Raw genomic sequence first — 144,179 nt, 5'->3', positions numbered from 1 at the left:
TTTCAGTTCTCTGTTTCAAGGCCTTGTTAGAATTGCTCGGTATCAATCAGTCCCACAGCATCCAGGCCTTCTTCTCTGTAAAATGTCTCCACACCCTGGTACTTCTGGCCGAGCTCCAGCGTCCTGCCCACACCCTTGCCATCTTACCCTGCCTCTCAAACTGCCACATCACACCCTTCTGCTGGGCCACGCTCCTGTTCACTGCACTCCTGTTGCTGGTGCTCCTTAGGGGCTGTTATAATCTCCTGCAGATGCTTCCAGGAACTCCCTCTCCTTGTCAGCTGCCCGCGTGGGAGCTGCTGGGACCAAGAGTCAGGAGCTGCCTGCCCCTCCCTCCCTGCTTGATTTCCCTTGCTCCGGGGACCGCCAGCCTGCCTCGATCTAGCACCCGGCTGCAGAACTTTCTGTCCCTGCCACCAGTTGTTGCTGATCGAGATTGTGTATCTGATAATTTGTTTAGAAAATAATGTTTCAGGAGAAACTCTGCTTCAACTTATGTTTGTCCTATTTCGTTCTATCTTAATTTTTTTCACGCAGATTCTGCATGTGTTCATTATTTACTTTGTGACTCTTCAACAAAATAAATCAACAATGTTTTAAGTCTTGGGTTTTCAAAATATTATGTTTATCAAACTGAAATACTGTTTTAAATCTTGTTGAACTTCTTACAATTCCTGTCTTTAGTATGTAAAACTAGAAGAGGTCATTCTGCAGAGGGATATCAAATATATTGAATAATTTTGGCATGTGAGGAGTAGATAGATTCCCTTTTTCATTTTGAAGTGCTGATATACAAGATGTTTATATCTAGGCATGAATTTCAAAGTCTGACTGTGAAAGGCATTCTTGTGTGGCTACCTTGAAAGAGGGACTGCTTCATTTATTTTTCTGATGATTAGACACTGGGAAAAGAGTCAGCTACTTAGAATAAGGGTTATATAGAAAAATCAGGAACAGTAAAACTTAAAAAATAGTGTCTCTTTGCTAGCAACTTTTTTCCCCAGATAGCTTGGAGGGAGGGGACGTGGTCGCCTCAGCAGGTCAAAGATAGCTTAGCTTGTAAGTAATTCTAATTTTGTGAGTATCTTATTTTTTTTTTTAACATGCAAGTTATACTATTTTACCAGTTGTCAAAATAAACTCAGTAATACTCTACATCCAAATTTTTCTTATTGCTTTAATTATGGAGCTAGTTAAGATGGTGAAGAACCAAAAAGTTGCATTTGGCAGGCTCATTAAGTCAAATTTAGACATAAGTATTAAAACAGTTGATTTGCATTCTTTGTTAAATACTGATACTTTTCCAAACACATAAACTAGTATTGGGACATTTAGTTTTGAAAAGATTCTTTTCTGAATGTGAAACTAGCTCATAGATTCATTTATAAAACTACAGAGCAAACTTTAAGCATCTCAATTTTGATTTCATTTAATAAGGGTGCTTTAGAATATTGTTGTGAAAAAGAAAAAAGCCAGCTTGAAATTTTCACAAAATGCTTGTAGGGGGTGTTGTTTTCCACCTAACCTTATGCACAAAGTATTTAGAAAGACACTAATTTCACTCTTAAGGTCATCTGCATGTTGTGTTTTCTCTTGTCCAAGTACTTTTCAGAAGGAGGTATTGAATGTACTGTTAGTCACTGAAAAAAATTGCTGCTACTAGTAATTGTGATGTTGAAGCAGAAAAGGCAGTAGGCAAGTATCTGAAGAGAGTACAAGGGGTAGAGGTGGGCTTTTGATAGTCAAACATGGATGCAACATCATACAAAGACAAGAGCACCATAGTGTTAAGCATCTTACATATATTAAAAAAAAAAAGAAATCCAACCCAAAAAAAGACCCAAACACCACAGAGTACTCTTAAAGGAGCCCTCTCAAGCCATGTTAACTATCTCAGTTCTAGAAGGTTGAGCTAATGTCAGATTGCTTAAATCAATTGGTAATACAAATCAACTTCTGGCTAAACAGTATGAAGGGCATAAGGTAAAATGCTAACCGTGGCATAGTATGATGTACTAGTGTGACAGGAAGTTATCTTCTACTGCTTTCCTGCTGACCAGAAGCCAGCCAGTGTTGTTCCAGTTTACAAGAAGGGTATGAGGGAAGACCCAGGGAACTAGAGAGCTGTTAGTCCAACCTCAGTACCTGGAAATAATATGGAGAATATCATACTTGGCACTACTGAAAGACATTTGAACAGCAATGCAACCATCAGGCACAGTCAACAGGGGTTCACAAAGGGAAAGTCCTGTCTAACTCATTCGATCTCCTTCTACGATAAAGTCACACACCTAGCGGATGGAGGGAAGGTGGTGGATATGTTTTTTCAGGATGTTAGGAAGGCTTTTGATGCTGTCCCTCACGGCATCCTTCTGGATAAGCTGTCCAACCATCAGATGAGCAGGTACACGTTGCTCTGGGGGAAGAACTGTCTGAAGGGCAGGGCTCAAAGGGTTGTAGTGAATGAGGCTGCATCTGGCTGGTGACCGGTCACCAGCGGTGTTCCTCAGGGCTCAGTTCTAGGGCCAGTCCTGTTCAACATATTTATCAGTGATCTGTATGCAGGAGTTGAAAGCACCCTTTGCAAGTTTGCTGGTGATACCAATGCAGGAACACGTGGACAGGCTCAGGGGCAGACAGACAGACGAGGTCCTCCCTGACCATCAACCGTTGGTTGCGTTGGAGTCACCTCTCCTGTCCACCCCTCCAATGCATGTGCGACTGTTGACAGGAGCATCAAACACAGAGATCAATATGATCAGCGAGTGTTCACTTTATTGAGCTTAGCTGTTTCTTTATAAACCCTTTTTAGTTACATAACTGGGTGCCCACGAGGGTCTCTACAGTGTATTATTGGTTAAAGGTAGCTGTCCATAAAGCTATTACTAACATATTATTGTCTAAACTACCACACATGCTAAGAAACCAAGTTACACTAAAATTAACTATGTTGATAGTTCTCTTTAATTGTTTTTCTTTCAGCTGGTACTCATTCCCACTGAACTAGCTGTTGTATTCCTTTCAGCTGGCATTTGTTTATCTTTCAGCTCTCTGTTTCAAGGTCTTGTTCTCTGTAAAATGTTCCCACATGTGACCCCTTTCACCACCTTGATTTCCATAGAAATAGGCGTGAGCAGTGGCCTCTCTACACACCAATGCTCATTACCTTGGGGATAAATATCGGGCTGAAAAATCAGAGAAAAATGTCCTGCTTTGGCCCAAACCAGCACATCTGCATTGCAACACTATGATTTTTCTATTTATTCAGCTTGAAAACCACTAAATCTGATTCACATCTAGAACTATCTGCAGATTGTTAATTGTCTTGTACTTCTGAAATAAAGTATTTCCTATAACTTAGTAAACTTTTAACTTCATTTTTCTTAAGTGTATAAAAGTGCTAAGTTTTTGCTGCTCTTCCATCAACTTCAGTCTTTCCAGCTCTGCTGTTTTGGATTTTGGTTTCTTTCTTTGTGCTGCTTACATTGGGTTCAGTTTCTTCAGTGATTGTGCTCATTGATCTAGTACTTTCTAAAGAATGGTCAGAATGAAGACTGGCTGTCTGATGAAAGGCTAGATCATTTAGTGGTAACTTGACTGATAGCTGATCTTGCTTGTTCTGTTGGGAGCTGCTTGTCTGAGTCTGAAGTGGTACACTGTGCTGGTTTTGGCTGTGAGACAATTAATTTTCTTCATAGCAGCCAGTATGGGGCTGGTTTGGATTTGTCCTGGGAACTGTTTTGTGGAATCAAACTCTTTAACTCATTTAAGGATAATAAAGTAGGTATGTGTTTATTCGCTGGCGGGTGTGAGGGAGTTAATTCTCCTAACTCGTCCTGTTTGGCAACAACTACTTATGGTGTAAAGACATGCATATTCATAAACGCCTACTACATATTCATTACCTTTACCGCTTCATATTATAGTTAGATTGGAGAAGTTTCACCCATACTGGTGCAGGCACAGTGTCTCCTGGTGGTCGTGGCCTGGGGTCTCAGGGATGAAGTAAGCTCCTCACTGTGAACTTGTTCCTTGCGCTGGCTCCCTGGGTCCTTGGCATTCCTCCCAGCCCCAAGGCCATTCTCCACCAGTTCAAGTTGCTAGGCAACAAGTTCTGCTCCTTATCAGGGGCTGGTACCTTGTTATCAGGAGCTTCTCTACAGAGTCCTTGAGCTAAATAGTTGCTAAAACTTAAAGCTAAATAATTGTTATTCTAGTCAACCTTAAATGTTAAAGCTTAAATATCACCAGTTGCTAGTCCCCCTTCCCCCTAGCCCCACATCAGAACAGTGTTGATAAAACAGGGATGTTTCAGCTCTTGCTGAGCAGTGGTCACACAGAGCCAAGGCCTGTTCTGCTCCTCACCCCACCCCACCAGCAAGCAGGCTGGGGTACACAGGGAGTGGGGAGGGGACACAGCTGGGACAGCTGACCCCAACTGACCAAAGGGATATTCATAGAATCATAGAATAGTTTGGGCTGGAAGGGACCTTAAAGATCATCCAGTTCCAACCCCCCCTGCCATGGGCAGGGACACCTCCCACTGGATCAGGCTGCCCAAGGCCCCATCCAACACGGCCTTGAATGCCTCCAGGGATGGGGCATCCACAACTTCCCTGGGCAACCTGTTCCAGTGTCTCACCACTCTCATAGTGAAGAAATTCCTCCTTATGTCTAGTCTAAATCTGCCCCTCTCCAGTTTATACCCATTGCCCCTCATCCTATCACTACAAGCCTTCCACACCATAGAACATTATGCTCAGCATATAAAGCTGGGGGTGAGGTTGGCAGGGGGGCCACTGCTTGGGGACCGGCTGGGCATCAGTTGGTTGGTGGTGAGTAATTGTTTTCCTTTGCATCACTTGGTTTTCTTGGGGTTTATTTCTCTCTCTCTGTTATTTTCCTTTTTGTTGCAATTTATTATCATCATCATTATTATTTTATTTTATTTCAGTTATTAAACTGTTCTTATCTCAACCCACAAATATTCTCACTTTTACCCTTCCCATTCTCTTCCCCATCCCACTGGAGGGGGAGTGAGCAAGCAGCTGTGTGGGGCTTAGTTACCAGCTGGGGTTAAACCATGACAGTCCTTTTTGGCACTCAACATTAGGCTTGAAGGGTTTGAGATAACAACAGATTTGACCAGAGTGTATTAGAAGGGATTTATATCAGTCAATAATTGCAAGTCACATATTGATTCACCTGTTCTCAATATTAGGTTATCTGATCTGCATCATGCTCTCTTTTTTCCTGTTCATGTTGGCTTTTGCAGTTTGCTGTGCCCTGTAGTGCTTTGTGATATTATTTTGCCTGGGAGGTTTATTATTAAAACACTGTGCTGAAGCCATTACTGTACTTTGGGTACCATCTCATTGAGACAATTAACAATTCTACTACCTCCGAGAGGTTTTTTGTGGAGGAAATACAGAATAGATCCTGATGGAGTGAGAGAATATTTGAAAGGAAAATGCTGTGGCTGTTCCACAGAGACACAACATACTGCACTGTGCTGGGGCCTGGCACCCTGAGGGAGAAGATAGGGTCTCTGGATCTGAAAACAGACCAACAGACACCATGGCTAAACCAGAGACTATATCAGTCACCCCTATAACTAAAAAGAAACAATCGAAGTGGAAGTCAACTCATTTAGTAAAGGATGAAGAAGCTTCTCCTAAGAGGGAGAAGAACAGAGAATCAGAAGAGGTAGCCTGTTCCACAGCAGGGCAGTCACAAGAACCAGAGGAGGAAGGGACTGAAACCATAAATGAGACAGAAACCGCTCAATCCCTATGCCTAAATGAGCTGTGAGATATGTGAAAAGAATTTAGCCTTCAACCAGGTGAGCTAATTCTCAGCTAGTTTCTCTGGTGCTGGGATATTGGGACCAGTAGTCAGGAATTAGAGCGTAAGGAAGCCTGGCAGCTTGGATCCCTTGCTAGGGATCAGGCCAATGACAAGGAGACTGGAAAAAGGGTAGGAGTCCTCAGTCTTTGGTGGTGACTCCTTTCAAGTCTAAAAGACAGGTAACCCTTCAAGGAAGAACTTGCAAATTCCTGAAGCAAATGAAGCACCATTGAGAGAGGTATCCAGTATCTGAGGGAATTAGCTGCAGTAGAGGTGATCTATAACAAACTGGATAACGATCAGGTATCCAAAGACCTGGATAAAATCTGGTGCACATAGTCCATGTGGTGAAAGTTCATGCAAAATGCACTGTCATATGCCAACACCCTGGTGATAATGAGCTGGACAGATGTGGAGGCACCAGCTGTGGATGGATTGTCCAGACAACTCCAAGAAAATGAAGATAACCTCGCTTCCTCCACACAAGCCTGAGTCTCAGCTGTGAAGGAACCAACTCAAAAATTGTCTGAGCAATCCGAGAAGGATAGATTTTCTTCACCCACACTGACCAATGTCTCAGCTATTAAGAGTCAGCCTTTTTCTGGTCAAGGGAGAAGGTACAAGTGGTGCACACCATGTGCAACCCTGTGGTTCTTACTGCGTGACCAGGGGAGGGGACACAAGGAAGTGGGATGGTGAACTTACCTGGAGACTAGAAACTCAGTACAGGAATTGCAATGAAAAACAGCATCTAAAACACATCCATCCAGGAAAATTACTGCTCCGGTGTCAGAGTAGAAGGCAGAGTAGAAGGGCTGATCATATTCTGGCCCTGATGAAGGGATTTATGTCTTGCAGGCAGAGGAAAGGGACAACTAGGTTTACCGGACTGCATGGATTCAATGGCCTGGCACACCAGCCCCATGGGAGTATAAAGCTCTAGTGGACACCTGTGCACAGTACACTCTAATACCATCAGCTTACAAAGGGGCAGAATCCATCTTTGTTTCTGGAGTGATGGGAGGATCCCAAGAACTGTCTGTGTTGGAGGCTGAGGTAAGCCTAACTGGGAATGAGTGGCAAAATGGCCCAGAGGCTCCATGTATCCTTGGCATACACTATCTCAGGAAAGGGCACTTCAAAGACCCGAAAGGGTACCGGTGGGGATTTTGCTATAGCTACCTGGAGTATGGAGAAGATTAAACAGCTGTCTAGCTTGCCTGGTCTGTCAGAGGATCCATCTGTGGTGAGGTTACTACACGTTAAAGAACAGCAAGTGCCCTTTGCTGCCATGACTGTGCACCAGTAACAATTTCACACCAGTCAAGACTCTGTGGTTCCCATCCATAAGCTGATCCATTGACTGGAGAATCAAGGAGTGATAAGTAAGACTCATTCACCCTTTAATAGTCCCATTTGGCCATTATGGAAATCTAACGGAGATTGGAGACTAACAGTGGACTACTGAGGCCTGAATGAGGTCACACCACAGCAAAGTGCTGCCGTACTGGACATGTTAAACCTGCAACATGAACTGGAATCAAAGGCAGCCGGGTGGTTAACCACAACTGATATTGCTAATGCATTTTTCCCCATTCTGTTGGTGGCAGAGTCAAGCTGCAGTTTGCTTTCTCCTGGAGGGGCATCCAGTACAGCTGCAATCAACTGCCCAGGGGTGGAAACACAGCCCTACCATTTCCATGGACTGATCCAGGCTGCACTGGAATAGGATGAATCATAGAATCTCTAGGCTGGAAAAGACCTTTGAGATCATCGAGACCAATCGTCCCTGTCCACTGCTAAACCAGATCCCTAAGCACTTCCATCTACCCATCTTTTAAACACCTCCAGGGATGGGGACTCAACTACCTCCCTGGGCAGACTCTGCCAGTGCCTGAGAAATCTTTTGGTGAAGAAATTTTTCCCAACTGTCCAATCTGAACCTCCCCTGGCTCAACTTGAGGCCATTCCCTCTCATCCTATCATCTGTCACTTGGGTGAAGAGACCAACACCCACTTCTCTACAACCTCCTTTCAGGCAGTTGTAGACAGTGATGAGATCTCCCCTCAGCCTCCTCTTCTCCAGCCCAACAACCCCAGCTCCCTCAGCCACTCCTCATAAGACTTGTTTTTCCAGCCCCTTCACCAGCTTTGCTGCTCTTCTCTGGACACGCTCTAGCCTCTCAACGTCTTTCTTGTAGTGAGGGGCCCAAAACTGAACCCAGGACTTGAGGTGCAGCCTCACCAATGCCGAGTCCAGCAGCACAATCACTTCCCTGCTCCTGATGGCCTCGCTGTATCTGACACAGGCCAGGATGCCGTTTGGCCTTCTTGGCCACCGCTGGCTCATGTTCAGCCAATGTCGACAAACATCCCCAGGTCCTTCTCTTCCAGGCAGCTTTCCAGCCACTCTTCCCCAAGCCTGGAGCACTCCACGGGGTTGTTGTGTCCCAAGTGCAGGACTCACCACCTGGCCTTGTTGAACCTCATCCTGTTGACCTTAGCCAATGGATCGAGCCTGTCCAGGTCCCTCTGCAGAGCCTCCCTACCCTCAACACTTCCACCCAGCTTAGTGTCAAACTTACCAAGGGTGCATTTGATCCCCTCATCCAGGTAATTGATGAAGATATTCAACAGGACTGGCCCCAGCACTGAGCCCTGGGGGACACCACTTGTGACCAGCCTCCAGCTGGATATCACTCCATTCCCCACCATTCTTTGGGCCCAGCCATCCAGATGTTTTTTCACCCAGCAGAGGGTGCACTTGTCCAGGGCAGTGGCTGCCAGCTTCTCAAGCAGAAAACTGTGAGAAATAGTGTCAAATATAGCTCCAGGACACCTGCAATACAATAATGACATCATTGTGTGGGGCAACACAGCAGAGGAAGTGTTTGAAAAGGGGAAAAGAGTAATACAGATTCGTTTGAAAACTGGTTTTGCTCTAAAACAAAGTAAGGTCACAGGAAATCCAGTTTCTAGGAATAAGATAGCAAGATGGGTGTTATCATACCCCAATGCATGTGATCAACAAAACAGCAACTATGTCCCCACCAACTAGCAAAGAAGAAACACAAGGCAGCTTAGGTGTGGTGGTGTTTTGGCGAATGCATATTCCAGGTTACAGTCTGATCATAAGACCTCTCTACTGAGTGACCCAAAAGAAGAATGACTTTGAATGGGGCCCTGAGCAGCAGCAAGCCTTTGAACAAATTAAATGGGAGATAGTTCTTGCAGTAGCACTTGGACCAGTTGAGACAGGACAAGATGTGAAAAATGTGCTTTACACCTCAGTCAGGGATAACAGCCCCAACTGGGGCCTCTGGTAGAAAGTACATGGAGAGATTAGAGGCCGACCTCAAGCGTTTTTGGAGCTTGGTATATAGAATCATAGAATAGTTGGGGCTGAAAGGGACCTTAAAGATCACATAGTTCCAACCCCCTGCCATGGGAAGGGACATATCCCACTAGATCAGGCTGCCCAAGGCCCCATCCAACCTGGCCTTGAACACCTCCAGGGATAGGGCATCCACAACTTCCTTGGGCAACCTGTTCCAGTACCTCACCACTCTCATGGTGAAGAAATTCTTCCTCATATCCAGTCTAAATCTGCCCCCTCTCCAGTTTATGCTCATTGCCTCTACTCCTATCGCTGCAAGCCTTTGTGAATAGTCCCTCCCCAGCTTTCTTGTAGGCCCCCTTCAGGTATTGGAAGGTTGCTATAAGGTCTCCTCAGAGCCTTCTCTTCTCCAGGCTGAACAAGCCCAACTCTCTCAGCCTGTCCTTGTACGAGAGGTGCTCCAGCCCTCTGTTCATCTTTGTAGCCCTCCTCTGGACCCATTCCAACAGTTCCATATGCCCCTTATGTTGATGATTCCAGAACTGAACACAACACTCTAGATGAGGTCTCACAAGAGAGGACCAGAGGGGCAGAATCACCTCCCTTGAACTACTGGCGACGCTTCTTTTGATGCGGCCCAGGATACAGTTAGCCTTCTGGGCTGTGAACACACATTGCCTGCTCATGTCGAGCTTGTCATCAATCAGCAACTCTCAGTCATTCTCTGCAGTGCAGCTCTCAATCACTTCATCACCCATCATGTACTGAAATCAGGGATTGCCCTGACCCAGGTGTAGGACCTTGCACTTGGCCTGCCTGAACCTCATGAGGTTCTCTCAGGCCCACTTCTCTGGCTTGTCCAGTGTAGAGGATTGGTTAAGAAGGAAAGGGCATCAGGACACTGGCTCTTTAAGGCTAGACATTGTGGCAGCGCCTCAACCCTGGAACAACTGTGGGTAATGTAGTAAGTAGTACAGCTGAACACAAGGCAGGAACAAGAACAGAGCATGCTTGGCAACCGCTACCAATGGGCACTTAGCGCATAGTAACTGCTGACCAATTAGTGCATGAATAGTGGACACAGACCAATATGCACTTTACTCGTAGACTGTAACACGGTGTATAAAGATTGGTGGAAGACACGTAATAAAGAGAGCAAAATTCTAAACTCATGTTGGGTGTGTGTCTTGACTCTGGCCGTCTCTCTTGCAACAGTCCAGGTCCCTTTGGATGACATTCTGTCCTTCCGGTGTGTCATCTGCAAACTTGCTGAGGGTGCACTCAATCTTGCTGTCAATATCATTGATAAAGACATTAAACAGCACTGGTCCCAGTGGAGAAATGGGCCTGTGAGAACTTCATGAGGTTCAACCAGGCCAAATGCAAGGTTCTACACATGAGTCGGGGCAATCCTGTTTTCAGTACATGATGGGGATGACGTGATTGAGAGGTGCCCTGCAGAGAAGAACTTGGGGTTGCTGGTCGATGAGAAGCTCGACATGAGCTGGCAACGTGCGCTCGCAGTCCAGAAGGCCAATTGTATCCCGGGCTGCATCGTTAGAAGCATGGCCAGCAGGTCAAGGGAGGTGATTCTGCTCCTCTATTCCTCTCTTGCGAGACCTCATCTGGAGTACTGTGTCCAGCTCTGGAATCCTCAACATAAGAAAGATGAGATGGAGCTGTTGGAATGGGTCCAGAGGAGGGCTACTAAGATGAACAGAGGGCTGGAGCATTTCTCGTACGAGGACAGGCTGAGAGAGTTGGGCTTGTTCAGCCTGGAGAAGAGAAGGGTCCAAGGAGACCTTATAGAGACCTTCCAGTACCTGAAAGGGGCCTGTCACAAACTGGACCCATGAGCCACACACTTGCGTCCTGCCCTGACTGGCAGGGGAAGTGGATATGTTTATCTGTGTGGCAATCCAGAGGCCAATAAGGTCACTCCTAGGGTGAATATCAAAAGCAGTATTTATTTCTGGCTCTGGCAAACATAAACACACCAAGATACTGGGGTGCACAGCCAAGACATGGGGGTGCAACTACCAAAAGTTACAGAAATTAATCCCCGAACACAACCCAGGTCCCTTGGATCCGATCCAACACGCACACCATAAGGTAACGGGAAGGAGACAGAGAGGAAGAGAGAGAAGGGGAAGGAAAGAAATCACCACATCGATGGCAGCAGCAGATCTCAAGAACATGTGGTGACAGCACCAGCTTCTTCCAGGCCACGTGGTCCGGGCTGGTCTAGTGACATCGTGGGAGTGAGCGCAACAGACCGACCCTGCCTGGTTCCTTGAGAGTCCTTTTATAAGGCCCCTCCGACCCCCATCTGCACGTGTCTTTTTGGCAGGTCGAGGAAGGGGGCAGGGCAGGAGCAGGGGCAGCAGCCACCGCTGCATCCCCTCCCCCCACCGCAGCCTGCTCTGGGTCAAGATCTCAGCACTACAGACAAGCTGGTGCCACAAATGGGTAGTCCTCAGACAAAATGTTTAAGGCAAAGAGATAAATATAGTCTGACTTTACACCAGTACAGACCCCTGAGGGACACCACTAGTCATGGATCTCCATCTGGACTTCAAGCCGTTGACCACTACTCTCTGAATATGACCCTCCAACCAGTTTCTTATCCATCAAACCATCCACCCATCAAATCCATATCTCTCCAATTTAGAGAGAAGGATGTTGTGGGGGATCGTGTCAAAGGCTTTACAGAAATCCAGATGGATCACATCCGTCAGTTTACCCATGCCGACTGCTGTGGTTACCCCACCATAGAAAGCCACTAGGTTGGTCACGCAGGACTTACCCTGGTGAAGCCATGCTGGCTGTCTCTAATCACCTCCCCATCCTCCATGTGGTTCAGCACAGCTTCTAGGAGGATCTGTTCCATGATCTTCCCAGGCACAGAGGTGAGGCTGACAGGTCGGTAGTTCTCAGGGTCATCTTTTCTACCCTTTCTAAAAATGGGCACAGTGTTACCCTTCTTCCAGTCACCAGGGTCTTCTCCTGACTGCCATGACTTTTCAAATATTATGGAGAGTGGCTTGGCCACCACATCAGCCAATTCCCTCAGGACTCTGGGATGCATCTCGCCAGGTCCCGCAGACTTATGTATGTTCAGGTTCCTTAGCTGGTCACAAACCTGATCCTCCTCTACAGTGGGAGGGGCTTTGCTCCCCCATTCCCTGTCTTGCAGTCCATCCTCTTGAGAGATGTGGGAAGAGCAGTTGCCAGAGAAGTCTAAGAGAAAATGTTCTTGAGTCCCTTAGCCATCTCCTTGTCTGCTGATACGAGGTCCCCAGTTTCATCCATCAGTTGGGGTATGTTCTCTTTAACCTTCCTTTTCTGGTTGATGTACCTGTAGAAGCCCTGCTTGTTAGTCTTCACTTCTCTTGTCAATTTCAGCTCCAGCTGCACCTTGGCCTTCCTGACCCCACCCCTACACAACCGGGCAGCTTCCCTATCCTCTTCCCAGGTTCCCTGTCCCTGCTTGCACTGTCTGTGCAGTTCCCTCTTGCTCTTCAGCTTGACTAGCACGTCTCCACTCAGCCACACTGCTCTCTCCCCTTCCGTACCCGATTTCCTGCATCTGGGGACTGAGTGCTCTTGGACCTCATGGAAAGCATTCTGAAATATTTGCCAGCTCTGTTCTGCTCCCTTGTCCCTGAGGACCATGTCCCAGGGGGTCCTACTGACTGACTCCTGAAAGGGCTGGAAGTCCATTTTCCTGAGCTTTAGTGTCCTGACTATACTCCTCACCTGTCCTATATCTCTCTGGACCTTGAACTCCACCAGTGCATGATCACTGCAGCCCAGGCTGCCTCCAGTCCTTATGTCACTGATGAGCTCACTTGTATTAGTGACCATCGGGTCCAGTATTGCATCCCCTCAGGTGGGAGTCTCTATCAGCTGGACTAAGAAGTTATCCTCAATGCACTCCAGGAGTCTCCTGGATTGCCTACAGCTTGCCGTGCTAATTTTTCAGCATATATCAGGGTGGTTGAAGTCCCTGAGCAGGATGAGAGCTTGCGAGCATGAAGCCTCCTGTAGCTGGAGGAAGAAAGCTTCATTGGTTGGCTCTCCTTGATCGGGTGGCCTGTAGTATACACCAACCACAAGGTTCCCATTGGTTCATCTGTCTTCAATTCTGACCCACAAGCTATCAACCTGTTCATGGCTATTCTTCAACGACAGCTCTTCACATTCTATCCCTTTCCTGAGATAGAGGGCAACTCCTCCACCCCTCCTTCCCAGTCTGTCCTTTCTGAACAGCCTGTAGCCGTTGATAGCCACACTCCAGTCATGGGATTCATCCCACCACATTTCTGTGATGGTAACTAGATCATAGTTTTCTAGTAGCATGGTAGTTTCCAGCTCCTCCTGCTTGTTGCCCAAGCTTGTACGTTTGCATAGAAGCACTTCAGCTGGGCTGCCCGTCACATTGCCTTCTTAGTGGACCCTTTTATTTCCTATAAGGTGTTTTGGAGAAGTATCCTCCCTGACACCAACTACCTCAGGAGCCTCTCACTCATCTCCACAAGACTTGAACCACACCATGGCATCCCCAGCATGCCCCTGGACAGCAGGTGGAGGGCCCATACCAGCACCCCATCCCTCCAGCCACTTATCTGTCCTCCCACCGTTTGTCATAGGCTAGCCTGATATCATTTCCCTCCCCTTTCACATCCAGTTTAAAGCCCTGTCTATGAGCCCTGCAAGCTTCTGGACAAAGACCCTCCTCCTCCCCTTCTGAGAAAGGTGGCTCCTATCCGATACTTGTAAACCTGGTGCCTTGTAGGCCATCCCATTGTCAAAAACCCCAAAGCTGTTGCAGTGACACCAGCTACGGAGCCATGTATTAATAGATTGGGCCCATCTGATCCCTACAATGTCACTACCTGTAACTGGAAGGAGGGAGGAAATAATCACTTGGGCCCCAGATTCCCTCAGTAGCCATCCCAAGGCCCTAAAATCTCTTTTAATTCCCTTTGGACTATGTACTGCATCTTCATCCCCTCCAACATGGAGCAGCAGTAATGGATAGTAGCCCAAGGGCCTTACCAGGCTGGGAAATTTTCTAGCAATATCCCTTACCTGGGCTCCTGGGAGTCAGCAGATTTCCCTGGGAGTAGGGTCTGCTCGACAAATTGGACCCTCTGTTCCCCCTCAGCAGAGAGTCTCCTACAACTATGATTCACCTTTCCATCCTTGTGGCAGTTGTGGTAATATGGGGTGTGTGCCATTGCAGTCTTGGTCCTTACTCTGATGTAGGCAAGTCATCCCTCATATTTTCCTCCATTCCATCCTCCACATCAAGAACCTCTAATCTGTTGTGCAGAGACACCTGAGGAGGTGTGGGCAAGGAGGGGGTTAGTTTTCTGCCCTGTCAGTGGACTTGCTTCGACTCACTACTTCCTTTTGAGCCCCTGCCTACATCCTGGTGGGGAGAATATACCAGATCCCTTTGATCTTGAGCTTTTTTCCTGTGGCTGATTCTGCCTCTGTATCCTGGAGCTCAGGGTGTGATCCCAGCAGTCTATCTCTAGCTTACTCTCCCTGATGCTCCTCAGCCTCTCTACTTCCTCCTTCAGGTCTGCCACCAGGCAGAGGAGGTAGTCCACCTGCTCACGCCTTATGCAGCCATTGCCCTTGCTGCCCTCCATTTCCAAAGCAAGCTGACTGCACTCCATGCAGCCTGAGACCTGGACAGCTTTCCTGGGAGCTCAGTCTGGACTGATGCATCCCTTCTGGCAGGTGCAGAGGATGCAGCCATTCGCTGGGTGGACACCATGGCTGGGCTCCCTTTCACCGACCAAACTTACCCCTTGAGCATGGAGACTGTGCCCTCCCTGCGTGCCCTGCCTTCGCGAACTGCTTGAGCCTGCCCCTCTCTGACAAGCCTGCCTCTGTTTGCGGTGCTCCCTGGAGACCATTTAAATCTCCTGCGGCTGCTTCCGGGACCGCCTCCCTCGCGTCAGAAGCTACTCCACTTCCAGCAGTCCAGACCCGCCTGCCGGGCTCCCTCTGGGGTTCCTGGGCTTCCCTTCCTCTGGCAAGCGCCCCTTCGCCTTGATCTAGTGACCAGCTGCAGCACTTACCGTGTCTGCCGTCGAACCGCATCAACCAACCGTCACTGCTGGCTTTGCCGCATTTAAATATCCCGTGGCTGCTTCCGAGTCCCCTGGGAAAAAGCTTTTGAAGGTGCTGGGGTCCATCCGTGCTGGTCACTTTTTAAGCACCACCTCCTAAAAGCACAGGACCAGGCAATCCCGAAATCCCAGAAGTCAAACAGGTGAAGCAGAAGCCAGCCCGGCTGAGCAGGGATCTCCTACTGGAACTCAGGCATAAAAGGAAGGTGTATGGCTGGTGGAAACAAGGACGGGTGACATGGAAGGACTGCTGTTCGCCACTGTAGGGCAGAAATGCATGTGGCCAAAGTTCCATTATAATTGAAGCTGGCCAGCACTGTGAGGGACAGTAAAAAGGGCCTTTTAAAATATGTTCATAGCAAAAGGCAGGACAGAAGTAACATCGGCCCATTACTTGATGAGCATGGACACCTCACAAACAGGGATTTAGACAAAGCAGAGACATTTAATGCTTCCTTCACCTTGATCTCCAACACCAATGATGGGCTCGCCCCCAACCACAGAGCCCTGGGCTGGAGGACCAAGACTGTGCAAATGCTAAACTCCCAACCAACCCTGAACTTGTGTGGGATTTGCTGCTCCAGCTGGGTCCCTATAAGTCGATGGGGCCTGATGGGGTTCATCCCAGGGTACTTAAAGAGCTGACTGAGGTCATAGCGAGACCTCTCTCGATTTTCCAATGCTCTTGGGAATCTGGAGAGGTACCAGTTGACTGGAAGGTGGCAAATGTTGTCCTAGTCCTCAAGAAGGGCAGCAGGGATGACCCCAGTTACTCCAGGCCTGTCAGTCTCACCTCAGTGCCTGGTGAGATGATGGAGAAGATTATTCTGGAAGCCATTGAAAAACACCTAAAAGACAGCAGTCATTGGTCCTAGTCAGCACAGGTTCATAAGGGGAAGGTCCAGCTGGACAAACTTAATCTCTTTCTATGACAAGGTCACCCACCTGGTTGACCAAGGGAAGCCAGTTGACGTAATATTTCTAGATTTCAGCAAGGCCTTCGATGCCGTCTCTCACAGTCTCCTCCTAAACAAAGTTTTCAGGCCTTATGAGGAACAGCTGAGAGAGCTGGGGTTGTTTAGCCTGGAGAAGAGGAGGCTGAGGGGAGACCTCATTGCTCTCTACAACTACCTGAAAGGAGGTTGTGGAGAGGAGGGAGCTGGCCTCTTCTCCCAAGTGACAGGGGACAGGACAAGAGGAAATGGCCTCAAGCTCCGCCACGGGAGGTTTAGGCTGGACATTAGGAAAAAATTTTTCACAGAAAGGGTCATTGGGCACTGGAACAGGCTGCCTAGGGAGGTGGTTTAGTCACCTTCCCTGGAGGTGTTTAAGGGACAGGTGGACGAGGTGCTAAGCGACATGGTTTAGTGTTTGATAGGAATGGTTGGACTTGATGATCCGGTGGTGATTCTATGATTCTATGAAAGTGACCAGCATCCAGCTGGATAAGCATATAATGCAATGGGTAAGCAATTGGCTGACAGGTTGGGCTCAAGGGGTCACAGTGAATGGGGTGACATCAGGCTGGTGACCAGTCACTAGTGGGGTTCCACAGGGATCCATCTTGGGACCAGTATTCTTTAATGTCTTCATAAATGACTCAAAGTTTTACTGACAAAGTTCACTGATGACATGAAACTGGGAGGAGCTGTTGACACTCTTGGGGGCAGAGAGGCCCTGCTGAGGGATCTGAACAAACTGAAGAGCTGGGCAATCGCCAACCACATGGAGTTTAACAAGGGCAAGTGTCAGGTTTTGCCTCTGGGACACAGCAACCCTGGATGTCCATACAGACTGGGGAGCGAGAGGCTGGAGAGCAGCCCTGTGGAAAGGGATCTGGGGATGCTGATCGACAGCAAGTTGAACACGAGCCAGCAGTGCCCTGGCAGCCAAGAGGGCAACCGTGTCCTGGGGTGCATCCAGCATGGCATCGCCAGCCAGGTGAGGGAGGGGATTGTCCTGCTCTGCTCTGCACTGGTGAGGGCCCACCATGAGTGCTGAGCACAATTTGGGGCACTGCAGTACAAAAAGGATCTAAAGCTACCGGAGAGTGTCCAGAGGAGGGTATGGAATTGGTGAAGGGGAAGCTGTATGGGGAGCGGCTGAAGTCACTTAGTCTGTTCAGCCTGGAGAAGAGGAGACTGAGGGGAGACCTCATAGCAGTTTACTGCTTCCTCACAAGGGAAGGAGGAGCTGATCTCTTCTTTCTGGCAGCCAATGACAGGACCTGAGGGAATGGCAGGAAGATGTGCCAAGGAGGGTTAGGTTGGACATTAGGAGAAGATTCTTCAGCCAGAGGGTGGTGGAGCACCGGAACAGCTCCCCAGGGAAGCAGTCACAGTGCCAAGCCTGACGATATTGCAGAAGTGTTTGGCCAATGCCCTCAGCCCCACGGTGTGACTGTTTTGGTTGTCCTGTGCTTGGACAGGAGTTGGACTCAATTGTCCTTGTGGGTCCCTTCCAACTCAGGACATACTGTGATTCTGCGATTGATTCTATGATATTTGTGGGATTGTTTTCACTCAAGGACCTATGTGCACTTGGCGGGTAATGTGGAAGAATGGGGGAGTCCAACGTGTATGTCAAGGGAATGCAATCCGGGGTGAAAATAATCCATGATTTGGGATGTATGATGGCAGCGTTAAATGATGTTGTATGTCACCACTGCTGTGGTTGCCGTACATCAAAGGTATTATAGCAGGAACCTCTTGCTGCCAGCCAAGGTAGAGGCAAGAGGAGGAGTTCATTGCAATGTTAAACCCTATGGTCTGTTCCAAAGGGTCTAGGGGAGGGGAATGTAATGGATATACCTTTGAATTGTTGTAACCCAGGGTTCAAGTTGCATGTTATAGGGATTACTGTAGCAGGAACCACCCAAAGCAATGAAGGATGAACCTCACAAGCAGCAGTGCAAGGGCAGCAGTGACCTGACCTGAGCTGGCTTTGGTGCCCAGTAACTCCACAAAACACACTACTCCTGAGCGAGCACCATAACAGATGGAGCCCAGAGTCATGGACTAAGTGAGCTCAGTGGACATTTGTGGACATTTTACAGGAGTGGTCCACAGATAAAGGGCATGATATCTACTAATTATCAAAGGATGGGAAGGGGAGGGGTGGTGGTGACATGCGGAATCAAACTTCACAACTCAGGAGAGTTATAAAGCAGGTATGTTTATTGCCAGCGCTGGGGTGCAAGGGGTAATTTCTCCTCCTAGCTTGCACACCGTATTTTCTAACAAGCAGCTACTTATAGTGTAAAGGCATACATATTCATTAATGTGGGCTAGGCTATTACAATTAGTTTGCTAAAAGGGCACTACAATTACAATTATTTCCGTTATTCCATTATCATAAGTCCACTCTTCACCTTAGCTGAGTTGGCTGTGTTTCAAAACACAGAACCAGTTAGCCTTGGACAGTCTCCTCTCTCCCTGAAGCACAGCTGCACAGCTCTGGCTTGAGCACCCACTGTTTCTGATAATGCGCTCTTGTTTTGAAGAATGCCTTGTTTCAATACCCCCCTTTTCTAGCCTATTAGTAAATTCTTTTACTTATTTAAAAGGTGCTTTCTGTATTGAGGCTCTTCTTAAAGTATTTTCCCGAGTCTGTCTTTGGCAAAGTTGATGTTTTTTCCATTGTTCATAATCATTAATAGCCCCTCCAGTACAACATATAAAACATTTAAACATAAAATACAATAAAAGCCCTAAAATCATTAAAGCAACTATCAAAGTAAACAATTGTCTAAGCCAAACAAAGTTAGATAACCACAAGGTAAGCTTTTCCAAAAGTTCAGTAAAACCAAAAGAGGTACTATCTTGTGCTGCTTCCTGTAAAACCTTGGTTTGTTTCCAGATTTCATCTATGTCTTTTGTCACCTTTTCCGATTGGTCAATGTAAGTGCAGTGACTTGTATTTATTAAGGTACATACTCCTCCCATCTGCGCCGTTGATCTATCTAAACCCATTGATTTTGTAAAACCACTTTGCTCAATGATGCTTCAGTTTGGATAGCTGTGAGGGCATCTGCAGTGTGATTAGTTATGATTTCCATTTCTGCTGAGATATTAACTATTGTCTTTTCAAGTTCATTAACTCCCAACATAGGTGTGGAGTTAGATAACCTGCTATACAAGTGTTTGTCCAGTTTTGTGGTCTCCATGTTCAATTTGAAGATGCACCCCAAACATGGACATTTCTATATTACCTCTGGGAAGAGCTGTACATAACCAACAATTTGCCAGTTGCAAATATGCATTTTGGTCCCAAGTCTTTGCTATTCCTGTACATAACATTACATTAATAACTGTAATCAATAGTCATCTTTTTCATGGCTTAGGGCCCCTTTTAATTCTGGTGTAGTGTATCCATTATGTTTGCTAAAGGCCTCTGGCCATCCAGAAAAGGTATCTCTGAATACTAACAAGTATCTGTACCCCCCTTTTCTTGGGAGTTCAGAAAAATAAATTTGCCAACACTTTCTAGGCACATTTCCTTACCTAATTATTCCTAATTGTATTCGATTTAACATATTTCACACTGTTTAGTCTGAACCATAGTATATAAAATTCCTCCCTATACATTTCTGATTTAGGATTTTATATAAAGAGTCTGGTTCACAGTGGGTTTTATCATAAGTTCCCAGACCAAGCTGGCAGGTACAACAGTTTTGCCATCTTTTAATTGTCTCCACTTCTGGGAAAGGATTTGTCCTCCAAGTTCTTGTATTAATTTCAGATTGGACTTGGAGTATCTTTCTGATTTTCTAATTTTTCATCTTTATTATCTAGGAATAGAGCTAAAGTTTGCTCTTTTTGCATTCTTTCTGCCGCCGTTTAGCCTCATAATAAGCCAATCTGTTATCTGTTTCCTGGTCAGTGTTACCTCTCAGGTGTCCTTGACAGTGCATGATGGCTACTTTGGTTGGTAATTGTACTGCTTCTAATAGGCGAAGTATTTCTTCAGCATGTTCAATCTGTTTTCTTTGTGCCGTCAATAACCCTCATTCCTTACAGATCGCTCTGTGAGTATGAAAAACTCCAAAGGCACATTTAGAGTCTGTCCAAATATCTTTTTCCTTTTTACCAGTTCTAAGGCTCTGTTCAGGACAATGATTTTAGCTTTCTGAGATGAAGTCCCTGCAGGTAATGGCTGGGATTCAGTTACCTTCTTTCTAGTAGTTACTGCATAGCCAGTTTTCATACAATCATAGAATCATCAGGTTGGAAAAGACCCATTGGATCATTGAGTCCAACCATTCCTAACAAACACTAAACCATGTCGCTTAGCACCTCGTCCACCCGTGCCTTAAACACCTCCAGGGAAGGTGATTCAACCACCTCCCTGGGCAGCCTGTTCCAGTGATGTCAAGCCTGAACCTCCCCTGGCAGAGCTTGAGGCCATTTCCTCTTGTCCTCTCAACTGTCACTTGGGAGAAGAGGCCAGCACCCTCCTCTCCACAACCTCCTTTCAGGTAGTTGTAGAGAGCAATGAGGTCTCCCCTCAGCCTCCTCTTCTCCAGGCTAAACAACCCCAGCTCTCTCAGCCGCTCCTCATAAGGCCTGTTCTCCAGCCCCTTCACCAGCTTTGTTGCTCTTCTCTGGACTCTCTCCAGAGCCTCAACATCTTTCTTGTGGTGAGGTGCTGAGAAGTGAACACAGGATTCAAGGAGGGGTCTCACCAGTGCCGAGTACAGAGGGAGAATAACCTCCCTGGACATGCTGGTCATGCCGTTTCTGATACAAGCCAGGATGCCATTGGCCTTCTTGGCCACCTGGGCACACTGCTGGCTCATGTTCAGTCGGCTGTCAACCAACACCCCCAGGTCCCTCTCCTCCAGGCAGCTTTCCAGCCACATTTCTAGTCTGTAGCACTGCACAGGGTTGTTGTGCCCCAAGTGCAGGATCCGGCACTTGGCCTTGTTAAACCTCATGACATTGGTCTCAGCACATCAGTCCAGCCTGTTCAGATCCCTTTGCAGAGCCTCCCTACCCTCCAGCAGATCCACGCTTCCACCCAGCTTAGTGTCGTCTGCAAACTTGCTAAGGGTGCACTCAATGCCTTCATCCAGGTCATTGATCAAGACATTGAACAGGGCTGGACCCAGCACTGAGCCCTGGGGAACCCCACTTGTCACTGGCCTCCAGCTGGATTTCACACCATTTACCACCACTCTCTGGGCCCGGCCATCCAACCAGTTTTCCACCCAGGAGAGTGTGCGCCTGTCCAGGCCAGAGGCTGACAGTTTCTGAAGCAGAATGCTGTGAGAAACTGTGTCAAAGCCTTTACTGAAGTCCAGGAAGATACATCCACAGCCTTTCCCTCATCCAGTAGTCGAGTCACTTTGTCATAGAAGGTGATCTGGTTAGTTTGGGAAGACCTGCTTTTCATGAACCCATGTTGACTGGGCCTGATCACCTGGTTCTCTTGCATGTGCTTCATGATAGCACTCAAGATCACCTGTTCCATGACTTTCCCTGGCACTGAGGTCAGACTGACAGGCCTGTAGTTCCCTGGATCCTCCCTGTGACCCTTCTTGTAGACGGGCACATCAGCCAGCCTCCAGTCCAGTGGGACTTCCCCAGTCAGCCAGGACTGCTGGAAGATGATGGAAATGGGTTTGGCCAGCACATCCACCAGCTCCTTCAATACCCTTGGGTGGATCCCGTCCGGCCCCATAGACTTGTGGCTGTCTAGCTGGGCAAGCAAGTCTCTAACCGCCTCCTCTTGGATCATGGGAGCCTCATTCTGCTCCTCTAACTCCTGGGTTTGTACACAGAGGGAACAACCTTCCTTACAATTAAAGACTGAGGCAAAGAAGGCATTAAATACCTCAGCCTTTTCCTCATCCCCTGTCACTGTTGTTCCTTCTGCGTCCAATAGGGACTGTATGGTCTCCCTAGTCCTCCTTTTATTGTTAATATATTTATAGAAAGATTTTTTATTATCTTCAACAGACTTTGCCAATCTGAGTTCTAGTTGGGCCTTAGCCCTCCTGATTTTTTCTCTGCACGATCTCACTTCCTTCCTGTAGTCCTCCCAAGATGCCTGTCCCTTCTTCCAAAGCTCATAGACATTTCTCTTCTTTTTGATATCTCTCAAGATCTCCCTGTTCAACCAAGGTGTTTTTTTCCCCTGCTGGCTTTTTTTCTGGAACATGGGGATGGCTTTCTCCTGAGCTGCTAGGATTTCCTTTTTGAAGAGCTCCCAGTCCTCGTGGGCTCCCTTGCCCTTAAGTACTGTCTCCCATGGGACTTTGCCAATCAGCCTTCTGAACAGTCCAAAGTCTCCCCTCCGAAGTTTAATGTGACTGTCCTGCTAATCCCCCGTCTTCATTTCACCTAGAATTGAAAACCCTATCATCTCGTGATCGCTTTTTCCCAGGCGTCCTCCTACTGCCACATCCCCCACAAGGTCTTCTCTGTTCACAAACAGTAGGTCCAGGAGAACACCTTCCCTTGTCGGTTCGCTCACAGGTTGTGCGACGAAGTTTTCTTCCACACACTCCAGGAACCTCCTAGACTGCTTCCTTTCTGCTCAATTGTACTTCCAGCAGATATCTGGAAGATTGAAGTCTCCCATGAGAACAAGAGGCATGGATCTAGAGACTATCCCCAGCTGTTTATAGAAGAGCTCATCAGCTGCTTCTTCTTGGCTGGGTGGTCTGTAACAGACTCCCATCATAAAATCTGCCTTCTTTTGGGCTCCTCTGATTTTAACCCACAGGCACTCAATCTCCTCATCACCATAATCGAGCTCGAGGGTATCAAAGTCCTCTGTTACATAGAGGGCTACCCCGCCTCCTCTCCTACCCTTCCTGTCCTGACTGAAGAGTTTGTACCCCAACATAGCTGCACTCCAGTTATACGAGTCATAGAATCACAGAATCACAGAATCACCAGGTTGGAAGAGACCCACCGGATCATCGAGTCCAACCGTTCCTATCAAACACTAAACCATATCCCTCAGCACCTTGTCCACCCGTGCCTTAAACACCTCCAGGGAAGGTGAATCAATCACCTCCCTGGGCAGCCTGTTCCAGTGCCCAATGACAATTTCTGTAAAGAATTTTTTCCTAACGTCCAGCCTAAACCTCCCCTGGCGGAGCTTGAGGCCATTCCCTCTCATCCTGTCCCCCGTCACTTGGGAGAAGAGGCCAGCACCCTCCTCTCTACAACCTCCTTTCAGGTAGTTGTAGAGAGCAATGAGGTCACCCCTCAGCCTCCTCTTCTCCAGGCTAAACAACCCCAGCTCTCTCAGCCGCTCCTCATAAGGCCTGTTCTCCAGCCCCTTCACCAGCTTTGTTGCTCTTCTCTGGACTCTCTCCAGAGCCTCAACATCCTTCTTGTGGTGAGGGGCCCAGAAATGAACACAGGATTCAAGGAGCGGTCTCACCAGTGCTGAGTACAGAGGGAGGATAACCTCCCTGGACCTGCTGGTCACGCCGTTTCTGGTACAAGCCAAGATGCCATTGGCCTTCTTGGCCACCTGGGCACACTGCTGGCTCATATTCAGTTGGTTGTCAACCAACACACCCAGGTCCCTCTCCTCCAGGCAGCTTTCTAGACAGACTTCTCCTAGTCTGTAGCACTGCATAGGGTTGTTGTGCCCCAAGTGCAGGACCCGGCACTTGGCCTTGTTAAACCTCATGCCACTGGACTCTGCCCAGCGGTCCAGCCTGTCCAGATCCCTTTGCAGAGCTTCTCTACCCTCCAGCAGATCGACACTTCCACCCAGCTTAGTGTCGTCCGCAAACTTCCTAAGGGTGCACTCGATGCCTTCATCCAGGTCATTGATGAAGACATTGAACAGGGCAAGACATTGAACGTTTCCGTGATGGCAACGACATCGTAGCCTCCTTGCCCTATGACAGCTTCCAACTCCACCTCCTTATTCCCCATGCTGCATGCATTGGTGTAAATGCACTTCAGCCGGGCTGGCGAACCTTCAGCCCTCTTAGAGGGAACAGAGTTTATTCCCAATTGCCTGGTCACTGGAGTAGCTAGCACCAGAGTGCCAATATCTTCCTTACTGTCATCAGGTGTTATCGCCCCTACTTGCTGTGTGGTGATGTACTGGTGGTCCTCTCCAGCACATCATCTCTGAGTCACCGGTGCCCCACGTCCAGGCTCAGTCCTGTTTAGCCTGGTCTCATCCCCCTCCCCCTTCACATCTAGTTTAAAGCTCAGTTAATGAGCTTAGCTAGATTTTTAGCAAGGGCTTTAGCCCCCCTAGGAAACACACGTGTCCCATCCTTAGTAAGAAAGCCTGGGGGTGTGTGAGCCACCCCATGATCAAAGAAACCGAAGCCCCTCTCCTCACACCAGGCTCGGAGCCAGGCATTAATCAAATTCTTCTTCTTGACTTCCTGCTCCTCTGTATTTAGCCTTGGAATGGAGCAGAATACTATTTGAGCCCCAGAGCCCTCCATCATTTTCCCAAGGGCCCTGAAGTCTCTCTTGATGGCTTTGGGCTTTCTATTCTCTAAATCATCGCTACCAGTTTGGACTACTATTAGAGGATAGTAGTCCGTCTTATGGACCAGGGAAGGAAGTTTTCTAGCTACCTCCTTCACTGATGCCCCCGGTAAGCAGCAGACCTCTCTGTGGAGCGTGTCCAGTCTGCAAATGGGTCCCTGTGTTCCTTTTAGAATGGAATCCCTTTTGACATTCTCTCTCCTCTTCTTCTTAATGGAGCATGTTTTTATGTTTTTCCGAGGATGGTGCAGCCTAGGGAAAGATTCTAGGCTGTGGGAGCCATCATCCTCGTCCTCGGGGGTGGATTCCACCTGCAGCACTTCATATTTTTTCTTCAGGGGGATCTGGGGTTTTGGTGTCTGGGTGAGGGGAGCAGGTTTCCTTCGTCTGGCAGGAACTTGCTGCCATTCCCCATCTCTTGTTCCCCCAACCTTGCAGTTTGCAGGTGAGTGGTGTTCAGACACACCAGCTCCAGCAGGCTGATGAGTTAGTGAGAGGGCCCTGCTCCACTGGTCTATCTCCCTCTCACATTCCCTGGTAGTCCTCAGCCTCTTTACCTCTTCCCTTAGGTCTTCCACCATACAGAGGAGTTCCCCCACACAAGCACAGCTTCCACAAGTGGAGCCAGGACCAGAGGCAGGAACTGGTGTGGGAGAGGGGCACTGCCTGCAGCCCAGGCTCTGGGTAGCTGCATGCACCTACTGAGGCTCTGTCTGGATGCCAGCATCTATCCTGCTTGCTGCAGCACCCGGTGTGGCTTTAAACTTCTGCCTGGTGGCCACCATGGTCCTCGGTGTCTTCTAGCTAGTCTCTAGCCCTTCTCTGCGCCCTGCCTGCTTGCTCTGCCTGCTCGAACTGCTGCTCAAACTGCACCATGACAATAACGTTCCCCACACTTTGCCACACTTGGGTACCTTGTCAGACAAAGCTATTTCCATCTGTAAACCAGGAATTTTGTGCATCCTGCAGAGGTTCTTCCTTCAGATCTGGTCTGCTGGAATACACAGCTTTTATTGTTTCATCGACAGTTTGGTTGTCAATGCACTGAGAAGAGAAGCTGGGATCACAATGTCAACAAAACAGATACTGTACGTGAGACTAACACTGCCATCTTCTGTCCCAAAGTGAATTTACGGGCCTCCTGGATATTGATCACAACTGCTGCAACTGCTCTTAGGCAGCTTGGCCATCCTTTACTGACCTCATCCAGGTGGTTTGAGAAGTATGCCAGTGCCCTCCAATAAGGCCCCAAAGTTTGGGCTAGGATTTCCAAGGTTATTCCTTGTTTCTTGTGGGGGAATAGCCAGAAGGGCTTAGTAGTATATGGCAAACCCAAAGCAGGTGTCCTCATTAATTCTTGTTTTAGTTTGTGGAAGGCCTTGTCCATGTCCCTATTCCATGCAAGTTAGGGTTAGCTCAGTGGTCTTACCATGAGTCCATAGTTGTAGATCTACAGGCAGCACCACCTCGTCATACCCAGAAACATACAAAGTTCTTTAACGGTTTGAAGTCTAGGAGTCTGGCAGATAGCTTCTTTCCATGCAGTACCTAGTTCTCGTTGTTCCCTGCATAGTCCATATCCCAAATTTGTCATTCGTCCTTGCATCATTTGGGCTTTCTGTTGAGAGATTTGATGGCCATTTAATCCAAGAAAATTCAACAAAACTTGCAGTCCACTGAATGCACTTAAGTCTTGTTTCAGTTGCTATTAAATTCTAGAGGGAGAATCCCATGCTTCAATTTCTTGTGTTAATCAATTTCCAAGATTTGTTAGGCTATTTTTAAAACCTTGGGGTAACATTGTCCTTTCTCACTGACGCACAGCTCTGGCTTGAGCACCCGGTGTTCCTGATAATGCACTCTTGTTTTGAAGAATGCCTTGTTTCAGTGGGTAATGAGCATGTATTGGATAGTGTGGGACCTGAGCATGATGTAAATGGTATGGAATAAGGGGTGGAGAATATGGTTTTAAGATAATCTTAAATCTTTGTAGCTGTGAAAGCTGTGATCGCTGTCTGCTATATGTTCCTAATTAAAACGTTTTCTCCTCTGTCTAGTCAGAGCAGTAACAGGTAGTCTTCATAATCTCAGTAGAGGCTTTGAACTCTCCTTTCAAACCTCTGCCCTTTAATGGTAGTGAACTTAAGATACGTTACTCCTGTCTTTCCTGTGAATTAGCTAAATATATGAATTGACTTAAGATTCGAATGTATTTAAAGGTTAAAGTAACTTTTTCATCACCATATAGCCAGATTGGTGACCCAGGATGTTTTGAAATGTCTAAAGAATGCACATGTCTGAAATAAACTTAGTGTCATGTCTAATGCCAGTCCCATTTCTTTATACAAGTGGGATTCTATTTGTAAACTCAAAGGTGTTATTAATTTACTTTGTGAAAACAACTGGGATAGATCATTTTGATAGTGCATACTTTCATTTTATAGAATAGAACTTTGACCAATCCAATCTTTCTTTGCATGTGTGTCCCAGTTATGTTTCATAACAATCACTTCACTTTGGCTTTGAAAGTAGATATTCTAATTCTCTGAAGAATACATCCTTATGGAGTGGAGGCCTGGATATCTAATTGGATATGCTTTGAGCAGGAGGGTGGTACTAGAGAATCCTTGCAACCTAAGTTATTCTATTTCTGATAAAACCCCATTGCTTATAGCAGTTAAATTCTTCCTTGCGTATGTCATAATATTTTCTACCTCATAGCAAAAGGGCTCCTCATTCCTGTCTTGAAATGTTCCTTTTTGTTTAACAAACTGAAGTTTTATTACCTCAACTTTGCTAGTTTTCAGACTTTGTAAATACAAGATCTGGTTTAGCTGTGTTCTTGAAGTTTTGTTTTATTGCACTCTTCAAAGGTGCAGCTTCTACTTATTTCCATTCTTGTTTATACCTGCCCCCAAATATGTTTAACGAGGCTAAGCAGGAAACAAAATATCAGTTTTGTGTGTTGTTTAGTGGCATTAGTTGGTTTGAGGAAATCTATTAGGTAAACCTACCTTTTTGAAATGTAAAAAGAAAATGTGAAGATAAGCGACAACAGCTAATTAGATTACACTTCCCATAATCTACTCAAACACATAGGACTTAAGGTTTGTACAAGTGTATCTAATTGAAACTGGTGAAGGGGCTGAGGAACAAGTCTTAGGAGGAGCGGCTGAGGGAGCTGAGGTTGTTTAGCCTGGAGAAGAGGAGGCTGAGGGGAGACCTCATCACTGTCTACAGCTGCCTGAAAGGAGGTTGTAGCCAGGTGGGTGTTGGTCTGTTCTCCCAAGTGATAGGTGATGGGATGAGAGGAAATGGCCACAAGTTGCACCAGGGGAAGGTTAGATTGGATATTAGGAAAAATTTCTTCACCAAAAGGATTATCAGACGCTGACAGAGGCTGCCCAGGGAGGTGGTGGAGTCCCCATCCCTGGTGACTGATTTAAAAGACAGGCAGATGAGGTGCTCAGGGACAGGTACGGCTGGCCTTGATAATCTCAAAGGTCTTTTCCAACCAAACGATTCTATGATTAATTGTTCTTCAGGGAATTATTCATCTGGCTTGTGTTTTAATTCTTGAAAAGAGGCCATTATGGCTGTTAGACTAATTTCTTTAATAGATCAAGTGTATTAAGCCAGCAATACCAGTCATACATAGCCTCTTTTTGGAATATCCATGTGAGTAGGCAGTTGATGCACATGGAATAAATCCAGGCTCCATTATGTGTTTGGGCTTGGTCACATGAAAAGGAAGTTTGCAGTATGTGACCTGAGGCTGCAATTAGAAGCAAAACTTGTGTGTCACCTGGCTAGAAAGGTTTTCTGCCTGCCTTATTGGTTTATAGCATCCCCCTATGAAATGCTTCAAGAAAGGTCTCATCTTTTTAGACCCCTATGATACACAAGCAATCTGCAAAGTTTTCCTTTATAGTAAAGTTTTCCTTTACTATACTAGACTGTGTCTGCAATTCAAAGCAGGCAACAGCATGAATATGGCCATTCTCCTTAAGTCTTACACCACATCCATACACACACTCCAAGTGTCTGCTTGCAATGGCATCAGTGTTTTAAGCAGTTCCTGAGCTCTTAACACAACAGGCAGTTTTTTCATGAGGAATTCTTCAGGGATATGCCACTGTAAGGGAACCAGCACTGGGACTGGATTTTAACAGTATATAGAGAATATGATCCAGTCAATTAATACATGGGTCCATGGCTGGTGTCACCAGAATAACATTGGGTTTTTTGATAAAGGTATGGCCTACACGGCACTGGGATGACAGGCTTCAGATGGGAGCCACCTTTCTCAGAGGGGGAGGAGGGTCTTTGCCCAGGAGCTTGCAGCGCTTGTAGATAGGGCTTTAAACTAGATGTGAAGGGGGAGGGGGACAGCACCAAGCTACCCTGTAACAAGCAGTGGGAGGACAGGTGGCAGGGGTCAGGTATCAGGGAGGACACTTCTCTAAAACACCTTGTAGGTAATAAAGGGTCCACAGGGAAGGAGAAGCGACCAGCAGCCCAGCTGAAGTGCCTTTACACTAACACATGAAGCTTGGGTAACAAGCAGGAGGAGCTGGAAGCTACCGTGCTACTAGAAAGCCATCACTAGTTGCCATCACAGAAATGTGGTGGGACGAATCCCATGACTGGAGTGTGGCTATCAACGGCTACAGGCTGTTCAGAAAGGACAGACTGGGAAGGAGGGGTGGAGATGTTGCCCTCTGTCTCAGGAAAGGTATAGAATGTGAAGAGCTGTCGTTGAAGAATAGCCAGGAACAGGTTGAGAGCTTGTGAGTCAAAATTAAAGACAGAGGAACCAACAGGAACCTTGTGGTTGGTGTATACTACAGACCATCCGATCAAGGAGAACCAACTGATGAAGCCTTCTTCCTCCAGCTACAGGAGGCTTCATGCTCGCAAGCTCTCATCCTGCATGGGGACTTCAACCACCCCGCATCTGCTGGAAAAGTAGAACGGCAAGCTGTAGGCAATCCAGGAGACTCCTGGAGTGCATTGAGAATGGCTTCTTAGTCCAGCTGATAGAGACCCCCACCCAAGGGGATGCAATACTGGACATTATGGTCACCAATACAAGCAAACTCATCAGTGATATTAGGATTGGAGGCAGCCTGGGCTGCAGTGATCATGCACTGGTGGAGTTCAAGGTCCAGAGAGATATGGGACAGGTGAGAAGTATAATCAGGACCCTAAATTTCAGGAAGCAGACTTCCAGCTCTTCAAGCAATTACTCGGTAGGATCCCCTGGGACGTGATCCTCGGAGACAAGGGAGTGGAATAGAGCTGGAAAATATTCAAGGATGCTTTCCATAAAGTGCAAGAGCGCTCAGTCCCTGTATGTAAAAATTCAGGCAGGGAAGGGAAGAGACTAGCATGGCTGAGTCGAGACCTACTGGTTAAACTGAAGAAAAAGAGAGAACTACACAGGCAGTGCAAGCAGGGACAGGTAACCTGGGGTGTGAATAGAGACGCTGCCCGGATGTATAGGGAGGAAGTCAGGAAGTCCAAGGCACAGCTGGAGCTGAACTTGGCAAGGGAAGTGAAGACCAACAAGAAAGGCTTCTACAGGTATGTCAATCAAAAGAGGAAGGTCAATGAGAACGTACCGCCACTGATGGTTGGGAATGGTGACCTCGTATCAACAGACAAGGAGAAGGCTAAGGGACTCAACAACTTTTTGCCTCAGACTTCACCAATAACTGCTCTCCTCACCCCTCCTGGGTCATGCGACAGCAAGATGGTGACCTGGGGGTAAACCCCCTCCCACAGTAGAGGAGGATCAGGTTCGTGAACACCTGAGGAACTGGAACATATATAAGTCTATGGGACCTGATGAGATGCATCCCAGAGTCCTGAGGGAACTGACAGATGTGGTTGCCAAGCCACTCTCCATGATATTCGAGAAGTCATAGCAGTCAGGAGAAGTTCCTGGTGACTGGAAGTAGGGTAACATTGTGCCCATTTTTAGAAAGGGCAGAAACGACGGCCCTGAGAACTACTGATCTGTCAGCCTCACCTCTGTGCCTGGGAAGATCATGGAACAGAACCTCCTAGAAGCTCTGCTAAAGCACATGGAGGGCATGGAGGTGATTAACGGCAGCCAGCATGGCTTCCCCAGAAGCAAATCCTGTATGACCAACTTAGTGGCTTTCTACGATGGGGTGACCGCAGCAGTGGACATGGGTAAACCGACGGATGTGATCAATCTAGACTTCTGTAAAGCCTTTGACACGGTCCCCCACAACATCTTCCTCTCTAAATTGGAGAGATATGGATTTGATGGGTGGACGGTACGGTGGATAAGGAACTGGTTGGAGGCTCATATTCAGAGAGTAGTGGTCAACGGCTTGAAGTCCAAATGGAGATCCGTGACTAGTGGTGTCCCTCAGGGGTCTGTACTGGGACCAATGCTGTGTGATATCTTCATCAATGATATTGACAGCAAGATCGAGTGCATCCTCAGCCAGTTTGCAGATGACACCAAGCTGAGTGGTGTAGTTGCCACATCGGAAGGACGGGATGTCATCCAGAAGGACCTGGACAGGCTGGAGAAGTGGGCCTGTAAGAACCTCATGAGGTACACGATGGGTGATGAAGTGATTGAGAGTTGCCCCGCAGAGAAGGACTTGGGGGTGCTGGTCGATGAGAAGCTCAACATGAGCCAGCAGTGTGAGCTCGCAGCCCAGAAGGCCAATTGTATCCTGGGCTGCATCAAAAGAGGCATGGCCAGCAGGTCGAGGGAAGTGATTCTGCCCCTCTATTCCTCTCTTGTGAGACCTCATCTGGCGTACTCTGTCTACTTCTGGAATCCTCAACGTAGGAAGGATATGGAGCAGTTGAAATGGGTCTATAGGAGGGCTACAAACATGATCAGAGGGCTGGAGCACCTCTCATACGAGGACAGGCTGAGAGAGTGGACTTGTTCAGCCTGGAGAAGAGAAGGCTCCAAGGAGATCTTATAGCGACCTTCCAGTACCTGAAAGGGGCCTACAAGAAAGCTGGAGAGGACCTATTCATAAAGGCTTGTGGTGATAGGACAAGGGGGAATGGATATAAACTGGACAAGGGCAGATTTAGACTAGACATAAGGAAGAATTTCTTCTCCATGAGAGAACAGGTTGCCAAAGGAAGTTGTGGCTGCCCCATCCTTGGAGGTGTTTAAGGCCAGGTTGGATGGGCCCTTGGGTAACCTGATCCAGTGGAATGTCCCTGCCCATGGCAGAGCGGTTGGAACTAGATGATCTTTCAGGACCCTTCCAACCCTAACTGTTCTATGATCCTATGATTCACTGCACGCTTCAGTCAATAGTTGAAAAGTTTCTGTTGCAGATTTGTTCAGTTTCACAAGAAACTTGATGTTCACTTGCTGTTCACTCTTGCACACTGACATTTTCCGACCGAGGGTAAGACAACATCCGTATTTGAACCCGTGTCCACTTGCACTGTGAAGGGGTTAAGCTGAGCCCTTTCTCAGTGTGACAGGTTAGAACATGTTCTATAACCATCTCTCTGTCTCTCCCCTCACACTCTTCGTTCCCCAGCTATAGTGTTAGTCTTGGGTTTCTCGTGTTGAACCTCATATATGGGTCTACAAAATAATTTATTGTAAGAACATACATATAGTATGTTTCTGCAGTTGTCTGGACTTTTAATAGTACAGTGTGAAGTTAAGGTGCAAGTTCTTGCAGAAAGTGTTCCTATGGTTTATACACAATACAGTGGTGCTGTAATTAAACAAGACAGTTTAGTTACTAGATGACTGAGTTAGAATAGGCTACTAAACTGTTTTTATCAATAGTACACTATTCTCTAGCTCATACTTATTGTGGGAAGGTTTTTGTATTGGTACCTAGCACTGCACTGGCATCCTTGTTGTCTTTAAACTTTTTACCTCTCTGGAAGTTTAATGCACAACCTAACAATGGCCAACAGTATTTACAGTATTTCTTTTTTCTACCAGTTCTGAGATTTTCCTTTAAGGGCAGGATAGGTCAGCTTACTGTAGAGACAGTCTGTTTCTTTTTGCATTAATGAGTAATGATAGTGTGGGGGGGGTATTTTTGTATTAGCAGATTAAGTTGAATTTAATAGTTTTACTGATAAGCTTACTGACTGTGTGTGTAACGTCAGACAATATTTTTAATTATCAAAGATTAGATTTCTGAAAGTTGCATTGCATAAAACAGTCCTACAAGCACTTAAGTAAGCCTGTTTAAACTTAAGTGTTATGGAGTAAATACCTTGTTTCAAATGAAGTGTCTCTGTATCACTACTGCAAGACTACTTAGAAGTTTGGAAGGGTTTAACCAGAACTTGGTTTCTTCTGATTCTTCTCAAAGTGCGTATGCATACAAGGAAAACTAGTTTGGCGAGAACCTACTTTTTGCTATTTCCCTCTAGTGGTCACACAGGATATTGACTTGGGGAGTTGAAATACATGAACTGGTATCTTTTCAAATACTCATACATAAATAAACTAACACAGACGTAATATGGATTGTATGGAAACTTAATTTGTCCAGTCCTGACCTGTTAGAATGCAGTGTCGTGATATCTTGTGATGGGAAGGCATACTCCTGTTTCAGGTTGGTGATTCAACAAGTTTTCAGAAATGATCTGCCCTTTCCTTGATAATCAATTGCACAGAGCTCTTAGCATAATCTAAAATAGCTTCTAAAGTGCTTTGAGCCTTTTGAAGCGAGCACTGCACTATAAACATATCTTTTTCCTTTCTGTATTTGAGACTAGGTGTTATGACTAAATACTTAAGTGTTAAAATATTTTAACATTTTAGCATTTTGGTTTTATCATGTTAGACTTGTTCTTGACCCACAGACTAATATGAGAATTAAAGAATCAAGTAGGGCTAGACTTTGTGAACCAATTCATGTTTTCATTTAACTTTTTAAAAATGTTGGTACACCCACTGTGTATCACATGCTTCACCAGTCTAGGTTTCATTTCTAAACAAACAATTTTGGCACAAATAGAAGTACTGTTTTTATGAAACTTCAACCCTGGCCAACTTCAGGAATCTGAATGACAAAATGATGCATGTCCTGGGGAGTCCCTTATTTCATGTAATTTTTTTCATTCTTCGGTGGATTGAGAGCAGCCGTGAAGAGAAGGACTTGGGGTGCTGGTGGATGAGAAGCTCAACATAAGCCAGCAATGTGCACTCGCAGCCCAGAAAGCCAACCAAGTACTGGGCTACATCAGAAGTAGTGTGACCAGCAGGGCAAGGGAGGCGATTCTGCCCCTCTGCTCCGCTCTCCTGAGACTTCACCTGGAGCCCTGTGTTCAGTTCTGGAGTCCTCAGTGCAGGAAGGACGTGGAGCTGTTAGAGCGAGTCCAGAGGAGGCCACAGAGATGATCAGAGGGCTGGAGCACCTCCCATCTGAGGCCAGGCTGGGAGATGTGAGGGTCATTAAGGAAAGGAAGGAATGTAAAAGCCATTATGGCAGGGTGGGGGCCGGGCTGGAAGCTGTTCGCACATATACGCCCCCTGAGATAACGCACAGATGGGAGGGTACTGCATACACACCCCTGGGATAAGAATACACAGACAATAAGAGATTGCTGGAATCTATCAGAATGTAACACGAATACACCGAATGTACCCCTAGACCAGCCAATAAGATTGCAACTAACAATTTTGTATGTGCCTGCTTTTACTATAAATGTAACTCCACAGGTACAGCCGGGGTCGCTCCCCTTGAAGAGCGTCCCTGGCGGCCAGTCTGGTTTTTAACCTCTTGCGCAAGAGAATAAATTTTGTACTTTATTTTTGTACCAGCTTGCCGTGCCGTCTCGTTCTTAGATTTTGGACCCTAACATTTTGGGGGCTCGTCCGGGATCTAACGGCGAAAACGGCACTCTGTGAATAAACCTCCGGAGGTGGTAAGTTCTGTTATCTGTTGTCTGTCGGAGCTCCGTCTGTAGGCTCAAAGGGAAGAAACTGGACGCAGTACTGCTTCCCAGAGCCAGAGTTGGTGAGGGGACGCCCCACCACTCCTGGAGGGGGAAGACAGGGGGTTTACATCCCCCCCCATCCGGCCCCCTCACGTTCTGAGTCTGTTTTTGCTGGCTCTGTTTGGGATTTTGCCGGCTCTGTTCGGCTCTGTTCGGGTCCTCGCCGGCTCTGTTCGGGTCCTCGCCGGCTCTGTTCGGGTCCTCGCCGGCTCTGTTCGGGTCCTCGCCGGCTCTGTTCGGGTCTGTTCGGGTCCTCGCCGGGTCTGTTCGGCTCTGTTCGGGATTTTGCCGGGTTACCCCCGGTCCCCTCCCGTTCTGAGGTCTTTGTCGGTTTTGGATTTATATTTCTGTCTTCAGTCGTTAACGCGTCAGGATCGTCGGATTATCGGATATAGTTTGCTTATCGGTTGCTTGATTTTTCCCTGTGCTGCCTCATAGTTTTGGGGTTTTTTTTAAATGGGTCAAAGTAAAAGCAAAAAGGCGGCAACGCCATTAGAATTGGCCGCGCAGCATTTCAAAGATTATCAGGCACGAGCTGCGTCATCAGGGGATACGGTTTATGTAGGAAAATTGAAAATATTTTGCCAACTCGAGTGGCCGACGTTCCAGACAGGCTGGCCACCTGAAGGAACGTTCGCCCTCGCCCAAATTTATCTGACCCTAGAGAGTATTTGATGCAGAATCAAAGTCCGTTCTGCCCCCCCGCCCCCCCCCCCCAAAAAAAAAACCAAAACCGGGAAAAAGCCCAAGCCTGCTTTTCCTCCTTGACTGCGAAATTTTCCCCTTTTCGGTCTGCAGGAGTCAAGAGTTAAAAAGCTTTCAGCAAGTGTTTGCCTGAGATAAGGATCGGGGACTGGGATAGAGAGAAGGGGGGGGTTTACAGTCTTGTAGTTGATGTGTGGAGGAAAAAAAGAGTTAAAGAGACAGTATTGGCATTGGCGCAGTAAAAAGGACAATTTGAAAACGTGAAATAGTAAAGTTTATCTGCGGAGAGTCTGCTTGTTACTTCAGGGAAAATATGGATATGGAAATAATTTTGTGTATATAAAGTTCTGAAATCACTGATTGACAGAGGCACTCTGAGGACAAATCCCGAGTCTTCTCCAGCTCTGAATAGAATGTACCTGCCTTAATGGTTAAATTACACTTAACAGTTTAATTTCTTTGTTTCAGATCTGGTGACCCAGGTGGGACCCTCTCTGCCCGTCTGCGGGACCCATTGGGGGCGGGACTCTCTTGGGTACCCCAGGGGATTTCTCCGGAGACACTCCCTTCCTCAACTGGATCTCTGCGGGGACAGACGGGAACCCTCAGATAAAAAGGTACATTTTAAATTTCTTCCCCTTGTGGAGTGACATTAATCACAGAAATTGGAACTATGGCACTATATGTCGCTTTGAAGTGAATGTGTGGTCTCTGTATGTTTTGAAGTGAATAAGTTAATGATGTTGTGTGTGTGTGTGTTATTTTTGTGGTAATAGTGTGAAAAGCCAACCCCAATTGTCAATACCAACTCGATTATTAAGCAGGAATGGTTTTAATAAACAATGCTGGGGCACACATGGGTTAAGTCCACCTAATGTGTCCCACTGATAGGCCCGCACTGGCTCATTGGCTTCTATGCAGGTTGAGCAGGCTTGTTTGTGTGGGTTCCAGGAAATACTGGGTAAACAGGTAAATGTCCTTTCGTTTTCCGGAACTTATTAGTATACCCACATCACGGTTTCTTTGTGTCTCCTGTTTGCCTCTGATGGCATTTATCTTATCTCCCCCGCTTCTTGGGTCTTCAGGCCTGTCTTCTGTCTCTGCTGTGGAACTGTCCTTGTTTTCAATTGGTGAACAAGCTAAACTATCTAATTCCTTTCGTTCACATGATTTGTTCCTTCTTTCAGTGAAATGAGATATTTGTGCAGAATTGTATTTGTTTTGTTGTAAAATAATGATGAATCCTGTCCAGATTGTACATGGATTACTGTGGGTAACAAATGGTTGGGATCTGAGTTGTCCTGAATGTAAGATCCAGGACAACAAGGAAAGATCCACCTATGCAGTGCAAGTGATTTGTGGTTGGGGAGCCAGAACACAGAACCCATAAGATGGGAGGCTGGCAGAGTGGCTGTGCTTTAAAGAAGAGCCAGCTGGGATATATTTTAGATCATTAAGATCTTAAATCATAAGGGGATCAGTGGTCCACCGAGTGGTGGACAAACAGGTAAACCCTGATAAAAGCTTTTTAATAATCAGTGGTGGCTGGTGTATGAGCTCAATTATGGGAAGAGTGGCCATAACACCTTGTTGTAATTAATGTTGTTCTTGAAGTGTGAGGAGAACTGGGAGAAGTAATGTGTGCAGATATGTTTTCCAGTTTGCAAAATCACCTGGAGTGGCAAGAGAACGTGGCATGAGAATGGGGTCTGGAATTAAGAAATAATCGATGTGCATACTGTAGAGGAATCAGAATCGGGTGCTGTAGCTGAGCTTGAATGACTGGGGAATATGAATGAAAGGGTTATGTTCTTGATAGATACGGGAGCCTCTGTGTAAACCAGCAACTGATTCCTGTAGATGAAAATGAAATATTGTGATTGTAATAAGAGCTACTGGCCAAACCGAAAAAGCATTCTTTGTGCAGTCTGCTAAATATGAATTGGAAAACAAGTGGGCACACATGAATTTGTTTGCTAGGATCCCCTAGACCTTAATGAGAGGAGATTTACTAAAGCAGTTAGAGACTTGGGGCAGGAGGTACAAAATTTAAAGTGAGAGATCATCAACTAATCAAAGTATTGAGTTTGTCTTTAAAACAGGTGGAAAAAACACCAGTAACAGCAGAGATTTTGGAACAGGTTTATCCAGGCATGTTGGCTTCTGAGATATCTGGAAGGCCAGAAATGTGGAGCATGCGGAGGTAAATTTGGCCCATGTCAGGTAACACCCTCTGCGATTAGAAGATTGCAAGGGGATAAAAATGATTATTGACAATATGGGTTATTAAAAGAAAGAAAAACAGAATATAATGCTCCAATATATCCTGTAAGGAAACTAGATAAAAGCTACATCTAGTGGTAGCAAATCCCTGTACCTTGCCGACCAATTAAAAGATCAATTGTGGTTTACCGTACTGGATTTGAAGGATGCCTTCTTCTGCTTGATATTGGCTGAAGAAAGCAAAAAGGTGACTTGCCTTTGAATAGGAAAACCCTGAAACTGGTAGTAAAACACAAGTAACCTGAACAGTATTGCCTCAAGGTATTGAGAACAGCTGAACTATTTTTGAGAACCAGCTGGCACGAGACCTGGAAACATGGGACTGGCACCCTGCTGCAGTATGTGACCTCCTGAGAGTTACACAAACAGAAAAAGACTGCGAGCAACAGACCATAAGTCTATTGAACTTTTGGACTGAGCGGGTATCAGGTCTTTCAGCAGAAGGCCCAGCCTATGCAGTGACAACTTACTTACCTTGGATTCGAGATCTCCAGAGGACACAGGCAGCCCAAAAGGAAGCTATTTGCTGTACACTCATGCCAGGAATGGTAAAGGAACTCAGAACCTTTCTGGGAATGACAGGTTGGTGTTGTTTATGGATGGACTCTTAGTGAAACCATTGTATGAACCACTGAAAGAATATCCAATGGGAACATCGAAATTGGTTGGACTGGGAGGCAAAAAGGGCATTTGAACAATTCAAGCTCACGAAAGACAGGGGATGGCCCTAGAGGTGCTGACACAGCAGCCAGGCCCCTGCAAAAAGGGCTGCAGCCTACTTCTCCAGACAATTGGATGGCCTGGATGCCTACGGGCAGATGCAGCTGTAGTTCTGAATACACAAGAAGCCCGAGAATTCACTATGGGCCAAAAACCACTGCCATGGTGTCACACACAGTCTCAGCGGTGTTGGGGCAGAAAGGTCACTGGCTTTCCCCCTCTAGATCAAGATGTGGATATAATCACCACTAACACTGTGAATCCAGCATCTTTCCTTAGGGGAGCTGCTTCAGAACCAGTGATATGCGGAAGATTCCTGGTACACTGACAGAAGCAGCTTCGTGAAGCAAGGACATTGCAAGGCTGGATATGCAGTGGCTACCACCAGAGAAGTGATCGAAGCCAGACCATTACCTCAGGAACATCAGCCCAGAAAGCCATAATAATGCCTTAACTCAAGCACTGGAATTAGCAAAAGGACATCTTTGGAGTGGTGCATGCTCACGATGCTATATGGTGCTTATATGGAAAGAGCAAGGACTCTTTACTTGACGGAGACCAGCTCACAGGGACGTCTTAGAGAGACTAGACGGACTACTGCTCTGGTGGCAAGTAGCAAATCTTTATTCCTCAACCAGAGTTTTTATACTCTCCTGGGAAAGCTTGTCAGTTTCTACCAAGCTTGAGTGCACTGTTTACATTACTGCTATTCTTACCGTGAGAATACAAGTTCTGCAAGTTCTACAAGTGAGGGACTACGTGTCTGTTCAAGGATTCACACATTCTTCTGTTTGTGCTGGTCTTATCTTAGACCTGCAGGTGTTCTTGAAATATATTTAACTCGGGCCCTGGAATGATGAGAAACTAAGCATGTTGCCAAGAGCCCTGATAGTCCACAACCTCCCTTTCAGAAGGAGCAGCTTTGTTGTTGGCATGATATTCTGTTCCTGACCCTTTCAGGCCAGACAGAATATTGCTCTCCAGGCTCTTGGCTTTCATTATTCTGTCTTTGACCCTTTCAGGCCCCCAGAATGTCTAATAGTTCTCCTCATTCCACCCTTTCTTATTTGTTAAATTGAAAGTGGTATTGGCTTGTCCCTAATATGTTCCAATTTAATTTTTCTCAAATCTACTATTACTTGTCGGAATTGTTTTATGATAAGTCTTAGTACATATGGACAGACAAGTAGTCCCAACAAGATTACAACAGCAATTATTATCAGGCCATAAATCCCTTGTTTGAAAGATTCAAAAGACGGAAAAGCAGATTTTAAAGCATTGACAAAAGTTTCTGTCTGTTCAGCTACAGATAGATCTATCTTATGAGAATTTAACATATCTTGAATATGTTGCCTCAATTCACCCAGGTCCAAGGAAGTGTTGGCATTATCCCAAATGCCTTGTAAGTGACTTTGGATTTTCTGCCATGAGAATACAGTGCAATTATATTTCACTGGAGTTACACAAATAGTACGATATTTTGCATGGCACAAAAGGGATTCTCGAGTTGCTAAGATCTGCAATTGTCTCCCCATAATATCAACAGTGTCTTTAAGCGAATTCAAACGTAGTTCAATTTTCTCATCCCAATTGATTTGCTTTTGGAATGCCTTTGATATGTTTATTGATAGCTCATTGACATACGTGGCTGTTTGAATACTTGTGGTCAAAGAAATGGAGGCTACTGTTGTTACAGTAATAGCAGTAATTAAGGCTGCAATTCCTGCTATTATTAGTCCAATCATTCTCTTATGCCGGTGCATGAGTTGCTGCGTTGCCTTTTCCAATATTTCTGATCCTCTATCCGCATACCAGTTTTGCGATAGATTGACAGGTAAATATACATAATCAGGCTGTTTTACCAATAAGAAAGAATCACTAGTGCTGTTTATGCAATTGGAAATTTGACAATTGGTACAATTAATTGTATTATTAATAATGGTCAACATTCCACTTAGGAATGGCATGGCGGCAACAGCCTTCCATAAATTAGAATAGAATGTACGATTATTTTTTGTCCATATTCCAGAAACTAAATTTATTGGCCGCAATTGTTTATTAATTATATTCCAGTCACATAGAGATGTATTTGAACACGTTGTTTCATTAGCGTGACACACTCTCTAAGATGGTGCAAAATCCATCTGTGGAGGAGATAAATTTCGACATGGGGGAATATGCGGCGGGGGTACTCCAGAACCTTTACTTCCATTCGTAAGATTTGGATAATAAAAATCTAAAGCCCAATGAATCCCTGCTGACACATCAGTATCCCAATCATGCTGAACAATCACTTCTTCACACAATAATTCAGTACGATTAGTCTGAAAACACATTGGATTTCCATCTATTTTTCCAGAAAAGTTAAAGTTTGCTGAAAAAGCCATAATATGTTTATCAGAATATTGTCCCATAAATATAGTCTGATTATTGTATACAGGTATGTCCACTGGTTCTTCCCATGTGTCTGGATGGATAACAGGAGGATTGGGGACAAAAGCCCAATAGGTTTCTGCCTTACATCTGTGTTGTATCAGCCATAGGGTGCTCAGCAGCATTGCTACCAACCGGATCCTCGTCTCCCAGTCTCTGCTCAACGACAGTCTTTGCATTCGTCTCCGCAGCTTTCCCATTTTTGTTTTTGGCATGTCGGACGCACCGTTCTGGAATCCACCGGGGTGAGGTTTCATCTGTTGGAAAAACACAAACACACCCTCTGCCCCAGATTAGTACCGGATCAGGACCACGTATTTTTCCATCCATTGGATCTTTCCAATATATCTCAGGCTTATTGTTATTTTTATAATCCCAATGTCTGTCAGCAGCAGACTGACCATCTTCATCCAATGTTAAAAAATTTAGAACAAATAAGGCATGTGATAATAAGGAAAATGGGGTATCCTTTATTCCCCATGTCCCCCTTTTTAGTTTATTAATTTGAGTTTTTAGAAGGTGATTGTATTTCTCAACTATACCTTGTCCTTGCGGGTTATACGGAATGCCTGTCTTGTGTTGAATAGAAAATTGTTGACAAAAGGTTTTGAATCCTTGACTAATGTAGGCAGGGCCGTTGTCAGTTTTTATCGTTTTCGGAATCCCCATAACACTAAAGCAATGAAGTAAATGTGTACATACGTGCGATAATTTCTCCCCTGACAGAGCAGATGCAACGGAAAAATGTGAAAAAGTGTCTATGGTGACATGAACATACGAAAGTTTCCCAAAAGCTGGAATATGAGTAACGTCCATTTGCCATAAATCATTAGGCAACAAGCCTCTAGGGTTAACGCCGTAGTGAGGGGCAGGCAGTAATGGAGCACAAGAGGAGCAATCTTTAACGATCAATCGTGCTTGTTCTCGTGTAATATTACACATTTTTCTTAAGGTACGGGCGGATAAGTGATGTAATTCGTGGAGTTGTTTAGCCTTACATATATTGTATATTTGCGGTTTTGTCAGATCATCAGCTAATTGATTGCCTTGTGCCATAGGACCAGGCAGATTAGAATGACTACGAATGTGCCCCACAAAAACCGGGCAGTCCCTTTGCAGCAACAGGGACTGTCTAAGACTTAAGTGCTGTTGAATGAAAGTTACCTTAGAATGTATCATTGGTACTGTTTCAAGCATACACAGAGCCTGTACAATATACAAACTATCAGTAATAATGTTCAAAGGTTGCGCATATTTTAATAATGCCTGGTAAACAGCATATAGTTCAGCCATTTGTGCAGAAACATCCTGTAAAATCCAAACAAAATGATCAGGCGGTGATAATAGTACAGCACGACCATTTGAAGATCCGTCGGTATATACAGTCAAAGCATCCTGTAAAGGTGCTTGTTTTACAATTTTGGGAAAAACAATAGAGTGATATGTTGCAAAACTGAGTAATTTGTTTAATGGGTACTTGTTAGATATTTCTCCTGGAAAATTTGCAAGGGATAAGGCAAAGTCATCCATCATATTGAGCAACCATGTAATTTGATCAGGTTTATAAGGCAAGATTATTTTTACTGGCTCTTTTCCAAGATAAGTTATACTTAATTTTCGACCTTGTTGCACACACTCTGCAACTTTATGGGGGTACGATTTTAAGACAACATTCTGACCATGACGGCCATGAATCCAACAGAGGATTCCATCCTGATACAATACTCCTGTAGGGGATAATTTAGTGGGAAGAATAATTAATTCCCAAGGCTTATTTATGTCAGCGTAATTTAATCTCGCATCTGTCATGGCCTTTTCTACTTTTGTCAAGGCTTGAGAGGCTTCCTCAGTCAGGCCACGAGGGGAATTAGGGTCAGGGTTTCCTTCCAATATCTTAAATAAAGGGCTGAGGTCAGAAGTGGTGAGTTTCAGAAACGGCCGTATCCAATTAATGTCACCTAAAAGTTTTTGGAAATCATTCAAGGTTGTTAATTGTCGTACTGAAAGAGCAATTTTCTGTGGTGCAAAATACTTAGGATACAATTGAAATCCTAGGTATTTGAAGGGAAAGGTTCGCTGTATTTTATCTTGGGCTATCTTCAGCCCATTTCGCTCTAATTGTTGTTCCATATGAGAATAGGCTGCTGTCAGTAATTCCACAGATTCAGCAGCCAACAAAATATCATCCATATAGTGAATGCAAACTAATGTTGGAAAACACAATCTAGTTTGTTCAAGACTTTTGTTTACAAATTTCTGACATAAAGTGGGACTATTAGCCATACCTTGAGGTAAAACTTTCCATTGATATCGGTCCATAGGTTCACTGTAATTGACAGAAGGAACAGTAAAAGCAAATCTCTGGCAATCATCGGGATCTAACAATATTGTATAAAAACAGTCCTTTAAATCAATTATTATTTTCTGATAATTTGGTGGTATTGCCATAGGGCTAGGTAGCCCAGGTTGCAGAGCACCCATAGGATGCATGGCCTTATTTACTGCCCGAAGATCTTGCAATAATCTCCATTTACCTGTTTTCTTTTTCACTACAAATATAGGAGAATTCCATGGAGAAGTAGATGGTTCAATAATGCCATGACTGGGTAAATGGATGTCAATACTTTCTGGATAATCTATTAGATCTACTTATAAATTCAAAATATTTGCTATGCAGCACTTAGCATATTCATTTATCATTGTGATATAAATGATTGTTGAGCCTTGGCCTAATAACTGAACACTTCTTTTTCTTCCTTTAGTGATTATCATTATAATCATTTCAATTTTAGTGAATATAGTTTTTGGGGTTAATGTGGCAAAATATCCACTCAATAATTTGTAATGAAGCTTTTGAATTTTCGTCTATTATTGCCTCAATTATCCCTAAAGGTTGTCTGCACTAGGACCCAGCAATTGCTGACGAGCAACAGTGGAATGCAGAGCGTTCTCACAACATTTTCCTAGAAAGATAACACCCTTAACTCCTTTAGACTGCTGCAAAGCTGAAAGAAAAAAAAACTTAGAAAGGAAAGGGAAGGGTGGGAGGGCGGGGGGTGGGGGGGGCACTCACACACATACAGCTGCATGTTTTGCTAGGCATTTTAAAACTTTTTTCTTTTACTAGGTATTTTAAAACTTTTCCTTCTGAAGCCTTTCATTCCAAATATCCCCAGGTAAATCTACCTGTTTGCCGGCTTAGTGGACATTTGAGATTGAAAGGTCCCAGAGATATATTTTCAAAGTTAATCAAAAACAATTTTTAAGTACAATTTTTAAATACACTATTCGGCTATCTGTTGGTATTAATACTAGTGGAAATGGTGTTCATAACACTAGTGGAGACAGCATCCATACTCTTGCTTAAATCGTTCCAGTACAGCCTGCATTAATGACCCCAGGTAAAACAAAGATTCCCAATCGAATTATTGACAATCATTTTAATTACAAGTTAGTAAAGCCACCCCCCAATGGTCCGTTTGTTAGCAGAATGACAAACACATAACCACACTAGGAGGTTATGTGTGGTGCTTTATTTCGAGGCCCCGGGAACCAGGGGTACGCACCCAGATCTGGTTCCAAAGACCGTCACATCGCGTCCGCTTTTTATTCTCTAAAAGTTTCGCAATCTATTGTATATTTAACAGGTTACGACATTCTCTAATACATATGCATAGGTAGGTTACTTCATCGCCTTATTGCGACATCAGTCTCTATTGCGCCTGCGTAGCCCCCCTCTGGTGGTCGTCCTGATGAAGTAAGTAGTCTTCCTCAGATGAAGTAAGTAGTCTTCCTCGCATTGTCTTTATTACTTCTTGTTCTTTTGGCAAACTCGTCGGTTTTTCTTGGCTGGACCCGCACTTATCTCCACTTGACCGCTCAGGTATATCTTTCTTGCCTCCTGAAACCTATTCTTCTGTCCTTCACAAGATTTATGATGGTCTTTTGGCTGTTGCAGGTGTATGTTCTACTTGGGTAGGGTAGCTAGTATGTACTTTTCCTAAGTACACCTGGATCCTATTTGTTACATGAGGTCCTTTGAGCAAGTACCTCGGGTCTGTTGCTAGGATACATTAAGAATCAACAGAATCATGAAATTTTACACTCAGTCTTAGTTCTTGATTAGTCGATGATCAGTGTTTTATCCTACTTTAAGTGTAACTTTCCTAGCACGTTTACGTTCCGTGGTATTGTGTGAAGTGCAGACGATTGCAGCACCACTTGGTTTCGTGGCGGCAGTGGTGGTGGTGAGTGGCTGGAGCGGAGCTCCGGGACCCTGGGGGGGGTGGGGGGGTGTGGGGGGGTGGAAAAGCATCCAGAGACTTAGAACAGGGAAGCGAAGGATACAGTCGTTTAATGGAGGAGCGCGTTTCTCTTACCCACTTTTCATCACCTGTGCCTCCTCTTAAACATTCTTTAACCAGAGACCACAAGGTGAAGGCATCAATAGGGACCTTTTCAGGCCCATGAATAGTATAATAGCTTTGAATCTTATCTCCTACCTTATTCCAAGTTTCAATATTAATTGTACCGTCTTTAGGAAACCATGGACAAACTTCTTGTACGAAATCTAAAAAATGATCAACTTGTTTTCTTGTAACTTTTACCCCCCTAGCACAAAGCAGGGACTTTAACATACTTGCAAAAATGTTACGTTCATTACTCAAAGCAATGCCCATTTTTTTTTTTTCTTTTTTCTTTCTTTCTATTATTCTTCTCTTTTTTTTTTTCTTTTCTCTTTCTTTCTATTCTTCTCTCTCTTTCTCTTTTCCTTTTTTTTTTCTTTCGTCTGCCTCAAAATCCCTTGTCCTCGCCCTCGATTCCAACTTACCAACCGCGGCTCGTGAAGGCGAGCGACGTCCTGTCCTTTAGCAACCGAGTATCCCAGGTTTCGGCACCAAATGACGGAGACCAGCTCACAGGGACGTCTTAGAGAGACTAGACGGACTACTGCTCTGGTGGCAAGTAGCAATTCTTTATTCCTCAACCAGAGTTTTTATACTCTCCTGGGAGAGCTTGTCAGTTTCTACCAAGCTTGAGTGCACTGTTTACATTACTGCTATTCTTACCGTGAGAATACAAGTTCTGCAAGTTCTACAAGTGAGGGACTACGTGTCTGTTCAAGGATTCACACATTATTCTGTTTGTGCTGGTCTTATCTCAGACCTGCAGGTGTTCTTGAAATATATTTAACTCGGGCCCTGGAATGATGAGAAACTAAGCATGTTGCCAAGAGCCCTGATAGTCCACAACCTCCCTTTCAGGAGGAGCAGCTTTGTTGTTGGCATGATATTCTGTTCCTGACCCTTTCAGGCCAGACAGAATATTGCTCTCCAGGCTCTTGGCTTTCATTATTCTGTCTTTGACCCTTTCAGGCCCCTAGAATGTCTAATAGTTCTCCTCATTTACTGCCCAAGGAAAACACGTTAAACATGCAGCAGAAATCCTAAAGCTGCTAGAAGCTGTATATCTTCCAGGAGAAGTGGCTATCACACACTACAAAGGTCACCAGAGAGGTAATACTGGCCGGAAAATTGGTAACAAATTGGCAGGAGATTTTGAGGCCAGGATGGCCGCAGAAAAAGGCAGAAGTAATATCTGCTTTGATTCCAGACGGTAAACTTCAAATCCCTGATTCTGATTTAAAATTGGATAAATATTCAAGGGAAGATAGAAAATTGATTATCAATATGGCAGGAAAACAAAACAAACCCTTTGGGGTGTGAATAATAGGAATGCAAATAGATCTCTGAACTTCCAATAAAGCGGGGGGGTGCGCACTGGTATTCATTAGCATTAACAGATAGTTTCTCAGGTTGGCCAGAAGCTTTTCCTTGCAGGACAAGTAAGGCAGAAGTCACAAGAGTATTGTTGGTTGAGATTATACCTCGTTTGGAGTGCCTGCAGCAATATTGCCAGGTAGAGGTACACATTTGTGCCAAAATGGTAAAAAGATTAGTGAAATTTTAAGAACTGATTGGCAGTTACATTCTCCATACTGACCACAGGCCAGAGGCCAGGTGGAGAAAGTGAATCATCAGATTGTTGCTGATAAAACAGCAATCAGCTCAGCTAAAAAATTTGACAAGAAGCCAATCTATGTTGGCATCAAGCACTTCCTTTGGCCTTGCTTGGGTTCTGCAATAATGGAAGTAAAGTATTAGCCCTGTATACCAATTGCAGTATATGGGAGAAGATCTCACAGAATTAGGTGAGAATTTGTCTAATCAGCTAACAAAACTAGCTGAACTTGTTTGAGAAAAAAAGAAAACAAGCTGCATGGCCTAGAGGCTTAAGATCAATGTGTACATCCCTTTACACCCCGGGGATGAGTTTTCTGTTAAAGATTCTACAGGAAAACCACTAGGAGAACAGTATATGAAGTATTGCTAACAGCCTTCGCAGCAATCGGGGTGGAAGAACTTGGATCGAGTGAAGAAAATCACCTACCAGTCAGTGGACAACAGAATGCTTAACACCTTTAAAAATTAACTGTAAAGATAAAAAAATTGTTAATATTATTGTTAATGTGTCCATTAAGAAAAGCCTTATTATTCCCATAGGTTGGATGCCTCTTTTTCTGGGGAAACTTGCTTGTATAACATACAGTAGCGTGGCCTTTTGTTTAAACGCCATTTTTCCAGTGTTCCATGTATTTTGGGAATCCCCGCAAGCATTCAAACCTTTGGAAACTATACGTGATTGTCAAAACTGTCATAGAAATCTGGAACTATGCTGGCTTCCTTTTAACACCAGGAGTAGCCGTGCCCATGAATTATAATAATTTAAAGAGATGTATTTGTAAGTATGCGAGGAGCCTCAATTATACCCCAAGCATTGGAGGCCTCAAATCTTGAAACTAGCATCAGTTTTAGAAAATAAAACTGAAATTGATTATCTGTTATTAAGATACCATAAGTAATTTTCTGACTTTGAAGGCATGAGTTGTTCCAATTTGACTAATCAGTCTAGCTCCTAAACTTGCCCTGGTTGAAACAATCTTTTCTCAGTGTTGTAGCATTGGGACTATCAGTTTTGTTAACCCGTATAGTGTTCCAATGTGCATTTTGGTGTTGTCAGTGAACAGTAGAAGGTTATTAGACATGGAAAAGAAATCAGATCAGACACGCAGTAGAGTAAAAAAAAATAATTTAAGAGAGCCTCTTACGTAGAGAAAAAGAAAGACAAGGATCCGGAACTTGGTACGAGCGTATGTTTGATTGGTCTCCCTGGCTAACGTCACTCATAACAGCGCTAGCAAGACCCCCCATATTGCTTCTATTATTATTGCTAATAGGACCATGCCCGATAAACGCCCTCTTGAGGTTCGTGCAGGATCGAATCGGAGACAGCCCCCTCTATACCGAATACAAAGAATTGACTCAGTCTCAAAGAACAGGGGGGAATGTGAGGGTCATTAAGCAAAGAAAAGGAAGGACTGTAAAAGCCATTATGGCAGGGTGGGGGCCGGGCTAGAAGCTGTTCACACATATACGCCCCCTGAGATAACGCACAGATGGGAGGGTACTGCATACCCGCCCCTGGGATAAGAATACACGAGCACAATGGGAGGTTACTGGTACTGCATACACGCCCCTGGGATAAGAATACACAGACAATAAGAGATTGCTGGAATCTATCAGAATGTAACACGAATACACCGAATGTACCCCTAGACCAGCCAATAAGATTGCAACTAACAATTTTGTATGTGCCTGCTTTTACTATAAATGTAACTCCACAGGTACAGCCGGGGTCGCTCCCCTTGAAGAGCGTCCCTGGCGGCCAGTCTGTTTTTTAACCTCTTGCGCAAGAGAATAAATTTTGTACTTTATTTTTGTACCAGCTTGCCGTGCCGTCTCGTTCTTAGATTCTGGACCCTAACAGGAGAGTTGGGGTATTTCAGCCTGGAGAAGAGAAGGCTCCAAGGAGACCTTATAGCAGCCTTCCAGTAACGAAAGGGGCTGCAGGAAAGCTGGGGAGGGGCTTGAAACAAAGAAACTTGCTCTTAACAGTTTAATTTAACCGTTAAGGCAGGTACACTTTGTTCAGTGCTGGAGAAGACTCAGGATTTGTCCTCAGAGTGCTTCTGCCAAGCAATGATTTCACAGAAAATTTATACACAGAATTGTTTTCAAATTCATATCTTTCCCTGAAATGACAAGTATACCTTGTTCCCGGAACCTCATTGCATATCTGGGGGAATGAAATCAGATCAGCTCAGAGTCGTTAAGGTGTGACCATATCTGAGTGGTCAATCTCAACGACTGGGTGACAAGAAGATAGTTATCATTATCTTAGTTCTTAGTCTTGTTTCTAACACATTACAGTTTACCATTTACAAATCACTACTTCAGGCTCTTGATCAGAAGAAGAAGGGAGACTGAGATGAGATCTTAGGGAGAAATGTTTTCCTGTGAGGGTGGGGAGGCCCTGGCCCAGGTTGCCCAGAGCAGTGGTGGCTGCCCCATCCCTGGAGGTGTTCAAGGCCAAGTTGGATGGGGCTTGGAGCCCCTGATCCAGTGGGAGGTGTCCCTGCCCGTGGCAGGGGGGTGGAACTGGATGGGCTTTAAGGTCCCTCCCAACTCAAACCATTCCGTGATTCTGTCATTCTGTGCTTCTATGAACTCTGCAATTGGTGCAGTGAGCCTTCCTTGATATTTGGGGAGTTTTGAGGGAAGTGAATGTTGAGACCTGATAAAAACAAGGGCTACAGCACGAAGGAAATAGGAAGAATAGGGAACAGGTTTTGAAAGCCCTCCAAAATTTTGTTAGATTATATAAGATACAAGATGTAAAACAAGCGCTGTTGAAAGCAAAACTCCTTTCTCTCTCTCTCCTCCCCCCTTTTCCCCACAAAATTATTGTCGTGAAATTGCAGTTTAAATGTGGATAAAGATTATCAAAGGCCAGTCATTTACCTTTTGTATGCCTCTTTGTCAACCTGCATTCTCTTCTCTCTGTAGTATTTTGTCTTTTTGGTACTACTTCTTGACCCTTTCCCTTTTCTTTAAAAAGTAGTATGTGGTTCCAGGGCTTATCAACCTGTGCACCCCTCTAGGTCATACAGCTATTAAAGACGCTTATTGTCTGCAGGCAACACATGGTGACTTATGAAAGGTGTATGGTGTTTGAGAAGTAAAGACCCAAAAGATGATGTTACTTAGACTAGATGGGTGTGTATAGCAGCTATGATAATCTTAGTGCTCTATTGCTATAGTCTTTGTTTATTCAGTTGTCTTATTATGCTTATTTTTGATCTCAGAATTCCTTTTTTTTCCCTTCTGTGCATGTAACATGCTTATTTACTGTGGAGTTGCAACATTTATCACTGTTGGAGAAAAAAAATGTCTACATTTCTTTACCTGTTCTTGCAGCTGCAAAGAAGCATCACATTAGAAGCTTTTTTGCTTTTTATGTAGTCTCCTGCTCTGTGCTGGGGAGGGCTGTAGGCAGGGGAATCATCATCCAGCTGCTGTGACCTGGACTGTGAAATTTCTCTTTGCCTTCCTGACAACTGCTTTGATAAATCAAACCTACAGACAAATATAAATTGTATCTTTAACTTCAATCCACAGAAATACATCCCAGACTGCTGTGTCTGTGTTCTTCTGTCTGCAGCAATCCCTAGATATCCCTTCCTTGGCTCATCCTAGCAGTACCCCTTCTTTCTTCAGGAATATGTTGAAACCTTTGCAGCAAGTCTTTTCTGCTTAGTGTCCATCAAGACTATCATAGTACCTTCCGGCTCTTTCATTTTGTGCTTCTTTTTTCTACATTATTGCTTTTTATAAGATATTGCAGTTTGATCTCATCGATGTTTTAGTAGGATTTTTCACAAATACAGCAGAGAACATTATTAAAGTCACTGTATCCTAATGTCTGTTCTTTCACCTCCTAGGGTGATCTGTATGTCTTGGAGGAGCTGCCTGCTGCTTGCATTATGTAAAATAATAAATAATTTATAATGCTAACTGAAAATATCTGCTTTGGTGGAGAAACATACATGGAAGCGCTTGACAGGCACCAAAATGAGCCATAGTTAAAATCATTCCTTTAAGATGTGGAAGAATAATTTGCTTTATTTGATTTTTTTTTTAAGTGGGGGAGCCTTTCAGTGAGTCATTGCTTTACTCCAGAGTGTTATTTACCCACTTTAAAAAAACCTTAACTGGCAGATCAATGTGAGCCATAATGGAGATCTGCAATATGATTCTGTAAATACTTAGCTGTTTTACTGATGCATTACATTGTTGCTGATACCAGCACCTGCTCCAGTAAAGAATCACACAAAGCTTCGTATCATGTGGCCTGGTCTAGTGGGATATCCCTGCCCATTGCAGGGGGGGTGGAACTAGACGATCTTTGAGGTCCCTTCCAACCCAAACTATTCTATGATTCTGTGTTGATCTACGGATTATTACCCCCTCTTAATATTCCAAGTAGGCAATAATTGAGGAGAACTATTAGACATTCTAGGGGCCTGAAAGAGTCAAAGACAGAATAATGAAAGCCAAGAGCCTGGAGAGCAATATTCTGTCTGGCCTGAAAGGGTCAGGAACAGAATATCATGCCAACAACAAAGCTGCTCCTCCTGAAAGGGAGGATGTGGACTATCAGGGCTCTTGGCAACATGCTTAGTTTCTCATCATTCCAGGGCCCGAGTTAAATATATTTCAAGAACACCTGCAGGTCTGAGATAAGACCAGCACAAACAGAATAATGTGTGAATCCTTGAACAGACACGTAGTCCCTCACTTGTAGAACTTGCAGAACTTGTATTCTCACGGTAAGAATAGCAGTAATGTAAACAGTGCACTCAAGCTTGGTAGAAACTGACAAGCTCTCCCAGGAGAGTATAAAAACTCTGGTTGAGGAATAAAGAATTGCTACTTGCCACCAGAGCAGTAGTCCGTCTAGTCTCTCTAAGACGTCCCTGTGAGCTGGTCTCCGTCATTTGGTGCCGAAACCCGGGATACTCGGTTGCTAAAGGACAGGACGTCGCTCGCCTTCACGAGCCGCGGTTGGTAAGTTGGAATCGAGGGCGAGGACAAGGGATTTTGAGGCAGACGAAAGAAAAAAAAAAGGAAAAGAGAAAGAGAGAGAAGAATAGAAAGAAAGAAAAAAGAAAAAAAAAAATGGGCATTGCTTTGAGTAATGAACGTAACATTTTTGCAAGTATGTTAAAGTCCCTGCTTTGTGCTAGGGGGGTAAAAGTTACAAGAAAACAAGTTGATCATTTTTTAGATTTCGTACAAGAAGTTTGTCCATGGTTTCCTAAAGACGGTACAATTAATATTGAAACTTGGAATAAGGTAGGAGATAAGATTCAAAGCTATTATACTATTCATGGGCCTGAAAAGGTCCCTATTGATGCCTTCACCTTGTGGTCTCTGGTTAAAGAATGTTTAAGAGGAGACACAGGTGATGAAAAGTGGGTAAGAGAAACGCGCTCCTCCATTAAACGACTGTATCCTTCGCTTCCCCGTTCTAAGTCTCTGGATGCTTTTCCACCCCCCCACCCCCCCCGGGGTCCCGGAGCTCCGCTCCGGCCGCTCACCACCACCACTGCCGCCACGAAACCAAGTGGTGCTGCAATCGTCTGCACTTCACACAATACCACGGAACGTAAACGGACCATTGGGGGGTGGCTTTACTAACTTGTAATTAGAATGATTGTCAATAATTTGATTGGGAATCTTTGTTTTACCTGGGGTCATTAATGCAGGCTGTACTGGAACGATTTAAGCAAGAGTATGGATGCTGTCTCCACTAGTGTTATGAACACCATTTCCACTAGTATTAATACCAACAGATAGCCGAATAGTGTATTTAATTTTATTCAAAGCAATTGTGTTCCAAGCTGACTCTGTAGAGCATGACTCACAAAGATTTGAGCCCATTAGAATCCCTGAAATACATTTGGCTTAGTCCCTATAAACTCAGCCTCTTATGTTGAAATGTAGTGTAACCCTTAGTTGTGCACGTTCCACTAATCTTGTGGGGGAGAGATGTGTTAAATACAATGGGAATAGACATTGGAATCATGAACGAGTGAAAAATTGGGTACATTTCAAAATTTAGTGGAAGAGCAAATAGATCACGGGCATACAGTCCCATTTAATAGTCCTTGGAACATACCCGTATTTGTAATAAAAAAGAAATCTAGAAAATGGCATTTATTACATGACTTTTCTAGACAAACTACAAGAGACCCTAGATAAGCAAGCAGACAATATCACCGCTAGATAAGTGTTGCTTAAACGATCAGCCTAAAAGAATGCAAAGATGGACTTAGTGCATTGTTAATTGCATGATCACCTGTTACAAAGATTGCTTGTTTTACCAGAATTGACTGATGCCGACTTTATGAGAGCGATGCAAGTAATAGCTTGAATGCCTATGCCTCCTGACTTTATATCAAAGGGCACGAGAATCATTCAACTGATTTGTTTTTCAGCAGTTGTACCCCATGAAGAGACAGAGGCTGTGGTTCAACTGACCAGTCCGTGATTCTATCAATACAGAAACTACAAAAGATTACCATAAGTGAAATATTTGTTAGACAATCGATATAAGCCTTATTAGATAATGCATCTACGTAATTTAAGTGTTGTATGTTCCCGGTACCGTGTGTAATTTAAACATCCGTAACATGGAAAAATTGTGGATCCAATAGTAATAACCAACATTGTATGACTGTATTCGGCTAGCTGAGAAATGAGTGGTTGTGTGAGTGTGTGTTTTTGAAGCGCTTCAAACGTTTGTAAGACTTAAAAATTGTTTTTGATTAACCTTGAAAATATATCTCTGGGACCTTTCAATCTCAAATGTCCACTAAGCCTGCAAACAGGTGGATTTACCTGGAGATCTTTGGAATGAAAGGCTTCAGAAGGAAAAGTTTTAAAATACCTAGTAAAAGAAAAAAGTTTTAAAATGCCTAGCAAAACATGCAGCTGTATGTGTGTGAGTGCCCCCCACCCCCACCCCCCCCCACCCTTCTCTTTCCTTTCTAAGTTTTTTTTTCTTTCAGCTTTGCAGCAGTCTAAAGGAGTTAAGGGTGTTATCTTTCTAGGAAAATGTTGTGAGAACGCTCTGCATTCCACTGTTGCTCGTCAGCAATTGCTGGGTCCTAGTGCAGACAACCTTTAGAGATAATTGAGGCAATAATAGACGAAAATTCAAAAGCTTCATTACAAATTATTGAGTGGATATTTTGCCACATTAACCCCAAAAACTATATTCACTAAAATTGAAATGATTATAATGATAATCACTAAAGGAAGAAAAAGAAGTGTTCAGTTATTAGGCCAAGGCTCAACAATCATTTATATCACAATGATAAATGAATATGCTAAGTGCTGCATAGCAAATATTTTGAATTTATAAGTAGATCTAATAGATTATCCAGAAAGTATTGACATCCATTTACCCAGTCATGGCATTATTGAACCATCTACTTCTCCATGGAATTCTCCTATATTTGTAGTGAAAAAGAAAACAGGTAAATGGAGATTATTGCAAGATCTTCGGGCAGTAAATAAGGCCATGCATCCTATGGGTGCTCTGCAACCTGGGCTACCTAGCCCTATGGCAATACCACCAAATTATCAGAAAATAATAATTGATTTAAAGGACTGTTTTTATACAATATTGTTAGATCCCGATGATTGCCAGAGATTTGCTTTTACTGTTCCTTCTGTCAATTACAGTGAACCTATGGACCGATATCAATGGAAAGTTTTACCTCAAGGTATGGCTAATAGTCCCACTTTATGTCAGAAATTTGTAAACAAAAGTCTTGAACAAACTAGATTGTGTTTTCCAACATTAATTTGCATTCACTATATGGATGATATTTTGTTGGCTGCTGAATCTGTGGAATTACTGACAGCAGCCTATTCTCATATGGAACAACAATTAGAGCGAAATGGGCTGAAGATAGCCCAAGATAAAATACAGCGAACCTTTCCCTTCAAATACCTAGGATTTCAATTGTATCCTAAGTATTTTGCACCACAGAAAATTGCTCTTTCAGTACGACAATTAACAACCTTGAATGATTTCCAAAAACTTTTAGGTGACATTAATTGGATACGGCCGTTTCTGAAACTCACCACTTCTGACCTCAGCCCTTTATTTAAGATATTGGAAGGAAACCCTGACCCTAATTCCCCTCGTGGCCTGACTGAGGAAGCCTCTCAAGCCTTGACAAAAGTAGAAAAGGCCATGACAGATGCGAGATTAAATTACGCTGACATAAATAAGCCTTGGGAATTAATTATTCTTCCCACTAAATTATCCCCTACAGGAGTATTGTATCAGGATGGAATCCTCTGTTGGATTCATGGCCGTCATGGTCAGAATGTTGTCTTAAAATCGTACCCCCATAAAGTTGCAGAGTGTGTGCAACAAGGTCGAAAATTAAGTATAACTTATCTTGGAAAAGAGCCAGTAAAAATAATCTTGCCTTATAAACCTGATCAAATTACATGGTTGCTCAATATGATGGATGACTTTGCCTTATCCCTTGCAAATTTTCCAGGAGAAATATCTAACAAGTACCCATTAAACAAATTACTCAGTTTTGCAACATATCACTCTATTGTTTTTCCCAAAATTGTAAAACAAGCACCTTTACAGGATGCTTTGACTGTATATACTGACGGATCTTCAAATGGTCGTGCTGTACTATTATCACCACCTGATCATTTTGTTTGGATTTTACAGGATGTTTCTGCACAAATGGCTGAACTATATGCTGTTTACCAGGCATTACTGAAATATGCGCAACCTTTGAACATTATTACTGATAGTTTGTATATTGTACAGGCTCTGTGTATGCTTGAAACAGTACCAATGATACATTCTAAGGTAACTTTCATTCAACAGCATTTAAGTCTTATACAGTCCCTGTCTAGTCTCTCTAAGACGTCCCTGTGAGCTGGTCTCCGTCAAATAATGATATCCAGAGGAAGAAACTGAGGGCAATTAAGAGGGACTTCAGAGCCCTTGGAAGAATGGTGAAGGGCTCCAGGGCACAAGTGGTGTTTACCTTTACCATTCCAATTACAAGCAATGAAGAGGGAGAGAACAAGAAAAATCAGAGAATTAATACCTGGCTCCAAATCTGGTATGAGGAGCAACACTTTGGGTTCTTTGACCATAGACTGACCTACACACCTTCAGGCTTCCTTTCCAGGGATGGGGCACACTTGTCCCCTAGGGGTATAAGAATTCTGTCCAAAAATCTAGCAGGGCTCATTAATAGAGCTTTAAACTAGATGTAAACGGCACTGATGGGTTAGATAATTTAAGGACCAGTCATTTGGGAATGAAGACTATTCCCCTTATGAGTGCTGCAGGATTAACAGCCCAACTGAAGTGTGGCATATTAACAGGCACGGACTCAGCTTTCATTTCAAGCTAAGACCAAGTTTATTGTTACAAGCTCATATTTATACCTTAGTGAAAATGTCAACAACAGTCCTGCAAGTCCTTCATCAAAATTTCCACAGCATGTTCTTCTGCTTCCAAGCTCCTTGTGACCTCTGTTATTGTTTTCACACCTTCTTGTTTTTGCCTAAGATGTTGATTCTTCTCAGGCCGGAGGCTCGCTGGTTATCAAAGCTCTCTGCACTCTTGCTCCAGAGTCCCAGCAGCACTCGTGATCATTTTTTGCTCACCATCTCTTCTGACACATCAACACCAATGCACGCAGCATGGGCAAGAAACAGGAGGAATTGGAAGCTATTGTAGGGCAAGGAGGCTATGACATAGTTGCCATTACATAAACCTGGTGGTGTTAGCAGAGTGACAAACACATAACCACGCTAGGAGGTTATATGTGGTGCTTTATTTCGAGGCCCCGGGAACCAGGGGTATGCACCCAGGTCTGGTTCCAAAGACCATCACATCGCGTCCACTTTTTATTCTTTAAAAGTTTCGCAATCTAATGTATATTCAACAGGTTACGACATTCTCTAATACATATGCATAGGTAGGTTGCTTCATCACCTTATTGCGACATCAGTCTCTACTGCGCCTGCGTAGCCCCCTCTGGTGGTCATCCTGATGAAGTAAGTAGTCTTCCTCAGATGAAGTAAGTAGTCTTCCTCGCGTTGTCCTTTTCACTTTTTGTTCTTTTGGCGAACTCATCGATTTTTCTTGGCTGGATCTGCTCTTATCTCCACTTGACCGCTCAGGTATATCTTTCTTGCCCCACGAAACTTATTCTTCTGTCTTTTACAAAATTTATGATGGTCTTTTGGCTATTGCAGGTGTATGTTCTACTTGGGTAGGGTAGCTAGTACATGCTTTTCCTAAGCACACCTGGATCCTATTTATCACATAAGGTCCTTTGAGCAAGTACCTTGGGGTCTGTTGCTAGGATACATTAAGAATCAACAGAATCATGCAGTTTCTACATTCAGTCCTAGTTCTTGATTAATCGATGATCAGTGTTTATCATACTTTAAATGTAACTTTTCTAACAGTGGGATGACTCATATAACTGGAGTGCTGCTATGGTGGGATATAAACACTTCAGGCGGGATAGGAAAGGTAGGAGAGCTGATGGGGCAGCCCTCTATGTTGGAGAGTATTTTGACACCCTGGAGCTCAGTGATGGTGATGGTAGGATTGAGTGTGGGTAAAATTCAGAGGAGCCCACAAGAAGGCAGATATTATGATGGGAGTCTGTTATAGACCACCTAGCCAAGAAGAAGAGGCTGATGAGCTTTTTTACAAACAACTGGGAGAAGTCTCAAGATCGCTAGCTCTTTTCCTTGTGGGAGACTTTAACCTATGAGGTGTCTGCTGGAAGTACAATACAGCAGAAAGGAAGCAGTCTAGGAGGTTCCTAGAGTGTGTGGTAGACAACTTCCTCACACAGTTGGTGAAAGAGCCAACAAGGGAGGGTGCCATCCTGGACCTGCTGTTTGTGAACAGAGAAGGCTTTGTGGGGGATGTGACGGTGTGAGGAAGCCTGGGGCAAAGTGACCATGAGATGGTAGAATTTTCAGTTCTAGGTGACGTGAGCAGGGGGGGTAGTAGAATGATCTACTTAGACTTCCAGAGGGCAGACTTTGGACTGTTCAGAAGGTTGGTTGCTAAAGTCACATGGGAGACAGTCCTTAAGGGCAAGGGAGCCCAAGAGGGCTGGATGGTCTTCAAGAAGGAAATCCTGGCAGCACAAGAGCAAGCTGCCACCATGTTCCGGAAAATGAGCCAGCAGGGAAAATAACCAGCTTGGTTGAGCAGAGAGATCTGGGTGGATATCATAAAAAAAAAAAAAAGAGGAATGTCTATGAGCTTTGGCATCTTGGGAGGACTACAAGGGGAAGTGAGATCATGCTGAGGAAAAATCAGGCGGGCTAAAGCCCAACTAGAACTTAGACTAGCCAATTCTGTGAAAGATAATTAAAATCTTTGTACAAATAAATCAACAGTTAAAAGGAGGACCAGGGAGAACATGTTTATTGGATGCAAACAACTGTGACATAGGATGAGGACAAGAGGGAATGGCCTCAAGCTGTGCCAGGGGAGGTTCAGACTGGACATCAAGAAAAAGTTTTTCACAGAAAGGATCATCAGGCACTGGAACAAGCTGCCCAGGGAGGTGGTTGAGTCACCATCCCTGGAGGTATTTAAAAGACTGGTAGATGAGGTGCTCAGGGACATGGTTTAGTGGCAGATGGGAATGGTTGGACTCAATGATCTAAGAGGTCTTTTCCTACCTAGTGATTCTATGATTCGATGATTCTTTCCTCTTCTCTACCATAATGAAAAAGCATTTTGAAATCATTAATGGATTTCATGCACCATTTTAGAAAGCTGAAGATGTTGCAATGTACTAACAAATGCCATTTTTGAGTATAGCTGTGAAGCTATGATGTGTGCATGAAATTTCAAAGATTTGCATCTATATAATGAGTGTGGTAATGATATGGAATATTTCAAAGTGGAATATTTTGATTTAAGCTAAAGTACAGTTAAGTTTTGTCTAAGCAGTTGTGGTTTGAAAGTTAGACAGAATGTCCCTCTGAGAGCATGTTTTCCTTAAAACGGTGCTTTTCAGACACTGTCCTTTCTTTGAAAATGATAACGTCTTGTGTGAGGAACGATTTGTGCTCAACAGACATGTCTTCTTCTGTAATCACCTCTGTTTGGAATCCTTACTAATCTGAAAGCCAAGGTCAAGCAGAAAGCTGGAGCCAGCTCCAAATTAGCAAGAGTTTTGACTGTTGCAAAATTTCATAACATTAAAATTAGACCTTGGAAAGTAGTAGAATATGCATAAGATTTTTGGGAAAATTTATACACATGCATCTAAGTGGGAGATATATTCTGTAACCAGCCTTTGTCTCGTTGCATGTGATTGATGGAGATTATTCCCGCATGTTGCCCAGGCCTGATAAAGGATGCTCGCTTTCTAAAACTCCAAAAGGAGTCTTAGAGAGTTTTATTTGCTGACATTTTCAGTATCAGTCATTTAGCATTAGTGTTTGATGCTATGAATTGATACAACCTCTGTAAGTCATTTTGTTTTCAAGCAGAGACTGTTGGCTTCTATAATGTAGACTCAACCTGATTTTCCAATTTTTATCTTGGGAAAAGAAAAATTATGTGAACAGAAGCAGCTTGTGTCAACATTCCTCTTCTCAAATGTAATTGAGTATTTCTGCAGTGAATAAGTAATGATAATCTGCTTTGTAAGACAAATGTGACAGTGATCTGCTCTCTGTAATGGTAGAATGGTGGGGATTTGCATGATGCATGCTTTCATTGTTTGTGTTAAGCTGCTTGCATGTGCCTGCTGTGAGATGGATGAGTTGTCTCTGCATCACTTATAAAGCAATACTTTTTCTCAATCATCTGACAAATGAGTATTCTTGATATAATTTTCATTATTTTCCTTTGGCTACTAAACCATAATTGTCTGAGAGAGTTTTGCGAACATGATCTGTAAACGCACATGCTTCAGATTTGCGTTGTGTGCTGTTTGGTCTACTGTTTAATCTACTGTATTTGATCCTTGGTTGCAAATAGTTAAAGCTGCCTAAATGCTTTTTTTATCTAGCACCTTTTTATTGGTAGGGTTTGCAGGTTGATGACTGTATACAGCTGTCTTGTGTACAATTCAGAAGCATGGAAAACCTATTTAGTGAAACTATTAATCACAAGCATAAATAACAGTCAAATAAACATACTGCTGAAAAGGTACCTTTTAAAAAAAATCAAGCTTACATATTGATATGGAAAAAAAGGCTATTTTATTTCACCCTTCAGCTTTTATTTTGTTATTTTTTATTTTTTATTATTTTAACTAAATTAACTGAGCATTGACTATAAGGGTAACATTGGAAAAAAAGGATTTAATTCAAGTGCAGAAGTAATGAGATTTTCTATTTCTAAGATTACATCTATTCTTGTAAGTACTAGAGTAGTACAATTAAGATGTGACTTTGATTAAACCTGCAAATGGAGACATTCAGAAATTTTGCTCCCTGTTCATTAAGTCATATACCATTGAAATGAAATCTTACCTTCTTTCTAGTGTGTACAACTTCAAGAGAAAATGGCATGAATCCCCACTGTCAAACAGACTGTAGTAAAAGCTCGTTCAAAGTTATAGGATCATCAAGGTTAGAAAAGACCTCTAAGCTCATCCAGTCCAACTGTCAGCCCAACACCACCATGCCTACTAAACCATGTCCTGAAGTGCCATAGCTACACGCTCTTTGTACCCCTCCAGGAATGGGGATTGTTTCAGCTGTTGTCTAGTGATTTATTCCATGGCAATCATGGTAATCACTAGGGTACTTTGCCTGATTAACACCATATGACTTCTGGCATAAAATGAATTTAATATATTGAGGGATGCAATTGTAGTTGCCCAGTTAGATTTGGCTTGTATTTGGCTTGGAGTCTTTTGAGACAAACAGTTGTCAGGATAGTATCTGATGAATTTGACTCCTAGTGTCACGCCAGACCAAATAAAACTTACAATATTTCATTTGAGACACAGTTTGATGATAAAGGGTTTTCTGTTCTGATGTGCTAGCTTTAGTTAAAGGGTGTTGTATGTGTTCTAGCTGTTAATGAGAAGCTGCTTCCAGGATTTCATTGTCCCTCTGCAGAGCCTTCCTTCCCTCAAGCAGATCAACGTTCCTGCCCCACTTGTTGTCATCTGCAAACTCACTGAGGGCCCACTTTATCCCCTCATCCAGATCACTGATGAAGATAATGAACAGAACTGGCCCCAGCACTGAGCCCTGGGGACACTGCTCGTGACCGGCTCCAACTGGATCCCACTCCGTTCACCACAATGCTCTGGGCTCAGCCATCCAGCCAGTTCTTTACCCAGCGGAGAGCATGCCCGTCCGAGCCATGAGCCGCCAGCTACTCCAGCAGAATGCTGTGGGAAGCGGTGTCAAAGGCTTTATTGAAGTCCAGGTCCACTACATCCACAGCCTTTCCTATGTCTGATAGGCAGATCACCTTGTTGTAGAAGGAGATCAGGTTGGTCAAGTAGGACCTTCTCTTCATGAACCCATGCTGGATGGGCCTGATCCCCTGGTTGTCCTGTGTGTGCTGTGTGATGGCACTCAAGATGAACCACTCCATAATCTTCCCTGGCACTGAGGTCAGGCTGACAGGCCTGGAGTTTCCTGGCTCCTCCTTCTGGCCCTTCTTGTAGATGGGCGTCACATTGGCAAGTCTCTAGTCATCTGGGACCTCCCTTGTTGACCAGGACTGCTGATAAATGATGGAGAGTGGCTTGGCAAGCTCCTGCGCCAGCTCCCACCCAGCTGGGTGGATCCCATCTGGCCCCATAGACTTGTGAGTGTCCAGGTGGCACAGCAGGTCATTGACTGCTTCCTCCTGGATTACGGGGGGTTTATTCTGCTCCCCATCCCTGTCTTCCAGCTCAGGGGGCTGAAGACCCTGAGGATAACTGGTCTAACTCTTAAAGACTGAGGCAAAGAAGGCATTAAGCACCTCAGCCTTCTCCTCAGCCTTGGTGCAATGTTCCCTCTGCATCCAATAAAGGATGGAGATCCTCTTTTTGTTGTTAATGTATTTGTAAAAACAAATCCCCATCTCCTAGGTCCCCTCTTTCTGCTCGGTGGCAAGAGGGTAGGGGATCCTCAGCTTCTTGTGGAGCCTCCACCTGTCTTGGCCTCAGCGATGGTAGTGTGTATCTCCACCAATCTATCTCCCTCTCAAACTCCCTGATACTCCTTAACCTTTCCACTTCCTCCTTCAGCTCTGCCCACTAGACTGGTCAGATCATTCACCCAGTGGCTGAAATGGTGATTTGTAAGTGGTGGGATGGAACATCAACTATAATGTCTTAGAAACAAGATTAACAACTAAGATAATGATAACGACCCTTATCTTCTTGTTGCCCAGAGTCATGGAGATTGACCACTCAGATATGGCCACACCTTAACGACTCTGAGCTGATCTGATTTCATTCCCCCTGGATATGCAATGAGGTTCTGGAAATAAGGTATACTTGTCATTTTGGGGAAAGATATGAATTTGAAAACAATTCTGTGTATAAATTTTCTGTGAAGTCACTGCTCGGCAGAAGCACTCTGAGGACAAATCCCGAGTCTTCTCCAGCGCTGAATAAAGTGTACCTGCTTTAATGGTTAAATTAAACTGTTAAGCATAAATTTCTTTGTTTCATCGCACTGAAAACAGCTGTTGTCTCCACTGCCCTCCAGAACTAATGACAGGCTCAGGCACTCCCTGCAGCCGGGGACCTGGACAGCTGCATATTTGTGTGGGAGCTCTGTCTGGGTCACCACATTCTTTCTGGCCATGGTGTTCAGGCGAGTGGAAACCATAGCTAGGTCCTCTTCTAGGAGTGCAGTGACCATGAGTTAAGTTACTCCCTAGAGCCAGGAGGGACTGCACCCTCCCTGAACACCCTGCCTGTGTGAACTGCCACACTCTTCTGCTGTGCCACGCCCTGTTTGCCCGTTCTGTTAACTGTGCGGGGTGGGGGGTGGGGGGCGGGGGGGGCAGGGGGCTACTTTTGTATGTGAGGGGGAGTGGCCGCCATCGCTCCTGTCCCTGCCCACGCTGAGTCAGAGCTGCCACTCACTTGTCACAAGCCCACCCTTTCCTGCTCGAGGGGGACGCTCTCTCTGCCCGCACTTATTGCTGCCGTGGTTTTGCTGTTTTAAGGGGAGTCCCCTGGCACGATCCTCCACTCTGGAGCCCTTCCCCTCGGCTGCTTCTTCTTAATATTTGCAGCGTGTGATTAAGTAAACATTGAAGCTACCAGGAAAACAGTGAAGTTTGGTTAGATTTGCATTTAGAGGAAATCTAGACAGAAATGTTTTATGATGCTGCAAAGTATTGCATGACTCTTCTAAAATGCTCTCTTAAGGTTTACACTTATTAAACACTTCTGAAATTAAATTATAGTATTGTATGCCTAAAACTCATAATTGTTCTTTTATAAATCCCTTTATTCCCTTACTTGCTTTGTTTTCACTTGTCAAGCCTTTGGAGGACTTAAAGTCCACATAAAGAGCTAAAAGCCCTTGAGTATTTGCAAAAAAAACTAATCAAAACTTCATTATTTGATTTCTTATGCTTAAAATTCAAATCCAGTGAATTAAGATATAGTCTTTGCACTGTAACACAAGTGCATTGCAGTTCAAAACATGGTCCAGTATACCAAATATGTTACCAAAGCCAGGTATACTGCTTAACACTTTAGCTGATATTCTAGAAGAACCCTGTGTATCCAATGTGAATGTTGTTAATAAAAGGTCTATTCCAATAGATATTTTATAACCATGCTTTAAAACATATAGTAGGATTAATTCTTAAAAACTGAGCTTTTAACACTTCTGTTGCTATGCTTATGTACCTATTTTTCTAGAACTCTTGTTCTGTATAAAACATGTATAAAGCATGATTTGTAGCAGAAATTTCTAAAAATCTCTTAGCCTTCTATCATTTCACTCTAAGCTGTCATTTAAAAACTTCTATTTCTGCTATTGCAGATAAGTTACAATATTTCTGGCTTTTTTGCTAATTTAAGCAATGTACTTAGGATGTGCCTTATTAAATATTTTGAACTTAAGAGTGCCCATAGCTTTTCTTAACATTTAAGTTGATGATCACTTAGCCATCTTCCACCAAGACATGAAGTATCTTTTTCTAACTGCACTTACATTTCTTGGTCATATTCATTTTTCTACTTTGCTTCTACTTTTCATACTCATCCTGTTTCTCTTTCTTCTGTTTCCTCAATGCTTTTTTTTGTCTTCTACCTCATTCTTTAAATGGGCCAGATAGAAACTGATTCTTGGCTCCTTCTTACTCATTTTTGCTGGGTAATCTCATTCAGTCATGTTCATTCAGGAATTATTTTAATAACTCTGGAACTCACATTTTTCTTTTCAGTCATACCTTCATTTATCCAAAACTGTGTTCCTCTGCCGCTGCTCCTTTGTAACCCAAACATACATACTTTGTCCTGCACACTTGCAGAGTTGTCCAAATTCTCCTTTTTCAACTAGCTTCAATTTATTTGTCCTTTCTCCTTGATTTTAATATTCTTTAAGTTCATTTGCATCTTAATTTATCAGCACTTTCCTGCCTTCCCAAAGCCTATGCCATTTTCAATTTTTCCACAAAAGTACAAGACAAGAAACAAATGGGCTGATTTTAGAGAAGATGACATTAAATTTCCTGTTACTTTCATGTTTCTTGTTTGTTTGGTTGGTTTTTTTATTAAAAGCCTCAGCACTCTAGTTTTGTATGTGGTTTGATTTTTGCCCGAGAAAGGGCAAAGGGAAATGAGAGAGAGACTTGTAGGTTGGAAACTAAAACAGCGTTAATGAAACAATGATAATAATAAACAAAATACTAATTGTAAGGAAAATAATAAAATATACAAAATCGAACCGTCTAATGACTTGTCACCACAGACACTGCAAAGCAGGCACAGGGAAAGTTCCCGGGCTGGACTCAGTGGCAGGTGGGAGCTGGGCTCAGGAACTGGATTCAGCAATGCCCAGATCTGAGAACAGGGGTAAACAGACAGCTGAGGTCCTCTCTGGACAATGGCCATCACAGAAGAGAGTGACACTCTCCTGATCCTTCAGTTTTATCCCGAGTATGACGTCTATGGGATGGAATCCTCTGTTGGTTGGGTTGGGGTCACCTCTCCTGTCTGCTCCTCCCTGCAGGTGTCACCCTTTTCTGCCCCTTTCCCTTACGGCTCCACCAGCTCGAGGACGGCCTTGGTTTCCATAGGGATAAGGGTAAGCGGTGGCCTTTCTGCACACCAGTGGCCTGTTGCTTTGGTGATAATCATCATTTTAAGCATTATTACTTCTAGAGACAGACACTATCTGAAAACATGCAGTTGACTTTCAGAAAATTAAGTTAGGTAGATGAGGCTTAGCTTAGAGCTAGCTCAAACCAGAACAATAACACACACAGCTGTGGAAGAATGGCTCGACGACCGAGGACATGATTTAATAGCAATGAACAATCCAGGGTTCAACACTTGTGACTAGGCCTGGCGTTCCTCCTTAAACTGACCTTGGTATGTTGAAAGAAGGAGGTACAAAACAAAAACACGGAACTCAGCGCTGGAAAGTCCCTAAGACATCAAGACCATTGTATCAACCCCCTTCGCGTGCCCCCTTACTCGGGGTCTGCCTCCCACTCCAGCATCTTAACTCCGGCACACAGCTGGAAAGGAAATAAGCTATGTAAAGACTTATTCATACAATTACAGGAAAAATAAACCCAAATCTTTGTTTTATTATAAGTGTTAGTAATTCAGCATGTGATGATGAACAGATTGTACAGGAAGCTTCTTCATGCATCTGTGCAGTTGTCCCTCTTAAACCATGGTGTCATTTTTGAATGGCAAGAAAATCAAAACTGTGAGAGGATTTATTAACCTTTCCTAGCATACTTCTGAGAATATCAGGACTTCTAAATAAAAGGAAATGCTGATTGTTTGACTTAACAAATTTGATTAATATTGACTGACAAATGATGGATTTCCTTGTTTCATGTGTATAAATATTTCACTTTGGTGGGCTGTACTTCTGGGAGAGCAGAAGAGGAGCAGTACAAGAAAGGAGGGAGTAAAGATTAGAACTAAGATCTTAAACTAGAACTGATTGTTTTCAGACAAATAGTTGTAAACCTGGTAGCATGCAAGACTGTGTTTTTAATAAGCTTTTACTGAATGTTCTATAGTAGCAGATGCAGTGAAGAGGAAAATTTCAGACCAGTGGACAAAATGAGTAAGAAACACTTTTATACAGTTTCTTATGTTGTTCTAACATTAACAGTATTTCACAGTTGCTGATATCTGAAATGTCATTAGTGTACTTGAAGAATTCGTTGTGGGTGTTTACTACAGGCCACATGACCAGGAAGAGGAGGTCGACGAGGCCTTCTACAGACAACTGGAAGTAGCCTCTTGATCATAAGGCCCTGGTTCTCATGGGGGACTTCAATCACCCGGATATTTGCTGGAAAGATAATACAGCCAGGCACGCACAGTCCAAGAGATTCCTGCAGAGCATGCATGAAAACTTCTTGACACAGGTGGTGAAGGAGCTGAAGAGAAGGGGTGTGCTGCTGGACCTTGTAGTAACAAACAAAGAAGATCTGATTGGGGATGTGAAAGTTTGGGGCAGCCTTGGCTGCAGTGACCACAAGATGGTGGAATTCAGGATCCTGCATGGAAGAAGCATGGCAATAAGCAGGATTACAAAACTGGACTTCAGGAGAGCTAAGTTTAGCCTCTTCAGAGTCTTACTTGAAGGAATCCCCATGGGATAGGGCTCCATAAGGTAGGGGGTCCAAGAGAGCTGGGCAATATTCAAGCACTTCTTCCTCCAGGCTCAAGGTCGATGCATCCATAGGAGTATGAAATCAAGCAAAGGAGGCAGGACACCAGCATAGATGAGCAAGGAGTTCCTGGAAAAACTCAACTGGAAGAAGGAATTTTGCCGAATGTGGAAAAAGGGACTGGCCACTTGGGAGGAATATATGAACGCTGTCAGAGTGTGCAGGGATGCAATGAGGAAGGCTGAGATCCATTTGGAATTAAACCTGACAAGGGACAACAAGAAGGGCTTCTTTAAGTACATCAGTAGCAAAAGGAAGATTAGGGAAAATGTGAGCCTGCTGCTGAATGAGGTGGCTGCCCTGGTGACGGAGGATCAGACTAGAGATCATTTAGGCAAACTGGACACCCGCAAATCCATGGGCCCTGGATGGGATGCACCCACGAGTGCCAAGGGAGCTGGCAGATGTTATTGCTAAGCCATTATCCATCACCTTTGAAAGATCACCTTTGAGGGGCATGGTTTAGTGATTGATAGGAATGGTTGGACTCAATGATCCAGTGGGTCCTTTCCAACCTAGTGATTCTATGATTCTATGATTCTGTCATGGAGTACAGCAGAAGTGCCTGAGGACTGGAGAAAAGCCAATGTCACTCCAGGCTTCAAACAGGGTAAGGAGGAGGACCCGGGAAACTACAGGCCATTCAGCCTCACCTCCATCCCCGGAAAGGTGATGGAACAGCTCATCCTGGATGTCATCTCTAAGCATATGGAGAAAAAGAAGGTTATTGGGAGTGGTCAACATGGGTTCACCAAGGGGAAATCATGCTTGACCAATCTGCCGGCCTTCTATGGTGTCATGACTGGCTGGGTAGATGAGGGGAGAGCAGTGGATGGTGTCTACCTCGACTTCAACAAGGCTTTTGACACTGTCTCCCACAACATCCTCATAGGTAAGCTTAGGAAGTGTGGGTTAGATGAGTGGACAGTGAGGTGGATTGAGAAATGTCTAGATGGCAGAGCTCAAAGGGTTGTCATCAGCAGTGCAGAGCCTAGTTGGAAGCCTGTGGCCAGTGGTGTTCCCCAGGAGTCGATACCGGGCCCAGTCTTGGTCAACATATTCATCAGTGACCTGCATGAGGGCACAGAGCGCACCATCAGCAAATTTGCTGATGACACAAAACTGGGAGAAGCAGCTGATCCACCAGAAGGCTGTGCTGCCATTCAGTGATACCTGGACAGGCTGGAGTGTTGGGCAGAGAGGAACCTAATGAAGGTCAACAAAGGCAAGTGCAGGGTCCTGCACCTTGGGAGGAACAACCCCATGCACCAATACAGGTCATGGGTTGACCATCTGGAAAGCAGCTCTGTGGAGAAGGACCTGGGAGCCCAGGTGGACAAGCAGCTAACCATGAGCCAGCAGTGTGTCCTCAAGGCCAATGGAATCCTGGGGTGCATTAAGAAGAGCATGGCCATCAGGGAGAGGGAGGTTCTCCTCCCCCTCTACTCTGCCCTAGTGAGGACCCCATTTGGAGTCCTGTGTCCAGTTCTGGGCTTCCCAGTTCAAAACAGACAAGGAGCTACTGGAGAGTCCAGCGGAGGCCACAGAGATGATGAGGGGACTGGAGCATGTCTCTTATGAGGTGAGGCTGAGAGACCTGGGACTGTCTAGCCTGGAGAAGAGAAGACTGAGAGGGGACTTTATCAGTGCTTATAAATATCTAAAGGGTGGGCATCAAGAGAATGGGGCCAGACTCTTCTCAATAGTGCCCAGCAACAGGACAAGGGGCACTGGGCACAAACTGGAGCATGGGAAGTTCCACCTGACCGCGAGGGAAGTTCCACTTCACTGCGAAGGTGACAGAGCACTGGACCAGGCTGCCCAGAGAGGGTGTGGAGTCTCCTTCTCTGGAGATATTCAAACCCGCCTGGACATGCTCCTGTGCAACCTGCTGTAGGCGCCCCTGCTTTAGCAGGGAGGTTGGACTGGAAGAGCTCCAGAGGGCCTAGCCAGTGCCCCCCCACCATGCTGGGATTCTGGGATTTGTTCTTCATATTTGCAGGAATCTTTTTTATTTATTTATTTATTGTGATTAACAATTCCTGAGTAGGCTTTTTTCTCTTGTATTTTCAGAAGGGCCATAGCTTATGCGAGAAACTTGCAGAAATGGAAACCTTCAGAGACATCTTGTGTAGACAAGTTGATACTTTACAGAAATACTTTGATGCTTGTGCAGATGCAATTTCCAAAGATGAACTCCAGAGGGATAAAGGTAAACTCTTAAAAACTCTTATTTCCATAGATTTTTACTTTTTACACAGTAATAGCTGTTGAAGTAATAGTTACTATAGCATTTGATACCATATCAATAAGTATTTTAAACTTACTCCTTTAGTAATGGGATCAATCATAGGTATTTCTGTATAAACAGTGTTAGCTATTTTCACTCCAGAAGTTGGATTCCCATAAAAATCTGCTTAACCTGCAGTTGTCAACTCTATTAAAGAAATGTTCTTTTAAGCATTTGATTTTATGGAACAATATTTGGAATGGGTCCAGAGGAGGGCTACTAAGATGAACAGAGAGCCGGAGCACCTTCCATACGAGGACAGGCTGAAAGAGTTGGGCTTGTTCAGCCTGGAGAAGAGAAGGCTCTGAGGAGATCTTATAGCGACCTTCCAATACCTGAAAGGGACCTACAATGAAAGCTGGAGAGGACCTATTCATAAAGGCTTGTGGTGATAGGACAAGGGGGAATGGGTATAAACTGGAAAAGGGCAGATTTAGACTAGACATAAGGAAGAATTTCTTCACTGTGAGAGTGGTGAAGTGTAGAGGATTGGTTAAGAAGGAAAGGGCATCAGGACGCTGGCTCTTTAAGGCTTGATATTGTGGCAGTGCCTCAATCTTAGAATAACATTGACATTTAGAGGAAGTTGGCTTGTAGCAAGGCGAAGTGGGTAATGTAGTAAGTAGTACAGCTAACCGCAAGGCAGGAACAAGAACAGAGCATGCTTGGCAACTGCTACCAATGGGCACCTAGCACGTAGTAACTGCTAACCAATTAGTGCGTGAATAGTGGACACAGACCAATAGGCACCTTACGCGTAGACTGTAACACAGTGTATAAAAATTGGTGGAAGACACGTAATAAACGGAGCAAGATTCTAAACTCATATTGGGTGTGGTCTTGACTCTGGCCGTCTCTCTCGCAACAGTGAGGCACTCGAACAGGTTGCCCAGGGAAGCTGTGGCTGCCCCATCCCTGGAGGTATTTAAGGCCAGGTTGGATGGGGCCTTGGGTAACCTGATCTAGTGGGATGTCCCTGCCCATGGCAGGGGGGTTGGAACTAGATGATCTTTAAGGTCCCTTCCAACCCTAACTATTCTATGATTCTATGATTCTATTTACCCCATACAACGAATGCAAGTTAGTTTACCGCTGTATCTCTTATCTTTATTTCGAAAAACAATAGGATATTAGTTTTGATAAGAATAATACATTATTTTAAAGAGGCAAAGGTTCTGCCATAATGAATGCTTCTGAGATGTATTGGCTGCAGCTAGAGCACTAAGTGCACACTCAGGTGTGTATGTCTGCATATCTACAAATGTCTGAATTGCTCATCCAAGAGAACGGCTTCTTGTATTCTTGCACTATCCTGAGGCACTTATATTGATCCCCACATTTTTTCTGGCAGCCTGAAACTTTTGCTAGTGAGAAAATAGTAGATAAGTACTATTCCACTTCTTTGAGAACTTCCTAGTATAAAAGACCAGGTAGTTGCTCAATTGTGGCTCCCTGCTTATCCAGTTGTAACACTGAGATAAGGTTCTTACCATCATAGAATCAACGAATCATTTGGTTGGAAAAGACCTTTGAGATCATCAAGGCCAGCCGTCCCTGTCCACTACTAAACCATATCCCCAAGCACCACATCTAAACACCTCCAGGGATGGGGACTCAACCACCTCCCAGGACAGCCTGAGAACACTCTTGGTGAAGAAATAGGTCCTGTTGTCCAGTCTAAACCTCTCCTGGCGCAGTTTGATGCCATTCCCTCTTGTCCTATCGCCTGTCACTTGGGAGAAGAGACCAACATCCACCTCTCTACAAATTCCTTTCATGCAGTTGTAAACAGTGATGAAGTCCCCACTCAGCCTCCTCTTCTCCAGGCTAAAGAACTCCAGTTCCCTTTGTTGCTCCGCATAAGACTTGCACTCCAAGGTTAAAGCTGCCTCCCGTGCTGCAGCAGGCAGGATGGATGCTGCCACCCAGACAGAGCCACAGTGGGCGCATGCAGCTACCCAGACCCTGGGCTGCAGGCAGTGCCCCCCTCCCACACCAGCTCGTGCCTCTGGTCCTGGCCCCACTTGTGAAAGCTGCGCTCGAGTAGGGGAACTCCTTCACATGGTGAAGGAGCTAAGAGAGGAGGTGAAGAGGCTGAGGACCATCAGGGAGTGTGAGAGGGAGATTGACCAGTGGAGCAGGGCCCTCTCACTAACTCAGCAGCCTGCTGGGGCTGGTGTGTCCGAACATCATCCACCTGCAAACTGCATGGTTGGGGGAACAAGAGATGGGGAGTGGCAGGAAGTTCCTGCCAGAGGAAGGAAACCTGCTCCCCTCACCCAGACAGCAAAGCCCCAGATCCCCCTGGCGAACAAGTATCAGGTTCTGCAGGTGGAATCTAACCCTGAGGATGAGGATGATGGTTCCCACAGCCTAGAATCCTTCCCTAGGCTGCACCATTCTCAGAAAAAGATAAAAACATCCTCCATTAACAAGAAGAGGAGGGTGATTGTCAAAGGGGGTTCCCTCCTAAAAGGAACATAGGGACCCATCTGCAGACCGGACCCACTCCACAGAGAGGCCTGCTGCTTACCGGGGGCATCAGGGAAGGAGGTAGCTAGAAGACTTCCTTCCCTGGTCCACGAGACAGACTACTATCCTCTGATAGTAGTCCAAACTGGTAACGATGCTTTAGCAAACAAAAAGGCCAAAACCATCAAGAATGACTTCAGGGCCATTGGGAAAGTGATGGAGGGCTCTGGGGCACAAGTAGTATTCTGCTCCATCCCATGACTAAATAGAGAGGAGTGGGAAGCCAGGAAGAAGAATTCGATTAATACCTGGCTCTGAGCCTGGTGTGAGGAGAGGGGCTTTGGCTTCTTTGATCGTGGGATGGCTCACGCACCCCCAGGCTTTCTCGCTAAGGACGGGACACGTGGGTCTCCTAGGGTAACTAAAGACCTTTCGAGAAACCTAGCCAAGCTCATAAATCGAGCTTTAAACTAGATGTGAAGGGGGAGGGGGTTGAGCCCAGGCTAGACATGAACGAGCCTGGACATGGGGAATTGGCGACTGGGAGAGGGTGTGCGGGTGAGGACCACCAGTACCTCACCACACAAAAAGTTGGGGAGAACACACCTCGGGGTGCTAAGGGAGATGCAGGCACTCTGCATCTACTAGCTAGCTACTCCAGTTACCAGGCAGTTGGGAACGAACCCTGTTCCCTCTAGGAGGGCTGAAGGCTCGGCAGCTCAGCTGAAGTGCATTTACACCAATGCACGCAGCATGGGGAATAAGAAGGAAGAGCTGGAAGCTGTCGTAGGGCAAGGGGCCTATGATGTCGTTGCCATCACGGAAACGTGGTGGGACGACTCATATAACTGGAGTACGGCTTATGGTGGGGTATAAGCTTTTCAGGCGGGACAGGAAGGGTAGGAGAGGAGGCGGGGTAGCCCTCTTTGTAAGGGAGGACTTGGACTCCATTGAGATGGATTGTGGCCATCAGGAGGTTGAGTGCCTGTGGGTCAAAATCAGAGGAGCCCACCAGAAGGCAGATTTTGTGATGGGAGTCTGTTACAGACCACCCAGCCAAGGAGAAGCAGCTGATGAGCTCTTCTATAAACAGCTGCGGTCAATCTCTAGATCCATGCCTCTCATTCTTGTGGGAGACTTCAATCTGCCTGATATCTGCTGGGTGTACAATACAGCAGAAAAGAAGCAGTCTAGGAGGTTCCTGGAGTGCGTGGGAGACAACTTCCTCGCACAGTTGGTGAATGAACCAACAAGGGAGGGTGCCCTCCTGGACCTGCTGTTTGTGAACAGAGAAGGCCTTGTGGGGGATGTGGCAGTAGGTAGATGCCTAGGACTAAGCGACCATGAGATGATAGGGTTTTCTGTTCTAGGTGAAGTGAAGAGGGTGTTTAGCAAGACGGTAACATTAAATTTCCAGAGGGCAGACTTTGATCTCTTCGGAAGGCTGGTTGGCAAAGTCTCATGGGAGACAGTACTCAAGGGCAAGGGAGCCCAGGAGGGCTGGGAGATCTTCAAAAGGGTGGTCCTAGCAGCTCAGGAGAAAGCCATCCCCGTGTTCCTTAAAAAAAGCCGTCAGGGGAGAAAGCCAGCTTGGTTGAATAGAGAGATCTTGAGGGATATCAAGAAGAAGAGAAATGTTTATGGGCTCTGGAAGAAGGGACAGGCCTCTTGGGTGGACTACAGGAGGGAAGTGAGATTGTGTAGGGAAAAAATCAGGAGGGCTAAGGCTCAGCTAGAAATTGGATTGGCCAAGTCTGTGAAAGATAACAAAAAATCTTTCTACAAATATATAAATAATAAAAGGAGGACTAGGGAGACCATACAGTCCCTATTGGACACAGAAGGAGCAACAGTGACAGGGGATGAGGAAAAGGCTGAGGTACTTAATGCCTTCTTTGCCTCAGTCTTTAGTTGTAAGGAGGGTCGTTCCGTCTGTGTACAAACCCAGGAGCTAGAGGAGCATAATGAGGCTCCCGTGATCCAAGAGGAGGTGGTCAGAGCCTTGTTAGCCCAACTAGACACCCACAAGTCTATGGGGCCAGACGGGATTCACCCAAGGGTACTGAAGGAGCTGGCGGATGTGCTGGCCAAACCCCTTTCCATCATCTTCCAACAGTCCTGGAAGACTGGGGAAGTCCCACTGGACTGGAGGCTGGCTGATGTTGTGCCCATCTACAAGAAGGGTCGCAGGGAGGATCCAGGGAACTACAGGCCTGTCAGTCTGACCTCAGTGCCAGGGAAAGTCATGGAGCAGGTGATCTTGAGTGCTATCATGAAGCACATGCAAGAGAACCGGGTGATCAGGCCCAGTCAGCATGGGTTCACAAATGGCAGGTCCTGCCAAACTAACCTGATCGCCTTCTATGACAAAGTGACTCGGCTGCTGGATGAGGGAAAGGCTGTGGATGTATCTTCCTGGACTTCAGTAAAGCCTTTGACACAGTTTCTCACAGCGTTCTGCTTGAGAAACTGTCAGGCTCTGGCCTGGACAGGCGCACACTCTCCTGGGTGGAAAACTGGTTGGATGGCCGGGCCCAGAGAGTGGTGGGAAATGGTGTGAAATCCAGCTGGAGGCCAGTGACAAGTGGGGTTCCCCAGGGCTCAGTGCTGGGTCCAGCCCTGTTCAATGTCTTCATCAATGACCTGGATGAAGGCATCGAGTGCACCCTTAGCAAGTTTGCAGGCAACACTAAGCTGGGTGGAAGTGTTGATCTGCTGGAGGGTAGGGAAACTCTGCAAAGGGATCTGGACAGGCTGGACCGCTGGGCTGAGTCCAATGGCATGAGGTTTAACAAGGCCAAATGCCAGGTCCTGCACTTGGGGCACAACAACCCTATGCAGTGCTACAGACTAGGAGAAGTCTGTCTAGAAAGCTGCCTGGAGGAGAGGGACCTGGGGGTGTTGGTTGACAGCCGACTGAACATGAGCCAGCAGTGGCCCAGGTGGCCAAGAAGGCCAATGGCATCTTGGCTTGTATCAGAAACGGCGTGACCAGCAGGTCCAGGGAGGTTATCCTCCCTCTGTACTCGGCACTGGTGAGACCGCTCCTCGAATACTGTGTTCATTTCTGGGCCCCTCACCACAAGAAGGATGTTGAGGCTCTGGAGCGAGTCCAGAGAAGAGCAACCAAGCTGGTGAAGGGGCTGGAGAACAGGCCTTATGAGGAGCGGCTAAGAGAGCTGGGATTGTTTAGCCTGGAGAAGAGGAGGCTGAGGGGAGACCTCATTGCTCTCTACAACTACCTGAAAGGAGGTTGTAGAGAGGAGGGTGATGGCCTCTTCTTCCAAGTGACAGGGGACAGGACAAGAGGGAATGGCCTCAAGCTCCGCCAGGGGAGGTTTAGGCTGGACATTAGGAAACAATTCTTTACAAAAAGGGTCATTGGGCAGTGGAACAGGCTGCCCAGGGAGGTGGTTGATTCACCTTCCCTGGAGGTGTTTAAGGTACGGGTGGACGAGGTGCTGAGGGATATGGTTTAGTGTTTGATAGGAACGGTTGGACTCGATGATCCGGTGGGTCTCTTCCAACCTGGTTATTCTGTGATTCTGTGATTCTGTGAATTAGCCCTACTTCAAGCTGTCAAACTGCTATTGTTACAAAGTATTCCTGTTCCCTCCACCCACATGATTTGCAGAGTGCAGCAGAATACAGCATTACATGCAGACTTGAAATACGATATAGCAAGATGAAGCTGAAGGGATGCATTCCTCCTTTTGAACCTCTTTCCTTATCCTATGGATAGCTGAAAATTATTAGTGCTTTTAATTTTTATTTTTAAATTAACTTTCTAGCCAGTCTATTTTCTTCAATCAATTGTAATACAAAGCATACATGTAAAATGCTTGTTTGAGTTAGAGGCAACTATAACTGAATGATTCATGTTTGGTTTTAGCATTCTACGTGTGGCACCCAAAGGAATTAATGGCATAGACTTTAAAGGAGAAGCTACAACTTTTAAGGCAACTACTGCTGGAATCCTTGCTACACTCTCTCATTGTGTTGAGCTTATGGTAAAACGAGAAGAAAGCTGGCAAAAAAGACTAGATAAGGTAAGATCATTTTCATTTTACTTCTGTTGAAAAAAAAGTTTTCTTTAGCTTGAAATTGAAATTTCCAGTTAGCTGGTTTTAACTTTTTTATTCCAGATATTGCTTTTGTTTTTATGTGCAGCATTTATTAATTTTAGGTGCTTTCATTATTTATTTCTCTTATAAAATGTTAAAACCTCATCCTCACTGTTGGTGATACAGTAGCATTCATCATATTCTTTCTTTTCCCAGCCCTTGTTCAGATAGTATTCCTGTAATTTTTATATCTATAAAGAACCTGATAGTATTCTACAGTAAGTGTATTGCTTGCAGCCTTCAAAAAAGACCTAATTATCTATGTTTGCAAGATGATATGCAAAACTCTGAAATGTTTTAATTGTGATGAGATGGTGACAGTACTGGGGAGAACAACCAGTTCTGACTTTAAAGGTCTAGGATACAATTATTTCATTTGCCTTTAGGAGACTGATAAGATTAATTTATGTCATGTTTTATACCAATTGGTTAATTTTTTAGGGGAGTACATGGTATTATAGTATCTGTTATTCTAATGGCAGTGACAATTCATGGTAAGCCCACTCCACTACTATAGCAACACATAAGGAGCAGTGTCTTCTCTTGAGAAGAGACTTGCTTGCCCAATTAGACACTCACAAGTCTGTGGGGCCAGATGGGATCCACCCAAGAGTGTTGAGGGAGCTGGCGGACCTGCTTTCCAAACCCATTTCCATCATCTTCCAGCAGTCCTGGCTGACTGGGAAGGTCCTGCCAAACTAACCTGATCGCTGCCTATGACAAGGTGACCGGCCTACTGGATGAGGGAAAGGCTGTGGATGTATCTTCTTGGACGTCAGTGAAGCCTTTGACACAGTTTCTCACAGCATTCTGCTTGAGAAACTGTCAGGCTCTGGCCTGGACAGGCTCACACTCTCCTGGGTGGAAAACTGGTTGGATGGCCGGGCCCAGAGAGTGGTTGTAAATGGAGTTAACTCCAGCTGGAGGCCAGTGACAAGTGGGGTTCCCCAGGGCTCAGTGCTGGGTCCAGCCCTGTTCAGTGTCTTTATCAATGACCGGGATGAAGGCATTGAGTGCACCCTTAGCAAGTTTGCGGATGACACTAAGCTGGGTGGAACTGTCCATCTGCTGGAGAGTAGGGAGGCTCTGCAAAGGGATCTGGACAGGCTGGACCGCTGGGCTGAGTCCAATGGCATGAGGTTTAACAAGGCCAAATGCCGGGTCCTGCACTTGGGGCACAACAACCCTATGCAGTGCTACAGACTAGGAGAAGTCTGTCTAGAAAGCTGCCTGGAGGAGAAGGACCTGGGGGTGTTGGTTGACAGCCGACTGAACATGAGCCAGCAGTGTGCCCAGGTGGCCAAGAAGGCCAATGGCATCTTGGCTTTTATCAGAAACTGCATGGCCAGCAGGTCAAGGGAGGTTATTCTCCCTCTGTACTCGGCACTGGTGAGACTGCACCTCGAATACTGTGTTCACTTCTGGGCCCCTCACCACAAGAAGGATGTTGAGGCTCTGGAGTTGCCTATTGTTTTGCATCTTCCTACTACAGACTGCTGTGAAGAGCCTGGTTCAGTTTCTTGATGATCTGCTTGGATGTATTGGAAAGCTATTATTAAGTCCCGCCCCCAAAAGCCTTCTCTTCTCCAGGCTGAGTAAACACAGTCCACTTGCTGATCAGACTTTGCTTAGTGCATGGATGAAGTGAATTTGTTCTTGTCAGTAGGTTAGTACATGTTAATATAGAATAATATGTTAACACAGAATTTTAATTGGTTTAGATTAGTTATTTATCACATTTTTCTTCTTCTGTGGAATAACTTTAAAGCGCTTGCTTTTAGCTGCAAGCGGTTAACAAACTGAACGCTAAATTTCACTTTGAGTCTCATGTGACTGATACCTCATACAGCATGAGGAAATACATTTTAAAGAGGGTCACAAGCTTATTTGGACTTGGTTTCCCAGAAATTAAAATAGCAAAAGCTTCTATAAACTTGGAGATTTTAAGTTGCTCTGCTTTGGTAGACCTGCAACTTTGTCACACTTGTCAGTGAAATTTTCTGGGGTTTATAGCACACTCATGGTGAAGTACTGTAATTCTAATATAACATAATCTCTTTTTTATTTGGATTCCTCTTATTGCTAGCCTTTTAGAAGAGGAGATTTTGATTGAATTAAATAATATAGAATTGTGGTGGGTTACCTTTGGCTAACAGCCAAATGCCCACCCAGCTGCTTACCAGCCCATCCAGCAGGACTGGGGGAAAAATACGATTAGAAAGCTCATGGGTCAAAAAAAAAGACAGGGAGATTCCTTAGCAGTTCTTGTCATGGCAGAACAGTCTCAACTTGGAGAAAAATCAATTTGTTGCTGATTGAAATAGGTACAGTTAGTGGGAAGCAAAAAACCAAACTCTAAAACAGCTTGTTTCTCCCATTTCTCCCCCCATGCAGGAAATCAGGCAGGGAAGGGAAGAGACCAGTGTGGCTGAGTGGAGACCTGCTGGTCAAACTGAAGAGCAAGAGGGAACAGCACAGGCAGTGCAAGCAGAGACAGGGAACCTGGGAAGACTACAAAGAAGCTGCCCATTTGGGAAGGGGTGGAGTCAGGAAGGCCAAGGCACAGCTGGAGCTGAACTTAGCAAGGAAAGTGAAGGCTAACAAGCAGGGCTTCTACAGGTACATCACCCAAAAAAGGAAGGTTAAAGAGAATGTACCCCAACTGATGGATGAAACTGGGGACCTTGTATCAACAGACGAGGAGAAGGCTGAGGGAGGGACTGAAGAACATTTTGTCTCAGTCTTCTCTGGCAACCACTCTTCCCATATCTCTCGAGTGGATGGACCACAAGGCAGGGACTGGGATCAGGTTTGTGACCACCTGAGGAACCTGAACATACATAAGTCTATGGGACCTGGCGAGATGCATCCCAGAGTCCTGAGGGAATTGGCCGATGTGGTGGCCAAGCCACTCTCCATAATATTTGAAAAGTCACAGCAGTCATGAGAAGTCCCTGGAGACTGGAAGGATGACATTGTCCCCATTTTTAGAAAGGGTAGAAAAGATGACCCTGGGAACTACTGACCTGATTCTATAATTTCCCAGTCTAAACTTCATTCTTTCACTGAAGCCCCCTCTATCCCCTGCTTGCTAGCCCCAAGCATCGTGGGGGGGGGCGCGGGAAATGGAGAGTTGGAGGTAGTCTCTGCCACTCTTTCCCTTTCATACTTTTCCCCTGCTCCAGCACAGGTTTTTTCTAGGGATGTGTTCTGGTTTGAGCAGTGGATGGACACCAGCGATCATGAACTTAACGAACTCTTGTGTGGATAAATCACGAATTAGCAATCTATATTTATGCTTGCATATTTGAAGATATAACTAGTTCTGACCTGAGCATGATGTAAATGGTACAGAATAAGGGGTGGAATGTTGTGGTTTGAGCTGAAGCAGAATCAGTTTCTAAATTTTCAGCTAAGCCTTGTCTGAGTAACTTCAATTTGTGAGAGTGAACTGCATGTTTTCAGACAGCGTTTCTCTCTCAAACTGATAACACGGGGCACTGGTGTGCAGAAAGGCCACCGCTTACACTTATCCCTATGGAAACCAAGGCCGTCCTCGAGCTGGGGGAGCCGTAAGGGAAAGGGGCGGAAAAGGGTGGCACCTGCAGGGAGGGGCAGACAGGAGAGGTGACCCCAACCCAACCAACAGAGGATTCCATCCCATAAATGTCACACTCTGTTCCTCTCTTGTGAGACATCGTCTGGAGTACTCTGTCTAGTTCCGGAATCCTTAACGTAGGAAGGATATGGAACTGTTAGAACGGGTCCAGAGGAGGGCTGCAAAGATGATCTGAGGGCTGGAACACCTTCCATACGAGGACAGGCTGAAAGCGTTGGGCTTGTTCAGCCTGGAGAAGAGAAGGCTCCGAGGAGATCTTATAGCGACCTTCCAATACCTGAAAGGGACCTACAAGAAAGCTGGAGAGGGACTATTCATAAAGGCTTGTGGTGATAGGACAAGGAGGAATGGGTATAAACTGGAGAAGGGCAGATTTAGACTAGACATAAGGAAGAATTTCTTCTCCATGAGAGTGGTGAGACACTGGAACAGGTTGCCCAGGGAAGTTGTGGCTGCCCCATCCCTGGAGGTGTTCAAGGCCAGGTTGGATGGGGCCTCAGGCAGCCTGATCCAGTGGTATGTCCCTGCCCATGGCAGGGGGGTTGGAAACAGATGATCTTTAAGGTCCCTTCCAACCCTAACTATTCTATGATTTTATGATTCGATGTTGCTTTTCTTGTCTGCAGCAACATTTTTCTGTTCTTGTTTTCTTTGGTCTTAATTGATATTAAGATGCAAACTTATCTTCTGAATGTTGCTTTAAGATTAACATATTTGAGTAGTTTATTTTGTTTACCTTTTACAATTGTAACTTAAATGTCTCATTACATTTTTCAGAATTTTAATTCACCAGTAATTTTTCTGCTGTGCAATCAAACAATTTCCCAATTTCTGCCTTATATGTTGTTGTTGCCAAGAGAAGCTAGCAGATTTGGAGAGTTGTTTATTGGCACGTGAATTATCACTAATTTGCAGATTGAAGTACAGAAAGTGTGGGCATTTGGAGCGGAACTCTGTTTTGGGGGACGGGGTTGTTTTTCATTTCAAGTTTTCTGGTAAAACTTCTGTATTCTTAATGACTTACAGTCATTCTTTATGCATCTTCGGGACTCTTCAGTTACTTTCAAAATAGGTAAACTTGCAACATTTTGTGAAACGTAAGTATTAGCAGTTATCGCCTGTGATTGATAGTTCCAGGAAGGGAGAAGCCTACATTCACAGATAAAGGCAATACTGTCTTCATCTAAGTGCTACTTTTTTCCTAAGAATTTTCCTGTAGAAAAATATGCTACTACTTTGTTTTGCACCAAAACTGTTGCTTTATTTTTCAAATTTTTCTTTAGAACCTGGGAAGTATGTGTTCCAGAGTATGCCTTATCACCAAATTCCCAGTTGGTAAACTCAGTCTTTCAGTGTTGTTAAGGGTTTTCCACTGAATCATTAAAGTTCAAATTAGGTTGCTGAATAATTATATCTGCAAGAAGTAGTGTGTGGTGTCCAGTTGCCAAAAGAGAACGATGTTGAGTTATTAGTCTCTGCGTGGAGTTCAGAAAATCATTCATGTGGATCCTATGCCAGCTAATTATAGATACAAGCTTACATACCATGATTCACCAGTACCTCATTCCATTCAATGAGTTAGCTTTCTACCAGTCTTACTTTTCACCCTTTGTTAACACTGCCCAAGCATCTGTATCAAAGCATTTATATGACCTGTCAGATACCAAGTCTGACCCTCAACAAACTATGAATAGCTATGCTTAAACTAGATACCATATTTTGCTTGCTGATCTAGTTTCTTCCACATGACTTAAGGTATGCTCAAGGTAGCTAGGTCCCCAAGCTTTGTATTATATATGCATGTATATGGGCACATTTATAATGCATGTATGCGAATAAAATCAGAAAATCAGCAACTTTGTGATTGTTACTTGGGGAAGAGCACTATACTGGTCATTCCATTTATTGGCATGCTGATTATTATCAGCCAATTCATTCTTGCTGCATCAAATGATCATGTAATTTTACAGGAGACAGAGAAAAGTAGAAGAATTGAAGAAGCATATGAAAATGCTGTGACAGAAGTGAAGAAAAAGTCCCACTTTGGAGGGCCAGACTACGAGGTACAAATTGTGCTTTTGAAATTTTTAAAAATTCTGGGACTTTTAAAGATTGGTTTGTTTCCCAAAGGAGAGAAGGAGAGTGCGTGTGCGTGCATGCACATGTAAATCAAGGTCTTTGGCTGTGCAAGTGTGTTCGTGCCACTTCTTTTTCTTGGAAACTAAAACGGAATGAAGACTAAATCTTTCGGGTTTTGAGAATAGAAGTCTGTCTTCACCTCAGGCTTCCTTATTCTGTTTTTGTCTAAAGCATTTTGCTTACAGATATTTCTACTGACTTTTTAATTATTTTCCTTTTACATTTGATACTGCTGCTCATATGCAAGTTTTGTACTCTTACGTAATGCACATAGGAAAACCATGACTGCAGAGACAGTCCTAGACTCTGCAGTTTAACTTGAATTGATTTTTAACTTGTCACTGCCACTTGAAATGTGTTGATAAATTCAATGATTTTAGGTTCTGTTTCATCTGTTAAATTGCATGTTTTAGTAGCTTCCTCCTCTGGTTATTTAGTCAAATTCTGCAGAGGATAGGGACATCACACGACCAATATGATCAAGTGAATCCGTTTTATTGAGATTTTACATTACATTTATACCCCTCTTCAGCAGGGGCGAGCCGTGGTGTTACAAGCTGATTTGTCAGTTCTCCTTTAGCCATAAACAATCATTGTTTACCTACAGTATTATGCTTTCCCATGATAAACGGCTATGTGAGCACTCTGGTCTACAAAATAACAAGTCAAGGATTACTGAGGAAAACTTCCCGTGAAAAATAAGAAGTCAAGGACTACTGAGGAAAACTTCCCGTGAGAAGTGAGAGGAGTACAAGGCAGAGCAACTTTCTAATAATACAGAGAAAAACCTTAAAGGCAACGTGTCCTCTACAGTGACTAATTCTTTTACTAGGCTAACTTTATTCAGGTGCAGAAGCTGGGTTGTGCACGTCTAAATATCCGTGCCCATTTTGATCTAAAAACTCCTCAACAAAATTCTAAGGCTCTTAAACTACCTTCTAAAGAATAACATAGCTAATGCATATTGACAATGTTAATCAGTTGGTTTTTTTGCTTATTTATAGAACTACCTCTAAACTGTAGTTAAAGGAAATAACTTCCTTTAACAAGTAGCATTTTCAGATTAATTGTAAACAAACAATATTGGTGAAAATATTTGAGATCTATGGAAGAAATGTCACTCTGTCAGTTATATGCATAATATATAAATACCCAATATTAAACTTAAGTGGAACTCTCATGTCTCCAAAATTTTAAACTAGTTTTGTTTCCTATGCTCTAGGAGGGTCCTAATAGTCTGATTAACGAAGAAGAATTCTTTGATGCTGTTGAAGCTGCTCTCGATAGACAGGATAAAATGGAAGAACAGGTATTGCTACTTGAAAAATGTGTTAATGATGGGCACTTCATGGAAGACTGGGGGGAGCTCTTGACACTCTTGAGGGCAGAGAGGCCCTGCTGAGGGATCTGAACAAACTGAAGAGCTGGGCAATCGCCAACCACATGGAGTTTAACAAGGGCAAGTGTCAGGTTTTGCCTCTGGGACACAGCAACCCTGGATGTCCATACAGACTGGGGAGCGAGAGGCTGGAGAGCAGCCCTGTGGAAAGGGATCTGGGGATGCTGATCGACAGCAAGTTGAACACGAGCCAGCAGTGCCCTGGCAGCCAAGAGGGCAACCGTGTCCTGGGGTGCATCCAGCATGGCATCGCCAGCCAGGTGAGGGAGGGGATTGTCCTGCTCTGCTCTGCACTGGTGAGGGCCCACCATGAGTGCTGGGCACAATTTGGGGCACTGCAGTACAAAAAGGATCTAAAGCTACCGGAGAGTGTCCAGAGGAGGGTATGGAATTGGTAAAGGGGAAGCTGTATGAGGAGCGGCTGAAATCACTTAGTCTGTTCAGCCTGGAGAAGAGGAGACTGAGGGGAGACCTCATAGCAGTTTGCTGAAAGTCAGGCACCACGGGAACGGCTGCTTCTGGTTGTCAGAAGCCCAGAGCCACTCGCCCCGCTCCCACATGATTTTTTCTGGGCTTTCCCCAGCTCTGGCAAGCGCCCCACTGCCACAAGTTGTCACCCTGCTGCAGTACTCACCGTCCTGCTGCTGGATGTCACCAAGGGTCACATTTCAGTGACAAGGATCAAAAAGGGATAATATGCATGTGATGAAATATATAGAACATGAGAACATATAATAGTGTGTAAAATGAGAGGTAATAACAAAGTGGCACCTCCTTTGTTTTAAAAGAGTTTAGGCTTATGAACACAGTGAATATAATGACTTGATTAAGAAGTATAAGACTTTCTAGTGGACATATAATACCCAACAGAGTTTATTTGTGTTGGGGTCTCTTAGCAGAGAGTAAAAGTTTTGAGTGACTGTTGTACTACTACATGAATGCAACATCCTTAATGCTGCCAATTTATTTTACTTAACCTGGAAATACGCCTTGAAGTACAGATGAATCAGTAATTCAGTCTCCTGGCCCATTCACTTTGTGAGAAGGATGACAACTTCATGTCTGCCATGGACAGCATTAGTTGTTGGAGTCACTATATAGATTGAGGATGCCTTCTCCATTTCATAGTCCACTCAAGTAGCAGCTGACTACCAATAATTAGAATCATAGAATCATAGAATAACCAGGTTGGAAGAGACCCACCGGATCATCAAGTCCAACCATTGCTATCAACCACTAAACCATGCCCCTTAGCACCTTGTCCACCCGTCCCTTAAACACCTCCAGGGAAGGTGACTCAACCACCTCCCTGGGCAGCCTGTTCCAGTGCCCAATGACCCTTTCTGTGAAAAATTTTTTCCTAATGTCCAGCCTAAATCTCCCTTGGCGGAGCTTGAGGCCATTCCCTCTTGTCCTGTCCCCCATCACTTGGGAGAAGAGGCCAGCACCCTCCTCTCTACAACCTCCTTTCAGGTAGTTATAGAGAGCAATGACGTCTCCCCTCAGCCTCCTCTTCTCCAGGCTAAACAACCCCAGCTCTCTATTAAACCTATTTTGTTGCAGTCTCAAAGTGAAAAGGTCAGATTACACTGGCCAGCATCCCTACCTTCTGGAGATGCATATTCTGCTGTGGGGACTCATAGATTTGTCCAAAATGTAAGGTATTTCTCATTATCATGATCCTCTGAATAATGGACTGACTTATATTTCTAGATAATATTTTATGTGGATAGGTAAGATAGGAGTTTTTTAGAAAATTGTATTAATGTTTTTAGGTGTTTCTAGTATAACTTTCAATGGTTTATTCATTTTCAAGTTAAGTAGCTAGAATTGGAAAAGAGCTGTTTTCTGTCTTGGCTCAAAAAGTTGACTTTTATCAAGCCTGTCAGTTAGAGATGATATTAAAAGAAAAAGAATTTCAACTTGCTCACCTCAGTGTTTTTAAGATACATTCACCAAAATTCATTTAATTTATTAAAAAAAAATCCAGTCTCTTGCATTAGAATCAGTTGACTTATTTTAGTGTTACGCTATGCTCTTAGGGCTACACTGGAAGCATAATACATAATAAGTACATGAAATCAACATTCGCTGCTGTGCTTCCTGCTCATCGTGCTTCTATTTTCCTTTTCTTCATTATCTTGTGCTTGCAAGTTGGTACTGAATGATCTCTTGTGCCATTGTTCTGATTACTTGGTTTTTTCTTTGTCTGTCTCCAGTATCCCTATAGTCACTCTTCCTCCATGTCTTCCATTGATCTAGTCAGTGCCTGTATTAATGTGTAGAGTGGGGGTTGCAGATCTTTGCTATACTTCATCCTCTTCTCTAGAACATGGGGGGTTTTGTTACATAATTCACTGCTTCCTTTAAGCTATGATGTTGAGACAAAAAAAAAAAAGTTCTCTATGCCTATACTAAATGGTTGTCTTTTTACATTCTGCTTGCATGCATATCACTTTTGCTGAGAACTAAATATTGTGAAACTGTTGGATTGATTTCAGTAGCTTTAATAAAAATGCCTACAACTTGAAAATTTTGCATTTCTGATTATGATAGAAGTAATAAAATAACACCTGTTTTGTGTGGACTGGAGATTGTCTTTGCTTCAAATTGAATAGTTTTTCTTGCTTTTAAATCAAAGGTTTAGTTGTGTCTTTACAATTTGTCACTTCTAATGACATTAAGATACTAAATATTAAGGTGCTCTATTAGCATTTTTTGCCTCTACAACTAGTTTTATATGGGTTTTTTAGTATGTTTTTAACAAATGTGATTGTGAGCATGAGAATTTTTACTGAAGAGTTCCAAAATATATTAAATTATCCTTTAGAAAATGCCTGACATCCTGAATATGTGAATGTAGCCATAGTGACATATTCCAATAATGTACAAAATTACTCTAGATGCTTGCACTGAAGTTCATAGTTTAGAGTTGAATTAGATAAATGAATTCATATGTTTGGTCTTTATTTTCAAAAAAAATTTGTTCAGACATAGCATTCATGCCATTAGTTTCCTTCTACTGTGGTTCATATATGATTGTGAATATGGGTCTTCCTTCTAGGATCTGTTTTTGAGGTTTTGTTTGTTGTTTTGGGTTTTTTTTTATAATTATTGTCTAACACTGCAAACAACCTGCTTTTTCAAACAGAAGGAATGGATTTTCTTTTGATTAACAGAACCGGGAATCATACTACCTGCAGATCTTGCCACCAGCTTTGTGAGCAGAACCCTAACATTAATGGACTTGCTTATTGGACTGAAATCCCAACACTTTCCTTGACCTAACACAGTCAGTTAATTTCTGGAATTTGAACTTATTGCAAGGGGAAAAAATATGCAGATCATATTGTACAACACCAATAGGCTCATCTATTGGTACTCAAGTAGTCACGTCAGTAATTCAAGTTTGGTTTTGTTTGGGAGAAGGGGGGAAATTAAGTAATAGAAAGCAAGTTTGATTCTAAAGATAGAATTGGTTGTCTATCAGGCTATGGGTACATGGCCAGTTCAATGTAAGGGAAACAGAGTCATTAAAATATGTGAACCTTCTCATTTTCATCTCTAATGCATGTGTTAACATTGGTGGATCCATATGGATCTGAGTATCAGAGCACTATTGTGGCTGAAAAAACATAACTGTTTAAAAACAAATCTGAGGTTGACCAGATCCTTATCACAATAATGCAAATTGCCATTAAAGATCAAAGTCAAATGGAGTCAAGGTGCTGTCAGCAGCTGCAGGGATTATACTACAGAGAAGCTACTACCTACTGCCTTAGGATGTGGTTTCAAGTTAACTGACTCACTGCAGAAAGGATGATCTTGCTAATTTAAAAGAAACCTACTGCCTTCTGCCCCCTCCTTCCCCCATATTTTCCTAGAACAAACATTTGCCAGATCAGTAAATTGGTCCACCTGCTCTAGAGCTTCATTGCTAGTGAACAAGCAGGTGAAAAACAACTGAGATCATGAAGAAAAAAGCAGCACACCTTTTGTTGACAATCTGCTGTGGACCTTATTAATAGGAAATTGGCCTCTGTCCCGTGGCTGAGGATTTGGCTTTTGGAAAGGCAAGCTAATATCTTCATTTTGAATAAATGGGACTTATTTCTAGACTTCATTCATACCAAAGGAATTTTGGTACTTGTAAAAGGTCAAGTAGAATCTTGAAGCTTTGTTTTTAAGATTAAGAAGTGTAAACAAATGTATTCTGATGGATTCTGGTTCTTCAGTGTGCCTTCAGAAAAGCATTGATTTGCCTCTGCCAGTTGAGTGGGAGGTTATGGGCTTAAAAAGCTGCAGATGTTTTGCAGATCACTTTCTCCTCTTTTAAAGAAGAACTAACAGATTTTAAAATAGTTTGAAAGTGAACTGTCTACTCTATGTTCAGGCCAAGGCTGCATGGAGTAGAGGTTACAAATATTTTTGCAAGACCATTCCCGTAGTCTGCCAGGAACCCAGAGGTGATAGCGTGGCCTCCTCAATAGGAAAGAAGCTGTGAATCTTGACTCTGTGCCTAATGTGGTATCCAAAATAGGCGCAGGCTGACAGACACTGACCAGCAGGTAGATCGTGATTTGGACAGGTAGTATGCACAAGGCAGTTTTAGACACTGCAATTACTTGATTAAGTAGAAATAATTGCTTGTTAGTGAAAACCAGCATTTGCTCTCTTCTGAAACCTGCAATGATAATACCTCTCCTTCCCTAAAACTAAGGGGAAGTTGTCTCAAAGATGTTGTATTAGGAGGAATGAAACATTATCAGGAGAGAGAGGGAGAGAACCAAACTAAAAATGCCTTTCAAGTTTTCAGGGGAAATCAGGGGGCTAAATGTGAACAATTCCAAAGGCCTTAAACTGTTTAGATTGCACTCCTGGCGGATGCCTCATTCTCTTCTTTCTTTGCTATTCCCCTCCTCCCTCTGCATTTAGCATAAAGCAAAAAAGCAGGAAAAAACAAAACAAACATATAAAAGCCAGCTTCGTCCTTAATAGATTGGAAGCTAGGGGAGAAGAGAGATAGGTACCTCGAGGTGTTGCAGGTAAAGGTTGGGAGCATGGAGCATGACATGGACTCCATTCTGAAAGAAGTATGACCTAGAGGTAGTAAACCAAATATTTAAATTGCCCACATTCTTACCTGACTTGTATTATTATAATATTTAATAGGTTTATTAAAAACACTCATATTTTCCCTAACAATTCCCACTTTTTTGACATGCCTGAGTAGAAATAATTTCCTCCCCACCCCCCTCCCCGAACATGATATCGTTTAACAGTTACCACTTTAGCTGGCACAGGCAGCACAATAGGATCCCAGTTTAGGAATCTATGCAGGATGGTTGTAGAGCAAATAGCAAGTTCTGCTTGCAAAGCTCTGAAGCAGGAGACACCATTTAAGGTTTCAACTGTTTGTCCTGCTAACACATCAATACCCAAGATATATTCTTAAAACAGACCAATTAACATCATTTCGGTAAATGGTGTGGTGTAGAGGATTGGTTAAGAAGGAAAGGGCATCAGGACACTGGCTCTTTAAGGTTTGATATTTTGGCAGCACCTCAACCCCGGAACAACTTTGACACCTAGAGGAAGTTGGCTTGTAGCAAGGCAAGGTGGGTAATGTAGTAAGTAGTACAGCTGAACGCAAGGCGGAACAAGAACAGAGCATGCTTGGCAATCACTACCAATAGGCACGTAGCGCGTAGTAACTGCTGACCAATCAGTGTGTGAGTAGTGGACACAGACCAATAAGCACTTTACGCGTAGACTGTAACGTGGTGTATAAAAGTTGGTGGCGGGTTCATAATAAACTGAGCAAGATCTAAACTCACATTGGGTGTGGTCTTGACTACGGCTGCTCTCCTCGCAACATATTGGCGCCCATGAACAGGGACGTGGCAGGATCCAGGGGAAGAAGGATCGCGTAGAACTTCTCAAATCTGCTAAAAACGGGGAGCAGATGGAGAAGGGGAGAGCAGAGTGAGTAGGCATCTGCTGCTGGGTAGCAGACAGCTGGAGCTCTGGGACCGAGTGCACCGGGGAGGAGCCTCGCACCGGTAAGACCGCGCAGATGGGTCGAGACGTGGCACTCACGCTTTTGAATGATATTCTCTCTAAGAGAGAGGCAGGAGTGAGCAAGAAAAAGCCTTTTGAGCTTTCTGACTGGGGACTTAAACGGGGTTGTTTTAAAGACCCAAAGATTTATTTTGACGTGGAATGGCAGAAAGTTTTTGAAGTGTTAAAGGCGCATGTCGGCTCTAAAAAGCAGAGCGATAATTTCAAGCTGAGTGCAGGATCGTCAACAACTGTACTAACCTCCCACCTCCCTAAACTGGCTGCGCTTGCCTCTGCACCCCCCGATGGGAGGGCTGACAATCCCTTTGATCCGGGTCCGATAGACACCAACAAGAAGCCTAATTCACCCCCTCACTGTCTCTCAGACCTACAGATGCAAGTCAGGAGAGAGGCACAGCAGCAGGGAGAAGTTCACAGAATCACAGAATCACAGAATAACCAGGTTGGAAGAGACCCACCGGATCATCGAGTCCAACCGTTCCTATCAAACACTAAAACACATCCCTCAGCACCTCATCCACCCGTGCCTTAAACACCTCCAGGGAAGGTGAATCAACCACCTCCCTGGGCAGCCTGTTCCACTGCCCAATGACCCTTTTTGTAAAGAATTGTTTCCTAATGTCCAGCCTAAACCTCCCCTGGCGGAGCTTGAGGCCATTCCCTCTTGTCCTGTCCCCTGTCACTTGGAAGAAGAGGCCATCACCCTCCTCTCTACAACCTCCTTTCAGGTAGTTGTAGAGAGCATTGAGGTCTCCCCTCAGCCTCCTCTTCTCCAGGCTAAACAACCCCAGCTCTCTCAGCCATTCCTCATAAGACCTGTTCTCCAGCCCCTTCACCAGCTTCGTTGCTCTTCTCTGGACTCATTCCAGAGCCTCAACATCAATTTGTACCTCGTAGTCTGGCCCTCCAAAGTGGGACTTTTTCTTCACTTCTGTCACAGCATTTTCATATGCTTCTTCAATTCTTCTACTTTTCTCTGTCTCCTGTAAAATTACATGATCATTTGATGCAGCAAGAATGAATTGGCTGATAATAATCAGCATGCCAATAAATGGAATGACCAGTATAGTGCTCTTCCCCAAGTAACAATCACAAAGTTGCTGATTTTCTGATTTTATTCGCATACATGCATTATAAATGTGCCCATATACATGCATATATAATACAAAGCTTGGGGACCTAGCTACCTTGAGCATACCTTAAGTCATGTGGAAGAAACTAGATCAGCAAGCAAAATATGGTATCTAGTTTAAGCATAGCTATTCATAGTTTGTTGAGGGTCAGACTTGGTATCTGACAGGTCATATAAATGCTTTGATACAGATGCTTGGGCAGTGTTAACAAAGGGTGAAAAGTAAGACTGGTAGAAAGCTAACTCATTGAATGGAATGAGGTACTGGTGAATCATGGTATGTAAGCTTGTATCTATAATTAGCTGGCATAGGATCCACATGAATGATTTTCTGAACTCCACGCAGAGACTAATAACTCAACATCGTTCTCTTTTGGCAACTGGACACCACACACTACTTCTTGCAGATATAATTATTCAGCAACCTAATTTGAACTTTAATGATTCAGTGGAAAACCCTTAACAACACTGAAAGACTGAGTTTACCAACTGGGAATTTGGTGATAAGGCATACTCTGGAACACATACTTCCCAGGTTCTAAAGAAAAATTTGAAAAATAAAGCAACAGTTTTGGTGCAAAACAAAGTAGTAGCATATTTTTCTACAGGAAAATTCTTAGGAAAAAAGTAGCACTTAGATGAAGACAGTATTGCCTTTATCTGTGAATGTAGGCTTCTCCCTTCCTGGAACTATCAATCACAGGCGATAACTGCTAATACTTACGTTTCACAAAATGTTGCAAGTTTACCTATTTTGAAAGTAACTGAAGAGTCCCGAAGATGCATAAAGAATGACTGTAAGTCATTAAGAATACAGAAGTTTTACCAGAAAACTTGAAATGAAAAACAACCCCGTCCCCCAAAACAGAGTTCCGCTCCAAATGCCCACACTTTCTGTACTTCAATCTGCAAATTAGTGATAATTCACGTGCCAATAAACAACTCTCCAAATCTGCTAGCTTCTCTTGGCAACAACAACATATAAGGCAGAAATTGGGAAATTGTTTGATTGCACAGCAGAAAAATTACTGGTGAATTAAAATTCTGAAAAATGTAATGAGACATTTAAGTTACAATTGTAAAAGGTAAACAAAATAAACTACTCAAATATGTTAATCTTAAAGCAACATTCAGAAGATAAGTTTGCATCTTAATATCAATTAAGACCAAAGAAAACAAGAACAGAAAAATGTTGCTGCAGACAAGAAAAGCAACATCGAATCATAAAATCATAGAATAGTTAGGGTTGGAAGGGACCTTAAAGATCATCTGTTTCCAACCCCCCTGCCATGGGCAGGGACATACCACTGGATCAGGCTGCCTGAGGCCCCATCCAACCTGGCCTTGAACACCTCCAGGGATGGGGCAGCCACAACTTCCCTGGGCAACCTGTTCCAGTGTCTCACCACTCTCATGGAGAAGAAATTCTTCCTTATGTCTAGTCTAAATCTGCCCTTCTCCAGTTTATACCCATTCCTCCTTGTCCTATCACCACAAGCCTTTATGAATAGTCCCTCTCCAGCTTTCTTGTAGGTCCCTTTCAGGTATTGGAAGGTCGCTATAAGATCTCCTCGGAGCCTTCTCTTCTCCAGGCTGAACAAGCCCAACGCTTTCAGCCTGTCCTCGTATGGAAGGTGTTCCAGCCCTCAGATCATCTTTGCAGCCCTCCTCTGGACCCGTTCTAACAGTTCCATATCCTTCCTACGTTAAGGATTCCGGAACTAGACAGAGTACTCCAGACGATGTCTCACAAGAGAGGAACAGAGTGTGACATTTATGGGATGGAATCCTCTGTTGGTTGGGTTGGGGTCACCTCTCCTGTCTGCCCCTCCCTGCAGGTGCCACCCTTTTCCGCCCCTTTCCCTTACGGCTCCCCCAGCTCGAGGACGGCCTTGGTTTCCATAGGGATAAGTGTAAGCGGTGGCCTTTCTGCACACCAGTGCCCCGTGTTATCAGTTTGAGAGAGAAACGCTGTCTGAAAACATGCAGTTCACTCTCACAAATTGAAGTTACTCAGACAAGGCTTAGCTGAAAATTTAGAAACTGATTCTGCTTCAGCTCAAACCACAACATTCCACCCCTTATTCTGTACCATTTACATCATGCTCAGGTCAGAACTAGTTATATCTTCAAATATGCAAGCATAAATATAGATTGCTAATTCGTGATTTATCCACACAAGAGTTCGTTAAGTTCATGATCGCTGGTGTCCATCCACTGCTCAAACCAGAACACATCCCTAGAAAAAACCTGTGCTGGAGCAGGGGAAAAGTATGAAAGGGAAAGAGTGGCAGAGACTACCTCCAACTCTCCATTTCCCGCGCCCCCCCCCACGATGCTTGGGGCTAGCAAGCAGGGGATAGAGGGGGCTTCAGTGAAAGAATGAAGTTTAGACTGGGAAATTATAGAATCAGGTCAGTAGTTCCCAGGGTCATCTTTTCTACCCTTTCTAAAAATGGGGACAATGTCATCCTTCCAGTCTCCAGGGACTTCTCATGACTGCTGTGACTTTTCAAATATTATGGAGAGTGGCTTGGCCACCACATCGGCCAATTCCCTCAGGACTCTGGGATGCATCTCGCCAGGTCCCATAGACTTATGTATGTTCAGGTTCCTCAGGTGGTCACAAACCTGATCCCAGTCCCTGCCTTGTGGTCCATCCACTCGAGAGATATGGGAAGAGTGGTTGCCAGAGAAGACTGAGACAAAATGTTCTTCAGTCCCTCCCTCAGCCTTCTCCTCGTCTGTTGATACAAGGTCCCCAGTTTCATCCATCAGTTGGGGTACATTCTCTTTAACCTTCCTTTTTTGGGTGATGTACCTGTAGAAGCCCTGCTTGTTAGCCTTCACTTTCCTTGCTAAGTTCAGCTCCAGCTGTGCCTTGGCCTTCCTGACTCCACCCCTTCCCAAATGGGCAGCTTCTTTGTAGTCTTCCCAGGTTCCCTGTCTCTGCTTGCACTGCCTGTGCTGTTCCCTCTTGCTCTTCAGTTTGACCAGCAGGTCTCCACTCAGCCACACTGGTCTCTTCCCTTCCCTGCCTGATTTCCTGCATGGGGGGAGAAATGGGAGAAACAAGCTGTTTTAGAGTTTGGTTTTTTGCTTCCCACTAACTGTACCTATTTCAATCAGCAACAAATTGATTTTTCTCCAAGTTGAGACTGTTCTGCCATGACAAGAACTGCTAAGGAATCTCCCTGTCTTTTTTTTTGACCCATGAGCTTTCTAATCGTATTTTTCCCCCAGTCCTGCTGGATGGGCTGGTAAGCAGCTGGGTGGGCATTTGGCTGTTAGCCAAAGGTAACCCACCACAATTCTATATTATTTAATTCAATCAAAATCTCCTCTTCTAAAAGGCTAGCAATAAGAGGAATCCAAATAAAAAAGAGATTATGTTATATTAGAATTACAGTACTTCACCATGAGTGTGCTATAAACCCCAGAAAATTTCACTGACAAGTGTGACAAAGTTGCAGGTCTACCAAAGCAGAGCAACTTAAAATCTCCAAGTTTATAGAAGCTTTTGCTATTTTAATTTCTGGGAAACCAAGTCCAAATAAGCTTGTGACCCTCTTTAAAATGTATTTCCTCATGCTGTATGAGGTATCAGTCACATGAGACTCAAAGTGAAATTTAGCGTTCAGTTTGTTAACCGCTTGCAGCTAAAAGCAAGCGCTTTAAAGTTATTCCACAGAAGAAGAAAAATGTGATAAATAACTAATCTAAACCAATTAAAATTCTGTGTTAACATATTATTCTATATTAACATGTACTAACCTACTGACAAGAACAAATTCACTTCATCCATGCACTAAGCAAAGTCTGATCAGCAAGTGGACTGTGTTTACTCAGCCTGGAGAAGAGAAGGCTTTTGGGGGCGGGACTTAATAATAGCTTTCCAATACATCCAAGCAGATCATCAAGAAACTGAACCAGGCTCTTCACAGCAGTCTGTAGTAGGAAGATGCAAAACAATAGGCAACTCCAGAGCCTCAACATCCTTCTTGTGGTGAGGGGCCCAGAAGTGAACACAGTATTCGAGGTGCAGTCTCACCAGTGCCGAGTACAGAGGGAGAATAACCTCCCTTGACCTGCTGGCCATGCAGTTTCTGATAAAAGCCAAGATGCCATTGGCCTTCTTGGCCACCTGGGCACACTGCTGGCTCATGTTCAGTCGGCTGTCAACCAACACCCCCAGGTCCTTCTCCTCCAGGCAGCTTTCTAGACAGACTTCTCCTAGTCTGTAGCACTGCATAGGGTTGTTGTGCCCCAAGTGCAGGACCCGGCATTTGGCCTTGTTAAACCTCATGCCATTGGACTCAGCCCAGCGGTCCAGCCTGTCCAGATCCCTTTGCAGAGCCTCCCTACTCTCCAGCAGATGGACAGTTCCACCCAGCTTAGTGTCATCCGCAAACTTGCTAAGGGTGCACTCAATGCCTTCATCCCGGTCATTGATAAAGACACTGAACAGGGCTGGACCCAGCACTGAGCCCTGGGGAACCCCACTTGTCACTGGCCTCCAGCTGGAGTTAACTCCATTTACAACCACTCTCTGGGCCCGGCCATCCAACCAGTTTTCCACCCAGGAGAGTGTGAGCCTGTCCAGGCCAGAGCCTGACAGTTTCTCAAGCAGAATGCTGTGAGAAACTGTGTCAAAGGCTTCACTGACGTCCAAGAAGATACATCCACAGCCTTTCCCTCATCCAGTAGGCCGGTCACCTTGTCATAGGCAGCGATCAGGTTAGTTTGGCAGGACCTTCCCAGTCAGCCAGGACTGCTGGAAGATGATGGAAATGGGTTTGGAAAGCAGGTCCGCCAGCTCCCTCAACACTCTTGGGTGGATCCCATCTGGCCCCACAGACTTGTGAGTGTCTAATTGGGCAAGCAAGTCTCTTCTCAAGAGAAGACACTGCTCCTTATGTGTTGCTATAGTAGTGGAGTGGGCTTACCATGAATTGTCACTGCCATTAGAATAACAGATACTATAATACCATGTACTCCCCTAAAAAATTAACCAATTGGTATAAAACATGACATAAATTAATCTTATCAGTCTCCTAAAGGCAAATGAAATAATTGTATCCTAGACCTTTAAAGTCAGAACTGGTTGTTCTCCCCAGTACTGTCACCATCTCATCACAATTAAAACATTTCAGAGTTTTGCATATCATCTTGCAAACATAGATAATTAGGTCTTTTTTGAAGGCTGCAAGCAATACACTTACTGTAGAATACTATCAGGTTCTTTATAGATATAAAAATTACAGGAATACTATCTGAACAAGGGCTGGGAAAAGAAAGAATATGATGAATGCTACTGTATCACCAACAGTGAGGATGAGGTTTTAACATTTTATAAGAGAAATAAATAATGAAAGCACCTAAAATTAATAAATGCTGCACATAAAAACAAAAGCAATATCTGGAATAAAAAAGTTAAAACCAGCTAACTGGAAATTTCAATTTCAAGCTAAAGAAAACTTTTTTTTCAACAGAAGTAAAATGAAAATGATCTTACCTTATCTAGTCTTTTTTGCCAGCTTTCTTCTCGTTTTACCATAAGCTCAACACAATGAGAGAGTGTAGCAAGGATTCCAGCAGTAGTTGCCTTAAAAGTTGTAGCTTCTCCTTTAAAGTCTATGCCATTAATTCCTTTGGGTGCCACACGTAGAATGCTAAAACCAAACATGAATCATTCAGTTATAGTTGCCTCTAACTCAAACAAGCATTTTACATGTATGCTTTGTATTACAATTGATTGAAGAAAATAGACTGGCTAGAAAGTTAATTTAAAAATAAAAATTAAAAGCACTAATAATTTTCAGCTATCCATAGGATAAGGAAAGAGGTTCAAAAGGAGGAATGCATCCCTTCAGCTTCATCTTGCTATATCGTATTTCAAGTCTGCATGTAATGCTGTATTCTGCTGCACTCTGCAAATCATGTGGGTGGAGGGAACAGGAATACTTTGTAACAATAGCAGTTTGACAGCTTGAAGTAGGGCTAATTCACAGAATCACAGAATCACAGAATAACCAGGTTGGAAGAGACCCACCGGATCATCGAGTCCAACCGTTCCTATCAAACACTAAACCATATCCCTCAGCACCTCGTCCACCCGTACCTTAAACACCTCCAGGGAAGGTGAATCAACCACCTCCCTGGGCAGCCTGTTCCACTGCCCAATGACCCTTTTTGTAAAGAATTGTTTCCTAATGTCCAGCCTAAACCTCCCCTGGCGGAGCTTGAGGCCATTCCCTCTTGTCCTGTCCCCTGTCACTTGGAAGAAGAGGCCATCACCCTCCTCTCTACAACCTCCTTTCAGGTAGTTGTAGAGAGCATTGAGGTCTCCCCTCAGCCTCCTCTTCTCCAGGCTAAACAACCCCAGCTCTCTCAGCCATTCCTCATAAGACCTGTTCTCCAGCCCCTTCACCAGCTTCGTTGCTCTTCTCTGGACTCATTCCAGAGCCTCAACATCAATTTGTACCTCGTAGTCTGGCCCTCCAAAGTGGGACTTTTTCTTCACTTCTGTCACAGCATTTTCATATGCTTCTTCAATTCTTCTACTTTTCTCTGTCTCCTGTAAAATTACATGATCATTTGATGCAGCAAGAATGAATTGGCTGATAATAATCAGCATGCCAATAAATGGAATGACCAGTATAGTGCTCTTCCCCAAGTAACAATCACAAAGTTGCTGATTTTCTGATTTTATTCGCATACATGCATTATAAATGTGCCCATATACATGCATATATAATACAAAGCTTGGGGACCTAGCTACCTTGAGCATACCTTAAGTCATGTGGAAGAAACTAGATCAGCAAGCAAAATATGGTATCTAGTTTAAGCATAGCTATTCATAGTTTGTTGAGGGTCAGACTTGGTATCTGACAGGTCATATAAATGCTTTGATACAGATGCTTGGGCAGTGTTAACAAAGGGTGAAAAGTAAGACTGGTAGAAAGCTAACTCATTGAATGGAATGAGGTACTGGTGAATCATGGTATGTAAGCTTGTATCTATAATTAGCTGGCATAGGATCCACATGAATGATTTTCTGAACTCCACGCAGAGACTAATAACTCAACATCGTTCTCTTTTGGCAACTGGACACCACACACTACTTCTTGCAGATATAATTATTCAGCAACCTAATTTGAACTTTAATGATTCAGTGGAAAACCCTTAACAACACTGAAAGACTGAGTTTACCAACTGGGAATTTGGTGATAAGGCATACTCTGGAACACATACTTCCCAGGTTCTAAAGAAAAATTTGAAAAATAAAGCAACAGTTTTGGTGCAAAACAAAGTAGTAGCATATTTTTCTACAGGAAAATTCTTAGGAAAAAAGTAGCACTTAGATGAAGACAGTATTGCCTTTATCTGTGAATGTAGGCTTCTCCCTTCCTGGAACTATCAATCACAGGCGATAACTGCTAATACTTACGTTTCACAAAATGTTGCAAGTTTACCTATTTTGAAAGTAACTGAAGAGTCCCGAAGATGCATAAAGAATGACTGTAAGTCATTAAGAATACAGAAGTTTTACCAGAAAACTTGAAATGAAAAACAACCCCGTCCCCCAAAACAGAGTTCCGCTCCAAATGCCCACACTTTCTGTACTTCAATCTGCAAATTAGTGATAATTCACGTGCCAATAAACAACTCTCCAAATCTGCTAGCTTCTCTTGGCAACAACAACATATAAGGCAGAAATTGGGAAATTGTTTGATTGCACAGCAGAAAAATTACTGGTGAATTAAAATTCTGAAAAATGTAATGAGACATTTAAGTTACAATTGTAAAAGGTAAACAAAATAAACTACTCAAATATGTTAATCTTAAAGCAACATTCAGAAGATAAGTTTGCATCTTAATATCAATTAAGACCAAAGAAAACAAGAACAGAAAAATGTTGCTGCAGACAAGAAAAGCAACATCGAATCATAAAATCATAGAATAGTTAGGGTTGGAAGGGACCTTAAAGATCATCTGTTTCCAACCCCCCTGCCATGGGCAGGGACATACCACTGGATCAGGCTGCCTGAGGCCCCATCCAACCTGGCCTTGAACACCTCCAGGGATGGGGCAGCCACAACTTCCCTGGGCAACCTGTTCCAGTGTCTCACCACTCTCATGGAGAAGAAATTCTTCCTTATGTCTAGTCTAAATCTGCCCTTCTCCAGTTTATACCCATTCCTCCTTGTCCTATCACCACAAGCCTTTATGAATAGTCCCTCTCCAGCTTTCTTGTAGGTCCCTTTCAGGTATTGGAAGGTCGCTATAAGATCTCCTCGGAGCCTTCTCTTCTCCAGGCTGAACAAGCCCAACGCTTTCAGCCTGTCCTCGTATGGAAGGTGTTCCAGCCCTCAGATCATCTTTGCAGCCCTCCTCTGGACCCGTTCTAACAGTTCCATATCCTTCCTACGTTAAGGATTCCGGAACTAGACAGAGTACTCCAGACGATGTCTCACAAGAGAGGAACAGAGTGTGACATTTATGGGATGGAATCCTCTGTTGGTTGGGTTGGGGTCACCTCTCCTGTCTGCCCCTCCCTGCAGGTGCCACCCTTTTCCGCCCCTTTCCCTTACGGCTCCCCCAGCTCGAGGACGGCCTTGGTTTCCATAGGGATAAGTGTAAGCGGTGGCCTTTCTGCACACCAGTGCCCCGTGTTATCAGTTTGAGAGAGAAACGCTGTCTGAAAACATGCAGTTCACTCTCACAAATTGAAGTTACTCAGACAAGGCTTAGCTGAAAATTTAGAAACTGATTCTGCTTCAGCTCAAACCACAACATTCCACCCCTTATTCTGTACCATTTACATCATGCTCAGGTCAGAACTAGTTATATCTTCAAATATGCAAGCATAAATATAGATTGCTAATTCGTGATTTATCCACACAAGAGTTCGTTAAGTTCATGATCGCTGGTGTCCATCCACTGCTCAAACCAGAACACATCCCTAGAAAAAACCTGTGCTGGAGCAGGGGAAAAGTATGAAAGGGAAAGAGTGGCAGAGACTACCTCCAACTCTCCATTTCCCGCGCCCCCCCCACGATGCTTGGGGCTAGCAAGCAGGGGATAGAGGGGGCTTCAGTGAAAGAATGAAGTTTAGACTGGGAAATTATAGAATCAGGTCAGTAGTTCCCAGGGTCATCTTTTCTACCCTTTCTAAAAATGGGGACAATGTCATCCTTCCAGTCTCCAGGGACTTCTCATGACTGCTGTGACTTTTCAAATATTATGGAGAGTGGCTTGGCCACCACATCGGCCAATTCCCTCAGGACTCTGGGATGCATCTCGCCAGGTCCCATAGACTTATGTATGTTCAGGTTCCTCAGGTGGTCACAAACCTGATCCCAGTCCCTGCCTTGTGGTCCATCCACTCGAGAGATATGGGAAGAGTGGTTGCCAGAGAAGACTGAGACAAAATGTTCTTCAGTCCCTCCCTCAGCCTTCTCCTCGTCTGTTGATACAAGGTCCCCAGTTTCATCCATCAGTTGGGGTACATTCTCTTTAACCTTCCTTTTTTGGGTGATGTACCTGTAGAAGCCCTGCTTGTTAGCCTTCACTTTCCTTGCTAAGTTCAGCTCCAGCTGTGCCTTGGCCTTCCTGACTCCACCCCTTCCCAAATGGGCAGCTTCTTTGTAGTCTTCCCAGGTTCCCTGTCTCTGCTTGCACTGCCTGTGCTGTTCCCTCTTGCTCTTCAGTTTGACCAGCAGGTCTCCACTCAGCCACACTGGTCTCTTCCCTTCCCTGCCTGATTTCCTGCATGGGGGGAGAAATGGGAGAAACAAGCTGTTTTAGAGTTTGGTTTTTTGCTTCCCACTAACTGTACCTATTTCAATCAGCAACAAATTGATTTTTCTCCAAGTTGAGACTGTTCTGCCATGACAAGAACTGCTAAGGAATCTCCCTGTCTTTTTTTTTGACCCATGAGCTTTCTAATCGTATTTTTCCCCCAGTCCTGCTGGATGGGCTGGTAAGCAGCTGGGTGGGCATTTGGCTGTTAGCCAAAGGTAACCCACCACAATTCTATATTATTTAATTCAATCAAAATCTCCTCTTCTAAAAGGCTAGCAATAAGAGGAATCCAAATAAAAAAGAGATTATGTTATATTAGAATTACAGTACTTCACCATGAGTGTGCTATAAACCCCAGAAAATTTCACTGACAAGTGTGACAAAGTTGCAGGTCTACCAAAGCAGAGCAACTTAAAATCTCCAAGTTTATAGAAGCTTTTGCTATTTTAATTTCTGGGAAACCAAGTCCAAATAAGCTTGTGACCCTCTTTAAAATGTATTTCCTCATGCTGTATGAGGTATCAGTCACATGAGACTCAAAGTGAAATTTAGCGTTCAGTTTGTTAACCGCTTGCAGCTAAAAGCAAGCGCTTTAAAGTTATTCCACAGAAGAAGAAAAATGTGATAAATAACTAATCTAAACCAATTAAAATTCTGTGTTAACATATTATTCTATATTAACATGTACTAACCTACTGACAAGAACAAATTCACTTCATCCATGCACTAAGCAAAGTCTGATCAGCAAGTGGACTGTGTTTACTCAGCCTGGAGAAGAGAAGGCTTTTGGGGGCGGGACTTAATAATAGCCTTCCAATACATCCAAGCAGATCATCAAGAAACTGAACCAGGCTCTTCACAGCAGTCTGTAGTAGGAAGATGCAAAACAATAGGCAACTCCAGAGCCTCAACATCCTTCTTGTGGTGAGGGGCCCAGAAATGAACACAGTATTCGAGGAGCGGTCTCACCAGTGCCGAGTACAGAGGGAGGATAACCTCCCTGGACCTGCTGGTCACGCCGTTTCTGATAAAAGCCAAGATGCCATTGGCCTTCTTGGCCACCTGGGCACACTGCTGGCTCATATTCAGTCGGTTGTCAACCAACACACCCAGGTCCCTCTCCTCCAGGCAGCTTTCTAGCCAGACTTCTCCTAGTCTGTAGCACTGCACAGGGTTGTTGTGCCCCAAGTGCAGGACCCGGCATTTGGCCTTGTTAAACCTCATGCCATTGGACTCAGCCCAGCGGTCCAGCCTGTTCAGATCCCTTTGCAGAGCCTCCCTACCCTCCAGCAGATCCACACTTCCACCCAGCTTAGTGTCGTCCGCAAACTTGCTAAGGGTGCACTCGATGCCTTCATCCAGGTCATTGATGAAGACATTGAACAGGGCTGGACCCAGCACTGAGCCTTGGGGAACCCCACTTGTCACTGGCCTCCAGCTGGATTTCACACCATTTACCACTACTCTCTGGGCCCGGCCATCCAACCAGTTTTCCACCCAGGAGAGTGTGCGCCTGTCCAGGCCAGAGCCTGACAGTTTCTCAAGCAGAACGCTGTGAGAAACTGTGTCAAAGGCTTTGCTGAAGTCCAGGAAGACCACATCCACAGCCTTTCCCTCATCCAGCAGCCGAGTCACTTTGTCATAGAAGGCGATCAGGTTAGTCTGGCAAGACCTGCCTTTTGTGAACCCATGTTGACTGGGCCTGATCACCTGGTTCTCTTGCATGTGCTTCATGATAGCACTCAAGATCACCTGCTCCATGACTTTCCCTGGCACTGAGGTCAGACTGACAGGCCTGTAGTTCCCTGGGTCCTCCCTTCGACCCTTCTTGTAGATGGGCACGACATCAGCCAGCCTCCAGTCCAGTGGGACTTCCCCAGTCTTCCAGGACTGTTGGAAGATGATGGAAAGGGGTTTGGCCAGCACATCCGCCAGCTCCTTCAGTACCCTAGTGGAGCAGGGCCCTCTCACTAACTCAGCAGCCAGCTGGGGCTGGTGTGTCCGAACATCATCCACCTGCAAACTGCATGGTTGGGGGAACAAGAGATGGGGAATGGCAGGAAGTTCCTGCCAGAGGAAGGAAACCTGCTCCCCTCACCCAGACAGCAAAGCCCCAGGTCCCCCTGGCGAACAAGTACCAGGTGCTGCAGGTGGAATCCAGCCCTGAGGATGAGGATGATGGCTCCCACAGCCTAGAATCCTTCCCTAGGCTGCACCATTCTCAGAAAAAGATAAAAACATCCTCCACCAAGAAGAAGAGGAGGGTGATTGTTGTAGGGGACTCCCTCCTAAAAGGAACAGAGGGACCCATTTGCAGACCGGACCCGCTCCACAGAGAGGTCTGCTGCTTACCGGGGGCATCAGTGAAGGAGGTAGCTAGAAGACTTCCTTCCCTGGTCCACGAGACGGACTACTATCCTCTGATAGTAGTCCAAACTGGTAACGACGGCCTAGCAAACAAAAAGGCCAAAACCATCAAGAATGGCTTCAGGGCCATTGGGAAAGTGATGGAGGGCTCTGGGGCACAAGTAGTATTCTGCTCCATCCCAATGCTAAATAGAGAGGAGCGGGAAGCCAGGATGATGAATTCGATTAATACCTGGCTCCGAGCCTGGTGCGAGGAGAGGGGCTTTGGCTTTTTTGATCATGGGGTGGCTCACGCACCCCCAGGCTTTGTTGCTAAGGGCGGGACACATGGGTCTCCTAGGGGGGCTAAAGCCCTTGCTAGAAACCTAGCCAAGCTCATAAATCGAGCTTTAAACTAGATGTGAAGGGGGAGGGGGTTGAGCCCAGGCTAGACATGAACGAGCCTGGACATGGGGCACTGGTGATTGGGAGAGGGTGCGCGGGTGAGGACCACCAGTACCTCACCACACAAAAAGTTGGGGAGAACACACCTCGGGGTGCTAAGGGAGATGCAGGCACTCTGGTGTTAACTACTCCAGTTACCAGGCAGTTGGGAACGAACCCTGTTCCCTCTAGGAGGGCTGAAGGCTCGGCAGCTCAGCTGAAGTGCATTTACACCAATGCACGCAGCATGGGGAATAAGAAGGAAGAGCTGGAAGCTGTCGTAGGGCAAGGGGCCTATGATGTCGTTGCCATCACGGAAACGTGGTGGGACGACTCATATAACTGGAGTACGGCTTATGGTGGGGTATAAGCTTTTCAGGCGGGACAGGAAGGGTAGGAGAGGAGGCGGGGTAGCCCTCTTTGTAAGGGAGGACTTGGACTCCATTGAGATGGATTGTGGCCATCAGGAGGTTGAGTGCCTGTGGGTCAAAATCAGAGGAGCCCACCAGAAGGTAGATTTTGTGATGGGAGTCTGTTACAGACCACCCAGCCAAGGAGAAGCAGCTGATGAGCTCTTCTATAAACAGCTGCGGTCAATCTCTAGATCCATGCCTCTCATTCTTGTGGGAGACTTCAATCTGCCTGATATCTGCTGGGTGTACAATACAGCAGAAAAGAAGCAGTCTAGGAGGTTCCTGGAGTGCGTGGGAGACAACTTCCTCGCACAGTTGGTGAATGAACCAACAAGGGAGGGTGCCCTCCTGGACCTGCTGTTGGTGAACAGAGAAGGCCTTGTGGGGGATGTGGCAGTAGGTGGACGCCTAGGACTAAGTGACCATGAGATGATAGGGTTTTCTGTTCTAGGTGAAGTGAAGAGGGTGTTTAGCAAGACGGTAACATTAAATTTCCAGAGGGCAGACTTTGATCTCTTCAGAAGGCTGGTTGGCGAAGTCTCATGGGAGACAGTACTCAAGGGCAAGGGAGCCCAGGAGGGCTGGGAGCTCTTCAAAAGGGTGGTCCTAGCAGCTCAGGAGAAAGCCATCCCCGTGGTCCAGAAAAAAAGCCGTCAGGGGAGAAAGCCAGCTTGGTTGAATAGAGAGATCTTGAGGGATATCAAGAAGAAGAGAAATGTTTATGGGCTCTGGAAGAAGGGTCAGGCCTCTTGGGTGGACTACAGGAGGGAAGTGAGATTGTGTAGGGAAAAAATCAGGAGGGCTAAGGCTCAGCTAGAAATTGGATTGGCCAAGTCTGTGAAAGATAACAAAAAATCTTTCTACAAATATATAAATAATAAAAGGAGGACTAGGGAGACCATACAGTCCCTATTGGACGCAGAAGGAACAACAGTAACAGGGGATGAGGAAAAGGCTGAGGTACTTAATGCCTTCTTTGCCTCAGTCTTTAGTTGTAAGGAGGGTCGTTCCGTCTGTGTACTAACCCAGGAGCTAGAGGAGCATAATGAGGCTCCCGTGATCCAAGAGGAGGTGGTCAGAGCCTTGCTAGCCCGACTGGACACTCACAAGTCTATGGGGCCAGACGGGTGAAATATTGCAAGCTTTGATCTGTTTGCGGCATGGCAGTCTGCGCTGGGAGCCAATTAGTGACGAAGCGATAAAGGAGATGCCAAAAACTGTAAGAAGAGAACCAAGCCACCTGGCCGAGGGCCGCTCCCCCACCCCTCCAGCTCCCGCGGAACGGTTCGCCGTAGGGGGGCCTCTGCCCTGGGCTGAGGGGGGGCCGCCTGCTGCTGCAGAACTCAAACAGTTTTCAGCATTGCAGAAGGGACTGTTAACAGATACGATAAGAAATGGCTCCATTAAACAACGTTGGTAGCAGTTCAAGAGTCAAGACAGCTTAAATAATGCAATTTTACAACAGATGCGGCTTTTTGGTTTATCAAATACTTACAAAGATACCGGATGTTAGAAAGTTGAAACAGGCATGACCCGTATATGGTGTTTATAGATAGATTGAAGGATGTGCTTGACAAGCAAGTAAGACAACCGAGCAGTTACAGAAGCCTTAATTTTGTAATCACTGACAAAAAATCCTAATGACGAATATGGAAAGATATGGTGTGGTCTGAAAACTCCTACAATAACAGCTGGGATCATTTACCTATTAAGCATAGCTCATAGCTGCCCTGACTGTAATCTGGGACAGAAATACGTTCTGTCAGAGACGCGGCAAAGAGAGACATTTTAAAAGAGACTGCCACACGCAACGCCAGGAGAGAGGGCCTAAAATCTGCCCTTGGTGTGGAAAGGACAAACATTTTACCAGTTGGTGTAAATCAAAATGGGATAAGAATGGGACAGTATTGTCAGAAAACCAGGAGCAAAGCATGGTTCAGAGGCACGTACCAACACAGACGCCTCTGCAGCAAGCAGCAGCTCTCACTTCAGAGCAAGAACCAGATGCAGCACAGAGATAGACGTGATCACCACCATCGCAGTAGTGCTGCAATCGTCTGCACTTCACACAATACCATGGAACGTAAAAGGACCATTGCAGGGTGGCTTTACTAACTTGTAATTAGAATGATTGTCAATAACTCGATTGGGAATCTTTGTTTTACCTGGGGTCATTGATGCAGGCTGTACTGGAATAATTCAAGCAAGGGTATGGATGCTGTCTCCACTAGTGTTACGAACACCATTTCCACTAGTATTAATACCAACAGATAGCTGGATAGTGTATTTAATTTTGTTCAAAGCAGCTGTGTTCCAAGTTGACTCTGTAGAGCATGGCTCACAAGGATTTGAGTCTATAAGAATCCCTGAAATACATTTGGCTTAGTCCCTACAAACTCAACCTCTTAAAAACTCAAAAAAAAAAAAAAAAAAAAAAGGAAAGCCAGAATGACTGAAAAAATTGGGTACATTGCAAAATTTAGTGGAAGAGCAAATAGATCATGGGCATACAGTCCCATTTAATAGTCCTTGGAACGCACCTGTGTTTGTGATAAAAAAGAAATCTGGAAAATGGCGTTATTCACATGACTTTTCTAGACAAACTACAAGAGGCCTTAAATAAGCAGGCAGACAATATCGCCGCTAGATAAGTGTTGCTTAAACAATTAGCCTTAAAGAATGCAAAGATGGACTTACTGCACTGTTAATTGCATGATCACCTGTTACAAAGATTGTTTATTTTACCAGAATTGACTGATGCTGACTTTACGAGAGCGATGCAAGTAATAGTTTGGATGCCTATGCCTTCTGACTTTAATCAAAGGGCACTAGAATCACTCATCTGATTTGTTTTTCAGCAATTGCACCCCATGAAGAGACAGAGGCTGTGGTTCAACTGACCAGTCCGTGATTCTATCAATACAGAAACTACAAAAGATTACCATAAGTGAAATATTTGTTAGACAATCGATATAAGCCTTATTAGATAATGCATCTACGTATTTTAAGTGTTGTATGTTCCCAGTACCATGTGTAGTTTAAATATTCGTAGCATGGAAAAATTGTGGATCCAATAGTGATAACCAACTTTGTATGAATGTATTCGGTTAGCTGAGAAATGAGTGGTCGTGTGTATGTGTGTGTGTGTTTGAAGCGCTTCAAACGTTTGTAAGACTTAGAAATTGGTTTTGATTAATCTTGAAAATATAACTCTGGGACCTTTCAATCTCAAATGTCCACTAAGCCGGCAAACAGGTAGATTTACCTGGGGATATTTGGAATGAAAGGCTACAGAAGAAAAAGTTTTAAAATACCTAGCAAAACATGCAGCTGTAAGTGTGTGAGTGCCCCCCCCCGCCCTCCTCCTTACTTTCTAAGTTTTTTTTTCTTTCAGCCTTTAAGAAGTCCAGAGGAGTTAACGGTGTTATCTCTCTAGGGGAATGTTGTGAGAACACTGTGCATTCCAGTCTCACTGGAACTAGTCAGCGGCTGCTGGGTCCTAGTGCAGACAACCTTTAGGGACAATTGAGGTAATTATAGAGGAAAATTCAAAAGATTCATTACGAATTATTGAGTGGATATTTTGCCACACTAACGACGACATTGCACCACTTTTGCCACTGCTGCGTGGGACTGATGCATCCAAGCGCTTACGACTTACAGAAAACCAGAAACAATGCATCACCCACTTGGGACAATTGATTAGCTCACGTTGGGCTTCTCGACGTCTTTTAGATGAGCCATTGCGACTGATCATTGTGTCTTTACGCTTGTCTGTATGTGCTATCATTGCACATTGGCAAAAACAAAAAGGGGGAAATTCCCTCCAGATATTGGAGTGGGTATTTCTGTCCAGTCAACCAAGGACAAATATTCAACCGCGACTTGTGGCTGTCGGAGAAGTAATCAGAAAGGGACGATCACGAGCATTGGCATTAAGTGGAAATGAGCCCGACAGCATCCACATTCCAATGACAGTGGCCGACTGGGAATGGTGCATGCGACATTCTATACCTTTACAACTTGCATTGCTGGGGTATAGTGGACATGTATCTACAGAAATGCCAGTGGAAAAGATTGGACACCTTCTAAGGAATTATCAATGGATCTCTATTCCTCGCTCTAAGGAAAAACCCATACAAGGGGCCTTGACGGTCTTTACTGATGCCGGTAAATGATCTCGCCGAGCAGCAGTTACTTGGGAACATAATGGACATTGGTCTCACCAGATACTCAATGCGGAATCGGGTGACACCTTGCAGACATTAGAACTAACTGCTGTTTGTTGGGCTATGAAACGGTGGTTACATCATCCAGTAAACGTGGTCACGGACTCATTGTATGTGGCTGGAGTTGTCCAACGAATAGAGGACGCTTTCTTACGAGATATTTCTAATAGACGATTGTTTGATCTGTTTCAGCAGTTACGACAAGCACTGATATTACGAACTGCTCCATATTGTGTCATTCATATAAGAAGCCATAAGTGGCAACATGGTTTGGGCCTGGGGAATGATCGGGCAGATCAGTTGGTAACGATTGGTCAGCCAAGGGCTCCTCTTAATCAGTTTGAGTTAGCTAGAATGGCACATGAACAGTTTCATCAAAATGCACGAGGCTTGCAACAACAGTTTAAACTTTCAATCACTGATGCTCAGGGAATAGTTAGAAGCTGTCCGCAATGCAGTCATCATGGTCCGGGATTAGGGATTGGGGTCAACCCCCGTGGGTTAAAAGCATTAGGATTATGGCAGATGGATGTTACTCATGTACCGGAGTTTGGAAGGTTAAAATATGTGCATGTGTCTATAGATACTTATTCTAGAATGGTATGGGCAACCGCTCAGCCTGGCGAAAAGGCTCTTCATGTTTGCCGACATTTGACATCTTGTTTTGCTATAATGGGTGTCCCTGAAACTATTAAAACAGATAATGGACCAGCGTATGTCAGCAAAGTAGTAGAGCAGTTTTTGAACACGTGGGGAGTTCAGCACAAGACAGGGATCCCAAATAATCCCACAGGGCAAGGTATTATTGAACGGGCACATCGTACCCTGAAAGATTATCTGAATAAATTTAAAGACATTCTAGACCCCAAGGAGCGTTTAAACAAAACCTTGTTTGTTTTAAATCATTTATGCTTGTTTGGGGAGAGTAAGGAGCCACCAGTAATTATACATTATACTCAGGCACAAGCAGGACAAACTTCGTCAACTATGTCAGTCCATTACAGAAATCCCAAGTCAGGAATTTGGGAGGGACCAAGTGATGTATTATTTAACGGACGAGGATATATATGTGTGTTCTTACTCTGGCAGGACCCTTGTGGGTGCCCAGTAAATGGACCCGCGTTAGTACAGTGGAAAGGACTAACTCTGTTATGAATCAGGAAGAGAATGAGAACAATGAGCATGATTAGAGGAGTTTAGATGCTAACAGTAATCTATGGTATTGCCGCATAGATTCCATCGCAATCAAGACTAACGTCTGGGTGATATCTGACCAGATGAGAAGCTATTTGAAAAAAAATTTCGAATTAGTAATAACCTGGGACTGGATAAATGACTTAGAAACCTGGAACTCTTTGAATGGCCCTCGGAGACGGTTAAAGGAATGATATTGGTTGTAATAATTGTTAATTGTACCTTGCTTGTTACATAGTTGATAAGGAGCAGCAGGAAAGTGGTTACATCAAGTGTTGATAGTGCAAAAAACAAAAAGGGGGAATTGTAGAGGATTGGTTAAGAAGGAAAGGGCATCAGGACACTGGCTCTTTAAGGTTTGATATTTTGGCAGCACCTCAACCCCGGAACAACTTTGACACCTAGAGGAAGTTGGCTTGTAGCAAGGCAAGGTGGGTAATGTAGTAAGTAGTACAGCTGAACGCAAGGCGGAACAAGAACAGACCATGCTTGGCACTCACTACCAATAGGCACGTAGCGCGTAGTAACTGCTGACCAATCAGTGTGTGAGTAGTGGACACAGACCAATAAGCACTTTACGCGTAGACTGTAACGCGGTGTATAAAAGTCGGTGGCGGGTTCATAATAAACTGAGCAAGATCTAAACTCACATTGGGTGTGGTCTTGACTACGGCTGCTCTCGTCGCAACAGTGTGGCATTGTTTATTGTTAAGATAATGGTTTGCATTGAAGATTTAAATGCAACTAAGCCAACAACACCACTTTTTCGGCATCATCCAGCAGCAGGACGGTGAGTATTGCGGTGGGGCACTTCCCTGAGCCGGGAAAAGCCCAGGAAAACCCAGGCGGGAGCGGGGCGGGCGGCGCTGGGCTCCTGACACCCGGAAGCGGCCGGTCCCGCGCGGTGCCTGACGGGAGGGGGCGGTCCCGGCGGCTACCGCGGGAGATTTAAACACTCCCTAGGGAGCACCCTGACCCGGGGCATGGTGAACAGGGGCGTGGCAAACAGGTGCGGGATGCGGTAGTGTAACAGGGCAGTTTGGGCGAGCAGGGAGGGTGAAGAGAGGGACTGGAGGCCGGCCAGAAGGGACCGAGGACCATGGTGGCCACCCGGCATAAAATTAAAGCTGCTCCGGGTGCTGCAGCAGCCAGGATGGATGTAGCCACCCAGACAGAGCCTCAGTGGGTGCATGCAGCTACCCAGAGCCTGGGCTGCAGGCAGTGCCCCCCTCCCACACCGACTCACGCCTCTGGCACTGGCTTCACTTGTGGCAGCTGCGCTCACGTGGGGGAACTCCTCTGCTTGGTGGCAGAGCTGAGGGAGGAAGTAACTAGCCTAAGGACTATCAGGGAGTGTGAGAGGGAGATAGATCAGTGGAGCAGCGCCCTCTCACAAACTCAGTAGGCTGCTGGAGCTAGTGCGGCTGAGCACCACCCATCTGCCAATTGCAAGATTGAGGGAATAAGAGACGGGGAATAGCAGCAAGTTCCTGCCTGGCAGAGCAAACCCACTGCCCCCGCTCAGACAACAAACCCCCAGATTCCCCTGAAGAACAAATATGAAGTGCTGCAGGTGGAATCCATCCCCACAGACGAAGAGGATGCCTCCCACAGCCTAGGAACGTTCCCTAGGCTGCACCATCCTCAAATGACCATCAAAACATCCTCTGAGAAGAAGAGGAGAGTGATTATCTTGGGGGTTTCCCTTCTAAAGGGAACAGAGGGACCTATCTGCAGACCAGACCTACTCCACAGGGAGGTCTGCTGCCTACCCTGGGGCATCAGTGAAGGACATCACTAGAAAACTTCCTTCCTTGGTGGAAGCCACAGATTATTACCCTCTGGTAGTATTTCAAATTGGCAGCGATGACGCACAGCGCAGGAAGCTGAAAGCCATTAAGAGAGACTTTAGGGCTCTGGGGCGCAAGTAGTGTTTAGCTCCATTACAACACTAAGGAATGAAAAGCAAGAGATCAAAAAGAATCACTTGATTAATACCTGGCTCTGAACCTGGTGTGAGGAGAGAAACTTTGGGTTCTTTGATCGTGGACTGGCCCTCACATCCCCAGGCCTCCTTACTAGGGACGGGGCGCGCTTGCCTCCTAGGGGGACTAAAGTCCTCACTAAAAATGTAGCAGGGCTCATAAACAGAGCTTTAAACTAGATGTGAAGGGGGAGGGGGACAAAGCCAGGCTAGTCAGGAGAGAGCCTGGAAGTGGAACTCCAGTGCCTGAGAGATGGTGTGCTGGCAAGGACTGCCAGTATGTCACCACAGAGTGAGATTCTTTGAGCTCGATTATGGTGATGACGAGATTCAGTGCCTGTGGATTAAAATCAGAGGAGCCCACAAGCAGGTAGATTTTGTGATGGGAGTCTGTTATAGGCCACCCAGCCAAGAAGCAGCAGCTGATGAGCTCTTCTATAAAGAAATAGGAGTAGTCTCAGGATGGCTAGCTCTTGTCCTTGTGGGAGACTTCAATCTTCCGGATGTCTGCTGGAAATACAATACAACAGAAAGGAAGCAGTCCAGGAGGTTCCTGGAGTGTGTGGAAGACAACCTACTCACAGAACTGGTGAGTGAGCTGACAAGGGATGATGACCTACTGTTTGTGAACAGAGAAGGCCTTGTGGGGGATGTGACAGTTGGAGGATGCCTGGGACAAAGTGATCACGAGATGATAGGGTTTTCAGTTCTAGGTGAGGTGAAGAGGGTGGTTAGCAGGACATTCACATTAAACTTCCAGAGGGCAGACTTAGGACTGTTCAGAAGGCTGTTTGGCAAAGTCCCATGGGAGACAGTCCTTAAGGGCAAGGGAGCCCACGAGGGCTGGGAGCTCTTCAAAAAGGAAATCCTGGCAGCTCAGGATCAAGACGTACGCATGTGCTGGAGAAGGAGCCATTGGGGGCTCCTATTCAGTCGGGGGTGTTGGTTGACAACCAACTGAATATGAGCCAGCAGTGTGCCCAGGTGGCCAAGAAGGCCAATGGCATCTTGGCGTGTATCAGAAACGGCGTGACCAGCAGGTCCAGGGAGGTTATCCTCCCTCTGTACTCAGCACTGGTGAGACCGCTCCTCGAATCCTGTGTTCATTTCTGGGCCCCTCACCACAAGAAGGTTGTTGAGGCTCTGGAGCGAGCCCAGAGAAGAGCAACCAAGCTGGTGAAGGGGCTGGAGAACAGGCCTTATGAGGAGCGGCTAAGAGAGCTGGGATTGTTTAGCCTGGAGAAGAGGAGGCTGAGGGGTGACCTCATTGCTCTCTACAACTACCTGAAAGGAGGTTGTAGAGAGGAGGGTGCTGGCCTCTTCTTCCAAGTGACAGGGGACAGGACAAGAGGGAATGGCCTCAAGCTCCGCCAGGGGAGGTTTAGACTAGACGTTAGGAAAAAATTATTTACAGAAAGGGTCATTGGGCAGTGGAACAGGCTGCCCAGGGAGGTGGTTGATTCACCTTCCCTGGAGGTGTTTAAGGCACGGGTGGATGAGGTGCTGAGGGATATGGTTTAGTGTTTGATAGGAACGGTTGGACTCGATGATCCGGTGGGTCTCTTCCAACCTGGTTATTCTGTGATTCTGTGATTCTGTGGGGGAAAAAAAAACAGCTGGGTTGAGCAGGGAGATCTTGAGAGACATCAAAAAGAAGAGGAATGTCTATGAGCTTTGGAAGAAGGGACAGATCTCTTGGGTGGACTACAGGGAGGAAGTGAGATTGTGCAGAGAAAAAATAAGGAGGACTAAAGCCCAACTATAAATACATTAACAGTAAAAGGAGGACCAGGGAGAATATTTAGTCCCTATTGGATGCAAAGGGAACAACTGTAAAAAAGGATAATGATAAGGCTGAGGTACTTAATTCCTTCTTTGCCTCAGTCTTCAATAGTAAGGAAAGTTGTTCCCTCTGTGTACAAACCCAGGAGTTGGAGGAGCAGGGGAAAGGTCCCATGATCCAAGAGGAGGTGGTTAGAGACTTGTTTGCCCAGCTAGACACCCACAAGTCTATGGGGCCGGATGGGATCCACCCAAAGGTATTGAGGGAGCTGGCAGATATGCTTGCCGAACCCCTTTCCATCATCTTCCAACAGCCCTGGCTGGCTGGGGAAGTTCCACTGGACTGGAGGCTGATGTTGTGCCCACCTACAAGAAGGATCGCAGGGAGGATCCAGGGAACTCCAGGCCTGTCAGTCTGACCTCAGTGCCAGGGAAAGTCATGGAACAGGTGATCTTGAGTGCTATCATGAAGCACATGCAAGAGAACCAGGTGATCAGGCCCAGTCAACATGGGTTCACAAAAGGCAGGTTTTGCCAAACTAACCTGATCGCCTTCTATGACAAGGTGACGTGCCTACTGGACAAGGGAAAGGCTGTGGATGTGGTCTTCCTGGACTTCAGTAAAGCCTTTGACACAGTTTCTCACAGCATTCTGCTTGAGAAACTGTCAGGCTCTGGCCTGGACAGGCTCACACTCTCCTGGGTGGAAAACTGGTTGGATGGCCAGGCCCAGAGAGTGGTGGGAAATGGTGTTATATCCGGCTGGAGGCCAGTGACAAGTGGGGTTCCCCAGGGCTCAGTGCTGGGTCCAGCCCTGTTCAATGTCTTTATCAATGCCCTGGATGAAGGCATTGAGTGCACCCTTAGCAAGTTTATGGATGACACTAAGCTGGGTGGAACTGTCAATCTGCTGGAGGGTAGTGAGGCTCTGCAGAGGAGGCTGAGAGGAGACCTTATTGCTCTTTACAACTACCTGAAAGGATGTTGTAGAGAGGAGGGAGCTGGCCTCTTCTCCCAAGTGGCAGGGGACAGGACAAGAGGGAATGGCCTCAAGCTCCAACAGGGGAGGTTCAGGCTTTAAATCAAAAAAAAAATTTTCATGGAAAGCGTCACTGGGCACTGTAGCAGGATGCCCAGAGAGGTGGTTGAGTCACCCTCCCTGGAGGTGTTTAAGGCACGGGTGGATGAGGTGCTGAGGAACATGGTTTAGTGTTTGATAGGAATGGTTGGACTGGATGATCCTGTGGGTCTTTTCCAACCTGGTGATTCTGTGAAGTGGTTAACGAGGTTGAGGATGGGCACAAATTTGATGGTCCGGCTGGGTGTGATTTTGCATATATTTGCTGACTTTTCCCGTCAGCGTGACATTTAAGATCGTGAGATTCCAGCTTGTACAAATCATTCCCCATTTTTTTCCTGCTTATCTGTACCACGGACACAGATGGTCCTGCAGTTATAGCCCCAATTACCCTAAAAGTATTTGTTAAGGCGCTTAGATTACAGTATCATTTGTCACTGCTGGTATTAAAAGGTTTTAGTGAGGCAGGCCTTCTCTCAAAAACTACTTTCTGATGTCTTTCATTACTGCTGCGCTGTCCAGATTAGATGCCATATCCAACACCTGAGCCATCCTCATCTGCCGCACCACATTAATAACTTCTCGCACTGTACACCAGTCTCTGAGGGATGATAGTAATTTGGCTGGTTCTATGTATGCTGTTCAAAGTGCTGCATGCGACCACTGATACAGCATAGGTGCAGTAATGTCTTGCCCATCAGGACCTGTAATATGTTGCAACTGAGCACATCCTCACTGAATGCAGGCAGAGCGCAGGAGCAACCACAAAGCCACAGATAAAATGAAAAGAGTAAATTTATTCCCATTACCTCATGATCTGGGGCAACTACAAAACAGCACTCAGCACAAGAAACACAACTAGGAACGCAGGCACTGAGGAGCTCAGACCTTGCTAGAAAGAGTGAGAGCGAACTGCTGCTTTTTCTGTATTTATCAGAGGAGAGCAGAGTCTTTGACGTTTCTCACAGCAGGGCTGGAATCTCAAGCACATTGTATGGCCCTGAATTTCACAGGCCTATGTTAGCTAAAGACAAAGGGTTCGGCTTGTCAAGCACCCAAGACTAGGCAATGATTAGCATGGCTTATGTGCTTTTCTACATCCCAGCTGCAAGGTCACTCAAGCACGTTTTACAATTCCTTCTTGCCCGTCTTCCCTTATATTCCCACAGCTTTTAAAAAGCTCTTCAGTGAATATTGGCTTTTAAGTCTTACAGTGCATTGCAGAAGTAATTTCCTATGTGCTGAAATAAAACTGTTGATGCTGTGAAAAGGCCAAACTCAGTAATCAATGCCGATTTGATTATTAAGCAGGTATTGCTTTAATAAATAAATAACAGTGCTGGACACACAGGGAGTTCCTTCACCTTACGTTTGTGTCCATTGAGGCTGGTTACAGGACTTTTATACTGATTAAACATACATATTCATATAGATTGCGGGAAACATTGGTTAAACATACATAGAACTTACTATTACATTGGTTAAAACATACATAAAACTCATTATCACATTGGTTAAACATACATGAAACTCATTATCCCATCTTATCGCCCCCTCTGTATGTGCATCACAATTCATTTGTTTTTTCAGAATCCTCTTATGCTCTTTATCTTATCTCCTTCCTCATTGTGTTCTCTTGGTGAGCTCAGGTTTGTTCTTTGTTTAGACGTTTTCCCGGCCTGGACCATCAGTCAGAGACAAGTTTCTTTAAGATACACAATACTTGATTTGTTGCTTGTTTCAACTAGTAAACAAGCTAAACTCCTGTTACAATCACATTCTTTCTTACTGCAAGCTGACCAAGATTTGATTCTTATTATTCTTATTATTGCTTAAGCTAATTCATTCCCTTAACATGATGATTTATTCCTTCCTTCACTGTCTTAGCTAGTAATAGTGAGTTTTGACAGTTTAGAGGTGCAAGGGAAGGATAGGGAAGTGTCCATAAAGAATGAAGTTGGAAGTTTAATCTAGATTTTGGCTTTTGTTTCTGAAGGCCAGTAGTATCTGCTTATTCTAACCTGTGACAGAAGGATCTGTTGTCCGTGTTCAGCTCCTGAACAGGATTTGAAGTACTGACTTGTAACTTCCAGTACTGTACAGTCCCCTGCCCAAGAAGATGGAAGGAATGATTTAAAAATGCATATTTTTTTCTTTAAAGGTGGAAGAGATGGTACAAAACGATATGACATATTCCTTGCAAGATGTAGGAGGAGATGCCAATTGGCAGCTAGTTGTAGAAGAAGAAGAAATGAAAGTAAGTATTTGGTTTTTTTGCTTAATTGATATACAATGATATGCTGTGAAGACATACATTTTTGTTCTTTTTTAATACTACCTCTTAGGAAGTTATGCTGTTAAAACTTCTCTCTGAGAATAGTATTATTTTAGTTAGGATGGGAGTCAGCAAGAGCTGCAGCTTCTAATATATTTATTCATGCAAAATCTTATGCATCTCTTGTGATAGCTTTGTCTTTGTAGATCCCTTTCTCATTTCTCCTACTTAAAACTTGATATCAAAATGGTATGTAAATTCAGTGTTATATGGTAGCAAGTTACTGTTGGCTACTCCACTGTGCTTGTATGCATTCTTGTGCATGGTAATAAATAAGGTAGTTTAATCATTTTTGGAGTACAGATTCTGAAAATACTGGTATTTTAATGCAAAGTGCCATGTAAGAACATCTGCATTGTTAGTTACCAGAGTACACTGACGTGGAAAATTATTAATTCATGAGTCTTCTAGGTAAGCTTTTATCAAAGCTGATGAAAGTTTAAACAATTGAAACATGAACAGTTTTGACAATTCCTGTTCTGCGTTTCTTTCTTTGTATTTGGCCATAGGTGTACAGAAGAGAGGTGGAAGAGAATGGAATAGTTTTAGATCCTTTGAAAGCAACGCATGCCGTTAAAGGGGTAACAGGGCACAAAGTTTGCCACTACTTCTGGAATGTGGATGTTCGTAATGACTGGGAAAGTAAGGAATTAGTTCTTAAGTTTTGCATGTTTATCAACAAGCATATTGTTGATAATATTGATCTAATATCCATGATTGTATATTGATGGACTTTTTCCCCACCCTCCTCTTTTAGCAGCAATTGAAAATTTCCATGTTGTGGAAAATTTAGCTGATAATGCAATCATCATTTACCAGATGCATAAGGTAATAACACTTCACCTGTATACACACCTTAGTGAGACAGTCGGGGCATGATGTGTGTTCTAATCTTTTCTGAAATAGTTTAATGTCTTCACTACTTAAAATACTGTTCAAAACAACAGTTCAAAATAATCATAGGAACACAGAATCATGGGATGGTTTGGGTCAGAAGGGAATTTAAAGATCATCCAGTTACAAACCTTTGCCATGGGCAGGGTCACCTCCCAGCCTGTAAGTCTGACCTCAGTGCCAGGGAAAGTCATGGAACAGGTGATCTTGAGTGCTATCATGAAGCACATGCAAGAGAACCAGGTGATCAGGCCCAGTCAGCATGGGTTTACAAAAGGCAGGTTTTGCCAAACTAACCTGATCGCCTTCTATGACAAGGTGACGTGCCTACTGGACAAGGGAAAGGCTGTGGATGTGGTCTTCCTGGACTTCAGTAAAGCCTTTGACACAGTTTCTCACAGCATTCTGCTTGAGAAACTGTCAGCATCTGGCGTGGACAGGCTCACACTCTCCTGGGTGGAAAACTGGTTGGATGGCCAGGCCCAGAGAGTGGTTGTAAATGGTGTTATATCCAGCTGGAGGCCAGTGACAAGTGGGGTTCCCCAGGGCTCAGTGCTGGGTCCAGCCCTGTTCAATGTCTTTATCAATGCCCTGGATGAAGGCATTGAGTGCACCCTTAGCAAGTTTATGGATGACACTAAGCTGGGTGGAACTGTCAATCTGCTGGAGGGTAGTGAGGCTCTGCAGAGGAGGCTGAGAGGAGACCTTATTGCTCTTTACAACTACCTGAAAGGATGTTGTAGAGAGGAGGGAGCTGGCCTCTTCTCCCAAGTGACAGGGGACAGGACAAGAGGGAATGGCCTCAAGCTCCAACAGAGGAGGTTCAGGCTTTACATCAAAAAAAAAATTTTCATGGAAAACATCACTGGGCACTGTAGCAGGCTGCCCAGGGAGGTGGTTGAGAGTCTTGGCAGGTCTTGCCAAACTAACCTGATCACCTTCTATGACAAAGTGACTCGGCTGCTGGATGAGGGTAAGGCTGTGGATGTATCTTCCTGGACTTCAGTAAAGCCTTTAACACAGTTTCTCACAGCATTCTGCTTCAGAAACTGTGGCGTATTAAACAGACACGGACTCTGCTTTCATTTCAAGCTGAGACCAAGTTTATTGTTACAACCTCATCTTTATACCTTAGTGAAAATGTCAACAACAGTCCTGCAAGTCCTTCATAAAAATTTCCACAGCTGTTCTTCTCCTTCCCAGCTCCTTGTGACCACTGTTATTGTTTCTATGCCTTCTTGTTTTTGCCACTGATGTTGTATTTTCTCAGGCTGGAGGCTAGCTGGTTATCAAAGCTCCCTGCAGTTTTATCTCCAGAGGCTCTGCAGCATTCATGGTCATTCTTGCTCAGCATCTCTTCTGACATCTCTCCTTTTTTTGTTTTCATGAACTACTAATATTTGTCTTAACACTATGAATCAAGCTCTACACTAAATTAATTAAGCAAGGCACACAAATCAATATGCTAGAAAAAAATCAAGTAAAATCTTAAAACCTATCATGGCCATTTTTATAATCCAAGGTCCAATTCCATCAAAAAATCCTGCACGTGTATTCCACTCATTCTATATTTGCATTTCTTCTGTTAAATAAGGAATGTTGCAAAAGCCAGTCTACTTACTGTTGAGGCATGGGAACATAGATGGTTGAGGGATCTATCCCATCCAGTTCCAATAAACAATTGCGACCCTTTTGAATTAACATACCTAACATTTCATGCTGAGTTGTTATTGTTTTAGTAAACTGATGTGGTAAAAATATCCATTCTAAAGGTCTAAATTTGGTCTAAATTTGGCAGACACACCTTCTACCCATTGGGCTAAAACTCCAAACAGTTGGAATTTGGCTGAAATAATATATAATTCAATTGGAGTATTTAAACATTTGTGAAATATTTGTTTCTGACTAAGCTTTTTAGCAACTTTGTCTAATGCAACCAATGAATCTTTGTCTAATTGCCTGGGAGAGGTTAAATCTGAATCCCCTTTTAACAACATAAACAAAGGATGTAATTCTTCTGTAGTGATGCCTATCAAGGGTTGTACCCAATTTATGGCTCCTAACAATTTTTGCATATTGTTCAATGTCTTTACAGAATGTAAAAGTTTAACTTGCTGTGGTTGAACAGTTTGTTCTTGGATTTTCCACCCCAAACATTTCCATGGAGAAGTTGTTGTTTGTTTTTTTTTTTTTCTTCTGGTGTGACACAAAGACCTACTTGAGTGACTGCTGCTGTTACAGCTGCTACAGCCTTAGCCGCCTGTTCTGGTGTCAAGGCTGCAACTAAAGTATCATCCATGTAATGATAAATCAGGGCTTGAGGATATAATTCACGAACTGGTGATAAAGCTTTTGCTACAAACCACTGACAAATTGTTGGACTGTTACACATGCCTTGCGGCAATACAGTCCAGTGATACCGCTGGCTCGGTTCTGCCCTATTAATAGAAGGAATAGAAAAAACAAAACGGATTGCATCCTTTGGATGTAATGGAATGGTAAAAGAACAGTCTTTCAAATCTATAACGGTTAAGTCCCAGTTTTGTGGTAACATTGTCGGTGAGGGCATTTCTGGCTGCTATGCTCCCATAGGCCCAATAATTGCATTTATTTTTTGCAAGTCCTGTAATAAACACCATTTTCTGCTTTTCTTCCGTGTTACAAACACTGGTGTGTTCCACGGGCTGGTAGTTGGTAGGATGTGTCCAGCTTGTAATTGTTCTTGCACTAAAGCTTTAAGGTGGTGAAACAAAGAAACTTACGCTTAACAGTTTAATTTAACCATTAAGGCAGGTACACTTTATTCAGCGCTGGAGAAGACTCGGGATTTGTCCTCAGAGTGCTTCTGCCGAGCAGTGACTTCACAGAAAATTTATACTCAGAATTGTTTTCAAATTCATATATTTCCCCGAAATGACAATTATACTTGTTCCCGGAACCTCATTGCATATCCAGGGGGAATGAAATCAGATCAGCTCAGAGTCGTTAAGGTGTGGTCAATCTCAACGACTCTGGGGACAAGAAGATAAGGGTCGTTGTAGTTATCTTAGTTGTTAATCTTGTTTCTAACACATTACAGTTGATGTTCCATCCCACCATTTACAAATCACCATTTCGGTGCTGGATAAGGAACTTGTTGGAGGCTCATATCCAGAGAATAGTGGTTAGTGTCTGAAAGTCCAGATGGAGATCTGTGACTAGTGGTGTCCCTCAGGGGTCTGTACTGGGACTGGTGCTGCTTAGTATCTTTATCAATGATCTTGACAGCGAGGTTGAGTGCAACCTCAGCACGTTTGCAGATGACACCAAGCTGAGTGGTGTAGTTGCCGCAGTGGAATGTGTCACACACCGAGATAGACAGAGTAGGACCCAGAACTGTATTTAAACATTTAGTTTATTACCTATAATGTTACAATTCTAAGTCAAGAATGTAAGCTTAAGTCTAGAGCAATATTAGCATCCTATAAGGGTTTGAAAAGGACTATACAACCTGTATGGAGTTCAGTGGTAGAGTCTTTAGGTGTTTCCTCAAAGCTGCTGTGAGTGAAATTTCTGCAAATGCTCCAATGCTTGCGGATTGTTGACATCGGTGGGGGATCTCAGACCAGCTGAGATTAGTGCTTGCTCCTCTCATTCTCTTATAGTCCATTCTGGAGTGATAACATCTGGGGTACCAGTCAGCCCATCTCCTTTACCTTTTGTTGGTGGTGCCGATGGTAGGGGATGGTGGATTACGGTGCAATCCCCACCAATGTTTAGGAATCCAGAGAACTCCAGGGTCGTAGATCAGGATGTTTCCATCACAAAAAAACTCATAGTCTAAACCACTTATGTAGATGTGAAGCCATGTTGGCTGTCACCAATCACCTTATTTTCCATGTGCCTCAGCAGAGTTTCCCAGGGGATGTGCTCCATGATCTTGCCAGCACAGTGGTGAGACTGGCTGGCCTGGAGTTCTCTGGGTTTTCCTTTTTTCCCTTTTTCAAAAATGGGGGTTATGTTTCCACTTTTCTAATCAGAAGGGACTTCACTGGACTGTCATGACTTCTCAGATACGCTGGATAGGGGCTTAGCAACTTCATCTGCCAGTTCCCTCAGGACCCACAGATTCATCTCATCAGGTCCCATGGACTTGTACTCCTTCAGGTTCCTTAGATGGTCTCGTACCTGATCCTCTCCTACAGTGAGCAGTTCTTCCATCTCCCAGTCCCTGCCTTTGCCTTCTGCATCTTGGGTGGTGGGGTTTGAGCCCCTGGCAGTGAAGACTGAGGCACAAAAGTCATGGAGTACCTCGCACGTCTCCATATCCTGGGCAATCAGGTCTCCCATGTCCTTCCAGAGAGGGCCCACTTTCTCCCTAGTCTTCCTTTTGTCACTGCCGTACCTATAGAAGCTTTTCTTGTTGTCCTTGATGTCCCTGGCCAGATTTCATTCTATCTGGGCTTTGACTTCCCTGACCTGGTCCCTGGCTACTTGGATGCTTTCTCTGTGCCTGTCTTTGTGTTGTGGTTTGAGATAAAGTAGAGTCAGCTTTGTGACTAACTCAGTTTCTGTAAGTAAATTCATTCACTGAAAGCTAACTGCATGTTCCTGAGACAGTGTTCTTCTCTAAAGTGATAACACACAGCACTGGTATGCAAAAAGGCCAAAGCTTATACTTAACCAAGGCCATCCTCAAGCTGGTGGAAGGGGCCATACCTGCGAGGAGGGACAAACAGGGCAGGTGACCCTAAACTGACCAACAGAGGACTCCATTCCATACACGTCACACTGTATAAAATGAGAGGCCACAAGGGTCTTTCCCTCTTCTGTAACGGATGACATCCAGTGAGGACCTCATCTGTCTGTTTGCCACTGATCCCGGATGCGTGTATTCCTAAACCCAGTTCATAGAATCATAGAATAGTTGGGGTTGGAAGGGACCTTAAAGATCTAGTTCCAACCCCCCTGCCATGGGCAGGGACATGTCCTGCTAGACCAGGCTGCCCAAGATCCCATCCAACCTGGCCTTGAACACCTCCAGGGATGTGGCAGCCATAACTTCCCTGGGCAACCTGTTCGAGTGCCTCACCACTCTCATGATGAAGAAATCCTTCCTTATATCTAGTCTAAATCTGCCCCTCTCCAGTTTATAGCCACTCCCCCTTGTCCTATCACCACAAGCCTTTATGAATAGTCCCTCTCCAGATTGCTTGTAGGCCCCTTTCAAGTACTGGAAGGTCGCTATAAGATCTCCTCGGAGTCTTCTCTTCTCCATCGAATAGTCCACCCATCAAATCCATATCTCTCCAATTTAGAGAGAAGGATGTTGTGGGGGATTGTGTCAAAGGCTTTACAGAAGTCTAGATAGATCACATCTGTCAGTTTACCCATGTCCACTGCTGCAGTCACCCCATCATAGAATGCCACTAAGTTGGTCAAACCCCCTTTGTTTAGACAAATTCTAATTTAAAACCATCATATCCAAACTTACATCCTTAAGAAATGTCATCTCCAGTTTAAAGAATTTTATCCTGTGTAGTAACTGTCAGGTGAGGATGTGAGGAATTGTACCACTTGCGTTCTGTAACAGTTCATACAAGACAGGGCCTGAAGTACTAATTTGCACTGGCTTCCATCCAGAAAGCAGAGCTGTGCCTATTATAAACAAACAAACAAATAAATAAATAACTCTTTCCTATGTGGGGGTACATGTGCACTTAGACACACTGCTTCTCTCTCCTTGTGTCTCATTCTCTTTAACAAACAAGCCCTAAATAATCCTCACCCCAACAAACAAATGAATAAAAAACACCCACAAACCCTCTTTTTGCGAACTGAGGATGGCTTGATTATTTTCTAGGAAATCCCTCAAACTTGTTCCATTACCTTTCTTTGAACAGATAAAATTAGTGGGTTTATTTGGATTTTGTTGTGTTTGTTTGTTTTTCCTGTGAGTCTGGGGTATTTTTTTAGCTACGTACAGCCTAATTTTTGCCTTTAAATCATTCTGTGGAACTGCAGATGTCCTGCATTGTCAGCGTGCTGCCCTAAGCTGGTTCAGAACAGGTCAAATGGCATGGTTTGACTCTGCCACAGGTTGAGAAATTCTTTGCTGTTACTACTAATTGGCTAGTTGTTATGTGAGAGGACTAGCCTGTTCTTGAACGTCAGTATTTTGGGCCTTGCAAGGTGGAGTCAACAAGGTGCCGCTACTCCTCTGAACAAGATGTATAACATGGTGTTCGTGAGCAGTGCTACAATGAATCCTGATGGCAACAGGGCAGGACATCAGCTTGGTTCTTCCCTTCCATGTACATTAGAAAACGCAGCAGGGTCTTCTGTTAGGGACTTTACCCTCTGGAGTGCCTTCATCTCAAGAGTGGCACCTGGGATAAAACCCCCAATACTGCCTTTATTATGCATGAGATTGCAAAACAGCCTCCTGCAAATCTATTGTGCATACTTTTTCTTTGCTTGTATATAATATTTCCAGTACATCTAAATTTTATCAACTCAGGAAAGAGAAGTGAATGTTAGAGATGGTGTTACTACCTATCAGGTGCATCAGAGCTTCATCTTTAGCTTTTTGCTAATTTAATCTGATAACTGATTCTTCAGCATTGGTCTTTACCACCTTGAATTCTTTTCCATTCATGGTCTTTGTAACATATGTACATTCAATGATTATACAAGCATATTTGCTTATATAGCTCCATAATTTTAAACTGTTTCTTCAGTGAATCTGGGAGAATTTGCTTCCTCTATCACCCCTTTGTGGCTTCCAAATATTTAATTGATTACTGCTTTCTAAATTTAAAATAACAAACACATTTCTGAGTCTTATTCACATCAGATGGAAGTAGGATAGATGTCATCATTCTATAATTGTCTGTCCTGGTTTCAGCTGGGATAGAGTTAATGTTCTTCCCAGTAGCTGCTGTGTTCTGGAGCTAGTATGAGAATAATGTTGATAACACTGTTTTAGTTGTTGCCAGTTGTTTGTTTGCTGGGATAGAGTTAATTCTCTTCCCAGCAGATGCTGTTTTTTAGATTTAGTATGAGAATAATGTGGAAAATAGACTGATTTTTTTTTGGTTTGTTTTCGGTTTTTTATCTGTTGCTAAGAAATAAAGGATTTCAGTTTCTCATGTTTTCCTATTATACAAGTGCAGAGCCAGGAGAGCTAACTTAAACGAGCCAACAGAATATTCCATACCATAACATCATGCTTAGTATAAAAATGGGAATTTGGCTGGGGGAGGGTAGGCGATCTGAGTTGCGTGTTTGCTGTTCCATGGTTGCTGATATTGCTGCACTCGCTATTGCTGAACTCACCAAAATTGCTGCTTATGACAGGCTAATCATTGAGTAGTCAGTGGTTGTATTTTAATATCATAGAATCACAGAACAGTTTGAGTCGGAAGGGCCCTCAAAGCCTATCCAGTTCTACCCCTTGCCATGGGCAGGGACACCTCCCACTGGATCAGGTTACTCAAAGCCCCATCCAACCTGGCCTTGAACACCTCCAGGGATGAGGCAGCCACCACTGCCCTCGGCAATCTGCGCCAGGGCCTCCCCACCCTCTCAGCAAAACATTTCTTCCTAAGATCTCATCTCAATCTCCCCTCTTTCTGCTTCAAACTGTTCCCTGCACTCCCTGATCAAGAGCCTCTCCCCAGCTTCCCTGCAGCCCTTTTCAGTCCTGGAAGCTGCTCCAAGGTCTCTCTGGAGCCTTCTCTTCTCCAGGCTGAATAACCCCAGCTCTCTCAACCTGGCCTCATAGGAGAGGTGCTCCAGCCCTCTGATCATCTCTGTGGCCTCCTCTGGACTCGCTCTAACAGGACCATGTCCTTCCTGTGCTGAGGATTCCAGAACTGAACACAGGGCTCCAGGTGAGGTCTCATGAGAGCAGAGCAGAAGAGCAGAATCCCCTCCCTCGTCTTGCTGGTCACACCACTTCTGATGCAGCCCAGAACATGGTTGGCTTTCTGGGCTGTGAGCATGCATCACTGGCTCACGTTGAGCTTCTCCTCCCCCAGCACCCCAAGTCCTTCTCTTCAGGACTGCTCTCAATCCATTCTCCATCCAGCCTGTAATTGCACTTCGGATTGGCCCAACCCAGGTGCAGGACCTTGCACTTGGCCTTGTTGAACTTCGTGAGATTAGCACGACCTTCCAGTACCTGAAAGGGACCTACAAGAAAGCTGGGGAGGGACTATTCATAAAGGCTAGTGGTGATAGGACAAGGGGGAATGGGTATAAACTTGAGAAGGGCAGATTTAGGCTAGACATTAGGAAGAATTTCTTCACCATGAGAGTGGTGAGACACTGGAACAGGTTGCCAAGGGAAGGGAACTACGCCCTCAGTCCTCACCATTTTCTTATAGTCATTTCTGGTATCTACTGAGCTTTCAGAGACACCGGACATTTTGGTGAAATCACTCTTCAGGTGATGTCTCAATTTCCTTTCTCATATCAGGCTTTATTTTCAGTATTTTTAAAATCAAGCACTCAAACAGAGTAGGAAAAAAGGAGAATAAATACCAGTTAGCACACTGAGACACACTGCTGCAGTTTGTGACTGCCCAAGCAACAAAATGAGAAATAATCAATGAAAAATGGGCTCCTTTACCTACTTTCTGACACGTGAAGAACATTTTCCATACTTCCTTGAGAAGTTTCAGTTCAGTTTCCTGGGTATTTTTTCCTATCCTGGGACATCTTAAATGACTGCTTCCTGTCCAAATGTAAATGGGACTTATGTCAGGGTCTTAGGAAAAAATCAAAATAAATGCAAGTGGACAAATGCAGTCTGTAAGATCTGCACATATTTTCCCCCACCAAATTTCATTAAAGCAACTGAGTGCAAGTAAAAACATTTCACTGTGGTACTTATTTTCTGAATATACATACATAACCTCTTTACCAACACTCATAACACTTTTATCTGAAGACCTCAAAACATTTATGAGTTGAGCCTCAGCACCTTAGATGAAGGCATGTTTTTTATACACTTTGCAAATGAATACACTAAGCTTGAAAGCAGTAAAAGCGCCTCCTAGTCTACTAATCCACAGTAATCACAATACTGATAATCTAGGTTATTTTTACCTTCAGATGTGCTTGCGTGGACATCCATTGATTCTTTACCTTTTTGAGAGTCAGCCTATGAAGCAAAAGCAAGGCTAACGTTATTTCCAAAACTTCTGAATTGATTGAAATACCTTCATCTCCCTACCTGTGGTTGCATATTTCTAAAGTGCTATTTCATAGTAATGATCCTATGGAAGAGCAGCTGTAACCATTCTTAATCTAAGATACTTATATGTATGTGTCTTCTGTCTCAACAGATTAAATATTTTTTACCATCTTTACTACAACCATGAATATCAATATCAAATATCAAGCAAACATAATATACAGTTGATCAAAACATACTAATCTGCTGAAAATGTACATTTTGTAATTTCAGAAATGTATTCTTTTGTAGAAATTAAAAATATTTACTAAGTATAAAGAACAAGTAATTAAAGTCAGAAGAATAGGACAAGATACATTATATGATTATAGAAACCTCTTAAAAGCTCTCAAGCCTTTTTAATATATGAAAAACAGTCTGTGTACCTACACCTGGCTGTGTTTCTAGCTCAGTCTTTTGTCCACTTGCTTCAGATTCTGCTGCAGACAGTTGAAAATAATCCTCTGATTGGAAACTTGCATTTTCTGCAAGTTAACATTTTCTGCAAGTTAACTTGCATTTTCTGCAATGTTAACATCTGCTGTTAACATTTAAAAGAGGAAACAGGGAAAAGGAAAATTATAGTACCTTTATATAACAATTAACCATTCCAAATATGATCTCACTGATATTAGGACAAATAAAAATCTTTCTGCTAGTTTTCATGGGCAATGTTCACAGAAGTAACTGTTCAACAAACACTCTACAGTACAATTTTTACAAAGTGTCAGGAAAACAAACCAAAGTGTCCGTACCTGCAATTTTGAGCTTTTCCCTTTGCAATACAGTGGTGTTCTCTGGAACCAATGCCCTGCTCCCTCCATTTCCCACAAAAAGTCATGATCCTCAGGGTACTTCTCAAAATAGTGCTTACAAGCTGAACAAACATAAGAAAAAACACAATCCTATATATACTATATATTCATCTATACCTCAGTTTTTGAAGTTTATCTGAAATAAATTTCTTTTGCAATCTTCCATACATATAAACCACCAAAGAAAGAACTGTTCAACAAAACAGTCCTGACTGAAATAAACATAATATTGCTTTACCCTACCAAGTCACCCTTCTCAAAAAATCCTTTCTTCAGGTTTAAGTAGTTCCCATTATTATCTTAAACTGCAAATAAAGATAGACAGGATTTTTTTTCCTTCTTCTTTAAGCACCCACTATGGAATTTTACAACTTCACTGGTCACTGTCTATGCCAATTGCAAGACCCAACCAGAATGGAATGTTTTGACATTATTCTGTAGTAGCTACCAGGAAATTACCATTTTTCACCTGATTGACTACCGACTCACATGACTGGAGTGCTGCAATGGATGATGGTAAGCTCTTCAGGCAGAGAAGGAGAGTCGGTGAGGTGGCTTTGTATGTTAGGGAGGGGTTTGATTGTACAGAGCTCAACAATTGTGATGATAAGGTTGGGTGCTTGTGGGTAAGGATGAGGGGGAAGGCCAACAAGGCTGATATCCTACTGGAGGTCTGTTACAGAAGTCTCACAATCACTCCCCCTTGTTCTTGTGAGGAACTGCAAGTTACCAGATGCCTGCTGGAAATCCAACACAGCAGAGAGGAAACAGTCTAGTGTGTGGAAGACAACTTCCTGACACAGCTGGTAAGGGAGCCTAACAGGGGAGGTGCCCCGCTTGACCTGCTGCTTACAAACAGAGAAGGACTGGTGGGAGATGTGATGGCTGGAGGCTGTCTTGGCCTTAGTGACCATGAAATTATAGATTTTTCGATTCTTGGTGAAGTAAGGAGGGGGCCAGCAAACCCACTCCCATGGACTCCTGGAGGGCAGACTTTGGCCTCTTCAGATCACTGGTTGAGAGAGTCCCTTGGGAAGCAGTCCTGAAGGGCAAAGGGGCTCACAAAGGCTGGACATTCTGCAAGGAGGAAGTCTCAAAGGTGCAGGAGCAGGCTGTCCCCATGCACCACAGGACGAATCAGCAGGGAAGATGACAGGCCTGGCTGAACAGGGAGCTTTGGCTGGGAGTCGGGAAAGAAAGGAGAGTTCACCACTTTGGGAAGAAGGGGCAGGCAACTCAAGAGCAGTACAGGGATCTTGTTAGGTAATGCAGGGAGACAAATCGAAAGGCAAAGCCCAGCTCAAACTCAATCTGGACACTGTTGTAAGAGACAACAAAAAAATGTTTTTACCAATACATCAACAACAACAAGGGACCCAAGTAGAATCTCCATCCTTTACTGGATACAGAGGGGAACATTGCTGCCAAGGATGAGAAAAAGGCTAAGGTACTTAATGCCTTCTTCGCCTCAGTCTTTAAGAGTCAGATCAGTTATCCCCAGGGTCTTCAGCCCCCTAAGCTGGAAGACAGAGACGGAGAGCAGAATAAACCCCCCATAATCCAGGAGGAAGCAGTCAATGACCTGCTGTGCCACCTGGACAACCACAAGTCTATGGGGCCAGATGGCACTGAGGGAGCTGGTGAAGGAGCTTGCCAAGCCACTCTCCATCATTTATCAGCAGTCCTGGTCAACAGGGGAGGTCCCAGATGACTAGAGACTTGCCAATGTGACACTCTCTACAAGAAGGGCCAGAAGGAGGAGCCAGGAAACTCCGGGCCTGTCAGCCTGACCTCAGTGCCAGGGAAGATTATGGAGTGGTTCATCTTGAGTGCCATCACACAGCACACACAGGACAACCAGGGGATCAGGCCCATCCAGCATGGGTTCATGAAGGGAAGGTCCTGCTTGACCAACCTGATCTCCTTCTACAACAAGGTGACCCACCTAGCAGACGAGGGAAAGGCTATGGATGTAGTGGACCTGGACTTCAATAAAGCCTTTGACACCGCTTCCCACAGCATTCTGCTGGAGTAGCTGGCGGCTCATGGCTCGGACGGGCGTGCTCTTCACTGGGTAAAGAACTGGCTGGATGGCTGAGCCCAGAGCATTGTGGTGAACGGAGTGGGATCTAGTTGGAGCCGGTCACGAGCAGTGTCCCCAGGGCTCAGTGCTGGGGCCAGTTCTGTTCAATATCTTCATCAGTGATCTGGATGAGGGGATAAAGTGGGCCCTCAGTGAGTTTGCAGATGACAACAAGTGGGGCAGGAGCGTTGATCTGCTTGAGGGCAGGAAGACTCTGCAGAGGGACCTGGACAGGATGGATCCATGGACTGAGACCAACGGGATGAGGTTTAAAAAGGCCAAGTGCCGAGTCCTCCATTTGGGTCACAACAACCCCGTGCAGCTCACCAGGCTTGGGGAAGGGTGGCTGGAAAGCTGCCTGGTGGAAAAGGACTTAGGGGTGTTGGTGAACGTGAGCCAGCAGTGGCTCAGCTGGCCAAGCAGGCCAACAGTATCCTGGCTTGGATCAAAAATGGCGTGGCCACCAGGAGCAGGGAAGTGATTGCGCCCCTGGACTCAGCACTGGTGAGGCCATACTTGGAATCCTGTGTTCAGTTTTCAGCCCCTCACTACAAGAACATTGAGAGGCTGGAGTGTGTCCAGAGAAGGGCAATGAAGCTGGGGATGGGGCTGGAGAAGTGTTATGAAGAGTGGCTGAGGGAGCTGGGATTGTTTAGTCTGGAGAAAAGGAGGCTGAGGGGAGACCTCATCACTCTCTGCAGCTCCTTCATCTCTTCTCCCAAGTAACAAGCAATAGGATGAGAGGGAATGGCCTCAAGTTGTGCCAGGGCAGGTTCAGATTAGATATCAGGAAACATTTTTTACCAAAGGACTGGTGGAGCACTGGCAGAGGCTGCCCAGGGCAGTGGTGGAGTCCTGATCCCTGGAGGTTTCCAAAAATATGTAAGTGTAAGCATATTTTAATTCTAAAATCACAGAAACTATACATAATATTCAAACTTATAATAGGTTCGTAACTTATAATAAATGATTTCTTCTTTCACTCTGACAAAAAGTAAACCATAGTGCCTGACCTAAGGTTTAATCTATCTAAACAAGTGCTGAAAGAACGGATCACAGAACTCCAAGGACTGCCATGTATTTCTTCTAAATCATCATGCACCTTGAACCAAGTTCTCTTAAAATTACAATTCTACCATGGTCTCCCAGACTACCTACACGTAGGGTAGTATTGTAAGAAGAGACTTAAATTACAAACTAAGTATATATTTCCATACATGTCCTAGCTGCTGATGTTATGGAGGAAACCAAGCCACAGGACTATAGAAGTCCCAAGCTATCAAGCTATGCTCCAGAAACAGATCTGACCATAACCAAATCAGCAATCATCTACTTGATCAGAGCAGCAGTAACATCATTTCTGTTTTGCTCTGTCAGTTTCCCACCTTGCAACATCCAATTGCTGGTTTGTTGAAAGCTGTGAAACCACATAAAAGTTGGAAGAAAAATATTTTTTTTTTTAAAAATAGTATTTTTAGCTTTCTAGCCTCAACTAAGCTTCAAAATGACATCTGCCACTTCTAAAATTGTGAAGTTCTAACACTAATTCTGTTAACAGCTAATTTACATAAATGTTTCTTTGCTTAGACTACCACTTATCATACACAAGATTTTCGTGGCTTTTCTTTCTTCTTTATTCAACATCAAATACTTCAAATGGGAGGGTGGGGTGGAGTGTTTTCAGATGTTTACATAATTGAACTTTTTTCTTGTTTCTATCCATAAACAGGATGAAGCAAATTGGTTAAAAAGTTGTTTATCTTTTTCTAATATAAAAATAAGTAAATTTTAAATGTTTAATTGCCTTAGCGTAAGTTTAACTATTATTTATAGAGTACTCAGCTGGTTTATTATGAGTCTTGTAGTTTAAAAATTCATAGAGAAAACCTGTCCCATAATTAACAATTTAAATTACTATTGTAAAAAAAAATATTTTATGTTTTATAAATATCCCCCTCCTCTTTTTCAAAACTATTTTAATTTGTATTGCAGTGTATGTAGACTGAGAGAAGAGAAAGACATTTTAGAAAAGGGAAGTTATTTTTTAAAAATAGAGTATGTACTAACATTTGTTTAAAAACATACAGGCTCGCAGAAGCAACAATAATACAGTATTTGACCTTCCACATTCAAAAGACAACTCAAGCCCTCCCCTGTCAAATAACTGCATATTTAAGGGTAGATTTTCTTGGAGTTTAATTTAAAAAGCTTGGGTTTATATATAACTAAGTAGGCTTCAAACCATTATCTGCAACCTACCATTAAGATATATAAACCCTATTTCCTGCAGTGTGGCTTTTTGTTCACATTTTTAGACACTATAGACGCATAAATCTTAAATACAAGTTCTTGTCAGCTCAGATAAATTCTTTCTGGTTTAGGGTTTTGTTATTTCCTAAAAGGAAAAAGCGTTTTTTTGGGGGGGGTTTAAATAGGAATATAAGCCCCCAAATAACATCTACTCATACCCTATAAAATCCCAAATAGAAAGTTCTTAAGGAAACCACGGGAAAGTGGTCTAGAAATTGTCATCAACATCCACCAAGAGCTCTGGATTAATATGCCAACCACATTACCCATAATCTGCTTGAAGCAGGTTAAGAAGCATTGGTTTTCTATCAGAAACAAAAATCAAAGCTGTTGGTTCAAATGCAAATAAACAAACAAAAACAATCAATCCTTTCCATTTATTAGTTACTCAACATGATTTATTTTCATTTACTTGTATAACACAGAATTATGACATCAACATCCAACTATCCACTCACAATATAAATGGACATCAGCAAGACTTAGGACAGAAAGATCTATGTGACTAGGTTCAACCAGTCCCTTGTGGAATGAAACACGAACAAGAAAAAGTCTTCTTCCACATAAAGAAAAAAAAAGTATTTGCACATGATTTCTTTTCAATTTGAAATAAAAGCCCGGCACTAAAGTTTAAATAAAGAATATGAATTTAATTAAAATAAAATATAATCTTAAAAAACATTTAACAATTAATTTATACGGTGTACTGGGTTTGCACAGGAAGGTTTTCTTAGCCAAGGGGCTACAGAGGTGGCTTCTGTGAGAAGCTGCCAAAACCTTCCCCTATGTCCAATAAAGCCCACACCAGCTGGTTCCAAGACAAAAGCAGTAGAGCAGGTGATGACGGTGGAGCAGGGATTCCCCTACTCAAGAAACCAAATGTTAATGAGATTAAAGCATAAGACCTACACAGAAAATATAAATAACAGAACCATAGAATAGTTAGGGTTGGAAGGGACCTTAAAGAACATCTAGTTCCAACCCCCCTGCCATGGGCAGGGACACCTCCCACTAGATCAGGTTACCCAAGGCTCCATCCAAATTGCCTTGAACACCTCCAGGGATGGGGCAGCCACAACTTCCCTTGGCAACCCAATCCAATGTCTCACCACTCTCACAGTGAAGAAATTCTTCCTTATGTCTAGTCTAAATCTGCCCCTCTCCAGTTTATATCCTCTCCCTCTCATCTTATCACCACAAGCCTTTATGAATAGTCCCTCTCCAGCTTTCCTGTAGGTCCCTTTCAGGTACTGGAAGGTTGCTATAAGATCTCCTCGGAGCCTTCTCTTCTCCAGGCTGAACAAGCCCAACTCTCTCAGCCTGTCCTCATAGGGAAGGTGCTCCAGCCCTCAGATCATCTTTGTAGCCCTCCTCTGGACCCGTTCCAACAACTCCACCTCCTTATTTTGTTGAGGATTCCAGAACAGGACACTGCTCCAGATGAGGTCTCACAAGAGAGGAATAGAGGGGCAGAATCACCTCCCTCAACCTGCTGTCCACGCTTCTTTTGATGCAGCCCAGGATACAATTGGCCTTCTGGGCTGCGAGTGCACACTGCCGGCTCATGTTGAGCTTCTCATTGACCAGCACCCCCAAGTCCTTCTCTGCAGGGCACCTCTCAGTCACGTCATTCCCCATCCTGTACTGCAAATGGGGATTGCCCCAACCCAGGTGCAGGACCTTGCACTTGGCCTGGTTGGACCTCATGAGGTTCTCGCAGGCCCACTTCTCCAGCCTATCCAGGTCCCTCTGGATGACATCCCGTCCTTCCACTATGGCAACTTCACCACTCAGCTTGGTGTCATCTGCAAACTTGCTGAGGGTGCACTCAATCTCGCTGTCAAGATCATTGATAAAGATACTAAGCAGCACTGGTCCCAGTACGGACCCCCGAGGGACACTACTAGTCACGTATGTCCATCTGGATGTTCAGCCACTAACCACTATTCTCTGGATACGAGCCTCCAACAAGTTCCTTATCCACCGTACCATCCACCCATCAAATCCATATCTCTCCAATTTAGAGAGGAGGATGTTGTGGGGGACCATGTCAAAGGCTTTACAGAAGTCTAGATAGATCACATCCGTCGGTTTACCCGTGTCAACTGCTGTGGTCACCCCATCATAGAAAGCCACTAGGTTGGTCATACAGGATTTGCCCCTGCCTGTCTCTAATCACCTCCATTTCCTCCATGTGGTTTAGTAGAATTTCTAGGAGGTTCTGTTCCATGACCTTCCCAGGCACAGAGGTGAGGCTGACAGGTCAGCGGTTCCCAGGGTCGTCTTTTCTACCCTTTTTAGAAATTAGTACAATGTTACCCTTCTTCCAGTCACCAGGGACTTCTCCTGACTGCCATGACTTTTCAAATATCATGGAGAGTGGCTTGGCAACCACATCTGCCAATTCCCTCAGGACTCTGGGATGCATCAGGTCCCATAGAGTTATGTATGTTCAGGTTCCTCAGGTGGTCACGAACCTGATCCTCCTCTACTGTGGGATGGTATTATCCCCCTGGTCACCATCTTGCTGTCGCATGACCCAGGAGGGGTGAGGAGAGCAGTTATCGGTTAAGACCGAGACAAAAAAGTTGTTGAGTCCCTCAGCCTTCTCCTCGTCTGTTGATACGAGGTCACCATTCCCAACCATCAGTGGCAGTACGTTCTCATTGACCTTCCTCTTTTGATTGATGTACCTGTAGAAGCTCTTCTTGTTGGTCTTTACTTCCCTTGTCAAGTTCAGCTCCAGCTGTCCCTTGGCCTTCACAATTTCCTCCCTACACAACCGGGCAATGTCTCTATACACATACCAGGTTCCCCATCCTTGCTTGCACTGCCTCTGTAGTTCCCTCTTCTTCTTCAGTTTAACTAGCAGTTCTAAACTCCGGTCTCTTCCCTTCCCTGCCTGATTTTTTACATACAGGGACTGAGCGTTCTTGCGCTTCATGGAAAGCATCCTTGAATATTTCCAAGCTCAATTCCGCTCCCTTGTCTCAGAGGACCTTCTCCCAGGGGATCCTGCCGAATAATTGCTTGAAGCGCTGGAAGTCTGACGCATTTGACACCCACAAGTCTATGGGGCTGGATGGGATCCACCCAAGGGTAATGAAGGAGCTGGCGGATGTGCTGGCCAAACCCCTTTCCACCAGTCCTGGAAGACTGGGGCAGTTCCACTGGACTGGAGGCTGATGTTGTGCCCATCTACAAGAAGGGTCACAGGGAGGATCCAGGAAACTACAGGCCTGTCAGTCTGACCTCAGTGCCAGGGAAAGTCATGGAACAGGTGATCTTGAGTGCTATCATGAAGCACATGCAAGAGAACCAGGTGATCAGGCCCAGTCAACATGGGTTCACAAAAGGCAGGTCTTGCCAAACTAACCTGATCGCCTTCTATGTCAAAGTGACTCGACTACTGGATGAGGGAAAGGCCGTGGATGTATCTTCCTGGACTTCAGTAAAGCCTTTGACACAGTTTCTCACAGCATTCTGCTTAGGAAACTGTCAGCCTCTGGCCTGGACAGGCTCACACTCTTCTGGGTGGAAAACTGGTTGGATGGCCGGGCCCAGAGAGTGGTGGGAAATGGAGTTAAATCCAGCTGGAGGCCAGTTACAAGTGGGGTTCCCCAGGGCTCAGTGCTGGGTCCAGCCCTGTTCAATGTCTTTATCAGTGACCTGGATGAAGGCATTGAGTGCACCCTTAGCAAGTTTGCGGATGACACTAAACTGTGAGGAAGTGTCAATCTGCTGGAGGGTAGGGAGGCTGCAAATGCCTCTGAACAGACTGGACCACTGGGCTGAGACCAATGGCATGAGGTTTAACAAGGCCAAGTGCCGGGTCCTGCACTTGGGGCACAACAACCCTATGCAGTGCTACAGACTAGGAGAAGTCTGGCCGGAAAGCTGCCTGGAGGAGAACAACCTGGGGGTGTTGGTTGACAGAGACTGAACATGAGCCTGAAACTGTGTCAAAGTCTTTACTCAAGTCCAAGAAGACTACATCCACAGCCTTTCTCTCATCCAGTAGGTGAGTCACTTTGTCATAGAAGGCAATCAGGTTAGTTTGGCAAGACCCGTCTTTCATGAACCCTTGGGTCCTTTCCAACCTAGTGATTCTATGATTCTATGATTTTAAGTCTGCTTTCCTGAAATTTAGTGTCCCGACTATACTGCTCACCTGTCCCATAACCCTCTGGACCTTGAGCTCCACCACTGCATGATCACTGCAGCCCAGGCTGCCTCCGATCCCAATATCACTGATGAGTTCGCCAATATTGGCGACCATAAGGTCCAGGAGTCTCCTGGATTGCCTACAGCTTGCCGTGCTACTTTTCCAGCAGATGCGGGGTGGTTGAAGTCCCCATGCAGGATGAGAGCTTGTGGGCGTGAAGCCTCCTGTAGCTGGAGGAAGAAGGCTTCAACGGTTGGTTCTTGATCAGGTGGCCTGTAGTATACACCAACCACAAGGTTCCCATTGGTTCCTCTCTATTTCTGATCCACAAGCTCTCAACCCGTTTGTAGCTACTATTCAACGACAGCTCTTCACATTCTATCCCTTTCCTGAGATAGAGGGCAACTCCTCCACCCCTCCTTCCCAGTCTGTCCCTTCTGAGCAGCCTGTAGCTGTCGATAGCCACACTCCAATCATGGGATTCGTCCCACCATGTTTCCTTGATGGCAACTAGATCATAGCTTTTTAGTAGCAAGGTAGCTTCCAGCTCCTCCTGCTTGTTACCCAAGCTGCGTGTATTAGTGTAAAGGCACTTCAGCTGGGCTGCCAGTTGCATCACCTTCCCAGTGGGACCCTTTATTACCTACAAGGTGTTTTAGAGAAATGGCCTCTCTAACACCTGACCCCTGCCACCTGTCCTCCCACTGCTTGTTACAGGGTAGCTTGATGTTGTCCCCCTCCCCCTTCACATCTAGTTTAAAGCCCTATCTGCAAGTCCTGCAAGCTCCTGGGCAAAGACCCTCCTCCCCTTCCAAGAAAGGTGGCTCCCATCCGATACCTGTAATCCCACTGCTGTGTAGGCCATGCCGTTATCAAAACCACCAAAGTTATTGCGGTGACACCAGCCATGGAGACATGTATTAATTGACTGGATCCATCTGAGCTGTGCTATGTCACCACCTGTAACTGGAAGGAGGGAAGAAAAAAATCACCTGGGCCCCAGTATCTGTCCCAAGGCCCTAAAATCTCTTTCAATCCCCCTTGGGCTTTGTACTGCAGCTTCATCCCCTCCCACATGGAGCAGCAATAATGGGTAATAGTCCGTAGATCTCACCAGGTTGGGAAGTTCCCTTACCTGGGCTCCTGGTGGCACTCCGTGCAGCCCGAGACCTAGACAGCTGCGTGCTTGCCCAGGAGCTCAGTCTGAACTGAATCGCGCCTTCTGGCAGGTGCAGAGGATGCAGCCTTTCGCTGGGTGGACACTGTGGCTGGGCTCCCTCACACTGACCTAGCTTACCTTTTGAGCACAGGAACCGTGCCCTGATCTCGCAAACTGATCTCGCAAACTGTTCGAGCGTGCCTCTCTGACGAGCGCACCCCTGTTTGTAGCACTCTCAGAAAACCATTTAAATCTCCCGTGGCAGCTTCCAGGACTGCCCCCCCACGTCAGCAACCACATATGAGCCTGGGCTTCCAGCAGTCCAGACCTGCCTGTTGGGCTCCCTCCGGGGTTCCTGGGCTTCCCACGCTCTGTCAAGTGCCCCTCTGCCTTGATCTAGGGCCCGGCTGCAGCACTTACTGTGTCTGATGCCAAAACGCGTCAATTCGGATAAATGAGTTAGATCACACCCATTGTTTTTCCCATGCCCACTGCTGTGGTCCCCCCATCATAAAAAGCCACTAGGTTGGTCAGATAGGACTTGCCCCTGTCTGTCTCTAATCACCTCCATTTCCTCCATGTGGTTTAGCAGAGCTTCTGGGAGGTTCTGTTCCATGATTTTCCCAGACACACAGGTGAGGCCAACAGGTCGGCAGTTCCCAGGGTCACCTTTTCCACCCTTTTTAGAAATGGGGACAACATCATCCTTCTTCCAGTCACCAGGGACTTCTCCTGATTGCCATGACTTTTCAAATATCATGGAGAGTGGCTTGGCCACCACATCAGCAAATTCCCTCAGGACTCTGAGATGCATCTCCATCACATCCCATAGACTTATAAATGTCCAGGTTTCTCCTGTGGTCATGTGTAGTGATTAAGTCCTGGACCCCGTTGAGGTCAATACAGAATCATTTTGTGTAGTGGCGAAGCCTTATATAGTGTTTCTCTGCCTAGCTAGCAGCTACCCAAGTGAATTTCCACTTCTAAAGATCCCATGACTACAGTGATAAAGTGCAACGACTATTTGCTACAGACGTGCCCCTTATCTTCATGTTTTCCTTCTTTGATTGTTCATCTTATGTGGGCATAAAGATTCCAGCATTGTGTTTGTGCTGGGGCAAATGGCCAATGCCTTGGTGTACCTGCAGTATTAGCAGCAAGCACAGAACAAACGGCCGATGTTCTCATGCTTGCTAGCTTGTTGAGACCTTGAAGTCTTTATTAAGACCCGAGGGTTAATAGGAAAGGAATGCACTAGGCAGAAAACATGAAGGGGCACATCTGCGGGAAATGGGGGTTGCACTCTGTTGCTGTACTGCAGGATTCTCACGGGTGGAAATTCACTGGGATAGCTGTTACTGGATACAGAGGCACTATATAAAGTTTGCACCCTCTCAATAAAGTTGATCTCGATTGTCATCCCCATCGACAAGGTCTGTGCCTTAATCGCTACAATCTTATGCATTCTTTTCTTACTATCCCACAGGTCTTGCACTAATGATTCCAAGGTCTCAAACTAGCGAGCATGAGAGCATCAACTGTTTGCTCTGTGCTTGCTGCTGATACCACGGGCATGCCAAAGCTTTGGCTGCTTGTCTTGGCATACGCGTGGCAGTGGAATCTTTTATGCCCACAGTCACAAACCTGATCCTCCTCTACAGTGGGAGGGGCTTTGCTCCCCCATTCCCTGCCTCGTGGTCCATCCACTCAAGAGGTGTGGGAAGAGCAGTCAGCCTTCTTCTCATCTGCTGGTAAGAGGTCCCCAGTTTCATCCATCAGTTGGGGTATGTTCTTTTTAACCTTCCTTTTCTGGTTGATGTACCTGTAGAAGCCCTGCTTGTTAGTCTTCACTTCCCTTGCCAAGTTCAGCTTCAGCTGCATCTTGGCTTTCCTGACCCCACCCCTACACAACTGGGCAGCATCCCTATCCTCTTCTCAGGTTTCCTGTCCCTGCTTGCACTGCCTGTGCAGTTCCCTCTTGCTCTTCAGTTTGACCAGCAGGTCTCCACTCAGCCACACTGGTCTCTTCCCTTCCCTGCCTGATTTCCTGCATCTGGGGACTGAGTGCTCTTGCACTTTATGGAAAGCATCCTTAAAGATCTGCCATGTCTGCTCCACAATCCAGTCATGGGATTTGTCCCACCAAGTTTCAGTGGTGGCAACCAGATCATAGCTTTCAAGCAGCACGGTAGCTTCCAACCCCTCCTGTTTGTTGCCCAAGCTTCATGTGTTTGTATAGAGGCCCTTCAGCTGGGCTGTTGGCTTCATCGCCTTCTTAGCAGAACATCCCTTATTCCCCTTAAGTTGTTCTGCAGAAGTTTCCTTGCTGGCACCTACTACCTCAGGGACCCCAGCTCACCTCTATAAGATGTGTTAGAAGTACATCAGCAATGCCTCAAGCAGAAACATAACCAGATGCAAAATAGAACTGGAAAATTACCTATGTATGAATTAGCAGAAATATAAATTTGAGTATGTGCTAATCTCACTCCTCTTGAAGAAAAAACCCACACAGAATAGTATGTTTAATTCAGAAAGCTAAATATCCATCCAAAGTTAAATTCAATAGAATGCATACACCAAAGACTGTCACGGTTGTGCCCTTCTTTTACCACAAGGCTTTTAGCACAAAATGCCATCAGCATATAAGCCCAAACTCTCAAATACTCTGTGAAATTAAGTTTTACTCAACTTATTACAGCAAGAAAGGTAACAAATGATTAGTAGGAATCAACAATGAGTTAACAGTAACAGCTTTCAAGGCAAGGCGTCTAATCATTGCTACAAGAGAATAAGTATAGTAATTAAGAAAAATACATCACCAATTGTCCCATTATCATCATCCAGCACTGGAGTTGCTGGGGAGCCTCTACTGTAGCAAGGATTTGGAGAGCCTGTCCTGGCAACTGGGAGGGTCCTACATAGTGCGTCCACTCATAGGTAGGGTCTCCAGCCATCGCTGCAAGGGGTCCAGCTGTTATATCATTGAATAAACAAATTACATCACCCCAAAAACATGGAGTCTCTGGCCCCAGCTGCTTACTGCCTTTCTTTCTCATGCTCTCTGCATCAAGAGTAGCACAGCACAATTCCACTGATCTCAGAAATGTGAGAAGTTACAGACTGAACAGTACACAGAGCAATGCAATACGAAGCATCCATGGGTTACACACATTGCTCTGGGTCTGTCCATCAGGCCCTGTCGCTTCAGTCCTTCATTAATATAGCAGACTGCTAATACCAAGGCTTTGAGGTAATACTGACCTAAAGCAAATTAAACTCATTGCCCAAAGCACGTAGCAGCCTCTTTGTCCAAGAGCTTCCATACAAGAAGTTAATAGGTCTCTTCCTTCAGCCAGGGATGCAGCCTTCACCTGTGGAAGGCTCCAAAGTCCTCACAAAGGTTCACGGACATTTACTTACTCAGTCAAGATTAATGCTTCCAAGTATCAAAACAACAAAAACACTTTAAAACTATATATTGTTATAGATTCAATTAGCTTTAAAAATGTGGTGCTAAACAGTGTCATCTAGAGATTTTTTTTTAAAAAAAAATCATTGCTGTAACTTTCTCAAAAATATTGTGTTAAAAAAAGGGCACATTTGATAAACTCATGTTTGAGTAGAAGTAGTTACAAATTTAAGCGTAGCATTTTTTTAACAGTTCTGGGTTTAGCTTTTGTCTTCACAATGAGAAGAAAATATTATTTCTGGAATATGTCCAGAAAATGTTTAGAAAATAACTAATTTATTTAGCTTGACATTTTCCTCTTCTCACCTTTTTGCAAGGCATATCACAAGCTTGCAATTTTATAGTCCTGACACACACTTTATCTCTTTTCAACAGGTGCTCATACAACAGAACAAATAGTCTCAGCCAGATAATCTAGTAATGTAACAAAATCTAGCAAGAAATGCATCCAAACATGACCTTTGCAATTCCATTTTCAAAAGCTGAAACTGGAACATGTTGCAAAACTCCTTGGTGATCACAGAAAAAACACAACATTTCAGTTTCCTGCAAAACAGTACCACAAAATTAAAATATCAAGGCATGAACAAATTTATAGGAGGAGTGGGGGAAGAGCTAGATAACTTATTTACAAAATATTACCTCCAAAACATCTGTCCCCAAACACTCCAAACATTTTCCACAGGTTACTACAAATTGTTTCGATAGATAAAAGGCACACTACTGTGAAAGAGTAACATAACAGGTGCTGTGTGAAAACAAGAAAATTATATGAACTTTCCTTATAGCAATCTCTGAGCGCATCGGGAAGACTAGTTCTCCTACTACTGAAACAGGACTACACAACATATGCTGACAAATCTCTAAAAATAAAAATCATGGATTAAAAAAGTAGGATATACATAGAGGCAAGCATGCAACAAATTAGCATTGATCAAAGGTTTCTTTGAACAGACAGGGGGGCAGTCTTTACATCATAAATGCTACTCATGTTCTACATGGCACTTCTTTCCATTAACCAAACAATTGCAGTTACAAATACCCTTGCTTATGACAAGCAGATGTCCATGTGATAACTCTATCCATTTTTACCCCAGGAACTGCCTCATTGTACCATTTTCTGAGATGTTAATAATCACTTCAGGAGAAAAAGCATTTGTCCAGTACTTTCACTGCAGACAATAATCCAAGCTAGCATGAAGAAAATTAGGTCACTGCAAAAATAATCAGTTTTTGGCATTGTAAACTGTGATGCTCATGTTGGGTTAAACCTTTATTGAACAGTATCCATGCAGTACAACATCTTAAAGTGCAAAATCCACTCTACTTATTTATGCTAATGGAATAAGTAAGTTTTTGTAGTTTTTTGTTTTGTTTTTCTAATACTACACTGACAAAATTAATATTCGGGGGAGCAGTAGAAAAAAACCCCAAAACATAGAAAACATTTAAATTCTTAGTGTGAAACACTTGTTTTTAGAGAAGTATATGTGGTGGGTTGACCCTGGCTGGCCACCAAGTGCCCACCAAAGCTGCTCTGTCACTCCCTTCCTCAACTGGACAGGGCAGAGAAAATATATCAAAAGGCTTGTGGGTCAAGATAAGGACAGGAAGATCACTGACAAACCATGGGCAAAACAGACTCAACTTACTGATTTTGATTGTTAATAAATTAGACTAATGAGAAATAAGACTACATCTTAAAATGCCTTCCCCTCACTCCTCCCTTCTTCCCAGGCTCAACTTCACTCCTGCTTTTCTCTACCTACTCACAAGAAAACACGATTAAACCTTCACTAGTAAACCACCATTGAGCCAAGGAATATTTATTTCTTAACTTCAGTAGGTGTCATTCACAGAATCACACAGAATCACTAGGTTGGAAAAGACCCACAGGATCATCAAGTCCAACCCTTCCTATCAAACACTAAACCATGCCCCTCAGCAACTCACCCAACGGTCTTTTAAACACCTCCAGGGAAGGTGACTCAACCACCTCCCTGGGCAGCCTGTTCCAGTGCCCAATGACCCTTTCTGTGAAAAATTTTTTTCTGATGTCAAGCCCAAACCTTCCCGGGCAGAGCTTGATGCCATTCCCCCTTCTCCTGTCCCCTGTCACTTGGGAGAAGAGCCCAGCTCCCTCATCTCCACAACCTCCTTTCAGGTAGTTGTAGAGAGCAATGAGGTCTCCCCTCAGCCTCCTCTTCTCCAGGCTAAACAACCCCAGCTCTCTCAGCAGCTCCTCTTAAGACTTGTTCTCCAGCCCCCTTTTTTCATGTAAAAATTCACATTTTTACATAACAATATGTAACAATATGTTGAGAGCAGGGGACAATAAGTTTGATTCACAACAAGAAAAACATTACCTATTAGATTGGTTTTCCACATGTAGTCACCAGAATTACAGTCAAAGATGAATACTACCAATAAGTGGATGGCAGTACATGGAAAATAGATGTAGATAAGACACGATGATCCTCTATCAACCCCAAACTGCATTTCTTCCCTTTGAGCCAAGGTCAGTTCTGATCCTGTGGCTATAAATTGCCAAACTAATCAAAATTACTTGGAGAAAAATCTGTTTGGTTTAAGTCATAGCAAACATGTAAAAAAAAAGTATCCTTCCTAAAGGAGCCTACACTAATCTTTGACCAACGATAAACAAATGGGTGAGAAGCTTTTTTCTATCTAATCTATGGTTACATTTATTGTCAGATCAAAAAGAAACTCCGCTCAAAAGATAATCAGCCCTTTTCCTAATAGTAGCAACTTATCAAGTACTTCTGTTTAGCATTTGAAAGCCTGTTTATATCTCCTTCCATATCATCAACACTTGTTCTTCTATCATACTGAAAAACTTCTATCTATCCCTCTGGGCTCATGCAAGCAATCACCCACCCCACAAACATGGACCAAGATTATTAAGTTTTCAAATTTCCAAATTACAATAGTTGCAAGAAAAACTGTTATGAAAATGGCTGTTTAAGTAAAAAAGTTTTACTGCAGCTAAATTTCTATTAAAAATAACACTGTCAAGTCTTCATTTATTTCCAAATGTTCATGCTACACATATGCCATTTAACTACTTTTTATTTGAACATTAAGATAACAACAGTTGGAGGGCACATACTTTCAGTGCTCTCTCTGCAGTAGATACAACTAGAGCAAATTGACAGCATGACTTCTGAGTTACCAGAAATACAGTAATCAATTTTTTGCTAACACATCACATAAAGTAAATCCCCAAGTTATGTACTAGTTAACAGAAATATCTAGCTTAGTACTGCATTTGTTTAACTTCAGTATGAACATCTCTACATAAGAGCCACATTGTGTATGACAGTTTGATTTAGCACACATGGTACTTTTTTGGTAGCTCTTAAGGCAATGCATGTTTCCTCCTAAGCTCCATAGTAGGTTTAATTTATAAAACATATTAGTAATATGCCCAGCATAAGTATCAAGAATCAAATGCATCTTTCTTTTGAAATTTCAATGAGAAAGGGAGTAGTGTTTTTATCTCTTATTACACAGTCTTTTTATACATGCACAATTTTCTTCCATGGACACTTCTATGTGTATCCTTTTGTCTGCAAGAAAATAATCTTTATAAAAAAAAAAAATCTGAATTTTCTTCTCAAATTAGAAAGCCAGACAATTAAATGACAAATCAGAACCAACTATTTATTTCAAAATAACATTGAATTTGCCAAATTTTTATCAAGCAATCAGCACCATAAGTCATCTGAGGTGCAATAAATTCCCTCACAATTAAACATGTCCTATTTTGAGCCCATTTGTGAAACTGACTAGTTTATTAGTTACTTTTTTGTAAGACGGTCACATCCAGTCCCTAAGACTGGCTGAGGTAAAATATACAAGGTCTGACATGAGAAACCTGAGACAAATCCTATAGCTGGGGAATCAAGAGTGGGAGGGGAGAGGTAGAGAGATGGTTCTAGAACATGCTCTAACCTGTCACAGTGAGACAGGGCTCAGCTCGACCCCTTCACTCAGTGCGAATGGACACACGTTGAAATACAGACGTTGCCTTACCCTCGGTCAGAAAATGTCAGGTGCAATAGTGAACAGCGAGTGAATATCAAGTTTCTTGTGAAACTGAAGAAATCCGCAACAGAAACTTTTCAACTATCGACTGAGGCGTGCGGTGAAGAGCCCAAAGATCAAGTCGGTGCTCAAAGGAACCCAGTTTTTTTGTCGGCAGAAGACATGAAAGCCAAACCGATGGAGATCCTCAACAGCCTTTCAGAGAGTGATCTGTGGAATTGCATCAGATGCAGCCGTGTGTCAGCTCAGAAGGGAACTGTTGTGAAGG

At 44.4% G+C, this 144,179-nt stretch overlaps 2 protein-coding genes across 4 annotated transcripts in view; one reads left to right on the top strand and one right to left on the bottom strand.

Annotated features, from left to right (window-relative positions):
• The first annotated feature begins 68,899 nt into the window (after positions 1–68,899).
• Positions 68,900–120,278, top strand: LOC138732925 (ceramide transfer protein-like). Its single transcript, XM_069879706.1, has 9 exons — positions 68,900–69,069; positions 75,512–75,668; positions 81,333–81,425; positions 82,724–82,810; positions 84,464–84,556; positions 115,552–115,647; positions 116,235–116,367; positions 116,483–116,553; positions 120,264–120,278. Exons 2-9 carry the CDS (start codon positions 75,627–75,629, stop codon positions 120,276–120,278), a joined length of 630 nt encoding a protein of 209 aa, XP_069735807.1. The 5' UTR covers positions 68,900–69,069; positions 75,512–75,626.
• A 23,850-nt stretch (positions 120,279–144,128) lies between these two features.
• The window catches only part of LOC138732950 (activated RNA polymerase II transcriptional coactivator p15), a 19,332-nt gene continuing 19,281 nt past the window's right edge, over positions 144,129–144,179 (bottom strand). For all 3 annotated transcript variants that reach the window (XR_011339346.1, XM_069879767.1, XM_069879766.1), the window contains one exon: positions 144,129–144,179. This exon is cut by the window's right edge. The gene's annotated coding sequence lies outside the window, so the exon portion shown is untranslated.

The sequence above is a fragment of the Phaenicophaeus curvirostris genome, chromosome W (genome assembly GCF_032191515.1).
Source record: "Phaenicophaeus curvirostris isolate KB17595 chromosome W, BPBGC_Pcur_1.0, whole genome shotgun sequence".
Taxonomy (NCBI): Eukaryota; Metazoa; Chordata; class Aves; order Cuculiformes; family Cuculidae; genus Phaenicophaeus; species Phaenicophaeus curvirostris.
The sequence above is the reverse complement of the archived record's forward strand: the minus strand, read 5'-3'. Positions and strand labels throughout refer to the sequence as shown.

Excerpts from the sequence above, each read along its gene's own strand:
- LOC138732925 (XM_069879706.1), top strand. The coding sequence starts at position 75,627 with ATGGTAAAACGAGAAGAAAGCTGGCAAAAAAGACTAGATAAG. Across the intron at positions 115,648-116,234 it reads TAGAAGAAGAAGAAATGAAA|GTGTACAGAAGAGAGGTGGA; the intron begins GTAAGTATTTGG and ends ATTTGGCCATAG. Across the intron at positions 116,368-116,482 it reads TGTTCGTAATGACTGGGAAA|CAGCAATTGAAAATTTCCAT; the intron begins GTAAGGAATTAG and ends CTCCTCTTTTAG.